Source organism: Microcebus murinus, unplaced genomic scaffold, assembly GCF_040939455.1.
Source record: "Microcebus murinus isolate Inina unplaced genomic scaffold, M.murinus_Inina_mat1.0 scaf003_hap2_Mmur4.0, whole genome shotgun sequence".
NCBI classification, from domain to species: domain Eukaryota; kingdom Metazoa; phylum Chordata; class Mammalia; order Primates; family Cheirogaleidae; genus Microcebus; species Microcebus murinus.
In genome coordinates this window covers 1,176,898-1,282,540 of record NW_027438949.1, presented here as the reverse complement: position 1 = coordinate 1,282,540, position 105,643 = coordinate 1,176,898, and the positions used below count along the sequence as shown (strand labels likewise).

Sequence of the window (105,643 nt, the reverse complement as noted above, 5' to 3'; positions counted from 1 at the left end):
AGACATGGGAGTACTGAGGTGACAGGAGTAGAACTGAGGGTAAGGACAGTGGGGACCAGGAGGAGCATGCAGAAGGCTGACAAGGTCAAGAGTGCAGCGGGGGTCAGGGATGCAGGCGCTCCTTGGGCTGGCCTAAGTCTCCTGCCAGGGACCTCATGGGGAACTTGCACCTCTGTTTCCCTTCTCTTGGCCACAGTCCCAGAATCCTGCCTCTTGGCTGGGCTTCCTGCAGGCCACCACATCCTGTTCCAAGGCCCCCTCCTGCCTCACACCTCATGTCTTGGCAAGCTTCGCTCAAGCCCCCTCCTCCAGGAAAAGCAGGCCCCGGAAGAAGTGTCTAGCCACACAGGGACCGTCTGGGAGATGCTGGGCTGTCTGGCTCTCAGGCAGGCGCTGGCCTCTGCTGGGCCAAAGATTGCTCCAGGCTGGAGTCAGGGCTCAGGACAGGGCCCAGGCCCTCCCTGCCCCCATCCGAGCCTCACTGCCCAACAGGCAGCAGGCAGAGCTGGGCTCCCCCAAGGGAAGAGCATAGGGCCCCCAAGTGCCTCATGGCCTCCCTCTGGCTCCTCTGCTTTGAAGGCACCACCTTCCTGCCTCTGGCCCCACCCAGACCGTGGCTCGCTAAAGATAGCCAGGCCCGCAGGCCGGGTCTCCTCAGGCCCTGAAATTACAGCCCTGGTGGCCCAGAGGGGAGAGATGCTGTGTGATTATGTTCTCAAGCGAAGGTCAAAAAAAGCTCCTGGCATACAGAGTGCCAGCTTTCACCAGCCACGCCTCGGTCATCCAGCACCAGGAAGCTTCCAGATAGCAGAGGCTCAGCTGTCTTCTGGGTATGTCCGTAACTGCCCTGGCCCTGCACGCAGATGCTCCTGGAGCATCACTTTCACAGCCGCCGCTCAAGGTCATCACTCAAAAGACCCTCCCCTGCCCGTGCCCAGCCCTGAGCATGCCGGCATTGGGCAAGGACAAAGCCAGCAGGCTAAGAGTGAGGCCACTCTGGGTGGAGTCACTTGCTCAAGAAGTAACCTTGATGTGTGTGTGGCACATCCCTGGCTGGGCATTTGTCCTGGAGGCTGAGACATAAGGCCACTCCCATTAGAGAAACCCCTTGCTCTAGGCTGGAAGCCCTCCATGCCCCAGGCCCCTGCATGCACTCATCATATCTGGTCACCCAGTCACACCTGACCAGGGTGCTGACCAGGGTCACCTTGCTTTTTGAAGCATAGCTCACTGCAGCTCCCCACTCCTGCCTGGCTCTCCCTTCTGTCACTGTGTGCCATCCCTTAGTGCCACCAGGATAGACAGGGAGGGAGAGGAGTAGTGTGTGGAGGCAGAAGGGTTCTAGAAGTAGCCACCCACAGAGAGCAGGGGAGCAGGGCAGAGGGCCCCTGAAGCCCAGGGCTGGATTGTTCTTCTGTATGGGCTGGGGCTCCAGCAGGAGCTATCTCAGCTGCTGCCACCTCTGTAGGGGGCCTTCCATGAGCCCCTGGGAGCCCCTGCACACGGGGCCACCTCCCAGGCTGCTAGGCCCTGCCCTCTGGGTGCCCTGCTTCTCTCCTGAGCCTCCCTCCACTAGTTTGAGGCCAGGGTACAGACAGCTGCAAGCCAGCCGTGGGGGGACAGGCTGCAGCTGATGCTAGGTCCTTCTCCCAGCACGGGCCAAGGGGATGGCAGCTGGCTTAGATTCCCCTGCCTGGGAGAGGGGGCCCTCTGAGACCTGCTGGCCCACCCTGCCTCCCCTTCTCCCAGGACCCCTCCCAGGCTCTCTCCCTCCCTCACACATGCCCTCACCCTGCCTCCTGTCTCAGGACCGCCCCCACCTGCTGCTGCCAGCACCTGCCCATGGAGGGCTAAATGAGGACTGGCTGCTCAGAGCCACTCAGGGCTGCCCTCACCACAAGCTGGAGGGGGTGGGCTCCTTGGGTAGAGAGTCCTTGGCTCCCTCGGGCAGGAGAAGGGCCTCCTGGCTGACAGGCAAGGACCTCCTAGCCCTCTACAGTCCTCTGGGGGAAGTGTCCTAGCTAGGGCTTTGAGGGCCTGTTCAGTGGTGTCCCACAGTCACACACAGGCTGTGCTGGGAGGGGCTGGGCTCTCCCCAGCCCCCCGTGCCCCATCTGCCCTGGTTCCCGGGAGCTAAGACAGCTGTGTGTGTCACCTCCTCCCCAGGAGCCCTGGGGACCTCAGGAAATGCCTGCTCTTCCTTCCTACCTGCCCCCTGTGCCTGCCCTTCTCCTGTGCCCCCCCCCCCCAGGCTGAGAGGCCCAGAAGGGCAGGAGGCTGCCTGTGCCACTAGCCAGCAAGGACAGGCTGTTCCCAGCACTGCTACAGCTGCGGAGAGCTGAGGCCTAGGGAGGGAGAGGGGGAGGCCCAAGAAGTGAGGTGCTGTCTGGTGGGTCTGGGAGCGGCTCCCAAATTAGAGGGCCAGGCTGAGTGACTCAGTGGGCCCTGGGCTGGGTGGGCAGTTACGGCTTATTGCAGACTGCAAACCACAGACACAAGAACCTTCCAGGCACAAGAATTGTATTTACAGAAGTAATGCCCCAGAAGCAGCCCCTGACTATAGCCAAGAGCTCCAAGGTGTCCGTACAGCCCGCAGGAAGGTGCCTGGCTAAGACCTGAGGGTGAGGTCTGTGCTCTCATGGCCGCCACACTCTCTGCACCTTACCTGTGCTCTTCCTTCCAGCGGTGATGTCCCTCTTCCTTACCAGCCTGCTCCAGGTCACCTCCTCCGAGTAGCTTTCCTGAGCCTCTGGCACTGTGTGTGCCCTGGGGGGGCAAGAAACAAGAGCATCACAGCACCCCTCATGCACTCAGCCTAGCCTCGGGAGCACCCACTGCCTTGGGCCTTTCCCCAACCAAGCCCATCCCCACCAGGCTCAGTCAGGGACCCAGGCTGCTCCTCGGGCAGTAGGCATGCCTTACGTGGGTTTTTCCCTTTTCTAAAACGGTTTTGTTGAGATAGACTTCACACTGCAGATAATTTGTCCGTTTAACAAGTACAAGTCAATGGTTTTTTATTTGGTGTAGTCACCCAGACTGCCAGTCAGCCTGCACTGCACAAGCCCCATCTCTACCAGTGTATTCACCCACAAATGGGTTGGCCTCTGGATCCGAATCCAGGGAGACAGCGGGAAGGGGTGGGGGCAGAGATGCAAAAACTTTTGAGTTTTTTCTGTCTATGTGCAGTTTTCTCTTTTGGTCCCCAGTTCTCCTTTTGCAGACCTTAGTGTCACTCCCTACCTTGGTTCCTAACTCTCTCTAAACCCTCACCTTTGTCTCTTGGGAGCTGCTCTTGCCAGGGAAGGAATGGGGCACCACTGGACAGTGAGGACATGTCGAGCTAAGGACATGGGCCCTAGATGCAGGCAGAGCTGGACTCACTGGGGCCCTCAGGAAGCGGCCAGGCCGAGGCTCAGCTGACCCAGTCAGCCCCCATAAATGACTAGCACAGAGCTCAGCCCAGAGGAAATGCCCACCCACAGAGCAGTTATCTCATCCTAGGGGACCTGCACAGATTGAGCAAGAAGGATTACTCCTGGGTTCCTTTTGTCTGAATCAGCTCTCCGGGCCTCGGAGCAGGCAGGCTGGAGAGCCCCCAGAGTCTGTGGAGCTGGGGCCCATCCTGCTACCACGCAGACAAGACTGTTTCCTCTCTTTAAGGGAAGAAAGGTGGGGTGGGAGGGAGGGTGTGCACAATGCCCAGGAGCCTAGATCAAGTCCTTCCAGAAACCCACAACAGCTACCTCTCTGATCCCAGAGAAACCACCTCCTTGCTTAGGCCCTTGTGAGGCAGGTTCCAGGCAGGCTGGGGACAGAATCCCAGGGACCACTCACAGGCCTAGCAATCCAAAGCCACTTCCCCCTCATCTTCCTTCTATTTCTGCCCTGTCTCTTTCCTCTGCCTGGTGGGATGCCAGCAAGCGCCTCAGTGACCCCATCTGGGCAGTGGAAAGTTTGACTCTTGGAGGCTGTGCCTGCCCAGAGACGCCAAGGGTCCTTGTAGGAGTAAGCCTGAGTATGTGTCCGTTTGCTCTGTGCCCCAGGCGGGGGTGGGGACGGGGGGAGGGGGCGCTAGCCCAGCCAGCAGTCTGTAAGAAAATTGCTCCCTTTGAAGCTGCCAGGTCCCCCCCAAGCCTGCTCCCTCCCTCCTGCCACTACCGCCCCGCTCCGCCCCACCAGCCCCCTCCCTCCTTTCCTCTCTCCCTGCCCCCTCCTCCATCCCCTCCCACCGCCACCGCCTGCCTGCCCAGCCTTAGTCTCCCGCCCACCCGCCTCAGACTCCCTCTCTCCACCAACTGCCCAGGAGAGAGCAGCTGCTTTCTGTCTGCCTGAAAACGACGGACAGACTCACAGACAGCCATCATCTCAGCCTGCCAACTAGCCAGCCTGGCCTCTTCCCCTCCCCAGGTAGGGCCCCTCCTGCACTAGCCCCGCACCAGCCCTACCCACAGCGTCCTGACTGTCCCCCCGCCACTGGCCTCAAGCTGCCCCCTCGGCAGCCAGGAGATGACTCCCTCTCCAGCCCCAGGACACCCGTCATTGCCAACCTGTGGCCCTCTGGCTCCTTGTGCTTTCTCCCTGTCCCCCACCCTCCAGGCACCTTTCCCCCAGCCCTTCCTTCCCCTCTCCCCTTTGACCTTGCCCATCCCTGTCCATTTCTTGTCTCTCTGCTTCCCTTCTCGCTGTCCTTCCACTCAGCTGCCACCCCAGAGCATCACTGGGTGGCTGGCATCCCAGTTTTGCCAATAGCCCTGTCCCATCACAGCAAGTCCCAGGTGCATCCTCCATTCCCGCCAACCCGCCAACTCTGCCCAGGCGCCTCCTTACTTTGGGGCTTGGCTCCTGGCCAGGTTGGGGAGCACCTCCGAGTGTGCTGAGCTCAAGGGCAGCCCCTGCTGCCTGGGGCTAGTCTCTGGCATGGGCTGAGGGACTTGGTTTCCCAGGCATGCCACAGGCACCCTGCCCAAATGTTCCTCACTCACCCCAGGCTAATGCCCTGCCTCTACTTCCTCCTGTGAGGAAGGGCTGAGTGGCTGCAGGGCTGAGTGTGGCTGAGTGGGGACTCAGTCTTGTCTGTCCCCAGAACCCCTAGGACTGGGACTCAGAATGGGTGGGGGAGGTGGAGGAGAGAAAATCAGGCAACCATGCCATGTTCCCTGGGGCAGACCTGGCTTAGGGCCCCAGAGGGGCCTGCCAAGAGACCCAGGAGACAGAGCACTGATGGTGACCACTGAGCACCCTGGAAGATTGGGGAATGGGAGCACCCCTCACTGCTCCATGGGCAGGGCTGGCTGCCTGGACGCCTGCTGAGCAGAGCAGGGGACCTGGGGTCCTGCAGGGCAGCTATGGCAGATCTTACTTAGGCTAGGGAGATTGTCCTCCAGCAGTGTTCTCCTGTCTCCTGGCCAGCCAGGCCACTCAGGTCATCCAGGGGCCTCCCACTCCTCTGCCCTTGCCCCTCTCCTGGCCTGCCAGCTCTCTGCCTTGTAGCAGCTAATTGGGATGGAACAAGCTGAGACGTTGGGGGCCTCCCTCAGGGCCACAAAGGTTCCCAGGGACCTGTGTCCAGGGATGCAGGTGAGCATCTCCTATCAATGTGCGGCCGCCTGTGCCAGACACACCCTGAGAGAGCCGAGAGGCAGGCAGGGGCACCATCATGTGGAGCATGCCCATGTATGGCTACTACGGGCCGGGGTAAGTGAGCCTTTGAGGGCAGGCCTGTGTGGGTGGATTGAAAGGAAGGCTCAGGACTGCCTTCAAGCCACCAGGGCTGGGCGGGGGAAGCAAGCTCTGAGCCAGGGAGCAGAAAGGGCTCCTGTCGCAAGCTGGCCAGCTGTGACTGGCAGCCCTGGCCTCCCTGTGCCACCTGCCTACCTCCAAGCCCCAGGGACGCAGGTCGCAGTGGGCATTGCTCCCCCACTGCCTCTGCATAGGTGAGGGGTCTGAGTCTGGGCTCTTTCCCAGCAGTTCTGCACTAGCGCATTTTAGGGGCGCAGAGAGTTGTGGTGCCAGCCCCTGACCATCATGTGGGGCAACATATGAGCATTCACCAACCTACCCCCAGTCCCTCCAGCAGCCTGCTGCTGTTGCAGGATCACCCGTGGGGAAGGGTAGAAGGAAAGGCGATGTCCTCAAGGCAAGGAGTTTCCTTTCTTTACCAACATTCCACAGTCACTCAAACAAGGCCACAGCATGTCCCTTCCGGTGATAGCGTCAAGTCCCCAGAGGAAGGATTTGTAATGAGCCCACACTTAACAGTTTGCACCTGGAGACTTCTGAGCGGGCTTCTGATTCCTTGGCGCCCTGGGGATGGGAACACCCCCAGTCTCCTCTACTTCCCAGGGCCCCCACTGTCCTTCCTCCACCCCTTGGAGACAGCACAGCATGGGCCTGTCCCAAGGCTCACTTGTCCACAGAGGCACAGGATTCCCAGTGCACCCCCCACCCCCGGGCATCATCCCAGCCCTGGGGCCTCCAACGCCCACCTGTGGGGCTCTTTACCTTCCTTGCTTACCCCCGACACCCCTGATTGTCCGAAAGGCCTTCTCATGGCCACTGCGACCCCCTCTGGCTACTCCTCATTGGTTACCCCAGAGCAGGTGAGCTCAGTCCCTGCCCTGAGCTGTCCGCTCCCCCGGCTTCCAGCCTGACAGCTCTGGCAGCCCCACTGGTGGGAAGGGGACACACTAGCCGGGGCCTTGCTCACCCAAGGGGCTGGGGGCTGATGATGGCTCTCCCTGGTACCCTGCATGGGCCGTGGGCTGTGGGCCATGGGGTGTGAGCGGGCAGCGGCTCCCTCCTAAGGCAGGCCGGCATGGGATCCTGCTGGCTCTGTCCCCACCCCGCTGGCCGGGGCCTGGGGCAGTCTAGTATCCCCCTTCTTGTCCTCTTCTGCTCAGACACTGGGCTGGGGGAGAACAGGGGGCCACACCTTGGCTGCCCACACAGCCCTTTCTGCAAATCTTAGTGGGACCTGCGGGCGGGTGGTGGCATGCAGAGGGGAGCTGCGCCTGGGGGTGGGGGTGGCTCAATCCTGCTCCTGGCCTGAGGCCCACTGAGCCTAACGAGATGGCAAGACCCATGGCCAGACCCTTCTCCAGCTTTCCAGAAAGAACCAGCTTTGCAGTGTTCCCTAGGGAAAGCATGGGGCTCACTTGGCCACCTCCTCTGGAGGGTGGGGGTTGTGTATCATGTCCCCTTCACCTTCTGGGCCAGCAGGTCCCTTCCCCCGCCTGGACCCACAGCTAGAGTGACCCTCCCAGGCCTCCTTCATGACCTCTGGGACCCCAGGCTCCTGGAAACCACCCCAGCACTCCCACCGTTTGCCTTCTTCTCCCACCCCTCATTGCTCTGAGTCTGGGCAGCCTGGAGTGGTGCGGCCATGGAGGGAGGCCACCAGCCCCAGCTCTTCCAAATGCTGCAAAACAGCCCCTGCTTCCCACCTGCTCAGCTCCAACCCCCGCCTGCATAACAGGGCCAGCTCTCTGCTCACTGGCAGGCCAGCATCACTGACATTGCCAGGCCCAGTGAAGGTGCCTGCTCCTCCCTGTGGTTTGGGAACCTGGAGGCTCTAGCCAGCCTTCTTGCACAGAGCCCCTCAAGTCCGCTGTATCTTAAACCCACTCTCAACAGAAACATTGGCCTGGGCTGAGCTTCAGGGGCCCAGCCTGGACTCTGTGTGCCCCTTGAACTTGCCCCTGCTTCCCCATGGGTTGCTAGGTATCCCCACCCATTTGGTCTCTGGGGGTCAGAAGGCCAAGGAGAACAGAGCAGGCAGAGGTCTAGATGACCATGGGATTAGGGATTTTGTAAACAGAAGTGAGACTCGAAGGAGGGCAGTCTTGTCTCTGGAGATAGGGGAGGTCTGGGAGGCCAGTGCAACATTTGTCCTCTAGCAGGCTGAGCTCCTGCTTGGCCTGCAGAGAGACACACACCCATGGAAGCATGGTGGCTGGCAGATGAACAGGCAAGATCCCAGCCTAGCCAGAGCACCAGCAGAGGGTGGGGACCGTTGTAGGTGTGGGGCTGCTGGAGACTCAGAGCCTCTCTTCCTGGTGCCTGGCTGTTGTCTTGCCAAGGGCAGGGCCAAGCCCCCTTGCCTTGCCTGGGCTGGGCAAGGGAAGGAGGCAGGCAGGGCCCCAGGCTCTGGAGGCCAGGCTGGGAACGTCTCCTTTGGGGTGTTCAGAGGTGGCAACTCCCCGGCCCAGCCAAGATGATAGCTTTTCCAAGAGACTTCCCTGCAGACAGGCAGAGGCAAGAGGGTCAGGACTGGTCTGGTGGGTGTACTGGGGCTGAGGAGCTTCTGGCTTCATGGGCAGTGGGAGCTATTGATGGTGGCAGCCAGAGAGAAGTGCCATATTTCCAGCCAGGGTGAGGGAGCTGCCAAAGAGTCTTCTCCCATACCCCTGGGGACTGGTTGAGCCCCCTGCACAACCCAGGCAGTGTGAGACATTGCAGCTTCGGGGCTTCCAGCGATGTCTGCAATGGCAGAGGGTGGGTCTAAATGCATGGGCAGCTCTACCACTTCCCCCCTCTGTGGCCTTGGGCAAGAGCTGTGGGCAAAGTCTCTGAACCTCAGTTTACTCCTTCATCAAGTGGTAAAAGTGTGGCTTCCTTCTTACAGTTAATGGGGGTAGGCTGGGGCTAGGTAAAGAAATCACTTGAGTCCCCTGCCCTGCCCCTGGTAGGTGACAGCACCTCCTTCTTCCTCACAGTTTCTAGCACATGGCAAGTAAGAGCCTGGGATTTCTTCAGTGAGGAGAGAGGAGGAGAGAGGGCACGCAGGCCAGGTGTGGAGGGACCAGGAAACCCAGGGCTCCCAGCTGACCAGGGTCATCTGCTGCCCGACTCCTTTCCAGAAGTTTCTTGGCAGGGTGGGGGCGGGGGTGGATGCACCCAGCCACCTCACCACCTCCCTGGTGCCAGCCCTTTGCAGCCTCTGACACCCACATCAGGTCCAGCCTGTCCTCAAAGTGCAGGACCCAGATGTGTGGCTAGGGCCACAGCAGGAAGGAGTTGTCCTGGCTGGCTGTGCTTGGGCAGTGGCTGCCCTTGCACCCTGAACGGCATGCTGGGGCAGTGCCGGGGGCTCAGAGTGAGGCTGGGGTGCAGATGCAGCAGTGCTCAGGGTGCACCCCTCCCCACTCCAGCCCCCAGCCCCTCAGGCAGCCCCCCCATCCACAAACACACACACACACACACACACACACGGGCTTCGGCAGAGCCATGAAAGGCACACATGTCCTCTCTCCAGGTGACACCCAAGTGCAGGCTAGAGCCACTGGGGGCAAGTGGGCTGAGGCCTGGGAGGGCAGCATGGAGCAGGCTGGGTGTCAGCCAAGACATGAGCATCTGCCTGCTGGTTGAACCTGGGCCCAGAGGACTTTGGTCGCCAGAGCAGAGGGAGGAAAGGTGCAGTCCCAGGGGCCCCGCAGTCTGCTTGTGTCAGAGTTCAGGTCGGGTAGCTTGGTGGGGCCAGACACCCTGGCTGAGGCAGCAGAGACAGAGCCTGGCATCCACTACTTGGCAGCTACAAGCCACACATCTGCAGGCGAACTCCCGAGGCCTGCCAGGCCTCAAGTCCTGCTCCCGCTACCCTTGGCCTGGCCTGAATGCCTGGCATGGCCCCTCTGTGTTCTCAGAGGCTGCCAACGCGTCTTGTTTGGCAGAGACCTGGAGCAATCCTGCGCAGAGGACTGCACTGGCTTTCAGAAGGGCAGACAAGGAGGGCCCTATTAGGGTGGCAGCAGCGGCTCCAGGAAGCCCAGCCTCTTCCCTTGCTCACACCTGCGGTCATCGGGCCCAAGGCTTGCCACCATTACCGCTTCTTTCCTTTGCTCTGGGGAGGTGGCATCCAGGGAGCTCACAGCACACTTTGATGGGGCTAGAAGCCCTCCCTGAAGTCCTTCGGGACACACCCAGAAAGGCCAATGAAGGGAAACTGAGGCCCAGAGGCCCCGGTGGTGGTGGGGAGATGGGGACGGGAGGGCCCTGCTGTGGCACTAACACATCCATCCACAGGGTACTCCTGCTTCCTGGGCTGCCACCCCGCCTGCCTCATCAAAGAGACAGAGCGTGAGTGTGTGCGGGTGTACACGCATTGGTGGGGGGCAGGCAGTGTGAGGTGGTGGGCATATCTGTGGCAATCTCCCCAACCACCACCAGCAGACCTGGGCACTCCTCCCCCCTGGCTGTCTGCATTGCCCACCCTCAAGCCAGCTAGTACCAGAGACCCCCAGGAGCCCCCGTGGCTGAGGAGCATAGCTGGAAGCTCAGGGCCTGGAGTCGCCAGAGCCAGGTTCCAAGTCTCAAGCTAAGTGACATGGGGAAGTCAGTTCCTCTCTCTAGGCCTCAGTTTTCTCATCCATAAAATAGGGGTACTAATGTACTGGCCACAGGGAAGCCTTCCTCATCTGGCTTCCTCTGGCTCTGTGGGCTCAGCGTCTGCCCTGCTCCTTCCCCTGCAGAGTTCTGGGTGCTGAGTTTTGTGCCAGTTCTCTGAGGGGAAATGAGGGTTGTTCTGGGAAGCCTGCCCGCTCCCTCCGCCCTTCCAGCCTGCACACTCCCCCACCCTCCACCCCTCCAGCCTGCCCACTGCTTGGGCCCAGCCGTGAGCCATGGAAAACCAGCCAAACCTTGTCTTTCTGCCTCTGTCACAGGGCCCTGGTGTATGGGCCTCCCAGCCTGCAGCCTCTCCCTTCTCAGGATGAGCCCGAGCTGGAACCAAGTGGGGAGGGCTGGCCTCCCCCCCAGCCCCTTTCCCAGACTTACATCTGTGTTGGGCACAGCTGCTCTGAACTGGAGCACTTCCTCTTAGAGCCCCTGTCTCCCCAAGACTGGTCCCATGGACCCACCTGGGACCCCACTGGCCAGTCTGGCCCTGGCCTGCCCTCCCAGAGTCCTCCCCCTGGTGGACAGTCCTCCCTAACAGGCTGCCCACCTTCCCAGAAGTGCCCTCAGGGAAGCCTCGGCTTCTGAGGGTCTGGGAGCAGTGTGCAGGTAGGTGGTCCTCTGTTCCCCCAGCCCTCCTCAGCCCCAAGCAGGCCTCTCCCCACAGCCTCCCCTGCGTCTGGCCAGAGCACACCCCACCGCCTTTTTCCAGGTGAGCTGTGAGCCCCAAGGCCTTCCAGGGCTCAGCTGGGTGTTCCAGCCCTGATTCACACTCCCTCTGTGAGGTAACCGCATTGGCAGGGGTGTCAGGCAGCGAGGAGGAAGGGGAGTCTCCTCCCTCTCTCCCATTCCATCTTGCTCCCTGCCTTCTTCATCCCTGTCCTGTTCTCACCCTCTCCTCCTCCCCCCTCCGGTGTCCAGTGGCACCTAGGCAAGGGCCCTGTGTGGTGGCAGCAGGCACAGGAGGCCCTGGCCTGTCCTGCCCTGTCCTGGTGGTTGCAAACTGACGGGAAGAGAAGGGAGAAGCCGTGCAGGTAGGCGAGCTCAGGTCCTTCTACCTACTCTGGGGCCAAGATCCTCTGGGGACTCCCCTGGTTGCTTCTGGGCTAGCCTGAGGCTGGCAGGCCCTGGGATGTGATTGTGGGGTCTCGAGGCTTAAAGGGATGAGGGAGGCTGGGCGCTGCCCGGCACCAAGTCCAGCTCTTCTCATGAGAGGGAAGCAGCTAAGTTGCCGGCTCTGATCCCGTCTTGCTGAGCGGCCTGGGGCCATGGGCTGTAGGGCCTGCGGGGGGGGGGGGGGTCGGGTGGCTGCAGAGAGGCCTCTCCACTCCCTGCCAGCAGCAGCTGCAGCTCCAGCCTCACCACATATCCCTCTGCTCACGGGCACGGGTGTGGGCCAGGGCAGGCCACAAAAGCCTCTCAGGAGATGTGTGTGCATGGATGCCTCCCCAGAGTGCCCAAGGGACCCCACAGGGGTGACAGGATAGGCCTCCACCCTGACCTTCTCCTGGGATTGATGGGAACCAGAGGGGCAGTGGTTGTGCCCAGACCCAACTAGACCTGGAGGTGTCCCCAGGCCCCCTGCCTGCTGGTGGCAAGGACTCCAAAGCAGCAGCTTCCGGTGGTCAGCCAAGACCATTTGTAAACTGGGCCTGCCTGGGAAGCAGCAGGCTTCCAAGCTGGTTAGGGGTGCTGGCCTAGGATGCTGAGGGCTCTGCTCACCAGGCCTCCTTATACCTTTGCAGCCAGCGGTTGGCTCAGGAGGCTCACCTAAGTGGGGGCCTCCTTGGGTGGGGCTGGTTTGGGTCTACAAGAGTCCCTGGTGCCAGCTGGGTTCCCCGTCCACAGATGCCCCCAGGGCAGCCCAGACAGCCAAGCCTGGGAGATGAGCAGGGCAGGCATATTTATTCCCATTTAATGGATAAGCAAATGAGGCTGGCACAAAACCTGGGCCTTTGCCAGGGAATCAGGGTGAATGGGGAGGTAGGAGGGGCTGGAGGGGGCTATGTCTGAGGAGGAGGAGGGAGCAGGCGCGTGTGGGTGCTGGGGGCAGGCTCAGGCAGGGCATCTTGGCCTGGGGGGCCTCCAGACAAGCCTGACTCTGCCCTGCCACCCTGGCAGTAGCCTGCTCCCCTTGGGGGGCCTGTCTGAGGGCCGAGGCCATGGGCAGGAAGGAAGGGCTCTGTGGGCCAGGCAGGAGGATCAGTGGTCCCTCCAGTCAGAATTGCCTCGGCCGATTTTGCCCACAGCCTTGAAGGACACCCCTCTTTCTCCAGACTGCTGCCCCTGCCTCGGCCTCCAGGCTTTCTCAGAGGAATGTGGACACAGGGGAAAGGGGACAGGCAGGGAAGGAAATGACTCATGGTTGCCTATCTCAACTAACTCCGCATCGCCTTGAGCCTAGAGCTCTCAGGCAGGGTTGGCCAAGGAGGCCGTGGTGGTCTCCAAAGTGAATGCTTCAAAGCCAGGGGCCAAGAGCTGGGTCCCCCCGCTGCCTCCTTCTCAGCCCCACTGGCCCCCACCCCAAGGCAGGCCGGTTCCATGGCACGAGGTCTACAGACTTGCTACTTGGGAAGACATCTCCTTGCCCAGCGAAGCAAGTCCTGCCCTGGGGAGAGAGGGCAGGGGAGCAGGATGAGGTGCCCCCCGGCCAGCAGCACACTCCCACCCTGCCCCGGCCTCCCGCCCTGTGGTCAGGCTGTCCCTGGTGAGGGATGGGAACACAGGGCCAGCACCCGCACAGAGCACCAGCCCCTTGGTGTTGGGAAGATGGGTGGGAATGTGTCCAGATGGTGGGAGCTGATGCTGACAGATGGCCCCCTTCCCCCAACTCCCAGGCATAGCCACCATGCGGCCACTGTGGCTCCTCGCGTCTCTGCTGGCCCTGAGCCAGGCTCTGCCCTTTGAACAGAAGGGTTTCTGGGACTTCACCCTGGATGACGGGCTGCTCATGATGAACGACGAGGAGGCTTCAGGCGCTGACACGACCTCAGGCGTCCCAGATCTGGACTCTCTCACACCCACCTTCAGCACCATGTGTCCTTTCGGCTGTCACTGCCACCTGCGGGTTGTTCAGTGCTCTGACCTGGGTCAGTCCCTGGCAGTAGGGGGGAGATGTACAGGGAGAACCCATCCTCAGGGGGACATGTGACTGTCCTATGGATGGGGAGATGGGGAGAGCCTCTGCAGGCTTGGGGATTGTGATGTGAGGGTGTGGGGTGTCCAGAAGTCAGGCTGCCAATGAGCAAGGAGCCAGCAGAGCCTCTGTCTGCAAGCTCTGGAGCTTGCACCCATTTGTAGTGGAGTCCCTGTCTCTGTGTTGGTATCCCTGTGTGTATGTCCCTGGCCCTCCATACCAGCAGGGCTAGCAGGCTGAGTGGCCCCATGCTCATGCTGGGGACTGTGGTGATGACCTCCAGGTCTGAAGTCTGTGCCCAAAGAGATCTCACCTGACACCACACTGCTGGACCTGCAGAACAACGACATCACTGAGCTGCGCAAGGATGACTTCAAAGGCCTTCAGCACCTCTACGTAAGTGCCAGCCTCTCCTGCCTCGAAGGGCCCTTTCTGAGGAGCTGGGAGGAGTCAACAGGTCTGCAGCCAGGGGTATGAGCCAGATGGGTGTGTGTTCACATATGTGTGGGGCATGAAGGTAGTCCATGACCCATGGAGTTCTGAGAAGAGTCTGGAGCCATCTGTGGCAGGAGCTCCTGGGGTCACAGCTCACTAGCGTGAGTGTGAGCGAACGTAGGTACAGGACAGTGTCACTCAGCTTGGTTCCTTTTTCATCATGTTGGTTACCCCCAGCAACACAGGAGAACAGATTTCACTGTGGCCAGTGTGCACATGGGGAAACTGAGGTGTGGATAAGTGGCAGGCTGCGCTAGGCAGCAGCGGCGCTGCTGGAGCTCCCTACTCTGTGCTCCCTGAAAGTACAGACTGCCCTCGAGGCCCAGCCACTCGTACACCTCAAGCACCATCAGTAGCAAGCTCAGGCACTGAGGCAACAGAGGACGGACAAAAGGAGAAAAGGTTGGGCAGGGTCAGGGAAATGGCACCTTCATCTCTGTCACCTGACCTGCCTCAGGCCCTCGTCCTGGTGAACAACAAGATCTCCAAGATCCATGAGAAGGCCTTCAGCCCCCTGCGGAAGCTGCAGAAGCTCTACATCTCCAAGAACAACCTGGTGGAGATTCCTCCCAACCTGCCTGGCTCCCTGGTGGAGCTGCGCATCCACGACAACCATATCCGCAGGGTGCCCAAGGGTGTGTTCAGTGGGCTCCGCAGCATGAACTGCATTGGTGAGTGCAGCCTCAGCCCTGTGACAGTCCCCACCCTGGTGGTTGGCAGAAAGGAGTCAGGGAGACTGAGCCATCCAGTACAGCCATGGAGGAGCCTGGTGGGCCTCACAGAACGTTCTGGAGACTTGTCTTAGGGCATGGGGAAGGGAGACCATTTCAAGAGTCTTTCGAAACAGTCAAAAGAAAGTTGGATGTGTTTCTGAGCAAACCCTCTGCTGCAGGGATCGCTGTGGCCAAAGGGGGCATGACTGAGGGCTGGGCCTGGTGGGGGTGGGGCCAGTGTTCGGGTAGCCAGCTGAAGACTGCCAGTGATAGCCAGTGGGGCAAGGGTGGCCTTGGAGAGCCCCATCTTCACTTCTAGCACTCCTTGCCCCTCCTTCCCCCTCCCACTGTCCCCAGAGGCCTATCCCAGGCCCACTGCCCTTGGGGCCAGCAGTCTTGAACAGCTAGGAGTTTGCAATTAGCCCGGTAAATCAGTAGAGGAGATGGGGGATCCGACAGGCCCGGGGGTGTGCAGGCAGCCACTGGCTCCAGGGCTGAGGGAGCCTCTCTCCTAGAGATGGGCGGGAACCCCCTGGAGAACAGTGGCTTTGAACCTGGAGCCTTTGATGGCCTGAAGCTCAACTACCTGCGCATCTCAGAGGCCAAGCTTACCGGCATCCCCAAAGGTAGGAAGGCCACCTTCCTCCCCGCCCTGCCTCACCTCCAAGAGCACAGATATGCAGAGCCTATTTGGGGGGCTCTCCTGCCACCTGGGGCATCTGCATTCACCTCGGTGTGCCCCTTTCCCTGGCAGACCTCCCCGAGACCCTGAATGAGCTCCATCTGGACCACAACAAGATCCAGGCTATAGAGCTGGAGGACCTGCTCCGCTACTCCAAGCTGTACAGGTGAGGCTGGGGCACGAGGGGGCGCCAGAGTTCCCTCAGTGCTGTGCACCCTGGGGCCAGACCACTGCCCTTATCCCCTCCAGCCTCTGAGTTATGTCATTTGCTCATTTGCAGGCTGGGCCTGGGCCACAACCAGATCCGGATGATCGAGAATGGTAGCCTGAGTTTCCTGCCCACCCTTCGGGAGCTGCACTTGGACAACAACAAGCTGTCCAGAGTGCCCGCTGGGCTCCCGGACCTCAAGCTTCTGCAGGTGAGGGCCACAGTGGGGCAGCCTCAGGTGCCAGGTGCCCTATGCCTGGGCTGGGGAGCGCATGTCTCCGGGCTCCTTTCTCTCCTCACCTAGAAGGAGCAGGCCTAGCACTCCATCTATGCTGAGCAGGAGGAGAGCAGGGACTCCAGTGTGGACGCTGAGGAGGGTGGTTGACAGGTGGCCTGAGGGTCTCCGAGGTGGGGTGGACACCAGAGGGCTCAGAGAACAGTCTGGGCATCAGGGCGCGCAGATCTGTGCCAAGACAGGGACAGCCCAAGGCAGGAAGTGGGCTGAAGAGGAGGTGCAGGGCCTTGCCTGGGTTTTCTCAGCGGCCCCCATCCGGTGCTTGGCTGCCAGCCACATGGGTGAACTTGGCAGGAGCACCTTGCTCTCACCGGCTCTCTAGCGAGCGCCTGGCGCTCCCGTGTTGGGGCCAGCCCAGTCCCGGCAGCAGCCTTCTAGCGCCCTCTAGCGCCTAGCGTCCTCTCGGCCACTGCTGGGCTCCAAGCCCTGCAACAAGTGCCTCACTGGCCCCTGTCTGCCCCTGCTCAAGACAGTGGCTTCAGGGAGTTGGGGAGTGAGTGCCCCTGAGGAAGGGAAATGCACCCCAAAGGCTCTTTCTCTTCTCATGCACTGCAGCTCTCTAGAGTGAAAGAGTGCTCTCCTGGGGGCAGGCCTGCAGCCCATGAAGGGCCCCTCTTCCCTTCATGCCAGCATCAGTGTTTGCTACAGCCTCACTCCAGCAAACACACTTGCACCCCAGCCCATACCCCCACACGGGCTGACTGAAGACCTTCATCCCAGTCCCAGATCACACACCATTGCCTTAGTCTGGGCCAACATCCACACAACAAACATGCCCACGCAGTGTGCTCCCCCTGTCGGTGGAGGCAACATAATGCAATGACTCCAGAGAGGCCGAGAGCCCAGTGTGGAGGGGGCCCAGCCCCTCCTGACTCTGCCCTTTGTCTGGCCTGCGCCCAGCGGTGCCCACCCTGGGTAGAATAGGCTAGGGAGGGCAGTCTGAGGTGACTGGCCTCTGACCAAGCCTTGACCATGCCCCTTTGCCCCCAGGTGGTCTACCTGCATTCCAACAACATCACCAAAGTGGGCGTCAATGACTTCTGCCCTGTGGGCTTTGGGGTGAAGCGGGCCTACTACAATGGCATCAGCCTCTTCAACAACCCCGTGCCGTACTGGGAGGTGCAGCCAGCCACCTTCCGCTGCGTCACCGACCGCCTGGCCATCCAGTTTGGCAACTACAAAAAGTAGAGGCAGCTGCAGCTACCATGATGGCCTTGGTGGGGGTTTCTGGGGAACACAGCCAGATGTCCTGAAGGGGGGAAAGTGAGAGAGCAAAGCCTGTGCCTGGCTGCATCCAACCCAGCCCCCCACCTTTGGTCCCTGACCCCAACTCGCCACCCACCACGATCTCTCCCTGGCTGTCAAATCCACAGGTAGGCACAAGGCCCAGCCCCCGCCACACACCCCTCGGCTTCAGAGCTGCCCCTGCCACCCCCATGGCCACTTAGAGGCACCCTATGAAGCTTTCTTCTTATCCACTCAAAAGCCCAGTTGTGCAAGTTCCAGTCCTACGAAAGTGACCCTGCCATCTATGGGACGGGAGAGCTCACAGGAATGGAGACAGTGGATTCTTCCAAGGCCGGGCTTTCCTCCTCTTCACCCACTTCCAGCTTTCCAGCCCCCCTCAGCCCTGCTTTCCCCAGAACACCCATGCTTCCACTCAGCCACCTTGTTCTACTGGCCCTCAGGGACCAATTATCTCTCTCTCTTTCTCTGTCTCTCTCTCTCTCCCCACCTACCCCATCTCTGTGTCTGTCTGCCTGTCTCTCTCCCTCTCTGTGTCTGTCTTATGCTTCCTCAGATCTTTCTCCCTTCTGGGCTTGGTGACCTATCCCCTCCACCTTTCTGGACCTGTCTCTAGCTCCCACTATGCACATACACATACACCCTGACCCTCTGCCTAGGGCTGGGCCCGCTTTCTGTCTCACTGGCCTCTGGCCAGCTCCTGCCCAAGCAACCTTGGGGAAGCTGCCTCCCAAGCCTGCCCTGCCCAGGCCTTGCCCCCAAGCCTGGACGGCCCTGGAGGAGGCCCAGCCCCCTGCCCCACTATTGAGAGGGAAGCCTTAGGCCTGTTGGATCCTGGGACTTCCTGCCCCTGGGAGAGGCCCAGCAACCCACCAAAGTCCCATGCACCCCCATGATGGCTGGCCTCCCCTATCCCCTGCCTTCTGGTCCCTACTGTGCTGGGGAGTGTGGGTGGTCACACCCAGTGCAAGGAGGGGCTGCTTCTGAGGTCAACTGTTATCTTTCAATTAAAGAAATACTGTGCAATATGGCTGTCTCCCAGGCTCTTCAGGCCCTCTGAGCCCTTGAGCTTCCTCTTGGTTGCTTTCCTTGCCCTCAGGTCCAGGGCTGGACAAGGAGGCCTCATGACAAGGCTGGCCCCTTCCCCCTCCCTTCTAGGCACTCCTGTTGCCCCAGCTGTCCTTAGATTAGGCTCCAGAAGCAGACCAGGCCTGAGGTGGCATCTGCCCTTCCAGAGTGCAGTGCTTGCCAAGAACATGCCGGCTGCAGAGCATCAAACTAGATGTCCTCCCGCCAGGAAGGCAGCCTGGAAATCTAGGCGGGGCCCTGTCTGTGCATCTTGGTGGAGTTTGGGGGCTCAGCAACTCAGAGCGGTGCTAGTGCTGACACCAGGGGCCCCATGGGGTCTGGGCAGTGTGCTGTGTGTGCCCACCTGTGCCGGGCTGGCCTCGGCTCCCCAAACAGCCCCCAGCAGGTCACTGTGTGCTGGGAAAGCCAAGCTCAGGTTGCAGGGCACTGGCACTGGCTCCCAAGAGAGGAGCCAGGTCAGAGCTAGGGAAATCTGCTCACTGGGTACATGGGTCTGCCCCGGAAAGGGCAGCATGGAGGGGGACTATCCTCATAGCAATGCCCCCTGGAGGCACGCCTAGCAGGCTGAGGTGGCCACAGGCTACAGCCAGGCTGCTCTTCCCTTACTCTTGCAGGAGGGGCCTCCGGCACAGGAGGTGGGAGCTGGGGTTTGCCTGGGCAGCCGCAGGCTACAAACAAAAATAGAGCAGGTGGGGCCGCTGTCAGTGACAGCCCAGGAGAGCTGGAGCCCAGAGGCTGTGCATGTCGGCTCTTCACACATAACCATGCCATTATGCCTGCCCTGGCTCTGGAGCACCCGGTATCCCCAGGTTTCTCATTTGGGGGATGGGAGGTGCCGCTCTGCCTGGTGGCCCAGCGATAGAATGTCACCCAGCGGCATCATAGCACTATTCTGGGGCATGTGCTCCATGGCCCAGCACTCTCTGCTGAGCTGGGCAGGCACAAGGCAAGGGCACTGGCCGGGGGCCAGGAGTCAGGGCCTCGGTCAAGTCCCCTTGCAGGCCAGGAGGAGGGGTGGCCAGTGCCAGGGCCTGGCAGAGACTGAAAGATGGAGCCTTCCACCCTCTTGTCTGTGGGTGGGTCTGGGGCCTGTGTCCACTTTCTGCAAGTGCAGCCCAGCCCTGCTTTCCGCTTTGTCTCCCTGCCATTTCACATGCCTTCCCAAGCCCATCCCCCCACATCCCAGCTTAGGGACACAGTGGGGGTGGAAGTGCCACTAGGAACTTGTGGAACAAGTGTGATATGGGTGGTAAGTCTGAGCGGGAGCCCAGAGATGAACAGGGCCACCCCCTGCAAGGGCTGATAGGTCATGGTAGAAGGGCCGTTGGTCTTGGCCATAGTGTGAAGATGAATTAATCTATTATCAAGGGTGTTGCAAACTATTAGATAATACTACTAATAAAGGTGAGACTGATTGGGCTTTGGAAAAAGTCCAATAACATCAAGGTTATCCCTGCAAGCTGACAGCCCCCACAGTCACTCTCAGGTGTTTGGAGAGTGTAGTTATGCTGGAGGCCCTCTCCATGGGCACTCTGAACCTCGGGCCGTGGGCAAGCTGGGAAGGTGGGTGCAGAGGACAGCTTCTGGCCTGATCTTTGCATGAGTAGGAGCTCCTGGACTTAGGGACATGTTGGCTGTGGGGTGAGAGGAGAGGAGTAGGCAGGGTGGGCGTGCAGAATTTCAGCAGGACTACCAGGTTGGTGGTGGTGCCCCTGTGGCCTGAGGCCCTTAACAGGCACAGCCTGGAGAGGAGAAGAGGCCATAAGAAATGCCACCCAAGGGCCAGGAGCAAACCCAGAGCTGGTGGAGGGCAAACACACACACACATACACAAACACAAATGCACACACAAACATGTGCATATGCACACATGAATACACAAACACACACAGCAATGAATGTCATCGGAGCGGCTTGCTTGGAGAGGGCTATTTGTTCTGTGAAAAAGACAGCCACCAAAGAGCAGGCTTTGAGGGGCATAGACTTGGGGCAGGAGACATTTCCAAGCACTTATTGCAGGTCAGGTGTCTCCTGGCTGTGGGGGTGCCTAGCTGGAGCCTAAGCCGAATCTACTGCTTGGGTTTAGACAAGTCAGGGCTTGTCAGAGGGGCAGCCAGCCAGGCATCTGCAGCCTGGGGATGGGGACGGAGCAGGGCCCCATGGGAAATGACCCCTACTTGAAGGTCCTGAGGTTGCGGGGCCTGGAGCCAAGGCAGAGTGGCTGCTCTGAGAACATAGGGGGTGTCATTCGTCTATCCATCACCCCCATCTGCTGGTTTCCAGGTCCTGCCCCTGAGGGCTCTGGGCTCTGGTCTCAGGAGGGCAGGGACTGCAGGAAGGGGCCATGCAGGGCAGGGCACCATCGCCAGCGCAGAGCCATTGTCTTCATTGGCCTCTGGTAGGCACAGACCCTCTGGGGCCCTGGAGAACCCTGGCAGTCTGGGAACAGGCGGTAGTTCCCAGGGGACTGAGCTGGCCCTTGAGACTGGAGCCTTGATGGCAGGAGGAATTGTGCCCAAAGAGCCATCACTGACACACATGCACACACACACACACACACACACACACACACTCCGTCACCCACCAGAGAACCACCAGGCATGGAGTCTATTGAGAACCACCAGGCATGGAGTCTACTGAGGCCAAGCAGCCTGGGAGGCCCACAGCATGCAGTAGGCAGGGTTCTGTGGGGTGGGAGTGCCTTGGTGGCCCAGTTGGGGCTTATCCTGTGGCTGTTGTCCCAAAGCATCACAGACTAGGGAGTTGACAACAACAAAAAAATGGCTTCTCTCTCAGTTCTGGAGGCCATAGTCCGAAATCCAGGTGTGAGCAAGGCCGAGCTCTCTCCAGAGGCTCCTTCCCGCCTCTTCCAGCTTCTGTTGGCTCAAGGCATCCTTGGCTTGTGGCTCTGTCACCCTGCTCTCTGCCTCCGCAGTCACGTGGCTTCCTGTTCTGTGTGTGGGTGTGTGAAATTGCCTCCCTCTTATAAGGACACTTGTCATTGCACACAAGGCCTGCCTGGATGATCCAGGATAATCCTCCCATCTTGAGACCCTTAACTTAATCACACCTGAAAGACCCTATTTACAAATAAGGTCACATTTCAGTTCTGGGGGTTAAGACATGGACATATCTTTGGGGACACTTTTAGCCTGCCACAGGGCTACAGATGGACATTGATTTGGTGGGCCCTGAGGCCTTGGAGGGACTGTGATCTCAGCCAGGGAGAGAGTGGGGCATGAGAAGACGGAGGCCCAGGCCCAGCCAGAAGGGCCTCCACTTGAAAGCAGGCCGAGGAGTTAGTTGCTGTCCCAAAAGTGGCAGGAGGGAAAGCCAGCAAGTGGGGGCATGGCCCAGAGGTCCGGGGGGAGCGGCCTGGTGACAGGGTGGTGGCTAAAGACCTGGGACAGAAAGTACTTGTGGGGAAGGGGGCGTAGCGGGCAGGTGGGAGGGATGTGCAAGGCTAAGCTGGCCAGGCCAGTGGACAGGAGGCTGGGGGGAGGTGCTCTCCATGACTTTTGTTCCTTAGGCCAAGACAGCCTAGGTGGCCATGGAGGAGAACAGGGCAGGGACCAAGGCCTGGGGATCCCAGAAGAGGCAGGTTCAGGGCATGGTGGGGTGGGCTGGCTTGAGACCAGATGGGTGCTGAGAAGCAGGATGGTCTGGGCCACTTGGCCAAGTGCCTTGCCCCTGTCACACCCCTGGCCCCAGCCATGACCTCCCTGGGGCTGGCTCCCTAAGTAGTTCCAGTGCAAAAGACAGGGCTTGGTGTAAGGAGGAACTTTCTAGCAAACTTTCCCCACCTACCTCTTTACAGAGGGTGGAACCAAGAGCAGCTGGCCAGCAAGCAAGGGCCACCAACCAACTCAAACCACAAAAACGGGACCATCCTTTCTTCTGGCCATTAGCTGTTTAGGGACCACAGTTTGCTAGGGACTGGGGACTTTCATGACACCTAGTTCCGTGGCCATCTGACCTTGGCCTCAGTGGGACTGATCACTAAGGCATGTTGCACTGCCAACTCCTGGCTGGGCTAGCCCTGAGCAGTGGCACTGGAGCCCGGTGGAAGAGGTGAAGAGGTGTCAGCAGATGATCTCTGCCTCAGATTTCGTCCCCGACCTGCCTATGCCAAGTGCAGAGGTGCATAAATACCCAACTGGGGCAGCAGCTCCTGCTCAGGGAGCAGGACAGGCTTCATGTGCTGGTGCCAATTCTCCCATGTAGACAGCAGCTATCGGTTAAATGAACATACTCCTGGGGGATCAGTATGTCCCTTGGTCCCTGAGGGAAGTCAGTGACACAGTCCCAAGGGAGTTTTTTCTTTTCTCTTTATCTCTCACAGCCACTTCCAGGCCTTTAAGTGTGGGTTTCCCCAGCACCTCCTTCTTCCCCATGGGCCCCTCTTCTGTCCAGTAAGAGCTGCTGGCACTTGTCTGCTAAGAGGCATTTGCTGTTGCCTGGGTGCATCCCATGCCCTACCTTTTCTAGCTCTAGAGCCAGGGTCTCAGGCCTGGAATGGAGAGGCATGGCCCTGGGGAGCCCACCGTGCCATGGGCAGCTGAAGGGATGTGGCCTGGTGTGCTGGGCAGGGGAGTCCACAGGCCCTCAGGAGGTGCTCCCTGTGGCAGCCCCTCTGCCCCGGCCAAGGGTGAAAGGCTGGCTTTGCAACTTGTCCCCGGTGGGATCTGATAAGCCCCTGAGCCTCCACCCTAGTCCAGAATGGAGGTAGCAAGAGTGCAGTGGCCACACTTACCTCCACACAGATTTGCAATAAGACTGGACTTGGCTACAGGCTTCATTTTTCCTGTTCCGGGCCATGGGATGTCATGAGGAGTGGAGGGGTCTTCATGGTGGCTCCAGGCCTAAGAAGCAGTCTGCAGTGGCATGGACCCCAGGCTTCAGGGTTGCTGTGGTGCTCTGACAGGGGCATCCCCCAGCTTGCAGGACAGCCAACTCACTGTCCCCTAAAACAGCCAACACCCAGGAAAGGCTGCCTCGGGGTTGGAGTTGAGGGGGACTGTTGGGGTTAGTGTGTGTGTGAATGTGTGAGTGTGTGCGTGTGACAGTGTCAGCGTGTGACGGTGTGACAGTGGCTGTGAGCATGACTACATGAGTAACTGCATGAGTGTGTGTGTGTGCCCATTCGTGAACTGGGATACTGTAAGGAATCCAGAGTGTGTATGAATTGTGTGAGTGTGAGAGCATGACTATGTGTGAGTCACTCAGTTTGATTACATGTGACTCAGTGTCACTACTCAATGTCACTACTCAGTGTCACTACTCAGTGTCACTAAGTGTGACTACGTGTGAGTCACTCAGTGTGTGGTGGTGTGGGGGTCACTGATTGTGTGTGGGTGAGTGTGTGTGAACAAGTATCTGTGAGTGTGAGAATGTGTGTGCATGGGTGTGGGTGAGCATGTGAGTGTGTGTGAACCTCAGCCCACACTGAGAGGTGGCAGGGCCTTGGCCCAGGCTCTCTGGGATGCCAGATCTCACCAGCTTTCCATAGAACCAGCTGCTTCCTGCAGGAGGTGTAGGCTGTTGGGGTTGTTACAGTCCTCCGGTGGGGGGGGAGGGACAGCAGTGCCTTCCTGTCCTTTTGATCTCTGACAGGGTGGCACCTCCTCAAAGAGACCAAAGAGGCCTTCCCAGAGTCCCCTGCACCATCTATTGTGTCCCCCTGATCAATGGTTTCCTGTGGCCCTTACCCCAACTGTGTGGGCACATTCGCTGTCTGCCCACCGCTCCCTGTTTTGTGGCCCCTCCTGCATCCCCAGTGCTCAACCCTGGCCTGGCACAATAGATGCCCTGGGGCCCTCTTTGCCCAAGGCAAAAAAGGATTCCAGGCTGTGTCCAGGCATCTTCCACCTGCTGTGTGCTCCTGACCCGGGCCCTGAGCCCTGAGCCTTGCGCCCTGCCTGCTCTGGGGGCTGATGCTCCCTGTGGACTTGTCACTTCTCTTTCCCACAAGCTCAGCCTCCTTCCTGTGTCCCCACCCAGCTTCTGCTCACTACTCACAGAGACAAAAGCCTGATCTGGGGTCAGAGACCTCCACTGTCCCTGGAGCTAGAGGCCAGTTGCAGGAGTCAGCCTCACTTCTGGGGTCTCTGTGCACATATGTGTGCATGTTTGTACATGTGGATGGGTGTCTGTCTCCACTTGTGTCCACAGATGTTTGTGTCCCTGCGTGTCCATCTCTGGGTGCCCACCTGGCTGCAGTCTCTGCGCTTGGAGCTTGTACTCCCTACAGTTAGTGGATAGTTGCAGGAGATCACCAACCCCTTGGAGCCCACCAAGGTCCAAGGACCCCATGATACATACCAGCCACCCAGCTCGTGCCCCACTGTACTGTTGGGGAGACGCACATAGAGGGCAGGGATCTTCAGAGGTAGCTGCAGCCTGGTGCCTGAGCACAAGCTCTGGGCGCTTTTCTCTGCACTCGCAGGTGCCATGGCATCCCCATTTCCAACCGCTCCCACCCCTACGTGGCCCGTGCCCTTCGGAGAAAATGCCAGGCTAGGAAGAGAGGGCACCCCTCGCGTCCTGGGGACAGAAGGGCGCTCACCGGGTGCGTGGCTCCGGAGCCCCGCGGCCCCTGCGCCGCGCACCGCCCCCCGCGCCCGCTCCCTCCTCCCTCCCGTCTCCTCCTCCGGATCCCCTCCCCCTCCCTCCCTCCCTCCCTCCGCGCTCAGAGCTGCGGCTGGAGCCGAGCGCGCCGTCGCCCGCAGCCGGTGCGGAGCGTGGCGATCACTCGGCCGCAGCCCTCGCCCGCCGCGGAGGTTGCGCCCCCCGCCGCCGGCCAGGCCGCCCCGTACCCGGGACTTTCCGTCCTTTGAACTGATAGTTGCCCACCGGGCGCCTGCCCGCAGCGTCAGCGCCCGCCAGAGCGGAGGCCGCGGTGGCGGCCGTGCCCATGCCTGGGTAAGTGGTGCCCCAGGCGCGCGGGCACCGCCGGGGTGGGCGCGGGCGCGGGCGCGGGCGGGGGTGGGAGGCGGCCCGGCAGGTGGCGCCGCGGCAAGTGGGGAACGCAGGTCCCCTCCCAAGACACCTGCGTCCCGCACCGGGCCTGCGTGTCCTTGCGGCTGAGGTGCCGCGCGTCACCGGGGCCGAGCCGGCGGGCAGCGCCCCGCACCCCGCATCCTGCACGCCCGTGTCTGGGCAGCCAGGCCGCCCCGGGCTTGGTCAGGGGCTGAGGGCAGCGCCTTGAGTCTCGGGCCTGGGCAGGAGCCTGCCGGTGTACATGCACCCCCAGAGCTGCGCGGCGCCCCCCCCCCGTCCCCCCGTCCCCCGAGCCCTCACACTGTGTCATCCTCCCCCTCACATGTTCCCACACTGTCTCCTGCACGCCCACACGGCCGCCCGCAGACCCCGCGGCTGGTACAGATGGACGGTGCCAGCAGCCAGCCGCCCTGGGCCACATTTAGGTAACTCCTTCTCCATCCCTCCAGGAATAGCTGTCTTACCCCTCCTCACCTGTATGACCTTGGCCAGCGGGCTTCTCCTGTGGGGGCCTCAGTTTTCTCACAGGTAAAAGCTCCAGCATTAAGATTCTGGAATTTGAAGTGGCTATTGCTGCATCTCCTGGAGCCTGGAACAATTTGCTTCTCTTTCCAGGACCTGGTCACCTTCCTTCTGTCAGCCACTTTGGGGCTTAGTGGCCTGCTCAGCTGAGGAGGGATGGGAGGCAAGGCAGGGGCCTGGCATCTGGGCAAGTCAGGACTGGAGGGGATCTTGGAGAGCCCCCAGGGTGAGAGCTCAGTGATGGTTTGGAAGAGAGTGGAAATGTTCGCCCACTCACTCACTCCCTCCCTCCAGGGGCAGGGCAGGGACCAGTGTCCCTCAACTAGATGCTTGCCATTTCCCAGTGAGGGCACTCCGTCTTTCAAAGATGAGGCCTCAGGGCCTCTAACCTAAAGTGCATCAATGCCTGCTGAAGGATCAAGTCCAACCTGTGCTCATCTGGCCCTCATCCCACATCTCCCCTGGCTTCCTATAAGGACTTAGGTGCCAGCCTGGCAGGCACCCCCTGCACATGCCCCTCATTTGCCCACTAGCTCTGTGCCCTCATTCCCTGTCACCCTCACTAGTTTGTGAGCATATTAAGGCAGGGACTGGCTCTCTGCATGGGCTGCTCGAGTGCCCAGCACAGGCCTGGCACTGAGTGGGCACTTGATTTCTGTGTGGCAGTTCATGACCTTGACATCACTGAATCTGCAGACTCACCAGACAAGAGAGGCAAGGCCTGGATTTTTGTCCCCATTTTTCAGACAGGATAATTGAGGCCCCAAGAGGGAAGGGACTGGGCCTTGCATTGACTGCATGGGTGGAGGCCCCTTCCTTAGTGAACAGATGCCTGTGACATTCCTGTGGACCTGGGGGGAACCCCTAATGATCAGAGGCCAGGCCTCCTTCCTGAGCTCCTCCCACATCCAGGCACAGTTCTAAGCATGTTCCTGGACTCTTCGTCTGAATCTCATGTCAACCACATGTGTGAGCTGCTGTCTCCTTCACCCCCTTTTCGCAGATGAGGAAACCAAGGCCCTGTGGCTTGTGAGAGCAGAGCAGGGATGCTGATGAGAGGGCTGGTCTGCACCTGGAGAGTGAGCCAGTTTGAAGGGGCTGGGCAGTTGCAAGGCAGGGGAGGGCCAAGGACACAGCTAGGCTTGATTAGATCAACCTGGTCTGTGCCCAGCACTGTCAGGTGGTTTGAGTGAAGGGGCAGGCATGCCCTGGCACAGAAGGGAGTAACACAGGCAGATGGCAGTGGGGCGGGCGTGGGAGGGGGCTTTGCACAGAGCCAGGAGAGCCAGTCCTTTGGGGAAGGGAGCCCCTGAGGCAAAGAGCATGAGGGGTGGGCGGAGAGAGTTGCAACGCCAGGCAGGAGATGCTGTGGCAGGCCACCGAGAGCAAAGAAGAGGGCAAAGGAGGCTCTTACGACGGGAGCTCTGTGCCTGATGGTCTTTGTGACCTTGGCCAAGTCCCTTCTCTGCTCCAGATCCAGGGAGGGTGGGGGTGGGCCTCGGCGGACTCTCTGTGCTGACGTTTCAGGATTCTGGCTGGAGCTTCAGAGGTTGAATCATTCACGAGCAGGGAGAGGCCAGGCCTGTGAGTCAGTGAGCACTCTCCATCCAGAACATCTTCTCCCGGCCCAGAGAGGCAGCCGAAGGGTGCTGGAATCAGCGTCAGATGCCCCCCTGAGCATAGCTTGTGGGGAGGGGGCCCCTGCCTTCCTGGTAGATAAGACAAGCATGCCCCGGGCCCCCCGGGACTTCTGAGAGCTGAGCACCAGCTGGGACTCTTGCAGGCCCAGCCTCCTGCCCCCACTTACAGAGTGAATTGTCAGCACGCATGTACTCCCTTCTGACTTTAACTGATGGCCTGTGTATTTCACTGATGGCTGCTGTCTCCATCAGAGGTTACTTATCTCCATCAAGTAATGTCAATAATGACAATAACAATAATGGCAGTCACCTTGTGCCAGACACTATTCTAAGCGCTTCACAGACTTTCCATCACTTAATTGAGACAATAACCAAATGAAGCAAGTGCTATTATTATCCTTATTTTGCAGATGATGTGACTGAGGCCCAGAGAAGCTAGGTAACTTGCTCAAGGTCACACAGCCAGTAGGTAGTAAAACCAGGGCTGGAACACAGGCGGTCGCTTTCCAGGGTCTGGTCTCTGTACGCAGCCACTAGTTCTTTCATCTCTGTGAGAGTGTGCTGAACTCGCCAGAACGTCACTCTGTTTCATGTGAGCTGATGGCTGAGGGTGCTTCCAGCTCTGCTGGGGTGAAGCTGGGGATTCTTGAGAGGACCCTACAGCTCAGTAGCTGGGCCACCTATGTCCCCTCTACCTATCCACTGAGAGAACAGACAAAAGGGAGATTTATATCAATCCAAAGCAAGTTGGGGAATGACATGATTTTCAGTAAGTCATCTGTGTGGCCCCTTCAGGACACCCCTAAGAAGGAGCAGTCTTAGTGTGTGTAAATGCCAGCTAATAAATGGGGACCTGGGCTGTGGTACCAAAGGCAGACACTTCAATCTAAGCACCCATAGCCCCACTAGTGCCATCTCTGAGATGGGCCCAGGCACTGGGCTCTCGCTGTTACTTTACAGTTGGGCATGGCATGCAGAGACCTGGAACATGCAGATGGCTCCTCCCTGTCCCCCATCATTTCTCCACCCTGGCTGAGCTGACAGAAGCCAGGCCGAGTGGTGCCCTGCTGGAAAGCCCTCCCTGGCCTGGGCTCCTTCTACTGGGTGGGTGGTGTTGGCAGTGTGCCTGGGTGCAGGCCTGGGGAGAAGGAGCTGTGCCACACGTCACCATAGGGAAGGAAGGAGGCTCTCAAATGTAAGGGAATTCGGGCATCCCAGACTGCCCAAGGTTGGGAAGGGGACAAGTCCAAGGTGACATGGCTGACTGGGTGGTAGAACCTAAGCCAGAAAAAGGCAAGGGTGGAAATGCCCCGGGAATCTTGAGACTGGCAGGGGGCTCTTTTTAGGCACAGAGGTTTCTGGAGACTTGATTCCAAATCAAAGTTGTGCAAAGCGATCCTGTGTCAGTGTCCTTGGAGAGCACCTTATTTAAAGGGGTTCTGGGGCAGCTTCTGTTGTTCTTAGGTAGATCCCTCAGTAAATGGCAATCATTTTATTCAAATGAGAAGTTCTTTCCTGAGGCCACAATCTTAAGGCACTTTCTAGAGATGTACTGTCAGATGTGGCAGCCACTAGCCACAATGGCCATTTCATTAAAATTAAGTAAAATCACAAATTCTGTTCCTCAGTTGCCCTGGTTACATTTCAAACCCTCAATAGCCATATGTGGCTAGTGGCTACCATATCAGACTGTGCAGATAGAGAACATTTCCATCACTCTAGAATGTTCTGTCACACAGAGCTGCTTTAGATCGAATGCAGACCTGAATTCTCACACGGACCCTGAAGCCACTCTGAGCCCCCTACCCTGTGGCACAAGGTCACTGACACACAGGCTGACTTTTGGCCAGCCCCCAGGCTCATGCTCCCCCAGAACCACCCAGGAGAGAAGCCCTCAGGACATTGGAAGAAGGGTCTTGTGACGGGCCAGGCTCTGGTCCGAGAGCTTGATGACTGGGGACAAAAGGTGCCGGGCTGGGCTTGGGCACGTTCCCTCCCAAAATGTGGCTAGCCATGCCAGAGGTCACATCTTATGGGTGTGTTGGGCATTATTTATTTAACCGTATTCACTGTGGACCAGGCCCTGTGTTTGGTTCGGGAGGTGAATGGAGAGGAAAAATCAAAAGTGCTTCCTGCCTGTGCTTTGCTAAGTGATCCTCAAAGAATCCCCAGTCACTAGAATAAAAGTACAAACATGGCTGGGCCCACAAACTGAGTCCCTGCCCCACCCAACCTGGGTGGCCCTGACCCTGCCTCCTCAGGAACCACACGTGGCTGCTGACTACCATATGGGGCAGTGCGGGTAGAGAACATTTCCATCACTCCAGAATGTTCTGCCATGCAACATTGCTTTGGAGTGAATGCCAGCCCTAGTCCTCATAAGGACCCGGAAGCCACCCCAGCCCCCTCCCTCTGGCTCCGTGAAAGGGAGTGGGCAAGGCGGGTGTGGTCCTGAGAGCCGGGGCCTGCGCCTATGGGGGCAGCATGCAGGTGCCCAGACCAGCAGGCCTGAGGGAGGTGAGACGTGGTGGGGATGCCCGGACCTGTCCTCATGCTAACTCTGGTAGCCCTAGCATGCCCAGCTTGGGGCAAACACAGATCTGGCCACTGCTTGGTCCTGACCAGGTCCTGACCCTGCCTAGGGTGCTCAGGAAACTGCAGGGAGGATTGGACACTGGGGGCCGCAGAGGGAGGGTCTGGCAGCCCTACACAGATGGGCAAGGCCCTGTTGCTGTGGTTGTGGTGGTTGTTTTAATAATGTTGACTTCTTCCTATTTAAATCCTATTTAAAAATAATGCTGTTAACATGCATGCTCTTTATAGAAAATTCATAAAACACAAAGATGTTGAAGACACAGTAACCCCCTCCGCTGTCCTATCACCCAAATGAGAGCTGGCGTTTCCATTTTATTGGATGTGTTTCTTTACACAGCCTATTTTTACATTACTGTAATTATAGCATGGGCTCAATTGTGTAATCTATGTTTTACTTTACATAAACATTTTCTTTATTAATATAATCCCTTCCTAAATGAACATTTTTTCCAAAATGGATATAGTTTAATTTTTTTAAGATTAGGAAAAGCAGTAAGTGCTTATTGCAAAAATAATGAACTTGAACCCTGCAAAGACGAAACTCCAAATGATCATTTGATTATTCAACAGATATGTATCAGGCAGTCCTCAATAATTACCATTTTTAATGGCTGAATAATATTCTCTGAAGAGACTGTAATTCACTTAATTATTTGGCTATTTTGGGAAATTGAGGCAGTGGGATTTGTCTCGCTCTTCTACATGAAGCTGCGTAAGACTTGCCCTGTCCTGAGCAGGGTACCCAGATGGAGTATATCGGGCCAAATTGTTCTCCAAAGGGCTTTTTCAGCATGGCAGCATTAGGTATTTTAATCAAAGAAACTGTCTAAGTATCTAGGTCAAAAATATCTACTTTAGTTTGTATTTCTTTAATTACCGGTGAGGGTGACCATTTTTTCATGTTTATAAATTGTAATTTTTTGTGTGTGAATTATCTGCTCCTAAGCTTTATTTATTGAGGTCTTAGTGTTTCTCTTGTGAAGTTTGAATAAACTTTATACATGAAAAATAGTGACAATTTAACATATTTGTTGCAAATAATTTTAATGTCTTTGTTGCTTGCCTTTTAATTTTTTTCACACAAAAGCTAAACATTTTTATCTCACAATTATTTGTGATTTCTTCCATTGCTTCTAGACTTACAAAATCCCTTACAGAAATTTGAGAGCTATTCATTTCTGGATTTTCCATGTGTCTGCACACACGCATGTGCCGAAGGGGTTGCATTTTTAAGATGTTTAACTCTTTAATGTAGTGGTCGGCAAACCTTCTCTGCAAAGGGCCACATAATAAATATTTTCCAGTTTGCAGGTCACACAGTCTATGTCCCTACTACCCAAGTCTGTGTGGCAACATGAAAGTAGCCACAGACAATATGTAAATGAATGGGCGTGGCCGTGTTCCAATAAAACTTTATTCACAAGAACATTTGGCTGCTAGATTTGGCACTTGGGCCACAGTTTGCCCACCCCTGTTTAATCCAAGGGAAATTTGTCTTGGGGAATAGCATGAGGTGAGGATCTAGGGTGTGTCCTTTGCCAGATTACTAATTGTCCTCATTTCTTTTATCAAATCAATAGTCCCTGGCTAATTTATGAGGCCTCCTATAGTGTGCACTGACTCTGGTATGTAGTTGGGCCTGTGTGCTTTTTGTACCTGGTATCATTTAATATCCGACCTGCTGGCCCCATCTCAGTAATCTTAAAGCAAAACAAAACCCCTTTGTTCTTCTTGCTTGCTTCTTCGTTGGTGAATATTAGAACCATTTTGTCAAATCCCCCTTCCTCTTGCCCCCCAAAATAAAGCATACGTCTCCACATTCTCTGGACATGCTCACATGCTCCCTGGGCTCGGCGCTGGCTGGCTGTCTGCAGCTGCTATGGGTCCGCCTCTCGTAGGAACAGTGTGAGAGGCAGGTGTAGGCACACCAGAGCCTCCTGATCGGGAGATGGGAAAACAAAGCTGGCAGTGAGGATGAGAGCGGGAGATTGGGAAGTCATTGCTGGCTGTGTCCACTCTGGCTGCAGGCTGGGCGCGGTGGCTCACGCCTGTAATCCTAGCTCTCTGGGAGGCCGAGGTGGGCGGATTGTTTGAGCTCAGGAGTTCGAAACCATTCTGGCTGCTGCTGACCTCAAATGACAGAGCTTTGGCCTTTTTCCTGCTCTTTTGGAAGTCACTTCTTTGGCTTGCCCTGAATGAAAAAGAGCCACCATGACCACTTTTCCCAACTTACCTGGGAACTTCATCAGTCCATGGGCTGTCCTGACATTCAGAATTCCCTGCACTCTGCATTTCAACACTAAACCCTGAACAGAGTTAAGACACATGGGGCAGCCAGCACATAACTGAACCTATATTTGCTCAGATTGCTGGTCAGGGGCATGGTGATGGCACAGGGTGTGACCTCATGGGGAGGGATCCTTTCTCTAGATTGGACCAGCCTGGCCAAAATCACTTAGTGCCCTCAGAGCAAAGTGTGGGGAATGTGCCCAGCCCCACTTCCTGGGCAGCACGAGGGTTCTGGGCTCCATTCAGATTTCCACCTGCCTTGCCGGGCACAGGGGTCCTTTCCTGTCCCCTGTCCACAGGCCTCAGCTCCATTTCTCCTAGAAGAACCCAGGACCAGACACCACAAGTCCTTGTTTGGAGCCACAAGCAGCTGATGCGGGCTACTCTGGCTCCTGTGAGTGGGGCAGCCCCTGCACTTAAGGAGGCTGCCACCTGACAGTGCCATGCCTGCTACAGGAGAGCAGGAAGAGGGGTGTGGACAGGCAGGAGGCTGTCAGGCTGGGCTCCATCCTTGGTGCCTATTCCACCCAGTCTGGTCTCTTCCTCATGGCCTGTAGCTCACATGCCCACAGCATTGCAACCATCGGTCTAGCCTTTGCACTTAGAACCCTCTGTCCAGGGAACACAACAAGAGTGCCCCTTGCAATCCATCCATGGGATCAGAGGGTAAGAATGGGCTGGTATAGGGGCCCCTGGAGAGGCCCACGTGGCTGTGTGTGTAGGCGGGACAGGGTGATGGGTGGGTGGTTCCAGGCAGAGTCAGGGCCGGGGAGGGGGACCCAGAGGAGGGGCTGGGCTGGACCCCCATGGGCCATGGGGCACACTGAGGGGGAAACTCAGAAGCCCACTTTGGCATCACATCCTGACATGAAAGGGACCCTCCTGCCTCTGCAGGACCCCTGTTCCCTCCAGGCACCTCCTGGGCACTGCAGGAGCTTTGTGGCACTTACTATGGGCTTTGATGGAAATGCTTCTGGATTTGTATACTAGGTTCCTTGGTCAGAAATAGACTTTTAGGAGCAAGCAGAGCTTGGGCTGTGTGATTCAGACAGCTGCCAAGCCCTGGGTGCCCTTCAGGTCCTGTGGCCATAGCCAGTGGGGGTTAGCAAGGGTGCTAGAGAAGAGGCTGGCAGCCTCTCAGATGACCCTCCCTAGGTCACAACTTCTGAGGCATCCTCTCTCAGGGGCACTGGCTCTTCCTCTGCCACTGCATTTGGCAGTGGGCATCCTGCCTTGGTCAGCCTGGAAAGGTGGTACTGATGCTTTGCTATACTGCTGCTTTGCATCCGGGTCACAGAAGGGCAGCTAGACTTGACTCCTATCTTTAGTCTAAATTCACCTTTTCTGTTGCAACCAGCACCCTTGCCCTCTCCTCTTCCAAACAAATGTCAAGGCCAAGACCCCTACCCCTGAATGCCCAGAGTCCTCACATAGTAACAGTCCTGCTCAGCTCTTTCTCCACACTGAGTTGGCTCTCTGGGTGAGTCAGCCAGGTCACTGGGCCTGGTTTAACCTCCAGCCAAGCCGGGTTCACTGAGGGACACAAAGAGTCTCCCTTTGCAAGTAGCTAGAGATCTCCATGGGGGGGGGGGCGCGGCTAAGTGAGCACACACATTTCCAGCCCCTCATTTTAAGCCCTACCTTCCAGATCCTTTCATTAGCTCCTGACCTTGACCCCAGTGAGTCCCGCCCAGACTGTCCGACTGTCCTCCCGTGGACTTTGGCCTGTTTCCAAAAACCAGATCACCACCACCACCAAGATCCACAGTGGAGCCCCCAGAGCTTGTTCCCCAGGAGGACACGTGTGCATTCTGGTAGTCTCCTTATCTGGTCACTGCCTGTCCAAGCTGGAAGTACTCAGCCCCAGGCCTGCAGCCCTGTGGCCTCCAGCTGTCTATAATTTCCTTAATTACCCATTTAGGCCTTGACTGCTTCTGGTGCTGGAGCTGGCTCCGGGACTGGAAGCTGGCAGGGATGGTCACCGTGGTACCATGGACAGAGCTGGGGAGGCTTGGGGCACCTCTCATTCTATCCATGTGTTCTCTGGCTATGAAGGGCTGAGAGGACAGGGACCAGCTACTTCCTGATCCCCAAACACGAAGTCTCTGCCCCTTTGTGGGCTAGAGTCCTCCACTGAGGCCAGCCACAGCATTTCTGGGTCTCTGTGCCACTACCAAGAGCACAGGCCCAGCCACACCTGTGGGGCCATCGGGGCGCGGGGTGGCGTGTGCGGAGCAGGGCGAGGGCATGTGGCTGCAGCTGCTGCCGCAGTGCAGCTCTGCCTGCACAGCTCTCTGTAATTGGATAATTAGTGTGGTTATGCTTCCTGCCCACTGGCTGCTCACACTCCTACTCTCTCGCTGTCTGCTTCCCCGGCTCTTGCCTTCTCTGGCAGGAAACAAATGACTGCCCCCCAACCCTCAGCATAGAGTTCTGGCCTTGGTAATGAAACTTCAAGGCCTCAGCCAGAAAGGGGTTTCCAACTTCCCCATGGCATCCAGGTCCCCAGTGCTGTGAAGGCCACCTGTGCCAAAGTGTTGACTTCTCTCCAGAAACATCCTGGGAAGACAGGAGTGATGCCGGGTCCCAGCAGGCAGGGGGTTGATCACTGAGCTGAGGAAGCATCCTAAGAGGCACATGGGTTCAGCCCCTGCCCAAGCAGAATGTTCTGGCTTCCCAGGTGGAATCTGTCCTGACCTGTGAACCCTGAGGCCTGTTGGGCTACAGGACAGCTCAGGGCTCTAGGGCAGGCAGAGGGAGGGGCACGCAGGCAGGACGGGACTCGACACCGAGCACAAATAGTATTGTTGTCGCTCATCTTCAGGGAGAAGGTCTAACAGGGAAATGTGCCCAGCCCCTGAGGACCTGCCTAGGTGTGGGTGTGGGGATGGGGCCCTGTCCTCACAGCAACCCAGTGAAGAGAAATGAGGACCCATTTCACAGATTAACAAGTGAAGGCCCAGAGAACTTGAGTGACTTGAGCCAGCTCACTCGGCCAGGCCTCTCAGACTCCAGCGCCTATACTCTCCAGCCCTGAGGTTTAGGGGACAGATTTCCTGTCCAGTCACTTTGTTGAACTCTTTTAATTGGCTCTAATTATGTGTTCGTTGCCTTTCTGGGGTTTTATGGCAGGGGAGTAATATAGAATCCTCTGGAGCCATACCACCTGTGTTCATGTTAGCCTCTGCTCCTTGTTCGCTGTGTGACCTTGAGTAAGCGCCTTAACCACTCTGTTCCTCAGCTGCCTCAGCTTGACCACGGGGCTAATGATCCCGTGCTGCAGGGCTGTGGCGCAGAGTGAATGCAATGACTGTGGCACAGCGCGGGGCTCGCTGTTGCCTGTGAGGGGACTGCCATTCTGTCTCTTGTTTGTGGCTCTGTCTTTTCCCTTCTGCTTTGGCCAGAACTTCTAGGACAATGTCAAATGACAGAGGTGAAAGAAAGCCCAGCTTCAGATGGTCACATGCCCCAGGAAACCCAGGAAAATATGGGGACTTTGTCAGTCCTGCAGACTTTGTGGAGGCCTCCTGGCTCTTCCAGAAGTGGGGCTGGATTTGGGAGAGAGGGAAGCCTGGGGCTCCTCCCTGTGCATATCTGAACTATTCAGGCTGTGGGTTTGTCCTCTTTAACAGAGACCCAGCATATTGGTGGCTTTGATAAGAGAGAAGTGATTTCTTTCTCACATAAAAGTCTAGGTAGGCAACCTAGGTCAGGTACGATGGCTTCTTGGTCAAGAATCTGGGTTCATTTGATTGTGTTGCACGTGGATTCCATGTGCAAGATGGCACAAGATAACTGCTGCAGCTCCTGTCTTCACATCAGCATTCCAGCCAGCAGGAAGGAGAAGAGGAGAACACATTCCTTCCTTTAAGGACACAGTCCTGAAGTTGTGAAGCCAGAACATTTTCCTTGGCCAGGGGCTGAACCCACGTGACTCTCGGGATACTTCCCCATTTCAGGGGCCATCCCCAAGCCTGCCTTGGCCCTGCATTGCTCCTGTCTCCCCAGGGTGTTTCTGGAGAGAAGTCGGCTTTTGATCACATCCAGTTGGCCAGGACATAGTGACATGGTCATACATAGCTGCAAGGGAGTTGGGGAATATAGTCATTAGCTGAATGACAAAACACCTAATTAAATTAACACAAAATTAAAATATGATGCAGGAAGTCGGGGAATAGGTAGCAAGTCTCTGCCACAACCTTCTGGGGATCACTAGTGGCACAGAGCACAATGGCTGGTGCGGCTTGCTTGTGTTTTGTATTGTGGTAAAATACACATAGCATAAAATGTATCATGTTAACCATTTTTAAGTGTGCAGTTTGGTGGCAATAAGCACATTCACAGTGTTGTGCAACCATTACTACCGTCCATCTGCAGACCTTATTCATCTTTCCACAAAACTCTGTCTCCATGAAACACCGACTCTCCTCCCCAGCCCCTGGAACCCACCACCCCACTGCCTGTCTCTATGGATTGGACTGCTCATTCTGGGGACATCACAGAAGTGGAATCATGCAGTACTTGTCTTTTTGTGACTGGCTGGTTTCAGTGAGCACAATGTCCTCAAGGGTCATCCATGTTGTAGCCTGTCTCAGAATTCCCTTCCTTTTCATGACTGAGTAATATTCTACTGTATGGATGAACCACATTTTGCTTACCCATTCTTCCCTCTGTGGACACTTGAGTTGCTTCCACCTTTTAGCTATTGTGAGTGATGTTGCTATGAATATGGACATACAAATATGTGTTTGAGTCCTTGCTTTCAGTTCTTTCTCGTGTGTACCCAGAAGTGGGACTGCTGGACCCTATAGCAATATTATGTTTAAGTTTTGAGGAGCTGCCATGCTGCTTTCCATAGTGGCTGCACCATTTTACATTCTATGGCAGGGCTTTAACTGGAGAATTCTAGGCCCCATGGAGCCTCTGGAGGCAGGCAAATGTGAGGTCCCAGACGTGGACAGGCATCCGGACCCCCTGGGAGTGGAGTGCTCTACAGCCCTTCCAGATAGGATGCTCTGGGCCCAGGACTCTGTGTTTTTAAAGCTCCTGAGTGGGGCAGCCTGGCAACTGCTGCTCTAGATTAGACTAAAGCACTGGGCCATCAGTTAGCAAGGGGTGCTGTAGAATTGCACCCACCCAAAGGCACAGGCTGAATCGGGTAATGTCCTGGGTCCCTGACACCTCTAGGAATCTAGACTTGTGTTTCTCCAGGTTCCAGAATCCTCCTTGGCTGGACTCTAATTAGCGGGGACTTCCAATGCCTGGAGTCTATCTGCTCGCCTGGTTCTGGAAGGGCAGTGCCCCTTTGGCCTTGCCAGCAGCCCCAGTGTGTCCCCAAGGTGGCCCCTCTGAGGGGCAGAGCTTCAGGCAAGTGGGTGCGTGCATCAGTGAGGAGGGGTGCTACGATGATGGGTGGCCCTTTTTCTGTTGTTATTATTTTTGCCCAAAGCTGTTCCAGGCGTGACAGTCACTTGGCGTTTGCACAGGTTGTACCAGGAACAGGGGGAGGAAGTAATGGAGCAAGGGGGGGTGGGGGAGCCTGTCCCTTTAAATCTGTTTTCTTGGATTTTGTTTCCTTTTCTTTTCCCATCCTCCTCCTTCCAGCAGCACAAGTGGTGGAGCTGTGAGGGCCCAGGAGCTGCAGTGATGGCACCTCTGAAATATTAATGAGACTGTTCTCGGCCTTGGCTCCTTCCCTCCCCTCTCCTTGGAACCCTCCTTTCCCCTCCCAGTGGTCGCCTAGGTGCATCAGGCGGAGGGGAGGGGGCAGGGCAGGAGGAAGAGCGCCTGGTTGGGGATGGGCAGATGTGGGAAATCAAGGGTTAAAGGGTCTCCCAAGTGGACACAGGCCACCACTGTGTCTACCTGCCCAGGATCACACCAAGCCCAGGAAAGGGCAGGTGGCTGCCTGCCAGGGTCCCATCCTCCTGTGCCCTCTCCCCACCTGCTCCCCAGCTGATCCCTGGGTCTGCAGGTGTGTGGCTGAGCCACCCACTGGGGGAAGCCGGGCACCGCCTGGCCTGTGGGGCCTGGGGCTGGGCCCCTTGCTCTCCCCTCAGAGCTCTGCTCGCTCTGTTCTGCAGGATCCAGCGTGTGCTCGAGGTGCCTGGAGGTGGAGAGAGGATGGGGACTATTACTGCAAGGAATCCCCATAATGAGTCACATTGCTGAGCAATGCGTACTTCTAGAAGGCAAGCCCTTGCTTGGTGGTCTGTAGGGAGATGCTGACGTGCCTGGGTAGGCCCCTGGGTTTCTGTCTCTTGCCCTGTGACCCTGAGTTCTGCTTCCTTCTTGCCTCAGGGACATGGTGTCCTGGGCCTGGCTCTGACATGGTAGGCAGAGGAGGCAGCAGCACCTGGTGGCACATGTCCCATCATCAGCATGAGGACACGTGCCCACATGGACCCTGGCAACTGGGCTGCTGCTGGGCTGGGGCAGCACTGGGGTGGATTCTAATGTACTTTCAAGCTCTGACTTGGAGGACAGTGGGGGATTTTATCCCCTATCTGTTGTCCCCTCTGTAAAGGCAAAGCTAGGCTGCCCCACATGGAGCATGTGGCCGGGTGGAGTGCCTCAGCACAGGTGGCTGAGACTCACCTCAGCCCCCATGGAAAGCAGGGCCAGGGACCAGGCAAGAGCAGAAGCTTTCCTGAGCCTCAGTTTTCCCCTCTGTAAAGTGGGAAGAGTTCTCCCAGCCCCATAGGGTGTTTTTGAGGGTGCTGTGAGGGAAGCTCATCTGTCAAGGACTGGTACACAGATGTTGGCAGATGTTGCAGGTACTGGCTCAAAACTCAGCATCTGGAGTGGAGTCCTGACAGAGGGAAGCCTGGGAACAGAGGTGCTCCCCCATTCAGGAAGTTCCTAGCTTCCTGGAGGGTGGTGGGCTGCCCAGAACCTGGGGGGAGTCCAGGAGAGATGAAGTTGAGGTGCCAATTAGAGGTGGCCAGGGAGGGACAGTACAGGGGAAAGGGGAGCCGTGGGTTTCTGCTCAGAGGGGTTGAGTTGCTGGAGGGGCAGGTGCTCTGTTTGGGCCTGTGGGTCGGGGAGGGTGTCTGTGCCCCACTGGAGGGAAGGGTCTAGAGGTGGTTGGGTGTTGGGCCTGGACTTAGGCCATCCCCTTCAATGCTCCAGCTACCCCCTGAGGTAGCAACCTGTTGGCAGTGACACAGCAAGGGTGAGGTGGGCCCGGGTTCCCAACACAGGTCTCTGTTCTCTCCACCCCATGATGCTGGCCAGTTTGTGCCAGGAGGAACAAATGCCAGAAGGTCTGAGTCCCCTTCTGTGGAGGTTCTCAATTCAATTAAGCCAATTAAAGTCTGAAAGATGAAAGAGCACAGAAATGGTGTGTTCCCTTTAGTGCCTACAGACTGTTCTCGGCAGCCAGCCCAGGCCGGAAGCTCCCTTCTGTTCTTGGCCATTTCAGTGATGGCTGCTGTCCTTATTCAGACTGAGGGGCCATCGCCCAGGCTTATGGAGAACCCAGCAGCCAACAGTCACTCGAAATGGGCCTTGTTTTAACTGATGGCTCCTGTCCACCCTGTGGCCTGTTGCATTCATGAAGATGAGGAAGGTTAGGAGGAGCACCCCAGCCCACCCTGCCCTCCAGGAGGCTAATTCCACCGCCATGGCTCCTGAGCTTCTCCTTCGTGAGCCAGGCCCTGTCCCCATCCAGGGCTTCCCACACCAGGAACCATATGTGTCAGAGCCTAAGACCCAGAGAGTGGGAAAGGAGTGCTCCCAGGTCACTGCAGTGCCCAGCAGAGTGGAGGAGTGGGTTGTGGGATTATAGACCCAGCAGCAATCAATCTTAGCTGGAGAACAGGCAGAGTTTCTGGAGAATGTTCCACTTGAATTGCGACTAAGAGGATTCGTAGGAGGTCGGCAGGTGGAACAGGGACAGAAGGGCATACGGTCAGGGCTTGAGCTGGCAGCGTGTGCGGTTGGGGCAGGCGAGGGCAGGAGCAAAGCTAGAAGGCGCCGAGAAGTAGTCTGGCCTTAGCTCCATGGGGATGGGGGTTGAAACGGCAGCGGACTGTGGAAAGAGCCTTCTACAGCAGCAGGATGATGACCAGGTACCCGGCTGAGGGCTATCAGGTGGTAGATGGGACATGGGACTGGCTTGATGGGGGAATGAAGGATCCTGAGGTGGAGGGGGCCAGTATCGCCAGCACCGAGAGGCAGGTATCTGACCCCAGGGCAGTGGCAGTGGGGCAGGAGGGGCCCAGCTACAGGGAGGGGATACAGCTAGGCACCATCAGAAGCCCAGGCCTTGCTCCCCACCCAGTAGCCATATCATGAGTCACTGCAGTCCACTTAGCATCAGCCAGGGGCCACCAGGCCTCGGTAACCTTTCCACTGGCCTCAGGGCAGCCCTGCTTTAAGGAGCAGGCATTTCTATCAGGCCCATGCACCATCTAAGAGCCCACCCAATGGGCCATTCAGTCTGTCACCCTTTGAAGCCCACCGGTGCCAAATGGGTGGGACACCACATGACCTTGGCTTCTGCTCCAAGTGGGTGCAGAGGCCAAAAAGCAACAAAATCGTTCAACTGGCTTCATTTTGGAAAGGCCCTAGGTGGCTCGGTGGAGGACGTGCAGGTGCTCTGTGCAGAGGCCTGCCTGCCTACGAGGGCATCAGAGCCTGGGAACCCTGCTTGTGCTTTCACTGGATGGTGCCCCTCATGCATGGCCCATGCCTGCCTGGAGCCTGGGAAGCCATCTCCCAGGGGGTTTGTGGCTGTTGGTGACTCTGAGGTTGGCTAAAGCCAGTGTCTACACAGATGAGCCAGACTCCATCCCCTCCAGTAGCCAGTAAGCAGGGTGGCTAGGGGACACAGCCTGAACCTGACAGTTGCAGTGAGTTTCTCTAGTGCAGAGTAGCTGGAGCTCAGGGCTGGAGGAAGGAGAGGGAAGGTATTCCCGGCAGGGGCACCATCCTAAGCAAATGTCCTGGGGTGAGGAGGTGAGGCTGTCTGGAGGGGACGAGAAGTGCAGATGGCAGTTAAAAGCTGCCATTGTTGCATTGTGCAGTCAGAGGTAGGGGACCCAGCTGTCCTCTTGTCTCTGACACTTCCCTGGCCAAGACTCAGTTTCCTGCACTGGTGATAGGGAGAGTAATTCGCGCCTCTGCCAGCAAGGTGGCTGGGCCACATGCACATGTCACCTGCTGAAGGAGCTCACTCTGCCTGCTCGTCAAGCCAGGAAAGCCACAGCCCCTCCATCTTCTCCAGGCTTTTGCCCCTCACCGGCCCCTACCCCCTGCCGTCACTCCTTCCAGAGACAGGGATCTAGTCAGTCTTGCTGAGGCCCTGTCCCAGCACACAAGGCCAGCTCCAGGCACATAGGAGAAGCTTGGTCAATATCTGTCAGGTGGCCAACAGAGGAACAGGCAGGGAGAGATGTGTGGGAGGGGGGCAGCATGGCACATTCGCGTGTCCGCCATTTGTTCCCACATCTTCTAGAAGTGAAGGCTGCTCCATGTGGAGAATTAACACTTAGGTGCCCAAACTTTTAAAACATGCATCATTTTGGATGGACATTTTCTTTTTTTTTTTTTTTTATTTCGGCACATTATGGGGGTACAGATTTTAAGGTTTCAATAAATGCCCATTTCCCCCCCTCCCCCCAAAAGTCTGAGTCTCCATCATGACCATCCCCTAGATGGTGCACATCTCACTCATTATGTATGTATATACCCGCCCCCCTCCCCCCGCCCCCCTCCCACCTGCCCAATACCCTATTACTGTAGTACCTATGTGTCCACTTAGGTGCTGTTCAGTTAATACCAGTTTGCTGGAGAATATATCTGGTGCTTGTTTTTCCATTCTTGGGATACTTCACTTAGTAGTAGTATGGGTTCCAGCTCTAACCAGGAAAATATAAGATGTGCTATATCACCGTTGTTTCTTACAGCTGAATAGTACTCCATGGTATACATATACCACATTTTATTAATCCATTCTTGGATTGATGGGCACTAAAAATATGGAACGCTTCACGAATTTGCGTGTCATCCTTGCGCAGGGGCCATGCTAATCTTCTCTGTATCGTTCCAATTTTAGTATATGTGCTGCCGAAGCGAGCACTGGGTGGACATTTTCTGAAGTGCCTTCTCTGCTCCCAGACCTCATGGGCAGGGACTGCCATAGGTCTGCACACCTTTCTTGTTAGCTGAGGTCTCTGCAGGGGCGCATGTGGGGAATTGCCCATTGTTTGCCAGAGACTCTGGTCTCAGGTGGCACTCACTTTCTGCTCCCGGCACCCACTAGGGGCTTGTAGGATCCAGCCTGATGGGCGTGGACTGAGAGGTGTGGGGCTCTCCTGGCAGCAGAGGCCATGGATTTGGCCATGTCTGCTTTGGCTACCCAAGGGCTTTTCTACCTTTCTTTGGAGCTCTGGGTTATTTGTTTCCACAGGGAGTTCTAGATCAGAGACCTGGATTGGTGGCTAAGTTCTACTTCCCAGAGGCTCCTTCTGAGCTGGGAGCTTCACCAAAGGCGAGGGGTTGGGCCCAACTGAGCCACTTTGTGCTCAGATGCAAGGTCCATGTGCACTGAGACTAGTTCAGTTCCACAAGGACGAGGGGAGCTTAGCACGTGGCCTTGGGGGATGCGCCCACTTACTCGCAGGCCAGGAAGGAGCAGTGGGGAGAGCAGCTGGGGAGGGCCATGGCTAGGCAAGGAAGGACACAGGCCCAGCTGACTCCGTGAGCCCCGCCAGACCTGCAAAGGCTGCAGGAAGAGCTGCCTGGGCACCAGCGGCTCCTCGGATGAGGTGAGGGGTGTTGATATGATGAGGGGGAGCAGTGAGAGGGACGACAACATTGTGATGCTCTGCAGAGGAGAGAGGCAGTGTGGCCTGGCAGTGGGATGGATGCTTCCGGTGTGGGGAGAACTTAGCTCCTTACTTTGTCATCAGGAGGGAAGAAGTAGGGGAGGGGGATGCCATGCTGTGGGGCAGAGTTGCCAGTGACCTGTGGCTGCTTTTGGCTTTCTCCTGTGTGCTGTCCCCTTTCACTCCCTCTGTCCCCTTCCTCTCCCTCTCTCTCTCCCTCCTTTCTCCATCACACTTTGTCCTTCCCTCCATCCCTCTACCCCTCCCTCATTGCCCTCTCTCCCCCTCCCTTTCCTCCTCCCTCTGGGCCTCCTCTTCCCTTACCCCTGGCCCCCCAGGTACCCTCAGGGCTGCAGAAACCCCTTGCACACTAAGCCTTGACCTGGAGCCCAGCTGGCCCTGCCCATGGCTCGGCCACTCCCTGGAGCCCCTCACAGCCCCGGCCTGAAACTGTGAGCCACTGAGGCCATCCCAGAAGACTGGCAGGAACTTATAGCATATCAGAGGCATGGGGCGAGTCTTAATCAGTCAAGAGCAGGGCGTAAGACGGGGCACACAAGTGAGGAGCTGGTGGTGGACACAGGCGTTCGTGGGAGAATCCAACCATACCAGACACAGCCGTCCACTGATCACTCCCAACCGCCACCCTCCCTTCAGTGTGGGTTCCCAAATGGATCTGGGAGCCCTGAGAGCCTCCATATCCCAGCTGGCCAGTGCTGGTGGCAGCAGGGTCCCAACAGGAGGCACCAACACTTGCTCCTTCCCCACCTGGGCAAGCCCTGCCAGCTCTGAGTGCTCACGGTGGAGCCTGGCAGGGCGTGAGAGCCACTGGCCCAGCCTGGGAGGTGAATTTTGCACTTGGGGAGTCATGTCTCAGACTGAGCAAAGATTTGCAGAGAATGTGCTGGAAGACTAGACCTCAGTTTTGTCCCAACCAAGCCACTGGCTTCTTGTCACCTCCTTCTCCCCAGGTGTCCACACTTAGCTGCTTCCCCACCACCACCACTGTACCTTCCCCAGGCACTGGAACCACGGGTGGCTGCCTGTCCCTAGCTTCGGCTGAGCTGAGATTGCACCTGTGAGAAGGCCCGACAGACAGGATGGGTGACATGGCCAACAGTTCCATCGAGTTCCACCCCAAGCCCCAGCAGCAGCGGGAGGCCCCCCATGCAGGTGGCTTTGGATGCACGCTGGCTGAGCTGCGCTCCCTCATGGAGCTGCGAGGGGCTGAGGCACTGCAGAAGATCCAAGAAGCCTACGGGGACGTTGGCGGGCTCTGTAGGCGGCTGAAGACCTCGCCCACCGAGGGTAAGGCCAGCACTTCTCCCAGCCTTTGGGGTGTCCTCAACACAATCCTTACTGCTGAGGCAGGATGGACTCCAGGGCTCTGTGGCCACTGCAGCAGGTCCCTAGAGGGCTCTGTGAAGAGGATGCCCTGTGACCCCTGCCCGCGCCCCTCCTCCCGGCCACTTCCCATGAGTGGGGGATGCTCCCTGCAAGTGATTGGGCTGTTGTCCTGGACAGGCAGCTGTTCTCTACAGAACAAAAGAAGGGGAGGAAGGAGATGGGAACTCCTCCAGGCACGTGCAAGTAGGGTGGGCCCCAAACTGCATCCCGAGAATGGCTTCTGAGGAATGGGGCAGAGCAGGCAGCCTCCTGTTGATGGAGGAGGAAGACAAAGCCCCTGTCTGCATATTTGGGGGTTCCCTGTGAACTCAGCCCTGTGTCCAGTTGGGGGTTCTGAATAGAGGAAGGGTGCAGGGTTGCAGGGGGCATCTCCCTGGCATGAGGCCATTTGGGCCAAAGCTGAGGCATTGAGGGAGGCCCCAGAGTGCTGATCAGAGGGGCAAGCCTGAGGCAGCGTAGGTGTCACTGCTACAGTGGGCCTCTAGGAAGCCCAGTGAGCATCCTCTAGAAGGATCTGGGGTGGAGGCCTGACTGCCATTTCTGTTCCTGCCTCTCTCCTGGCTGCTGGGGTCTGCTGTGAGGCAGAGCCCACCAGGAAGCTGGGCCCAGCCACAGAGTCCAGGAGCTGGAGTGTTCTGTGACCCAGCTGGCACTTGCCTGGCAGGGGTGCTGGGGTTGTCCCAGCCCTGTGCCAGGCCTGCTCCTCGGCCAGCAAGAGTTGATTTGATCACCAGCTGGTCTCAGTGGCACCTTGGCCCACCTATTCCCTCTGCTCCAATGCCCGGGCATGGCCCCCAGCACCTCTGGCCACCTGCCCTGCCCCCACCCTGCTTGGAGACTGGATACTCTGGCCTCGGCCATCTGTCCTTGGGTGGCGTGTAGGTCAGAGCAGAGGAAGGAGTGGAGAGGGAGGGGGTGCCCCGTGGTCTAGGCCAGGAACACAAGGTGGAGTGGCCTTCCTGGGGTCTGCCTGGGTCTTCCTTGCCTTGTGCTGTGTTGCTAATGCGCCCACGAACACCCTGCCTCACCCGCCACACGCCAGCCGGGTGCAGCGTGCTGTCACGGCAGATGGCTTGGCGCCGGGCCAGAGGATCTCTTTCCTTCCCTCCTCCTTGCCCGCATCCCGAGGACTTGGGCTTGGAGGAGGCTAGCGTGGAGGGCCATTTAGCCACAAGGGCTCTGGCCTCTCCCAGATCAAAGGAAGCAGATAGGCTTCAGCTGGCAACCCTTCCCTCGTCTGTCAGGCCTTGTTAAATATTTAAAATGTCAAGGCCCCTGGGAACCTGCCCGATGCTGCCACAGAGCAGGAGCTCACTCAGGCCTGTGGAGGGGTGGGCACGGAGAAGGGCCAGTGCACAGGTGGGTGGCCCAGTCCCTGACTGGCTTCTGAGCACCTGGGTTCCTGTGGCCACAGTGGAGGGAGCCACCAGGCCTGGGGCTGCTGCCTGAAGAATGAATGACACGAGGACGAGCCCCTCCTCTCTCCAACCGTGGCAGCCTTCAAGATCCTCAAGCTCGAGCTGTCTGGGTGCCAAGAGCAGGTGACTCTGGTTCCCCATATGCCCTCAGCCCAACCACGAGCCTGAGGCAGGCATGGGGTCCTCAACAGGCCTGCTGCCTTGGCCCTAGAGTTCCCCCACACCCACCGCCTCTCACTGCTATTCAGACACAATGTACTCTGGGCCCCGCACCAACCCCCTGGCAAGCTGGGCACACTTGGGCATGCCCAGGAGGCAGGCAGGCACCCCCACGTAGGTACTTTACAGAGGACAGGAGGCCAGGGAGGTGTGTGGGGCATTGCAGGAGGGGGACTTTGTCTTCACATCAGTCCACTCCACCAAGCCTTCGTGGAGAGATCCAAGAAGATTCTAGAAGCCATCCTGAATTTTCCTCCTGTTGGCCAGGAAACCTGGGTCTTAGGCTGAGCCCAGTGGTGGGCTTGCCAGGGGGACCTGGCCCCGACCCCTTCCCTGGCCTGGTCTCCACAGGCGGTCATGGACAGGAGGGGGCTGATTAGCTGGTTTTCCGACACGATATAGTCCTAATCCAATTCCGATGGCATCTGGCCTCTGCTCTGGGCAGGCTGCCCATCTGTGTCCAGGCCAGCCGGCCACCCCCGCCCCCACACCCTGGACCCGGGCCACCCTCAGGCTACTGTGCAGGCGGCACTTGCTTGGAAGCAGAGGGGCTGCAGCTGCCTTTCACCCCCTGTGGTGAGTGCTGCTTCAGCAGCAGCTGTCAGGAACCCCAAGCCCCAGGAAGGCTGAGGCCGCAGGACCGGGCTGTCTGGTGTAGGGCAAGGAGAGAGAAGCCGCAAGGGTGAGTCAAGACCAAGGCAGAGGCTGAAGGAGGGGCACAGAGGGAGCTCCTGGCACATGGCTCAGGCACAGAGGAGACAGACATGCTTGGTTCCATGGGGACCAAGCAGCCCCCCATGCCAAGCGGCTGTGATGGGCTCTGTCCCTCTCCAGGGGCTCTAGGCTAGGACAGCAGAGGGCCTGGGTGTCTGGGAGACTGAGAGTTTGGGTGCGTCCCTAGCACCAACCCCACCTTTCACAGTTCCTGCAGTTCAAAGAGACAGGCCCCAATCCAGAGTGAGCCACAGGCCCTGCGGTTGGGCTCCTGGTCCACAGCCCCCTCTCCTGCTACCTCAGAAGCTGAGATCAAAGTTTCTCTCAGATGCCCAACTGGGGAAGCTGGAGAGACTGTGGGCCTCCAAAAAGAGGCCTTTGGCCCCCTCAGAAACCCCAGCCGACCAGCTGGGCCCAGGCACAATGAGGCTAGGGGGAGAAAGGCAGGGACAGCTGCAGCTCTTCTGGGTGGGGAGGACATGCCAAGGCTGTGCCGGCCACGGGCTTCTGCCTGTCAGTCTTCCCACCTCAGCTGGGCCCTGCCCCGCGCCGCCGCACAGCCCCACAGTTAACGCTTCCTTGCCCCCAGTCATCTTGGGCTGGGTCTCATGTGCCCTCCCAAGCCCACAGAGAGCACCCCAGGGCCTGGCCAGGCCCTTCTGGTCGCTCCTGTCCCTACAGCAGGTGGCAGCTACTCAGGTCCCGGAGCTGCAAGCTGCTATCTGCCCACTAGGGGTCAGTGTGGGGCTGGTCCGTTGGGAGACAAAGAGGCTGTGGAGCACTGCGGGCTGTGGGAGCATGGAGAGGGTGAAGGCTGGCAGCTGAGAACAGGGCCAGGCTTGTAGGCCTGTGGCCTGGATGCCAGTCATACGTGGAAGCTTCCAGTACCTTCAGACATGATGCCTTGGTCCAGGCCAAGGTAAACTGAGAAGCTGAGCCACTTTGTATATGTGGATTCTGAGCCCCACGGAGACCAGGCCCTCACAGGCCAGCTCACCAGCCTTGGTGCAGAGCCCCACGAAGGGAGCCTGACACTCCAGCCCTGCCAGCCATGACAGCTCGCCTGAGGTGAGTGAGTGGCCTCCTGGGCCTCCAAAGCTATGGTCGAGGCCCTCTCAGCCCCTGGGTATTGCATCAAGGTGCCTCATCTGCTTAGGACTCACAGGGACAGACCCATTGGAACTGGCCACCCTACCCTTCACCCTCTTTGTCTTTGGCCTGGGGATGCCATGACATCAGCATGAACCATTGACAATCTCATTAGCCCCAGCCTCCCCACCCCTTGTCCTCAGGGATAACAGGTAACATAATTGGGTAAGGAGGAGTGGTTCTGATTGAGAGGCCAAGGCAATTTGGGGGCTCCTGAGGAAGCTGGTCACCAAATCTGCCACAGTGGCTCTGGGTGTAATTCAAGTCACCATTTAGATGTCAGCCCAGGGGGGTTGGTTCCCTAGGCATAGCTGAGAGTGGGATGTCACATGACACCGTGAGGCCAAGCAAGACCCAGAAAAGGCTGCAAGAACTCTCAGTCCCCACCCTCACTGCTGTGACTTCTGGTTACCCCTTGCCCAGCCTGTGCCCCTCTCTTCTCCTCACATAACATGCCAGTCCCCCTCTTTGGGTCTCTGAACCCAAGAACTTACATTCCCCTGCTAGCTCTCCTGTTCCCTCTCCTCTGCTCCTTCCCTAAGAAACTTCTGGAAAGCAGGCCTCTACTCTTTGTCTCCAGCAGCCACTCCTCTGTCCTCCTCAGCAGCCATTGAGCACCATGGGCTGCTGCACACTTCTGGAGATTCCCGTAGCCTTTGGTCCTGGCCCTGCCCCCCTTCCAGGCTCTTTCCACCCCCACAGGTTACACTGTGTGACCTTGCCAGTCTTTGGGACCAGCTGCCTGTAGGGGTGGGAGTGTGGCCAAGGCCTGGCGGCTGTCCTATTCTCAGGGCATCCATGTCCTGGATGCGTATTCATACCACGCAGACCTGCTCTGAAGAAGATGGAGAGCCCGGATGTTAGGAGCCAGAGAGATCTGTCCCAACAGGAGGAAAAGCCCCTTCAAAGAGGGCCCTGGTCAAGTCTTTGGCATCTGGTTGGAAGCTGGCTCATGTCAAACCCCCTCCCTTGACTGGTGGCCCTCTCACATCTCCATGAAAGTTCCCCTGATACATGTTGTCCCCCAGGGGGCAGGGGGTGGCTGCTCTTTCTCCTGTCTGGTTCCCTCTGCGCCCTCCATCAGCTATCATCACCTTCCTCCAAATCCCCCTCAGAGGTAGTCTGAAGGTAGCATGGGACAGCGCAGAGACTGGGAGAGTAGATGAGGGTGGTGTGTGGCCTCAGGTCAGGTCCCAGCCATAGTTGGGTAGCCTCCGGGGCCTGTTTTCTCATCTGTGTGTCAGGAGGAGGGTGGCAGCCCTTCCTTTGGTGGCAGCCAGAGGGGCCACATGCTCGCTGCACACTCACACCCCCAAGGCTCTGCAGAAAGGCTCACAGCGCCAGGCTTGTGCCGGTGTCACCCTCCTGGAGCTGACAGTCTGGGTGATGCAGACGCTGGCCAGGAGCAGGGCGCCTGGCACGTAAGGCCAGCCAGCCGCACTGTCTCTTTCTGTGCTTCTTGGGCGCCACGCAGGCCTGGCGGACAACACCAATGACTTGGAGAAGCGCAGGCAGATCTATGGGCAGAATTTCATCCCTCCCAAGCAGCCCAAGACCTTCCTTCAGTTGGTGTGGGAGGCCCTGCAAGACGTGACCCTCATCATCCTGGAGGTGGCCGCCATCGTCTCCCTGGGCCTGTCATTCTATGCACCGCCCGGGGAGGAGAGTGAAGGTGAGGGCAGGGGCCTGGCTGGAAGGAAGGGGAGGACTGAGACCTAAGATGAGGAGAGGTTCACAGGATGTCCCAATCCCAGTGGCAGGGCACATGGGCTCACATGACTTCTTCATGTTTTCCTTACCTTGGTTGTCATCACAGCCTGTGGGAACGTGTCAGGTGGGGCGGAAGACGAGGGTGAGGCTGAGGCTGGCTGGATCGAAGGCGCTGCCATCCTGCTGTCTGTCATTTGTGTGGTGCTGGTCACGGCCTTCAACGACTGGAGCAAGGAGAAGCAGTTCCGAGGCCTACAGAGCCGAATTGAGCAGGAGCAGAAGTTCACAGTCATCCGGAACGGGCAGCTCCTTCAGGTCCCTGTGGCCGCACTGGTGGTAGGGGACATTGCCCAGGTCAAGTACGGTGAGTGTGCGAATCTCCACCCACCCTGCCAAGGAAGCCTACTCTCATTTCTGGGAGGGTGGCCCAGAGGAGACACCCCAGTACAGGCTTTGTCCCCAGGGGCATGCATGCCTTCGCCTGCAGGAGGCTGGAGCTAGGGCACATGGGGAGCGTGAGGCAGGGCAGAGAGGGGGAGTTTCAGATGCAGCAGCACTCCAGCAAGCAGGCCGTTCCCACCATGAAGGAGGCAAATGTCCCCATTCCCTGGGAGGTGGATGACACTGTTAGTGTGGGTGGTTCCCCCTAGAAAGGCAGAGGTAGAAGAAAGAGGTCTCCCAAGTTCCTTTCCTGAGTGGCCCATAGGTCAGGTGGGACCTGCCTGGCAGCGGGGGGAGGTGGTGGGGAGAAAGGCTACACACACCCACGGTCTCTGGTCATGGCTGCTGGCCGTCCCTTAGGAGACCTGCTACCTGCTGACGGCGTGCTCATCCAGGGCAATGACCTCAAGCTGGACGAGAGCTCCCTGACAGGGGAGTCGGACCACGTGCGCAAGTCCGCCGACAAAGACCCCATGCTACTCTCAGGTGAGGGCCACCTTCCCAACCAGTCTAGCATAAAGTCGCCTTGAAAGCCGTTTGGCCCAGCACCGAAGTCCAAGCCAGCTTGCCAGGCCAGCCTCAGCCAGGGCCTCCCTAAAAGCCCTTCCAGGTAGGGAGTCTAAGGACTCCACCCACCACAGGGCCTGCCGGTGGCAGTTCTGGCCACAGGGCAAGGCAGTGGGCCTTCTCAGCCCAGGGGGCGCCCTTGGTGCTGTCCAGGAATCCCCAAGAGGAGAGGCTTCCTGGGGATCAGCACAGTGCTACACTCCTCCCACATCCAGAGCCTGCAGAAGACCCATGGGGCAGTGTTCCTCCCCTGAAGGTCCTGACTTAGTCCAGGGTTTATCCCCGTGGGAAAGATAGTGGGAAACAGGACGGGATGGCTAGAGGCCCTAGGTGGGCCCCAAGAATGGTTCTCTGTGCCTCTCGGTGAGCCCCTCTTCCTCTGTGGGCCAGGGAGGGCCTCCAGCATAGACTTCAGGTCAACACTGTCTCTGGTGGCCTCTGGTGCGGAGTCCCTGCTTCTTGTGGGTGCTGAACATGTCTTCCACCAGGAGTGCAAGCTCCCATCTCTCTCTGTGTTGCTCTGCCAGGCACCCATGTTATGGAGGGTTCTGGAAGGATGGTGGTGACGGCCGTCGGTGTGAACTCCCAGACAGGCATAATCTTTACCTTGCTTGGAGCTGGTGGTGAAGAGGAGGAGAAGAAGGATAAGAAAGGTATGGCAACATGGCTACCTGTCGCCACGGCCTGTGCTCAGTAGGAGGCCACCCCCTGTCTTCCGATCCTTCTTGGGGACTGCTCTTCGGAGGTTTCCCCTGGGGAACCAGAAGGCTGGGGTCCCCCCAGTTCTTTATATGAGTAGCTTTCCTTAGACCACTGTCCCCTAAGGCTTTGGGAGCATGTGCCTGGGGTGAAGGACTGTGCCCCGCCTGGACAGGAGCGGGCCAGCACCCACTGAGGTGCCAAGGACCCTAGGCCGCCATGGCAGCCAGGGAAACGGGGGCTGGAAGTCAGAGGCAGAGCCACCCAAGCACGAGGAGGCAGCAGAGCAGGACGAGACTTCTGAAAGGCCATGCGGGGTCAGAGGCTGGGCTGGGGCAGAACAGCATCTGGGGGCTGCCCGCAGTGTGCCCCGCGCCCCCCTTGCTTTGGCCTGGGCTTGCCCGCAGGTGTCTCCTACAGCTGGTACCAGGTAGGAGCAGGTTTCTAGATGTGTGCCCTGAGTGAGAGAGCTCTGCTTCCTGCCTGAAGCTTCCAGCAGCCACTGGGGCTGGTAAGCTGGGGAGGGGTCATCAGCCAAGGTTTGGGTGGGGATAGGTGAGCCTAAGGAAGGCTGGGCCCTGGGCCACCACGAGAAGCTCCCTCCTCCTGGAGGCGATTAGGGAGGAGCTGTGTAAGCTGCTGTTGCCTAGAAGTTTCCATAAGCCCTGCCTCCTGGCAGCCTGGGCCTGTGTCTCCCTGCATGGGTACCTCTGCCACGCAGCCCCCTTCTTTGTCACACCAACACCCTGTCACTGTAGTGAGTGCCCTAGGGGTGCACAGGCCAATAGGCAGGCCCTGGGCCTATCTGGCCCTCTGGGCTGGGCTGGAGTCCTCAGGCCTTTCTCTAGGGAAGCCCAGTTGACCTCACCTGGTGGCCTGGTGGCCTCATCCCCAGCCGGTTGGCAAGGAACCTCTTTCATACCAGACCCTCCAAGGCCCTGTCCCTTGGCCTAATGGAACCTATACTCTCAGTGGCTCCTGCACCTTCTTCCCAGTCTCCTCACCTCCTGCTCTGTCCCTTAAATGCTGGTGTCCTTCCCAAGTTCCCCCTCCTCTTCGAACTTGACCAGACTGAAGTCAAGGGTGGGGAGAACAGTGGGCCAGAGCTGGGGGACATGCCACCACCATGTCAAAAGCAGCAAGGATAAGGAGCACAGGACCCTCAGGGGAAGAGTGAGGGGGCCACCTGCTCTAGGGGAAGGCAGCTGGACAGACAGATGAGGCTTGCCCAGGGGGCAGGCTGCTGAGAGGAGAGACGGCTTAGAGGCTCCTAGGCCCCTCGACTAGAACAGACAGGTGGCTTGCACAGTGGTGGGCAGATGAGTCAGCTCAGGATTCTGGAACATCCAGCCCCTCCCAGGGCCCTTCCCCACCCCAGCACCCTCAGGCAGGGCAGGTCCTGGAGAGGGGACCCTGAGGGGCCCTGGAGGGGCAGCAGCAGCATAGGTAGCTTGCCCATCCCCCTCCTCCTCGAGGCCCCCTAGTCCACTTTCCACCAGCTACCCCTTATTTCTTACCTTTTGACCTTTACTCCTATGTACCCTTCTCCTCCACATGTCCTCCTTCCCGTCACCTTCTCTCCACTGCTGCCCCCTCTGTGCCAGGCCCAGTCCTCATCTTCCCACAGCACTCATCGCACACCTCTCCCTCCTCCAGAGGCCCCCACCTCCCGACCTGCAGGTGGGCTCTGTAGTCCCTCCTTCCTCTGGGCCCCATGGCCAGCATCTCCCTTGTGCTATATTGTCACTATGCTGTCATCATATGTCTATGGGTGTCTTCCCTGCCCCCCAGAAGTCTCTTTCACTTTTGAACTTCCCCCCTCAACCCCTACAGGGGCCCTGGGCTTCTCCCCCTCCCTGACCTCTCATGCCACTTGGATCCCCAGGGACAAGAGATATTAGGTGGTGAACTGACTGGTCAGCCCATAAGCCCCTCCTGCCCTGGCTGATTCATCTCTGGATCCAGAGCTATTGTAGATGTGGCTCCCAGGAGAGCTCCTCTAACTATAGCCCTCAGAAGGGCTGCCCAGAACCATGGCCCCTAGGAGGGCTACAGCCACCACCAGAACCCCTGGGCGAGTCCCCCTGGTGCCTGGCCTGTCCGATGTGCACAATCGCCAGTGCTGTGGGGCACCAGGGCTTAGCCCAGCTCTCCTGTGCAGTGCCCTGGGCTACAGGTGAGCTTTGCCCTAGGTTAACCAATGATGTAGAGGTACCTGGCAGGTGCCTGAAGCCTTGCAGAGTCCCAGGGTCTCATTTCTTTATCTCTTTAAGGCACACACTGAGATTACTGCTGGCAGTGGTTGCAGGGAAATCCAGTCCCTAGGCCAGGGTGGCTGGATGCTGGCTGCCCAGGTACAGGGGGTTAGGAACCATCTAGGTGAACCCCTTGAGCAGGTTCTGGGGAAGCGACATCCCGACTGGAGGAGGATCCTGCTTCTGGAAACCTCCTACTACCAGCCACACGTGACCCTGGACCTATCAAGGATTGGCTTTAGGGGTTCTCTGTGGGGCTGGATCAAGGCCCAGAGGGAGCCCTTGCCAGCGAGTGGTCATGCTCAGGAATCCTGGAGCTTTGTGGGGACTGTGTGTGGGGAGGTGGTGACAGGATGAGCCTGGAGAGAAGGTGCCACCTTGGGCAGCAGTCAGGGCCATCAGCAATCAGACCACTCCTGCCTCCTTCCCCTTTGCCACATGGCCCCAAGGCTGTCTTCCGTGTTTGCCTGTGTATGTGTGCATGTGCGCATGTGCACATGTGCGCGCCACATGGATGTTCTCAAGCCTTCGTGTCTGTCATCCCTCTTCCATTGTAGGCAAGCAGCAGGATGGGGCGATGGAGAGTAGCCAGACCAAAGGTAACTTGCGCCGATGCTGGGGTGGCTTGGAGCCCTGGGGGTGGGGCTGGCAGAGGGCATGGCAGGGAGGGGCCGCCCGCCTTGGTGGTAGGAGCAGCACTTGGAGACCAGGTGAGTGGGCTCCACAGTCCCATCTTGGCACAGAGGGAGGAGAGGGCACACCCCTGGGGCTGCTCCAGGCATCCTGTCCACAAACACTGATGGAAGCTCAGACCAGCCACCTAGAGGATGGCTACCCATCCATCGTCGTAGACCAAGCTTGTCCGTGCCTTAGCCTAGCAAGTGCATAGAGATCACCTGTACATGAGCACCCTGGGGCCACTTTGGCCAGATAAGGAAACTGGGGTACAGAGCCGGTGACTTTCCCCAAACTCTGCATCCCAGTCAGTGAAGCCAGAGCAGGGAAACAGGTCAGCTCCTTTCCAACTGAGCTTGTGGGCCAAGGAGAGAGAGCAGCCAGCCAAGGGCTAGAGGCCTGGCTTTGCTCCCAGCCCAGCTGCGTGGTGGGTGTGGACACTCTGTGGCCAGGCCTGTGAGATACAGGCAGCAGAAGTGGCTGGATGGCAGGTGGTGGCCCACAGAAGAGAAGAGATGTCAGGTCAAATCAGCAAGCAATTCTAGGTACAGAGAATCCAAAGATGGGTAAAGTATGGCCCAGGCCCTTTGGAAGCTCATGGCACAGAGGCACAAGCAGACAATACTCAAGTGTAGTATGCTGTGGTCTCACCCAGGGACCCAGCGACCATAACAGGGCCAGACAAGTCACTTGGAGCTTAGAGGATAACTGGGGTTGGGAGGGTTAGGGGCAGGGGACAGCCTAATGTCTGGAGCCCTGGGTTAAGGGGGGGTGGCCCAGCTGTGTGGGGCCAGTGTGTCCCTGAGGTGCTGGTAGGAAAGAGCCTGGTGAGTGGCCTCAGGCCACCAGGTGAGGAGGAAACAAGAGATGAGGGCAATAGTGCCAAGAGCCCCATTGGGTGGGGCACAAGGATAAGATGGGGAACCCCTGGGTTGCTGGCTGGGGGCCGGGGCACAGGAAGCAGGTAGGGGTGGACACCGTTACTTCAGCAGTCGTCAAGACCCTGAGGCTATGGAGTTGGTGCAGCCGAGAGCTTGGTGGGGAGGGAGGTGACAGAGGCAGAGGGGTGGGGAGAACAGGGGGCCAGAGCTGGGGGACATGCCACCACCATGTCAAAGGCAGCAAGGATAAGAAGCACAGGACCCTCAGGGGAAGAGTGAGGGGGCCACTTGCTCTAGGGGGAGGCAGCTGGACAGACAGACGAGGCTTGCCCAGGGGGCAGGCTGCTGAGAGGAGAGACGGCTTAGAGGCTCCTAGGCCCCTCGACTAGAACAGACAGGTGGCTTGCACAGTGGTGGGCAGATGAGTCAGCTCAGGATTCTGGAATATTCCTTGGGCTACAGCTCTCTGCTCTCAGGTATTGAGATTGGGGTGTTCCAGGACTGGTCACCCTGTCTATGTACCCAAGTACCTTGTGCTTATGTCTGTCCTCCCTTCCCCCAAGAGACCCATCTCTCTGTCCTGCCTAGGACAGCACTGGAGCCACCCCATCTACCCGGAGAGGGCCTGGCCTTGGGAGAGAGAGAAGGAAACCGTGTTTAACTTGGAAATTAGAGAACTCCATTGAATCCCATGTCCTCTTGTATGGTGTGGCATGTCTTCCCATGAAAGCCGCTTGTAGTCTCTTTACCCCAACCAGGCCCTAACCTTGGCTGTGGGATTCCTCTGTGTGCAGCTAAGAAGCAGGATGGGGCAGTTGCCATGGAAATGCAGCCTCTGAAGAGTGCGGAGGGTGGGGAGATGGAGGAGCGGGAGAAGAAGAAAGCCAATGTGCCCAAGAAGGAGAAGTCAGTCCTTCAGGGGAAGCTCACGAAACTGGCCGTCCAGATCGGGAAAGCAGGTAGGGACTAGGCATTGAGGTCACCAGGCTCCTGCAGGTGAGCTGGAAGGGATGTGGCGCGGGGACAGGCTGGGGCCAGAGATGGCTATCAGGGCCTGGCCCAGTCCTCTCCCGTGCACATAAATTCCAAACCCTCCACTAAGGCCCCAGGGCACACGGATTACTCATGTTACCCCCCGGGCTCCCCACCCCAGGCTTCAGGCTCTGCCTAGGGCACAGTCAAAAGGCAGCCAGCTGGCTGGCACCCTAACTTCTGAGGGTGGGTTGAAGCTTGCTGGTCCTCCCCAGCCATGCTTCTCCTGCCATTTGGGGACTCCAGCAGAGGCCCTCTGGAGCCCCCATGCAAGCAGGCCCCATGCTCACCCTGCAGAGCCACATCCCTGAGCCATTGGGAAAGGCCCTGACCTGGCTCGTATCTCTTCTTCCCTCTTCCTCCCTGCCTCCCTCACCCCCTTCATGCCCCACCCTCTGCGGCAGGGTTGGTGATGTCTGCCATCACCGTCATCATCCTGGTCCTCTACTTTGTGATTGAGACCTTTGTCGTGGATGGCCGGGCATGGCTGGCAGAGTGCACACCAGTCTACGTGCAGTACTTCGTGAAGTTCTTCATCATTGGTGTCACTGTACTGGTTGTGGCTGTCCCAGAGGGCCTGCCTCTTGCTGTCACCATCTCCTTAGCTTACTCTGTCAAGGTAATAATAGCACTTACCGTTGGTACCATTATACAGGCCCAGAAACTGGGATAAGAAGTGGGTAGGCACTGGGGCCACAGTGAGGACTGGGGACAGTTTGGGATCCCACAGAGGAGGGGAGGCGCTGAGCAGGGACCTCAGGGGCGCTTGTTGCTCCAGCAGCACAGATGCCTTCCCCTCCCAGGTTCCTGGGCACAGTGAAATGAGCCAGAAAACAGGTGGGTGGCAGGATAGGCCTGGAGTTTGGCATCTGCAGGATGCAGGCAGGAGGAGCATGTGGGGTGGGGACATGAGGGTGAAGGTAGAGGTGCCAGTGCTGCTTGCAGAGGCTGGAGCAAGGAGGCAATGGGCAGAGTGTGTGGGAGCCAGGCTGGGGTGGGGGAGCCGCAGGGCCAGCGGGCGAATGATAGGGGCTCTGGGTGGGGAGGACCCAGGTGAGCTCCCCTGGGTGGATGAGAGTTTTGAGGTCTTACAGGTCCATGCCCGCAGTTTGCCTGCCACTCTGCAGCCAATCCGTGCAGTGCCTTCCAGCCTTGCTGTCAGCCCGGTGCTGACTGAAGTCCCCAATGAGCTGTTAGTGCCCCACATGGAGCTGGATAAGCAGAGCAGTCACCCCTGATGTCTGTGTTGACCGTCTCTCGCTCCACCCACCTGAGGAGTGAACAACCCAAGCACCCCCACCCTTGTCTGTGCCCTTTGCAGAAAATGATGAAGGACAACAACTTGGTACGCCACCTGGATGCCTGTGAGACCATGGGCAATGCCACGGCCATCTGCTCGGACAAGACAGGCACACTCACCACCAACCGTATGACCGTGGTCCAGTCCTACCTAGGGGACACCCACTACAAAGAGGTTCCAGCCCCCAACGCCTTGACCCCCAAGATCCTTGACCTCCTGGTCCACGCCATCTCCATCAACAGTGCCTACACCACCAAAATACTAGTGAGCCTGGCAGGGGCAGGGCTGGGTGGGCGAGGGGCTCACTAGCCTCCCTTAAGAACTTTTGACCAGTGCCACATGGTCTCTGGGGTGCTGGGCACCCTCCTCCCCATCCTTGACCTGCAAATTCTGGAAGGCCCTTCCAAGCATGGTGAATGATGGGAAGGCTGCCCATCCAGTCCGCACAGGAGTCCTTCCTTTGCTCCCTGCTCCCAACCCCTGAGCCATGAGGGCCCCAGGGGCAGCCGGGGGTGGTCTCTGGAGCCCAGGGCCATGCTGGATCTCCTTGCCCTGCAGCCTCCAGAGAAGGAAGGCGCTCTCCCACGCCAAGTGGGCAATAAGACAGAGTGCGCTCTGCTAGGCTTCGTCTTGGACCTGAAGCGGGATTTCCAGCCCGTGCGCGAGCAGATTCCGGAAGACAAGCTCTACAAAGTGTACACCTTCAACTCGGTCCGCAAGTCCATGAGCACGGCCATCCGCATGCCTGACGGTGGCTTCCGCCTCTTCAGCAAGGGGGCCTCAGAGATCCTGCTCAAAAAGTGAGTGGGTGGCAGGGAGGGGCCAGGGCCACGGCTAGGGGTAGCCAAGGAGTATGTATGCAGTTTCTTTGTTGTCCTGGTGGAATAAACCTGGTGGAATAAATGGTCAGACCATTTTCACCACTTTAAAGTAGACAGTTCAGTGGCATTAAGTACATTCGCAATGTTGAACAGCTGTCACCACCATCCAGTTCCAAAACATGGTTATCACCCTAGAAGAAACCCTATCCCCATTAGCAGTCCTTCCCCATCCCCACCCCAGCATTGGCACCCACTCATCTGCTGTCTGTCCCTAGGCATTGGCCTGTTCCATACATTTCATAGAAATGGAGTCGCACACTATGTGGCCTTTTGTGCCTGGCTTCTTCTTAGTGTAAAGTTTTCAGGGTTCACCCATGTGTCAACACTTCATTGCTTTTTAAGGCTGAATACTATTCCACTGACTGCACAGACCACTTTTTGTTTGTCCATCCGTGGACACTTGAGTTGTTTCCAAACTTTGGCTATTGTCAGTAATGCTGCTGTGAACATGCTTGTGTGACTTTCTGACTGAACACCCATGTATGTCAGTCCTCACAGTTTTGTAGCCAGGAGTAGAATTGCTGGGTCATATGGGAACTCTATGTTTAACTTTTTGAGGCGCCACCAAACTGTTTCTCACGGAGGGGACACCATTCTCCATTGCCACCAGCAACGCACAGAGGCTCCAGTTTTTCACTCTCATCAATACTTACTCTGATACTATGACAATGGTGCCAGCAGTTATCCTAGTGGTTGTGAGGTGGCATCTCATGGTGCTTTTGAGTTGCATTTCCCTGGTGACTAATGACATTGAGCATCTTTTCATGTACTTAGTGGCCATTTGTATGTCTTCTCTGAAGAATTGTCTATTCAAGTCCTTTGCTCGTTTTTGAGTTGCCTTTTCATCGTTGAGTTGTAAGAGGTCTATATGTCCTGGACACTAGGTCCTTATCAGATATGTGACTGGTAAACATTTTCTCCCATTCTGTGGGCTATCTTTCCACTCTCGTGATAGCATCCTTAGATACACATATGCTTTAAAATTGTGATGGAGTCCAGTTGATCTATTTTTTGCTGTTGCTTATGTGGATCTTCCTTTAGAGGTGATGAAAATGTTCTACAATTAGATAGTGGTGATGGGTTGTCCACTTTAAGTGGGCAAGTTGCATGGTGTGTGAACTCTACGTCAATAAAGCTGTTAAAACAAAGAGAGGGAGAACAAGCAGCGTCACCTCCCAGCACCTGGCTTGTCCCTACTCCGTCTGTTTCCTTCTGCCCCAGCCCATTCACACCGGCTCCTTCTTCAGCAGCCTGGCATGAGAGCCCCATTCACTTTTCCCACCTGCCTCTGGGGCCCTCAGCTCCTTTGCTCCCTCCTGTCCCCATATGAATCCACCCAGTCCTGCCCCATCTAATAAGCTCCTGGGGTTATCAGAGCTGCCTTGTCACGTTCCCACTTCATGGTGACAGCTGATTGCTGATGTGCCGCACCCTTGCCCCATCAAGTCCATGGGGAGCTGCCATGGTCTCGCTTGGCATTCCTTGGCTTGCAGTTAAATCTCCCCAATCTGCCTCTCGCTATATGGCCTTCTCCCCACGTCTCTCTGTGTCCTCTCCTCTTTTTACAAGGATACCGTCATTGGCTAACCTCACCCCTAATCCAGCGTGACCATCACTGTTTCCTCTTGTTCTCTCACTGCCTCCGCCTTGCCCCCTACCTAGGTGCACCAACATCTTAAACAGCAATGGTGAACTCCGAGGCTTTCGTCCTCGGGACCGGGATGACATGGTGAAGAAGATCATCGAGCCGATGGCCTGTGATGGCCTCCGCACCATCTGCATCGCCTACCGGGACTTCTCTGCAGGCCAGGAGCCTGACTGGGATGACGAGAACGAGGTCGTGGGCGATCTCACCTGCATAGCTGTCGTGGGCATCGAGGACCCTGTGCGGCCGGAGGTAGATACCCTCTTGTCTGTTAGCGGCCTTGGTCACTGTGTGCTCTGCTGGAGGTTGTCCAGATGGGTGGGAGGCATCTTTTCTCATATCCAGCTTCCACAGTGGGGGTCTGGACACAGAAATCAGGGAGAGGGCACCCCTCCATGCCTCTCCAGAGTCATAGTAGAGAAAGGCTGGGTGTGGCATTGGCGGCAGAGCCTCAGGGATCCTCAGAGGGCGTGGCCGTCCTGCCCCAGATGAGACCCTCCTAGTGCACTTGAGCCTCTTCCTGGATGGTCTCATCCTGGCACCCACACAGAGCCTCTGTCCTGTCCTGCTCCCTCCTGTGTGGCCTATGGGCCCAGCTCAGGCTCTACCTTCTACCAGGTAAGAGAGGGTGGCAGTGGGAGCGATTCCTGCAGGACCAATGGACTGGAGGGGTTTTGGAGCCTGAGTGGTACAGGTCAGGGGCACAGAGTGCGCAGTTCCCAGTTGAGGGTTTGGTTGGGGCCATATGAGGTTCAGGGCCTCCCTGTGGAGGTGTAAAGTGGGCAGGCAGGAGTGGAGAGCTCAAAGCAAAGGTCCTGGCTGGAGAGAGATTCCAGAAGCATCTTTCTATGGGTGAGATCTCCAGGGCAGGCAGCTGTAGCAGAGGCCGACACAAGAGCGGAGCAAGGAGGACAGGTAAGGCCGGTTACGGCCTTGACATCGGGAGGTCATTTTCTTGGTCTTTTTAAAGATGGCAGACCCTCCAGAGGGCGAGAGTGTGGAGGGCAGCAAGCCCAGAGGGAGTGTGAGGCGTGAAGGTGCAGACAGCTGGAAGGAGGGTACATGGGCCATTGTGCTTGGAGACGCAGGATGGCTGCAGCCACAGGGGGGCCCATGGGGCTCTGCCCCAGGGAGTGCAGGTAGCCTGGAACCCAGGCTGAGTTCATGCAGGAGTGGGGACTGTTGGCAACTTCTCCAGCACCCAAATGAGAAAGTGTGTCTCCTGAGGGAGTGTGTCTCCTGAGGGAGAGGTCAGAGAGGTCACCTCTGGAGGTGGGGGCCTTTGCGTCCCCCAGAGCTGTTCAGCCACTGTTTTCAGCTCAGAACTCCTGCTTCTCAAGTTCGTCATGGCCACTTGGTGGCAGCAGAGGGGTGGCCTCCAGATTTTCAGGGACTTGCTCAAAGGGGAGTTGTCTCCTTGCGGCTCATGGTCTTGCTGTCCAGCACCCCAAGATCCTCAAAGAGCAGAAAGTGTCCCTGCACTGGGAGCAAGGACACACGTTCCAGGGTGCAGGTGCAAGCCCCTCACAGCACCTGGGCTCTTGCCGGGCAGTGTTTGCTGAAGGATCATTGGGTCACAGCCTGAAGTGGGGGCCCCCCTCTTCTTGCCTGCACTCTCTCCCTGGCTAAGATCACATTCCCCCACCAGCATGCTGGGGACTCCTAGGTGACTGTCTTCCCTTGGGGTCTCCCAGCTACCCTCCTCAGCCCCTCACTGCCTGGCTCCTACTCCTATACATCCCTCCCACCTGCCTGGGCTCCCTGGGCTATGGGCTGGGCCTGACCTGCTAATCCACTTCAGGAGCTCTGAACCTCCTCTCCCTCGCCGCCCCTCCCCTCCCTATCCCTTCCCCCTCAGTGGCATCATCTGCCCCACCATGTCTCCCTCCACTCTGAGCCTGAAAAACCACGTACCTCCTCATTCATTTAGGAACTGTCCTCCCCATCCCTACATCACTGGACAATGCCACCACCTCCGGGCTGGTCTCTGGGCTTCCCACTCTAACCCCCCTCAGCCTGTTTTCCACTCAGTGCTAGAGGGATCTTTCTCCTTCCGTTGCTCCAGAATCTAACATGATACAGGTGGCTCCCAACTTTCTTTTTTTTTTTTTTTTTTTTTGAGACAGAGTCTCGCTTTGTTGTCCAGGCTAGAGTGAGTGCCGTGGCGTCAGCCTAGCTCACAGCAACCTCAAACTCCTGGACTTGAGTGATCCTTCTGCCTCAGCCTCCCGAGTAGCTGGGACTACAGGCATGCGCCACCATGCCCGGCTAATTTTTTATATATATATATATCAGTTGGCCAATTAATTTCTTTCTATTTATAGTAGAGACGGGGTCTCGCTCTTGCTCAGGCTGGTTTTGAACTCCTGACCTTGAGCAATCCGCCCGCCTCGGCCTCCCAAGAGCTAGGATTACAGGCGTGAGCCACAGCGCCCGGCCCCTAACTTTCTTAATGACTTGGTGGGCGTCAGTGCGCGTTCAGTCCCTATATGACTATTATTTCCCGCTCAGTAAATCATATGAGATATTCAACACTTTGCCACAAAACAGGCTTTGCATGAGATGATCTCGCACAACTTAGGCTAATGTAAGTGTTCTGAGCGCATTTCAGGCAGGCTGGGCTAAAGCTGTGATATATTAAATATGTTTTCCACTTTTGATATTTTCAACTGACAATGCTTTATCAGGATGTGACCCCACCATAAATTGCGGACATCTGTATTTGAAAACTAAAATGCATGTTGCATAACAAAAACAATGTTCCACTTTCCCTGCCTTATCATGGAAATCTACAGCTCTAATGAAAATAATAATTCTGAGAAAAATATCTTAGGTTCTATATTGTTAAAAAAAAAAAAAAAGAGGCTGGGCACGGTGGCTCACACCTGTAATCCTAGCACTCTGAAAGGCAGAGGTGGGCAGATCGCTCAAGGTGAGGAGTTTGAAACTAACCTGAGCAGGAGCAAGACCTCGTCTCTACTAAAAATAAAGAAATTAATTGGCCAACTAAAAATATATAGGAAAAAAAAATTAGACGGGCGTGGTGGCGCATGCCTGTAGTCCCAGCTACTTGGGAGGCTGAGGCAGGAGGATTGCTTGAGCCCAGGAGTTTGAGATTGCTGTGAGCTAGGCTGACGCCATGGCACTCTAGCCCAGGCAACAGAGCGAGACTCTGTCTCAAAAATAAATAAATAAATAAATGTTTTAAAAATGGAGGCAAGTGAGAGAGGAGCCTCAAGGTTGGCTGCAAGTCAAGTGACTGCCCTGAGTCAGGGCCCTGCTGGCCATCAGGGAGCCAGCACATTGGCTGGGGGCAGGAGGCCCCTGCATTGCTCTTTAGAGCTGACACAGCCACCTTGCCAGCCTGCCAGGTAAGCTGGGTGATCCTGGCACACTCAGGCCCACTGTGGCTAAGCTGTGTGGCAGGACAGCCCCATCATCCTTTGTGCTGCCTTGCATTAGCACCACTGTCACTCTACTGGACCTCGGCCACCCGCAGATCTGAGTGGAAGAAGGGATGCAGCCTAGACTCTACATATGTGTGGCCTTGAGGGCCCCACACACTTCTCTTGTCTCTTCCAGGTCCCTGAAGCTATCCGCAAATGCCAGCGTGCTGGCATCACGGTCCGCATGGTGACTGGGGACAACATCAACACGGCGAGGGCCATCGCGGCCAAGTGCGGCATCATCCAGCCTGGGGAGGACTTCCTGTGCCTGGAGGGGAAGGAGTTCAACCGGCGGATTCGCAATGAGAAAGGCGAGGTAGCTCCCCACTGAGCCCAGACCAGCCCCCCGGCCCCCTGCGCCCCCATCCCAGCACTGCAGCCTCCGTGTGCCTCCCCCAGATAGAGCAGGAGCGGCTGGACAAGGTGTGGCCCAAGCTGAGGGTGCTCGCCCGCTCGTCTCCCACCGACAAGCACACTCTGGTCAAAGGTAAAAGAGCCTCTTGCCCTATCCCTGCTTCTCTGGGTTAAGGGGCTTGAATGGAAAATGCCCAAGCAAGATGGGCCCATAGAGGCTGGCCCCTCATTGTAACAGATGGGGAAACTGAGGCCCTGGAACAGGAGACACTTATCCAAGCCACACAGTGCTGGGCCCCTCCCTTCTACCAAATCACATACTCAGTGTCATCTCCTATTCCCTAAACAAGTGAGCCAATCTCACTGGGTGACAGGGCTGGGGTGGGGGCAGAGGGACAGGGCTATCTCCGGTTAAGGCCTGGGGACTTGACACCACAGGTGACAGGGAACACAGAGTATTGGAACGGTAGCACAGGCAAAATCCCAAAGGGTTTTCAGAGCCAGTCCCAACCCCCCAGCTCCCTGGGCTGGGCCATGCAGGCCTGTGGTGACAGATGGCACCACCCTGCCCTGCCCTCCTCTGTGTTCCAGGGATTATTGATAGCACCACTGGCGAGCAGCGGCAAGTGGTGGCTGTGACCGGGGATGGCACCAATGATGGACCAGCACTCAAGAAGGCAGACGTGGGCTTCGCTATGGTGAGCCATGCGGTGTCAGCCCAGCTCCCCGCAGTGGGTGGGCCTGTGTCCAGCTGGTGGCCATTAGCTATACCAAAAAGTGGGAGCTAGTATTGGGGTGGGCTGCAGAGTGCCAAAAAGTTCTTTCTCTCACATCCTGGCCACTTGGGCCTGTGTGAGCTCTGCCAGTCAGGGGACATGTGTGCCATTTGTTTAAGGTTATTTGGTGTGACCCCCAGGGTGACGGTGGGGCCCAGCCTTACCACAGAGGGGAAGGGGAGCAGCAGGTGGGGAGCCCCTCTCCCCACCCTACCGACAAGGAGCACCCTCCACTGGCCACAGTCAGCACAGCCTCGTCCCTGCACTCATACCCCAGGGGGCTATGAGCACCAAGTTGAGCTTCGCAGGGCTGGCGACTGTCACAGGGCCAGGCCTAGGGCGGGGACAAGGCTGAGCACTTTGCATGGCTGTAGCTGCACTTGCGTCTGAGCGTTGGGGCCAGGATCCTCCTGCAAACGCTGGAGGAAGAAGACAGGTGGACCAAGAAGACAGGTTCTCCCTCGCCCAAGGCATCCCTATCCAGGACTTCCAGAGGCTCCTTAGAGCAAGCCTCTCTAGAGCACCAAGAAGGGACTACAGGCTGCTTGGTGGCCACATGATGACAGCTGGACCTTGTGTGTAAGGCCGTGTTGATATTCATGTTGTCAGCACACTGTGTTATGAGCAAAGCCTCCCTGTGACAACCTGCTGTTCGTAGTGCAAAACACGTTGGATAAACACCAGTGCTATTCTCAGCTGGGGGCCTTATTTGGAAGGGGAGGGCAGGGAACCAGCCCAGGTGGGCTGAGTGATTGAGGAGGAGTGGGCAGGGGCCCCACACAAAATTTGTTTGTGTGTGTCACCCTCCAGGGCATCGCAGGGACTGACGTGGCCAAGGAGGCCTCTGACATCATCCTGACCGATGACAACTTCACCAGCATTGTCAAGGCGGTTATGTGGGGCCGCAACGTCTATGACAGCATCTCTAAGTTCCTGCAGTTCCAGCTGACGGTCAACGTGGTGGCCGTGATCGTAGCCTTCACAGGCGCCTGCATTACTCAGGTGGGCATCGGGAGCTGCTGTGGCCTGACAAGGACAACGGGGCTCCCGCCCAATGACCCACGGGGCCCGCAGGAGGCCACTGGTTTCCAAAGGCGGTGACTGAGGCTGAATTGCCCAGGCCTGAGGGCCACGTTGGGAGAACGAATTTTTTTCTTTGCTGCAGATTTTTTTTTATTGAGATCAAATTCACATACCAAAAAATTAACCATTTTAGAGTACACAATTCAGGGGTGGGGGTAGTATATTTACAATGTTATGCAGCCATCATCTCTATCTAGTTCCAGAACATTCTCTTCAGTCCCAAAGGAAATCCCATCCCCATTAGCAGTTACTCTCTAGCCCCCCTCTCCAGCCCCTGGCAACTGCCAATCTGCATGGGACATCTAATAGCAGTGGGATTGAATAGTGTGTGGCCTTTTGTGTCTGGCATCTCATGTAGCATAGGCTTTCAAGGTCCATCCACATCCTGGCACAGGCAGAATGTCATTGCTTTGACGACCACATCATGCTACATTGTGTGGATGTGTTGCATTCTGTCTATCCATCCAGCAGCTGCTGGGCATGGAGTCATTTCCACTTTTTGGCTGTGGTGACTGGTGCTGCTGGGACATCGTGTATGGGTTTCTGTGTGGACGTGTGTTGTCAGTTGCCCTGGCCCTAGACCTGGTAGTGGAGACGCCAGGTCACATGGGAGCTCTAGGATTCAGCCTTGGTGGAGCCTCCCCCGCCTTTCTCCCCACTGGCGAGTGCCCAGAATTGATTCGTCTCCCTTTAGAGAGGGTTAAGTTTGTTGTCAACAGGTAGTTAAATTACTTACTGATCAATTTGGTCCTTTCAAAGATTTTTTTAAAATTGAGATAAATGTCACATAACATAAACTTCACCATAATAACCATTTTAACCATTTTAAAGTCAATAATTCAGTGGTTTCTAGTACATTCCCAGTGTTGCATAACCATTACTCCATCTACTCCCAGAACATTCTCATCACCCCAAAAGAGGTCCTATCCCCATTAGCAGTCACTGTCTATCCCTGCCCCAGCCCCTGGCAACCACTCATCTGCTTTCTCTCTCTATCGATTTGTCAGTTTTGGAAGTTTCATGGGAATATAATGGTACAATACATGGCCTTATGTGTCTGGCTTCTGGGAGGCTGATTTTTAATGAACAACTCAGAGGAGCTAAGGAGAAGGAAGGTCCAGTTCAGAGTTTCTGCCTCCTTCTGCCCCTTGGGCATAGGGAACAAGAAGAACAGCCCTCATTCTGTCCCAAATCCAGAGCCCCATCGTCGGGCTGTTTCATGGTCTGGGGTTTTTCACCTCCCTTGAAGGTTTTGGAGCACACCTTGTAGATCACTGCCTCCAGCTGCAAGAAGAAGGAGGGTGGCATTGGAAAGCCCAGCAAAAGCCCCTGCTATCCTAAAGACAACACAGGGATGGAGATGTCATGTTTTTATGGACATGAAATTCTGGTGACACTGACCCCGCACTGAGTTTCTCTGAGAGCTGCTGGGTTTCTGGGCCCAGGTCTTCTGGAAGGGTGACTCCCTCCTCTCCACAGGACTCTCCTCTCAAAGCTGTGCAGATGTTGTGGGTGAACTTGATCATGGATACATTTGCCTCCCTGGCCCTGGCGACAGAGCCGCCCACCGAGTCGCTGCTGCTGCGGAAGCCCTATGGCCGGGACAAGCCCCTCATCTCTCGCACCATGATGAAGAACATCCTGGGCCACGCTGTCTACCAGCTCACCATCATATTCACGCTGCTCTTCGTAGGTGGGTGGGCTTAGCATGCTCTGTCGCAGAGGCATGCAGGGGGCCTTTGGGTGGGACTGGCTGGGGAGCGAGGAAGGAGCAGGAGAGCCTCTGACCCTCAGCCCTCCCTCACAGCGGGGAGCAGTTCCAGTATCCTGAGGTCTTGTTCACTACTCAGGCAAAATGTCTCTTCCTCCACCCAGCCCCAGATCCATTCACTCACATACCCCAGGACTGTCTCTCCAGGGACAATGACTGGGGTGCTGTTCTGGGAGCTTTGAGAGGAAGATGAGGGGCAAGAAGGGGGGAAGAGGGAAAGGAGAGAGTAAAGGAGGGGGAAGAGGAGGGAGGGGGGTGTCCTGGCTCCAGGTGAGGGGTCCAGGAGCTCAGGAAGCAGGAAAGGGTGAGGCAGGGGAGAGAAGGAATGGAGGATGGCACCCTAGGAGAAGAATGGGGTCCCCAAGCCCTGGCCACGGCCTTGCAGACCAGCCAGGGTGGGTGGAGGGTTACTCCTCAGAGAAGCAAATCCTCCAGCGCAATGTGGGCCTTTTTGGATGCCTCTGGCCTCTGCCAGCAGGCACCGGTGGTAGCTCTCCTGCAGGGCGGTTTGTCAGTTTGTTTGTGGCCTTATGTCAGTCAGGGACACTCTGTAGTGTCTGGTGACCCTTTGACTGTGTGGTCCCATATCCACATGAGGCCCTTAGAAAGGGCTGGAATCAGGGGGTCACCTGTCACTACCCTCTGGGGCCTAGTGTGGCTCAGCTTTCAGGGTGCATCCCAGGGTGTGCAGGGATAATGTCTGCTGAGGAGCAGGACCCACAGGGGGAGGAGGCCCCCAAATGTCAGTATCTGGGGCTCCTCTGGGGAGCCCTTTCTCTGACCTTTTGGAGCAGAAGGCTCCCATCGCCTGCCCAGGGCCTAAGCCCAGCTGCCCCGTCCCAGGAGCCAGGCAGAGCTAAGAGATTTCCTCTGGCTCGGGTCTGAATGTCCTCATTCCTGCCCTCACAGTTTCAGTGCCAGCACCCTGGGTCCAGCCCCTGGCATGGCAGCGTCTCAGGACTCTGCTTGAGTCTTGGGTCTGGCTTCCTTGGGCCTTGAGCTCGAATATGTCACCCTCTGGGACAAGGGACTCATGTGAGGAGCCACACACTGTTGTCTTGCTCCAGAGTGATGTGGCCTTGGTCACGTGCTGAGACAACTGTGCAGGGAACATTGCGTGGCTCTGCTGGGAGACGCAGGCTGGGCTGTCCCACACAAGCCTCCACTCCCCTCACGGGCGCCCTCGGCTTCCAGGGGAGCTCTTCTTTGACATCGACAGTGGGAGGAACACGCCCCTGCACTCACCGCCCTCAGAGCACTACACCATCATCTTCAATACCTTCGTCATGATGCAGCTCTTCAACGAAATCAACGCCCGCAAGATCCATGGCGAGAGGAACGTGTTCGATGGCATCTTCAGCAACCCCATCTTCTGCACCATCGTCCTGGGCACCTTTGGAATCCAGGTAGGAGGGGTGACCCCACTCTTGGCCCCATGTCTTCCCCCGCAGTGGCCCCCCCTGCCCCTCCTGACTTCTCCTCTCAGCGTTCATCTTCCAAATATCACTGGGCTGTCACTGGGGTTACCTGCTGGCTTCCAGAGGCATTTGGTGGGCCTTCAGCAGAGCTACCTCTTCTCATAGATGCTATAGGTAAGGCCAATAGGGCAGGAAGTGCAAGCCACTGAAAGACAGTTTATTACAGAGCCCAAGAAGAGGATGCATGCCACAGCATGGGGGCCACAGGGAAAGTAGCAGTTAGGAGGCAGGACTGTGTACAGGAGCCTTTACTGGGGCTTCCTCAAGAAGGAATGGGTTAGACAGGAAGCAGGCTCAGGACTGTCAAGTGTGCATCAGTACAGCCTGTCCTGGACCTAAGGGCAGTCCTTATGTGTGAGAGTCTGACAGAGGAGGTGGCTGGGTGTGGGCTCTGGATTGGTTGGTTTGCAGTTGAAGCAAGGAGGCAGGAGGCCAAGGCTGGGTGACTCGAGCATGTGCTGGGGCCTCCAGAATAAGGCATACCTGGCCTTTGCACGCAGGGCAGGGGTCAGTGGGTGCCTAGCCCCAGCAGGGGAGGGGCGCTGCCAAAGGGGCTGCAGCTGCCCCATCCCAGCACCCTTGGCCTCGGGGTCAGCCCATCCGCGAAGCCTTCCTTAGGCACTTGCTGATGGGGGGATGAAGGGAAAGAGGCCGAAGAAAGAATGGCCAGACCCTCTGCCCGAGGGCACCCATCTGCCCCAGGGAACAATAGCCTTCTGACTCCCCCTCAGGATGGCCAGGCCTCCAAGGGGCAGGGCTGGCCTAGAGGATAAGGGGGCAGCCTGGGAGCCGCTGCTGGACCTGCCTTTCCCCACCCATCCTCTGCAGATTGTCATCGTCCAGTTCGGCGGGAAGCCCTTCAGTTGCTCCCCCCTATCCACAGAACAGTGGCTCTGGTGCCTGTTTGTTGGTGTTGGGGAGCTGGTCTGGGGACAGGTGAGTGTCTGCCTGGTCAGCTTTCTCCACCTCGCCCCGCTTCTGGTTTTCTCTGTGGGTGGCACCAGTGATGGCCCCACTGCCCCAACTCCCGCTCCAGGAGAGCGCACCATAGGCTTAGGCCTGTGATGCACCATGACCCAGGATGGCAAGGCCACAAGTGACGGTGTCAGCAGAGAGAATGCAAAGGACAATGGCCAGGATGTCACAGGGCCCCAGAAAACCACCTGCCACTCCCCTTTCCATGATAGGAGCCAAAAAGCACCCCTTCAAACTGAGTGGCTTAGAAAATCCCCACATATTTGAAATTAAACAGCACCTGCTAAATAATCCATAGGGCAAAGAGAAAGTGTTGAGAGAAATTAGGAAATATTATGATCTGATGGAAAGTGACAGAACTACACATCCAGTCCTGTGGGCTGCTGCTGAAGCCACACACAGGGGGAAGTTTATAGACCTGCTAATTAGATCAGGAAGGAACAGCCTGGTACATGAGAGGCCTCTGAAAGCATTTCTCTGGAGTTCTAGAACATTGGCATAGGAAGCTGGGTCCAAGATCCACTTCTCTCGGTGTCTTAATCACTTTGGCTACCATAACAAAATACCATAGGCTGGATGGCTTAAACACCAACATTTATTTTCTTGAAGTTCCAGAAGCTGAAAGTCCAAGATCAGGGAGCTAGCAGCATCAGTTCCCAGTGAGGGCTCTTTGCTGGCTTACAGACTGCCATCTTCTCACTGTGTGCCCTCTTAAGGGTGCTAACCCCTTCAGATCAGGGCCCCACCCTGATGACCTCATTTAACCTTGATCACTTCCTTACTCCAAATACGGCCACACTGGGGGTTAGGGCTTCAACTCATGAATTTAGGGACGGACACAATTCAGTTTGTAGCGTTCTGGGTTTTCTTTCTCCATCTGCTGGTGTCCCCCTGAGCCAACCATAGGGGCTGCTGCCCTCTTTCTGGTCCCCAGCATTAGTCTCCTCAGGGACAGCCCACCCAGTTCCTCTGTCTCATTTTCAGAATTGTCCTCTTTCTGTCTGCCACTGCACACACCTCACCTCAAAGCCACACTTGGACCTGGTCACTCCACACAGTCCCCTCAGTTTCTGCAACCTTGGCTCTAAGCACAGTGCGGGGGAGCCAGCCCACTTCATGACCTTCAAGCTCCCAGGCCACAGGCCTTCTGGTTCCACCAGATCTCCTAGCCTCCCCCCAGGAACATGGCACCAGCCTGGAGCTTGGCCTCTCAGGACTATCAAGTGGTCCTTTTAGTTTTTAACTCTTTTCAGTTAAAACAATAAAACATGTTCAAGTGAAAAAACTCAATAGAAGGGAATCTCTGTAAACAGGTCTTCGTGTCCCCTGCTACCCATGTTTGATGAAGACACTTGCTCAGGTACACAAGATGGACAGAACGTCTTGTTATAGAACTCCAGATGCCCGTCACCCCTTGCTGCGGCTTCCCCTGTGTCCTTCTAGACTGTTCCCCCCTCTTCCCAGTGGCCTACAAAATGCAAAGCCTCTCTTCACTCCTGCAGGGCTCTTCCTCCCCAGTCCCCAGCGGGCCCTTCTCTAGGCCTGTCTTCCGCCAGGAGATGCCCTCTCTAGGAGACACCGGGCAAAAGCTTCCAGACTTCCCCTCCCAGGGGAGTTGCGAAGACAGAGCTTAATTCTCCGGGCAAGGATGTGGGACAACACGCATGGAGTATTGCCACCCAGGGAAGTTCCCCTGGGCTGAGATGTCCTTGGCTTTCCTTGGGGTCAGTCACAGGGGCATGCAATGCTCACGTGGCTGGCCTTATTCTCCAGCCCTCTGAAGGTTGAGTCAACACCTCAGGGCCCAAGACCCCCACCATGAATCACGCTGTTCACATAGACTATGGGTCACAGCCCAAAGCTCCCCAGTAAACAACACTCCTTTCAGGCAGCATGTTCTAGGGGCTGGTGACCCCCTCCCAGGAGCTGGTGGGCCTTGACACACACTCCTGGGAAATGCTGCCCAATCCTGAGGCCAAGTCCCTGGGGCTGCTCTTGCTTTGCTTCTTTGCTAGACATGAAAAACAGCCTCTTCAGAGGAAGGAGGCAGAATGTGGCACCGGGCAAACACAGCCTCAGGGGTCAGGGTGAGGTGTCCCATGCCTACGTCTGCGATGTCTGGGGATGGGGATGGATGCTGGCCTCAGCCCACGATGGAAGGAGTTGGGAGTCTGGGTCCGTTCCCGGCCCCAGGCCTATTTTCACAGCCACCTCTGCTTGCTGTCCCTCGGCTGTGGCTCCCCCAGGTCATTGCCACCATCCCCACCAGCCAGCTCAAGTGCCTGAAGGAAGCAGGGCACGGGCCCAGGAAGGATGACATGACTGATGAGGAGCTGGCCGAGGGGGAGGAAGAGATCGACCACGCTGAGCGTGAGCTCCGCCGGGGCCAGATCCTCTGGTTCCGGGGCCTCAACAGGATTCAGACGCAGGTAAGCCACCGCGCAGCCACAAGCAAGCATGAAGCAGAGAATAGGCAGGCTGAGCCTGGGCCCACCCTTTGCTCTTGCACCAAGATCACAAAAGCAGTTGCTAGTACACCCTCTGCCATTCCCAGGTGTGCCACCAGTGCCTATCCCTGACATCTCCCTCAGAGCCCAGGTGCCCCCCCCATAGATGGTGCAGGTGCCAACTAAAGGCCAGTGACTAGTAGCTGTCTCTCAGGGGCATGGAGCAGCACTGCCCACAGAACTGCCAGGTCTCGCTTTACTTGGTGGGAACTGCCCCAGGTCATAGGCAAGTCATAGGTCATAGGAACTGCCCCAGGTCATAGGCAAGTGTCCTTGGGAAGAGATGCTCACATCTAGTACCCTTTGGCGAGCTCACTGTTCGCTGGATTATACTGTAAATAGTATGGAAAGACTTCATTTGGGCCATGGACTCTGGCCACCAAGTTGGTCCCTTCTGTTCAGCCCAATCTCTAAACACTGGGGCTGCTCAAGGCTGAGGCTGCCAGCCACAGACCTCTGTAAAGTCCGAGGCCACCTGTACCGCCCAGCAGCAGGTACTGGCGAAGGCTTCGTGAGAGCCCACGTGCCAGAACTCCCCCTGCTCTCTGGCCCCATCTCTTCCCCACCAGCTTTCTTGCCAGAATGTTCCAGACTTGCTGTCTCCCCACATCTTTCCCTCCAACTTCCTCATGATCCCACTACAGCCTGGCCTCTGGCCGCCGCTCCCCAGAAATGGTTCTCATCAGGGTCTGCAAGGCCTCCTTCGGGATCCTGGGGCTGGGCCGTCCTGCCGCCATTCCTTCCTGCTGCCACCCTCCCTCCTGTATCTCTGCTCCTTGTCCTTGCTGTCTGGCGCCTTTGCTCCACCCTGCTGCAGCCTTTGCATGCTAAAACTCCTGGTCAGGAGGAAGAGCGTATGGGGGCCGCACCTGCACCCCAGCCCCTCTCCCACTGCAGCCCCTCCCCTAGCTGCCTCCGCATACCCCCTTCTCCTGCAAGGCCTGGGCCACCTCCTCCCAGGAGCACTCATCACTCCCTGCCCCTTCATGCTCTGTCCGGGACCCCCGGTCCCACTTCTCCACTCTGAGGTCCTGCCAGATTAAAGGGCATCACTGTGCACTCACCTGTGCAGCCCAAGGCTGCCTAGGCCACCAACACCTGCTAAGGTGCGACCACTCAGCTGGGCCCCCTTGGCAGTCTGTATAGGCAACTCCCTAGGGTAAGACCTGAGGCCACACCCCTCCTTAGTGTCTGTCTCCAACCTCTCTATCACACATCGACATCAGCTTGTCCCAAAGAATCTTCCATGCAACTTGCCCAAGGCTGTCCTCAGTGCCCTGGGTCCTGCGTTCCCTCCCAGTGGTCTCAACAGGCCCAGCCTTGGAGTATTCCTCCTCTCCTCCCAGGCCGGCCCCTCCATGCCACCCTCCATACTGGGGCCCTTGTAGCCTCCCTCCAATGTCCTAAGGATGAAGCCCAGTCTCCTGAGCATGGCCCGCAAGCCCCTGCCTCTGGCCTCGCCCACTCCTCCCACAGCCCTGCAACCTTGGCTGCCTTTGCACATGTGCCCCCTGCTTACCCATGCTGCTGTGCCTACATGCTGGCCACTGCCTGGGCCCCAGGCCTCCTCAGCTCCCACTGTTTCCCCTTGGGGCCCCCTCCTGACACTGCAAAAGCCTGCTCCAAGGCCGCCAGCCTTGTGAAGCCTTCTCAAACTCCACTCTCTCCTGCCACCATGGGCCATCTGTGCTCCCAGCCAAGGAGCACTGGAGTCTGGCCATATCAGAATGCCCTTGGGAACTTTCCAGAGCTGCAGAGTCCACAGGCCCACCCCCAGAGACTAGGATCCTGCAGGGCTGGGTGAAGTGGGACCAAAGAACTCCGTGTTGAAGGAGCTCCCCAGGGGTCTGAGGGCTTCTCCAGCTGAGATCCAGGGGGGTTGGTATCCTGAGCACCTAACCTAGTATGGCCAGGGAAGGATATCTTAGATCTGAACTCTGAGCAGTGTTGCCTTAGCCCCGGCTGGGCTGAGACTCAGAGAGTGCCCGGGAGAAGAAAGGAGCAGGCTTTGTAGCCAGACGGCCTGCGTCTCCTCTCCCAAGGTGGGGTGCTAATGCCTCAAGCACAGTGTCTGGGACAGGCCAGGTAGTTTCTTCTCATTACCTGCAACACATATTTATGTGCTAAATTTAAAACACGCCCCCCCCCAGTACCCTCCTGACTGCTCAACTGTGCCATCTACGGGATTGTGCCTATGAGCCCCCAGCTGTCCCCCAGATGGGCTTTCATCCCTCACACCCCTGTTCTGCTGCAGAGCCCAGAGCTGCCTAAGCTGGGGGCGGAACACAGCAGGACCTTGCTCCTGGCAGATCATTTCACTTCTGTTGATGCAGCCTAAGGCTGTGTTGTCTCTTCTAGCAGTTGAGACAGCAGCCCTCCCCTGATCTGAGGCCACCTATGTTGTCTCATGTCTTCTGTGTGCTAGTAGAAGTGGGTCCCATCAGTTGGAGTCCTGGAGTTCCAAACGGTTCCAATTGTTAGTGCCCACGTAGATGCTGGCTGGTTAGGTCCCTGCTTTACATATGAGGAAATGGGGCCCAGAGAGAAGTGATGTGCCCAGTGTAACACAATGAGAGCAAGCACTGGCCAGGGCCCCAGTCTGCTGTGTCTTATCCCAGAGCATACTCCTCTTCCCTCAAGAAAGCCACACTAATTCTTCCACAGGATCTTGAGCCCCATGGCTTTTCAGTTTGACTTTGTCACGTTGAAGTCACTGTGCTTCTCAAGAATTCTGAACCAATCAATTATTTGAGCTCAACTTTTTAAGAATGCCTGCTCAAAATACTGGCTTGAAAAACAACATAAAGCCAGAGAGAAACTTCTCAGGTCATATGTGTGCCCCAAGCCAAGGAAACATTTTCTAGGCAGCTGGCTCCAGACTGCTGGACATTGTGACCCACAAAGCTGCCCCCCACATTTCGGAGGCATTTTGAAACCTGCTACCTGCTCTCACCACCTTTCCATACTAACATAGCAGTACACCAGACGGATAGGGTTTCATTCTGGAACAAAAGAGAGTCCTTCAAACCCAGAACATGTAGCAGCTTTTGGAAGTGCTCATAACTCGGTCTGTTTTTTGCCTTCCATGACAAGCCATGACATGCTTCATCGGTGACTGGGCCTTGTTCCTGGCCCAGTGTGTGGGCTTCTGGGGGGAGAGGGCAGTGGCGATTGCAGTGTTTCCACTGACATGGGTGTCCCATTGGGACAAGGACCACAGCCAGGTGAGGCCAATGTGAATCTGAGGCAGGAAATCATCTTTCCCGTTCCTCATCCCTTTTGCCTTTTTGGCATACTCTCTTGAGGAGACCTGTCTCCATTGCCTTAGGAACATCTAAATCTAGACAGAAGAACCCACCCCCCAAGAGACCGTGATGCCATTGCATCAATCATCCTCCTGACACCCTGGGCACCAGGCTAAGCCACCACACACACTCAGTATGCATTCTTCACTCGCAGTTGGTGGCAGCAAGTTTCCCTTTGTTGCAACAGAGCAGGATGTGTGGGGTGGAAGGGGGCCGGGCAGTGCGTCCAAGGACTGCAGTGGTGCATGTCCTCATTTGGTTGGTGTGGGGAAGTCTGAACACTTGAGCTGCCTTCTTTCAAGAAGCCCTGGCCCATGTCAGACACCAGGCTGAACCTGGTGGCTGCCACGTAGCCCCTCCCCTGCTTTGCTGCTCACTTCATCTGGTTAGGTCCCATGCCAGTCAAGGGTGGGGGTGGGAAACCCAAAGACACTTGGCCAAGGGAGCCAAGTTCATCCACAAGGCTCCCCCGTGGGTCACAGTTTCTGCAGACCCACTTCGCTTTCACCTTCTAGGAAGTTTAAAGAGTGGGGACACAGCAGAGGCCACTTTGGCCCCCTAGTCCTTCCTGCCTCTCTGCCTGTGGGTCTGTGGGAAGTTCCTTCTAAGTCCATTCTTCTGCTGAGGCTCAAAGGGGCATCCCCCATCCAGTGAGTTGGATGAGCTGCAGAAGCCACAGTGATGGCACCCTTTCCCTCAGAGCAAGGTGTGCCACCTTGCCTACAGTGAATGAGGACAGTGATTCCTGACGGGCCCACGGAAGGGCCCCTGTTCCCCTTGCCACGGGGAGCCTTGTTTCTAATGGGAGCATGTCATATCCCTCAGGTGTGTTGGGGCGGAAAGAAAGGTTGAGAACTACGAAGTAGAATAACAAAGTATGGCCAGACACAGGTACTTCCTGACGAGTGGCTTGTCATGAGCATATCATGAATGCAAATGACTCGGAAATGTTTGTAGTGTGCCCTTGATGTGTAACACTCCCTGGTCTTGTGCCCACTAATCATTTGCTCAGCAAACCCTCTCTTGACGGATGACATAGGCCAGCCTAGGTCAGGGCCCTGTCAAATGCACACCAGCTCCCAGCGAGCGGAGCGCACCCACCTGAGGCTTTGCTGTCACAATATGTGACCAGCGTGGCCCTGTCCTCACCCAGCCCTCCCCTGAGCAGTAGCCCGGACAACAGTGCAAGCCGAACTTTATCTCATTTTCTCTCCCACAGATGGAGGTAGTGAGTACCTTCAAGAGAAGCGGTTCATTTCAGGGTGCTGTGCGCCGGCGGTCGTCAGTCCTCAGCCAGCTCCATGATGTAACCAATCTTTCTACCCCCACTCACGCGCTTCTCTCCGCCACCAATCCCGCCGGCGCTGCTGGGAGTGAGTCTTGACTGCCCTCTCCTCTCATAAACGGCATCTCTGGGGAAGAAAAGGCCTCCCCGCCCCTGCCTTCTCTCTTTTCCAGTCTCATATTTCCGCTCACCATGGCTTTTCTGCTTTCTCTTCACCACTCTGTCCAGTCCTTCCCACCCAGACGGTGTTGTTGCTCCAAGGCCATAGTCTCTTATGAAACGTGCTGGCGCGTGGCACTTCTGGACCTCCCGTTCTTTGCTATGTTTGGATTTTTGCTTTGTGTTTAGTGCTTCTTCTGCCATTGTTTTTCTTTTCTTGAACTTGTCTGCCTTTGTTGATGGTTCTTCATGAACTTCGGCCACTCCTGGTGGCGTGTGGTATTGGGCTGGGGCCTTGCTCTGCATTCTGTGGTGCAGGCCACCCTCCTGGGGCTGGGGGAAGCAATGCCCTGCTGGCATCATTTGCAGTAGAAGAATCCAGCCCACCTACTCAGGGACTGAAGTGACAGCTTCCAGCATTCTCCTTGAGGTGGTTTCCAAAGGATGCTGCTGTCACCTGTCCCCATATAGGCTTGGTGCTGGCCAATTGCTCCTGCACAGGTGGTGCCTGCCCCATAGGCCCTTGTCCCAAGCCACCAGATATTAGAGATGTCCTGGGAACTGGAGCTCAGAGGCTGCTCACGCCTCATTGCCACTTGTTTCCGAAGCACCTTTGCTCTTTCCAAACAGGACTCAGGACTGGAAGGTCTTAGCCCGATCTGGTCTGCACTCTCTCTCCTCCTTCCTCTGAGAAGCCAGGAGAAATCCTTTCCCTTCGATATGGTTCAATGAAAAGTTCCCACCATGCTGGTCACATTATAGAGAGAACACAGGGAGCATCCTAAGGAGATAGAGACGTCCACAGTTGTTCACATCTTCTTACGGAGACAAGGGAAGGCCACTAGACTGCTGAACCTGCCACCCCACAGTTCCTCCAACAGGAGAGAACGCAGGAGGCTGTGTGGGCCCCACTCCCACACAGGGTGGCCTGCTCTTGCTAACAAACTAAAGAGATTTTAAAAACCAAACAGTCAAACTTCGAGTACGAGCGCAGAGCCTTTGCAGGAATGGTCCATGCTGCCTCTCCTTCCCTTCCAGCCCCCGCCGCTTTCCCTCTGAGAGCGCCAGCACCTTCCCCATCGCACACTCTTCCCGCTTGACTTCTTTCTTTTCTCATTTTGGTTTATTGCCTTCTTTCTTTTTTAGGAACTGGTGAGAGGTCCCTGGTGGGGGGCTGCCCCTCCTCTTGCTTAAGCTGTCGTTGCAGGCCACTCTGCCCTTTAAGGAAGGGAGGAGATCTGCCCCATCCCTGCTGGGCAACATTGTCCCCCCTTGGGAACAAATGCACACATGCTCACCCCTTCTCCAAACCACAAGCTGCACACACCTCCAGCTTACTCCCACACTCACTGGGCCACCCACCCAGCTCACAAATATTGGCTGACAGTGTTGCCATCAGGCTGGCAAACACACAGACTGGGGCCCAGATGGGCCTCACCATCACCCTTCCCCCCAGAGAGGCTGGCAGGGCCCAAGTGGGCAGCAGCACCTTCCTTCCTCGGAGCAGAGGGGTGAGAGCAGGCACAGGTATGCCCTGAGGAGCGCACATGGATCTTCCCACACCCCTTCCTCCCACTTGACTTCCTCTATGTGTTTCTTTGCCACGTCTCTCTGTGCTTCCTATCCGTCTATCTGTCCATCTGCCCGTTTGTTGAGCTAAGGGGAAAAAAGCCAACATGGCCCTGCTCCAAACATCCCTGAAGTCTTCTGCACAGCTCTGGCCTTGTCCCCACCCAGGGCTAGTCCTGCCTTGCTCCCATGAGGCCTGTGTCTCTTCACTGCCTTGGGATCCCTCCCACTCCCTCCCTGGGGGTGGCCATTCTCTCCTCTCTTCCTCCTCTCCTAGGACTTCCTTCCTTCCTTGCTTCCTTCCTTCCATGGCCATCTGTGCCCCTCCTCCCCATCTCCAGAGCCCAGCAGTGCCCGGTAAGTACAGTGGGAGAGACGCCACCCTCCTGCTGTTTGCGAGCCATTTCACAGGGGACCCAAGTAGTGGCTGGCCAGAGGGAGGGCAGCTGTCCCTTGCACAGTATGCACTGCCAGCAGAAGGCACAGGACTGACAGAAAGGCTCCCCCGGTTGAGCAGCAGCACCTCAGAAAGACTCTTCTGTGGAGGAAGATGCTGGTTGGGGACCCTGGCAACACCAAGGGGGATATGTCTGCTTCCAGAAGACACTGACCAAAACTGCTTCCTGCCATCATCATTGTGCAGCAGATTGGTTTAGAACTCAGAACCCAAGCCCTTCCATAGGCAGCTAGGCCTGGTAGTGTCAGCCCTCACCATCTCCCTGGAACTTTCTGGTGAACGGCAGCTGCTCTGAAAGAAGGCAGGGTAGAGGCCATGATGGAGCTTCCTTAGACAAGAGGCAGCACTCTGTAAGGTGCTGTGGTCACAGGCTGCCCCAACTAGGCTGGAAAGTTCTTTACGTTATGAGGTTTCCTAAGGAAAATCCATGGTTTCGTACATGCGGAATTTTCCATCCTCTTTGCCTACTCCCAGCCACTCTGCCTTTCAGCCGCCAGGAGTCAGGGGGCCTTTCAGGGATCTGAACCTGCAGCTGTCACTACACTGGAGGGGCCTCCTATTCTAAGTCATTCCCACTGAGGTCCTCAGGCTCTCCAGGTGTTGATAGGTGACAACATCAGGGTCAATGCAGGAAGTAGCCAAGAATGTCCTCCAAGCCTGGGATAACTAGGACCCTTGGGGCTCAGTGTTCCCAAATTTGAGGCCTCCCCTCCCTTTCCAGCCTCCCATGCCACATGCACACGCTTGCCTTTGCTGCTTCTGAACTCAGAAGTCCCAACATTGACCCCACTTCCTCCTCTGCCCCCACTGTCAGACTGCACCAACTGTGACCTCCGGACTCTCAGCTCAGAGCCATTTCTCCTCACTTGCCCAACCTGGTGGTTGCCCTTTCATGGCCATTTTGTTTACCATCCTTCCAGTCCAGGGTGTAGTGCCTTCTTCCCCTTCATAGCTGCCACGTCATTTCATGTGACCTGGGCCATGGCCTTGTGTCCAGCCCATCTGGGCAGCTAAGGGGAGAGCCTTCTTTAACAAGCACTTTAAGCCTTTGGGAGACTAGGGGTACACAGAATCCTCTTCTCTGTCAGCCTGTCGGCACCGCCTTCCCACTCAAGCACACACGCGCTGACGCTGCAACAAGCTCAGCGGCGCTCTCGCAGCTGGATGTGCCTGCTGACAGGTAGGAATGAGAGGGTGCATGATCATTTGGAAAACCCCGCTGAAGCCTCTTGAAAGTGCTTTTGTGTCTGTTTTCCACTGGAACACACAGACATACCCCAGCCCTTCTCCAGCCATGCACCCAAAGTCTGTTCCCTACCATTCCTAGGCGCCTGCCTAGCGTGACCTGTCCTTCCTGCAGTGATGCTGCACTTCCATACTCAGATGTTCACTGTCACAGTATTTCACAAGATGGCCCCTGTCCTGCCCAGCAAAGGGGTAGGGGCAGGGGACTGGCCATGAGTTTGGTCCAGTGTGGCTAGAGGGGGTCCCTCAGGGCCATGTAGTTCTGATTAACCATGCCAGAAACAGGTCCCAGCAGTTGCTTTATTTCAGTTGGCTTTTGCAACATGAAAATCTTGAGTCCAAAGGGGCCAAACTGACAGAGTAAGCGTTCATGGCTTCGACACACCTTTCCGGAGCCCAGGAAGGTGTGTTCACCACACACGCACAGCCCCATGGTGGAAGGAGCTTGGCTAAGTGAAAGCAGTCTTGTTCTCTGGAGTTTGCTCCATTCTCAGGAAGTTTATTTGCTTTAAGCCAAATCTCCCTACTTGGGTTTCTGGAAATAGTGTATTGGCATTTGCCTCAGATAGTTATCAGTGCACACACTGCCTTGACACTGGAAACAGTACCAGCCCCTGCACTGAGAGCCCTGCCCTGCCCAAGCCGTCCTGGAACCATGGGCTCTAATATAGGGGAACAACATCCAGGCAGTCCCTAAAGCACACACCAGAACACAGCCCCAGGAAGCCCCTGGAAGCCCTAATCCAAGTTCCTCCCCAATAGACATTTCGAGTGTCAGGCTGAGAGCCAGGGCAGGGCTTGGGGGACTTCCTCCTATGTGGTCTTCTGTGTGACCACCTGAAAGGCTTGAGACTTGCTGTGCCCAAGTCGGGAGAGCTGCTTGGATGCTGCTGCCGGGAGCACATGTCTAGGCTCACATGGTCCGGGCACTTGAGCATGCACACAGGTGGGCGTTTGCAGTTACAGCTTGCCAACATACACAAAGCTGTGTCTGTAGTTTCTGCTTTGTTGTTCCATCCTTTGGTGAAAGAGCCAACTCTGGAGTTTGCATTTTATTTTTCCTAATTCGAGCATGTGACATCCCCAAGGAGAGGAAAGGGGCCTTGCACACAGAGAAGCGAAGCCAAAGCTATCTCTTCCTCAATGTTCAGGCTTTCTGTGCTTGGCTTCTCGTTGCCTGAGTGGATTGATGTATCATATCACCACAGGCTCTTGCGACACCTTCTTATGTGGCTTTCACGTTGTGATTCACCCCCACACCTACAGGAAGTGTTTCAGGCTTAGAAAACCTACAGTTCCTGGCAAGCAGTTCCCATGGTCTCCCTAGCTGCTGTGTTCATAATATGCTTTGAGTCCAACAACACCCAGATGCCGGGGAGCTGACAGGCCCCCACCTCCCGAGGAAGGTTCTGGACTAGTGGTTGGTGCAGAGCAGTGGGAAGGCAGGGAAGGACTAGCCAGAAGGTCCCACGGTGCAGCAGCAGCAGCCAGGGATTGTTTGTGCCGGAGAGTTGGAAGGGGCAAGACGGCATCAGGCACTTTCCGTTCTTACTGTTGTCATCGTGGTTCAGAAGTCTTTGCTTTTACTTTTCTCTTCTTTTCCTTCTCTTTTACATTCTTTTCGGTGGGGTGCTGCTGCCCAGCCCCTCGCTTATTTCCTTGCTTCCGCAGCCCTCTCCGCCCCTGCGTCCCTGCCCACACTGCCAGCTGCAGTGCCCGGAGGCCTGCACAGGGCACGAGCATGCACAGCCACGCACCTCACCCTCTGCTTTGGCTCCACATGGCCGGGGATGGGCCCTATCGGTCTGCAGTGTCACCCGCCCTGCGTGAGGCTCAGAACTGTTCATCTGTGCAGGTCAGGAGCCTGGGCCAAGGCCACAGTGCCCAGCATGTCTCTCCGGGCAGCACATAAGGAACAGAGAAGAGAGCTAAGTGCAGATGGCCACAGCCTCAGAAGGAATGCAAAATGGGGAGCAGGGCTTAGGCTGGGGGAGGGATGGGCCAGGCAGGGGAAAAGGCACGCATCATGTCCCCAGAGGGCTCCTGCTTGCTAGTTAGAGCAAAGTTGGGGAAGAGTCTTAGGGAGGGGCAAAGCCATCGCAGGAGACAGGCACCAGGCCTTGTGGCCCCCTGACCACTGAGTCCCTGCTGGGTGCCATACTATCCTGAGCACTGGGGTCATCAGCAAAACAAGACAGGCCACCATCCCCAGGGGGCTTGTGTGCCACTCAAAGGAGACAGAGGAGGGAATTCTAGGATGTGTGGGACATTTGAAGGCAGAAGATGAAGCAGAAATGGCTGCAGGGTGCTGGGGAGTCCTGAGCAGGAATATGCCGAGGCTGCAGGTATACAAGAGGACTGCAGGGCCCCTTTGAGGGCACACAGCTAGCAGGGGACTGGCATTGGTGGAGGCTGTGACATGCTAAGAGCTAAGACTGGGCTGTGGGGGTGGGGGTGGAGTGGCAGGTCCTAGATGGTATCTGAAGGCAGTGGCAGAGGCTGGGGCCCGTGAAGTTTGGCACACAACTTAGCCACCCAAGTCTGCAGCTGGAGACGAGAGATGCCTTAGCCGACAGGTGGCACAAACTGAGGAGGCCTCGCATGTTGGGGACTGGGAGAAGGGGGACCTGCAAAGTGGCTGGAGCAGAGCCATGAAGGGAGCACAGAAGTGTGGCAGAGCAAGTTGGCAGAAGGCTACTAGGAGGTAGGACACTTGGATGAGACACGAAGCCAGTCAAGAGTCCCCTGGCATACCCTGGCCCCCTCCGCCTCCCCAGATGCCTCCTCCATAACCCTCAGGGGCATCTTTCCTGGAGCATGCCTTTATCTCTTTGCTTTTTAAGTTGTCCTTCAGTATGATGGCTTTCAGGGGTACAGTTTGATGAATTTGCACATAGTCAGGACCCAGGCCATTTTCATCAGCTACTAGAATGTTTGGAGCAGGTGGAGGAGCAACAGGGACTCAGCAGCCAAAGCGAGCTTGGAAACTCCATCTGGAGAAGGGACGTCAGCCCTGCAGTCAGGTGGGTCCCCAGGGGCCTCCAGGACCCGAGGCAGGACATGGCAGCAGCAGTGAAGATGGGAGAGGACAAGATGTGGGCACAGGACACAGTGATGTACGGCACATAGAGTCAGAGGGTTGAGGTGTCTCTGAGGTGTGGCCAGAGCCCTGTACTAGGATGGGAAGGCCAGTGAGGATCAGAGTCGGGCCAGGGCCACACTGAGAGTCCTCCTCAGGCCTCCTGAAATCAGAGAAGTCACTTAAGCCACCTGTGGGTGGTGCCCAGGAGGCAGCAGCAGGTGCAGGAGTCTGACAGGCCAGGCAGAAGTGGACCCTGGGGACAGACACAAAGGTGGACATGGTGTACATGGTCTCTGCCATATCTGAAAGCTTGAGGGTAGTAAAGGAGCCCCAGGCTGGGTACAGAGCAGGAGGTCATACAGGGCTCCGAGGAGGAGAGGCCAGTGCATGGGCAGTGGGACAGGTGCGGGATCCGCTTAGGTTTGGTTGTGCTTTCGCTGGAACATGCTAAACTCTGGCTGGTGGCAGGATGGAAGCTCAGAGCCATGGGGACACCCTCAAGCACCTGTGTAGGAGCTCAGCCCTCCAGGACTGGCCTGTCTTAGAAATGCTTGCTGGTTTCCATGGAACCAATTTCCCAGAAATTGACCAGGGCCCTTGGCATTGGGGTGGGCTGAAGACACCCCATCATAAGACTGAGACCAACACGTTTTCTAACAGCACAAGGTCAAAATGTGAGGAAAACAGAAGCTGGAGAGAAGGCAACTCACAGTGGCATAGGCCAGGCTTAGCACCTGGACAGCAGGATGTTGGAAGGGGCTTCCCATCCCTCGACCACGCACTTACTCATGCTTTCCCTAAGTGTTGGCCGAAGCCCACTCTGTACCAGGCAGATGACACGGGAGGAGCACACTGGAGGAGCGTTGTGACCAGAGCAGTGGTAGCAGCAGAAGTGGGGACCTGCAGAGGAGAGGTGGCCATGAGGCCTTGGACTTCGGGGTTTAGCCGGTGCAGCGAGACCTGTACGTAGGTGTGAGCAGGGGCCTCACCTGATCATGTGCCCCGGGTCCAAATGAGGCCACCTGCTCATCAAGGAGAAGAGTGTGGCCAAAGTCACAATGCAAACTTACCACACACATCCCCAGGGTCAAGGACGTGCAACTCTCTCTCTTTTCTTTGACTTGACGGGTGCAGCCAACAGCTGGAGTAGGTGATCTCCTGGGCGGCTTCCACACCACAATCCCGCACCAAAAAAGACCTAAATAATGGGGCCATATCTGTGTTGGCTACAAAAAGTTCTTTCTGTTTCTTTTCATTAAAAATATCAAACGATTCTCAATTTCTGTGTTCCCCGTCTCAGAAACCAGCCTAGGGAGAATGGCTGACCACCTGTGATCTGGCAGCTGTGGCTTCCCCAGGTCCAGAGAGAATCCTAACTGCATTTCAGATATGGCACTCAAAATTCTGAGTTAAAGGAGCTTTTTGGCGTACTGTTTTGCACACAAAAGACTCTGGGTTCAAACTGACTTAGGACACTGTGCTTGCCTGGCTGAGCTGTTGGCACCAAGGCCCAACTCTGGTGGTAGTTAGTCCTATAACTAGGGGGTGGCAGACTTTTCCTATGAAGGGCCGGAGAATAAATATGTTTCGCTGTTCAGGCCAGGTCTCTGTTGCAGCTACACAACTCTGCCCTTAGAGCGTGAAAGCAGCCATAGAGACAATACATAGACAAGTGGGCATGGTTGTGTGCCGATAAAACTTTATTTACAGAAACAAGCAGAGGGCCAGAGTTAGCCCTCAGGTCATAGTTTGCCAACAAACCATATCCCAGAACCTTAGATCTTGAAATGACTTTAGAACTCATAACGTGTCTACCCACTCACACAAGGAGGACTAGCTGGTGCTGGGTGGACTCCGGTGTCCCACCTGGCAGCCAACACTCTTTCCGCTGTCCCCTACAGGAAGGTTCACTGGGCTGGCTTTGCCTTTACAGTACAGGCTCAGCTGGCATTGGCAGCTGTGCCAACACTGGGTCATGCAAGGCTCCTAGAAGCAGCCCAGGCTGGGGGGCCGGGGAGGAAGCACAGAGAGGCAGCAGCTCCGTGCTGTGTGAACCCATGAGACTTGAGTTGTATGTGAATAAAGGTGGAGAAACCAGGGGAAGGAGGAGTTGATTCTTTGAGCAGGCCCTGCAGGAGATGCAGGGGGCTTCAGAGGGGGCCCTGAGCAGCCTAGCTGGGGGCAGGGGGCTGCAGTGGCAGGGGAGTCTGGGGCACGGTGGGGAGCGGGAACAGCCAGGAAGCAATGTATAGAAGAGCCAGAGGAGGGAGAATTCAGCAAATTCCCTGAGGACGAGGCCAGAGGGGCAGGTAGCTGATGATCTGATGATCGCAAAGGGCTACTGGCAGCAGGGACCACCCAATCAGGCCCAATCAGATGCATCCAGCTGTAGGGTGGCAAAGGACACAAGTAGGAGCATAGGGGCTTTAAGGAGACCACGAGGGCATCTGAGCAGAGACAGGCTTGATGGGTGCAAATTAAAAGCGGCCATTTTCGGTCAGGGAGGCCTCCATGTGGGGGACTGGTGGGTTGTCAGGCCTGGAGCTCTGTGGAGGAGCCTGGAGCACCAGGGACAGAGAAGGGAGCAGCCAGTGATCTGGGGGAGTGGGTCGCAGTCCCTGGGGAAGACCCACTCAAGAAAGGCTGGCAATGCCCACAGGCTGGAACTTGCTCTTCCCAGTAGGTACTTTGGACTTCCTGGTAAGACAGAGGAGAGAGCCCACTCACTCTCCAGCATTCTCTCCTCTAATCATCTTTCTTTTCTGCCAAATTGGAATTGAGATTGGGCAGAGACCCCAGGGGCCACCTAAGCTAGTCCTCCCCCCAGGGCAGGGAATGGGGAGGTAGTGCATTGCTCTTGAGTTCCATAATAGCTGCCAAAATCAGCCTAGAGAAAGCCACTGTCATTTGTCCTGCCTGTGGATCAGTTGACAAGACCAAGGCCCAGGCCTGAAAACCTTTCCCACAGCCAGGCAGAGGCACCCCATTCCGTAGCCACCCTCCACTGGGTGGACATTTATCATGCAAGACCCCTGGCCATTGATGTGGGTGGAGCCACTAGCACTAGCCAGCCACTGACCGTCTCCTTCCTTCCTTTCTCCTCTTCCATCCCTGCTCCCACCTCGGGCCCCTGTCACCCCACCTCCTGCTCCAGATCCGGGTGGTGAAAGCATTCCGTAGCTCACTCTATGAAGGCCTGGAGAAACCGGAGTCTAAGACCTCCATTCATAACTTCATGGCAACGCCCGAGTTTCTGATCAATGACTACACCCACAACATCCCGCTCATCGATGACACGGACGTGGACGAGAATGAGGAGCGCCTGCAGGCCCCCCTGCCCCCTTCCCCCAACCAGAACAACAATGCCATAGACAGTGGCATCTACCTGACCACGCATGTCACCAAGTCAGCTACCTCTTCAGTGTTCTCTTCCAGTCCTGGGAGCCCACTCCACAGCATGGAGACGTCCCTCTAACCAGAACTCGTCTCGGCACACGCACACAGGCACACTCAGGCTCACACGCAGTCACATGCACACACGCACACACAGAGGGGAACCCACACACCTGCAAATGAGGGGGATGACTATAGTGGCTGAAGACTTGTCTTGCGGGGCATTTGCAAGAAGCCAAACACATTCAATAAGGGTGCAGCCTGCCACAGGCTTCACATTGGGGATAAGGGCTGAGGCAGAGGAAGAATAAGAGGAGGAAGGGAAGGTTCTTCATCCGAAGGGGAAGGAGAAAGTAGACAGTGAGAAGAGCTGTGTTCCCCACCCTTTTTCTATCGCTTATTTTTAAGGAACACTCCAATTCTACCGTGTGTTTGCTGCGGGGCTGTGTAGGGGCCAGGGATGGGGGGGGCTGCCTTGAGTTTCCTGGGAGCTTTGTTGCACCCATGCAGGAGTAATCGGATCAACATACTCATACAAAAAAAGGTCGAGCTCTCTACGAGGCCATGAAGGATGCCACTGTCCAGACAGGCCACCCAAGGGAGCTACCTGCAAACGTACCTGCAACCACAAAGCAACCCATCCCCAGAGCAAACTAGACACGTCTGCAGTGTGCATGTGTGCATGTGTGCACACATATGTCTGTGTGAATGCATATGCATATATACATGGCAAGATGCATATTTACAGAATAAGGAACTATTATTGGCATGATACTTCCATTCCTCTGACCAGGCGTTTTCATTTTGAAATTTCATTATTGAATGTAGCAAGTTTTTTTTTTTTTCAGGGAACTAGACTGCAAGAATATCTTCTTGGTTAATATATTTTTGTCCTGAATTGCCCTGCCCACCCCTCAGAACCCGATCCTATCCTTTGGGACTCCCGTTACAGTTGGAGCATTTGCACTTTGTGAGTCCTGCCTATAGAGGAGAAAAACCTTTCAATGGAATTTTTTATTTAAAAGGAAAGTACCAACATATTGATGAGAATGATCCTCTTCAGTAGGTGGAAGGGGAAATTTTGTTTTGAGCTTCCTTTGCTTTCAACTGCAATTCCAAGTCCTTAATTCTGGCTGGTGGCTTCCTTTTTCCACACCCCTAACTTCAAGAGCATGAAGTGGTGTATGCCAGCTTCTGGTCCTGTCCCTACCCTGACCCCGTCTGACCCAATGGGCCCCAGAACCCTGGGAGCAGCCTCAGTACAGCAGAGAGACAGATCACCCCAGTGCCAGGTCCCAGGGACCGGGAAGAGAGATCATCAAAACCCAAGAGGAGCTGGCCCTATCCCCCTCAGCTCCTCTGACCACACTTCATTTTTTGCTTTGCAAATGCCAAGAAGTCCTTGCTAGACTGCTTTAGTGTCTGTGGTAGCACAGGAGGTGAGACAGGAGGTGCCACCCATCAAAGCGCTCTTCTGATCCCTCTCTTCTTGTCCAGATGACAACTTTAACACAAGAGGGCAGAACAGAAGCAAAGCCCCTTGGAGCAATGGCATTTTATTACTATCACTCTCATCACACCCATGGCTCTTTCTCCTAAGCCCATCGTGGCTGAGCACCAGGTCCCAAGGGGAGCCTGTCCTGGTAGTGTAGGCACCCAGCAAGGCAAGCCTCGGTTTTCCCCAAATGGGGGACGTGCAGAGTAGGCAGATAGGAGAGAGAGGGTCCCAGCTTTTGCTGCCCTACTGAGGAAGTCGAGAGGGATAGGCCTTTTCCTAATGGAAGGCCAGTCCTCCCCTCTGCCCTAGGTTCCAAGTATGGACACTCACAGTGACACCAGCGAGGCAGGTGGCACCTTGCCCATGAGGTTCCATTACCTCTTGGACTCAGGTGTAACGTTTTGCAGGGAGGTGGTTGGGGGAGTTAGGATCAGGGCAGATGTGGACTGGCCCTCAAGAACTGAGCCCCTCCTGCTCTGCCCCACTGGCGGACTTGTCTCACCTCCACGGCCATCCACACAAAGCCAAATGGACACGTACTCTGTCCCAGCCATTAACATTAACACCATGTCACCTCTGAGCAGGAGTAGTCAAATCTCGGGCAAAAGAATTTCAGTTAGAAAAGAAAATCCCACTTTAAAATGCCAGCTACAGATAACTCAAAGCCATCCCTTTTTTCCAAAGGGCACATTGAGAATGTTACCCATTTGTAAATTGTTCCCTGATGTCCTTGTTTAAAGAACAACAACAAAAAGGGCAACTCAGTTTGTTGAGGGTCTTTGTGTTCCTAAACAAGAAATAAAATTCGAAATGTCTAAATTGAAGCAGCTAAGCTGTGTAATGCTACACTCACACGCTCCTTCCTGTTCTCTTTTGTAGACACACGATAGAAACAATGGCTGATTATATCGCAAAGCAAACCCTCGCTGCTGCTATGCAAAGCTGCCTGGTGTAAACATCCGTTGGCTGTGGGGCCCCAGGTGGCCTTCGTGCAGGGTCCAGGGGCTCAGGAAAGGGGTGTCCGCGTGAGCTCAGATCTGCTCTGGCGCTGGGCGGTCTGCAGGCCGAGGGCCTCTCTTTGTAAAGCATCATGTTATCCGGAATGGCTTGGTCAGCTGTGTTCAGTTAATAAATACATTTTACATTTTTATCTGCTTGTTATAAAGATGAACAAAAAAATCTTCATGAGGAAGACCAGATGCATAATAATTTAAAGTCTGTAGTTGAATTTCCTAATTTAAAGACTAGACCAAAATTTCTGTGTATGAAAAAAATGAAAGGCTCCTACATCCTGGTCTGGGTAACGTGTGTGATTTATTATCTGGTGAATCCTCATACAGAACAAAACAGAGGTGTCCACGCCACTGTGCCAGAGCTGGAGAGGCCACAGTGGGGGGAGCGACAGCCTGGCCGGGTCCTCATGCCAGAGCTGCCGCTATCTGCACCTGAAAGGGTTGTGGTGACTGCCCAGGCCTGCGTCCTCACACGAGGGTGGGGGCAGGAGCCTTAGCAATTGTGATGATTCAGTGCGAACCCACCCACCCAAACACCAGAACCCTGGCACATATGCACACACCCTCTTTTTTTTTACTGTGGTAAAATATAATATATAACATAAAATGTGCCACATTACCACATTTGGGTGCACAGGCGGTGGTGTTCAGCACATTCATGGTGTCGTGTGGCCATCCCCACCGTGTATCCACAGACCTCGTTCATCTTCCCAAACCCAAACTCTGTCCCCATGAAACACCGACTCCCTGTGCCCCTCCCCAGCCCCTGGCACCCACCACTCCCCTGCCTGTCTCTGGGGACTGGACTGCTCTCGGATACGGCCCCACACAGAAGTGTAATCTTGTAGTATTTGTCCTTTTGTGACTGGCTCATTCCACGGAGCACGACGTCCTCAAGTGTCAGCCGTGCTGTAGCCCGTGGCAGCATTTCCTTCCTGTTCAAGGCTGAGTCATGTTCCACTGCCTGGAGAGACTGCATTTGTTTATCCATACTTCCCTCCATGGACACTGGGGTTGCTTTCACATTTTAGCTATTATGAATAATGCCGCTGTGAACATGGGCGTAAAAATGTCTCTTTGAGGCCCTGCTTTTAATTCCTTTGGGTATATACCCAGAAGAGGAATTGCTGGATCATATGGTAGCTCTATGTTTAATTTTTCGAGAAACCACCATGCTGTTTTCCATGGCGGCCACCATTTTACATTCCCATGAACAGTGCATGAGACTTCCAATAATAAACTTCATGTCACTCACTCACTCCACATGCTGCATCCCGGAGCTCCCAGCTACCTCTGAACACGCCGGCGTGTGGACACTGTGCTCCATGGCACCACCCCTGCTTGAACCAGGAAGAGCCAGGGAAGTAGTTCCGTGGCTGAGACTTGCAAATGACTCAGTGCTAAGACTCCCCTTACCTCATGTCATTGGATTCCTCTTTCTCTACTCTGAACATCACCCTTTTAAGATTTGGCAGCCCCAGAAGACACATTTCCAGGGAAGCTGTCAAGAGAAGAGTAAAAAGGCTTCAAAGTTCCCTCCAACTACCAGAGTCCATGCTTCCAAAACAGGCAAGAAGACCAATAGCAGAGCACCCTTGTTTTATTGGTGTGCAAGTACATTTTGAAACTCAGGCTAAGTAAGTCTGGATTGGGCCTAACTCTACATGGAGACAGCTGGCACCTTAGGGAGAGGTGTCATGCTCCCCAAAAGACTGCAAATTTGCATCAGCAGAATGCTTTTTCTCATGGACTTCTAACAAGTATAACATAGATTCCCATGCAAAAAATTGGCACTTAGCCAAATGGCTTGGGACAAGAGAGCACAACAGCCAAGCACTGCAAGCCCAAGCTGGTGTACCTGTGCCCTGTGGCTGCGACAACAAAGGGCCACAAGCCAGAGCTCCAAAATCGGGGTGTCAGCAGGGCCGTGCTCCTGGTGGAGACTCTAGGGGAGACTCTAGGGGAGACTCTGTTCCAGGTCTCTCTTAGATTCTGATAGTGCCAGCGACATTTGGCATTCTTCGGCTTGTAATGTGCATCATTCCACGTACATCATCCACATATCGGCCTCTGTCTGCACGTGGCCTTCTCTGTGCCTGCCTGTGTCTCTTCTCTGCTGTTTGTTTTCAATAAACAGCAAAAGCTTCATCCTTGCCCACGTCACAGCTCAATGCATGCCAGGAGGCTCTCCTTCCTGGCTCCACTTCAGAAGAAATTCAGGTAGAGGTTGTTTCAAACTTGTGATTCTGTCATCTCAGAGTCCTTTGTTTCTAGAAGTTCAGATGAGAAAACAGATGGAAACAACACACTTGCTCTTAAGTGCTTATGGTGATACCTGTGATGTGTCCACGTGCTCCCCAGGCATGAATTGAAAGCACAGGATCCTAGTGTAATTAGAGGGCACTGATTTTCTCCACCACAAGGATTGTGTGTTATTTCAGGCAACTACTATGTTCTTTATTGGTTTTACATTTTAACATTCCACCAAAAAAAAAAAAAAAGAGCATGGGCTCTGGAATCAAACCACTTGAGTGAGAACTCTGGTTCTATCATCAACTAGCTGTGACTTGTGCCAATGGATGCCCCCCTCAGTTACCTCGTGTGTAAAATTTAATAATAATAATAATAATCTACCTTGTGGGCTTGAGCATCAGATGAGTTAGTTAATACACATAAAAGAGACTTAGAATAGTGGCCAGCACACAGCACTCAGTAAGCACAAGTTACTGTTTTCACCAGACACGGTATGGCCACTGCCCGTTCCCTCATCACCACAGCCCTGCATTCCACAGGAGTAGGCAGGAGGCGGGCATACTAGGCACATTTGACACTGTGCTGGTCACCACCACACTTCGCAGTTGTTTCTTCTGAAAAAGAGAAGCGCAGCTCAGAGAAGCCACATAACACACTTTGCGTTGCGCAGCTGCTGGGACTTAGCCATGCTACCTTCCAGCAGAACATCATGTGTCCCATTCCTGAATTTTAAATCAAAGATGCTGGTGAGAAATCTTGTGGCCTTAGGGAAAATATTTTCTTAAGAAATTATTTATTTTTAATTGATACAGTGTAACCGTCCATGTTTCTGGGACACAGTTTGATGTCTTGATATTCGACATTCAATAGATATTTGATACACGTCCACTGTGTGATGGTCCCATCAGGGTAGACAGTGTATCCATCACCTCCCACACTTACCCTCTTGGGGTGAGAGCTTTCACTGGCTATTTTGTAGCAGACAGTATTTTACTGTTAACCATCATCACCCCACTGTGCAACAGACAACAGAACTTACTCCTGGTATCAAATGATAATTTCGGAGCTGACCAACTCCTCCCCAACCTCCCCTGCCGGCCCCTCCCCAGTCTCTGGTAACCATTTTTCTGCTCTCTGCTTCTAGAATAGCAACTTTTTTATTTTTTAGATTCCCTATATGAGTACAGTCATGTAGTATTTGCCTTTCTGTGCCTGGCTTATTTCACTTACAATAATGTCCTCCAGGTCCATCCATGTTGTGGCAAATGACAGGATTTCATTCTTTTTTATGCCTGAATAGTATTCCATTGTGTACAGATGTCACAATTTCTTTATCCACTCATCTGTCAACAGACACTTAGGTCGATTCCATATCTTGGCTGTTATGAATAATGCTGCAGTGAACATGGGAGGGCAGACATCTTGACGTACTGATTTCCTTTCCTTTGGATATATACCCAGCAGTGAGATTGCTGGATAATATGGTAGTTCTATTTTTAACTTTTTGAGGAATCATCATACTGTTTTACGTAGTGGGCACACTAATTTACATTTCCACCAACAGTCAGCAAGGGTTTACATTTCTCCACACCCTCACCAACACTTCTTATCTTTTGTCTTTTTGATAACAGCCATTCTAACAGATATGAGGTGATATCTCATCATGGCTTTGGTTTGTATTTCCCTGGTGATTAGTGATGTTGAACATTTTTTCATATACCTGTTGGCCATTTGTATGTCTTCTCTTGAGAAATGTCTATTCAAGTTTTTTGCCCATTTTTAAATCAGGTTATTTGTTTTTTTGCAGTTGAGTCATTTGAGTTCCTTATATATTCTGGATATTAACCCCTTGTCAGATGTACAGTTTTGTAAATACTTTTTCCCATTCTGTACCTTGTCTCTTTACTCTGTTAATAGTTTCTTTCACTCTGTGGAAGCTTTTTAGTATGATGTAGTCCCATTTGTCTATTTTTGCTTTTGTTGCCTGTGCTTGAGATCTTATGTAAGAAATCCTTGCCTGGCCCAATGTCATGAAGCATTTCCCCTATGTTTTCTTCTAGTAGTTTCCTAGTTTCAGGTTTTACATTTAAGTCTTTAATCCATTTCAAGTTGATTTTTCTATATGCTGAGAGGCAGAGGTCTAGTTTCATTCTTTTGTATGTGGATATCCAGTTTTCCCAACATCATTTTTTTTTTTTTTTTGAGACAGTCTCACTTTGTTGCCTAGGCTAGAGTGAGTGCCGTGGCGTCAGCCTAGCTCACAGCAACCTCAGACTCCTGGGCTCAAGCGATCCTTCTGTCTCAGCCTCCCAAGTAGCTGGGACTACAGGCATGCGCCACCATGCCCGGCTAATTTTTTCTATATATATTAGTTGGCCAATTAGTTTCTTTCTATTTATAGTAGAGACGGGGTCTCGCTCTTGCTCAGGCTGGTTTTGAACTCCCGACCTCGAGCAATCCGCCCGCCTCGGCCTCCCAGAGAGCTAGGATTACAGGCGTGAGCCACCGCGCCCGGCCCCAACATCATTTATTGAAGAGACTGTCTTTTGCTCAATGTGTGTTTTGAGCACCTTTGTCAAAAATCACTTGGCTGGCCAGGCGCGGTGGCTCACGCCTATAATCCTAGCATTCTGGGAGGCTGAGGCGGGAGGATTGCTCAAGGTCAGGAGTTCAAGACCAGCCTGAGCAAGAGTGAGACCTCCATCTCTACTAAAAATATAGAAAGAAATTAATTGGCCAACCAAAAATATATAGAAAAAATTAGCCGGGCATGGTGTCGCATGCCTGTAGTCCCAGCTACTCAGGAGGCTGAGGCAATAGGATTGCTTGAGCCCAGGAGTTTGAGGTTGCTGTGAGCTAGGCTGACTGACGCCATGGCACTCACTCTGGCCTGGGCAACAGAGTGAGACTCTGTCTCAAAAAAAAAAAAAAAAAAATCAGTTGGCCATAGATTCATGAATTTATTTCTGAGTTCTCTATTCCGTTTCACTGGTCTGTGTGTTTATTTTTATGCCAATCCCATGCTGTTTTGGTTACAGCATGTAGTATATTTTGTAGTATATTTTGAAGACAGGTAGTATAATACCTCCAGCTGTTTTTGTTTGTTTGTTTGTTTTGTTTTTGAGAAAGGGTCTCACTCTGTCACCCCAGCTAGAGTGCAGTGGTGTCACCATAGCTCACTGGGCTCAAGCAATCCTCCTGCCTCAGTCTCCCAACTAGCTGGGACTACAGGCTTGAGCCACCAAACCCAGCAAATTTTTGTATTTTCTGTAGAGACAGGGTCTTGCTCTTGCTCAGGTTGGTCTCGAACTCCTAACCTCAAGTGACACAATTTACAAAGTGGGAAACTGAGTCTCACAGAGAGAAAGAAACTTGCTTGATGTCCAGTCCTCATGAAGAGAAACGTCAAGCTCTCTGGGGCTGTGCGCTTCTGCTCCTGTGCCCACCTGAGTCCCCCGGGGAACATTTTTCACCATCCGCCCCATCTTGCTGATATGCCCTGGCAGAGGGACTGGGGAAGGGTGGGAGGACAGACTAAAACAGACACCGTGGAGAGAGCTCTCTGTAGGGTTCTAACACAACCCACCATCTGGCCCTTCACATTCCAGGGAAGGTTATGCTGAGAGCTGAGATAATGACGTTTTTTACCCTAACGAATTCACATTTAGTATGTGTGCACAGGCTGTTTCGATGGAGGCTGAGGCCTCAGGGATCCAACAGAAGTGCAGAGCAGGTGGGGATAAGACAGAGAATCCCAAAGTGAAACCCTGTCTCTCAGTTCCATTCAAGTTGACAGTAAGCACTGGCCATGAGCAGAGCATGGTCAATGCCAAAGAGCAAGATAGGCATGGCACTTTGAAACAGCAGAAGACAGAAAGGGCAGCCTAGAGCCACCACTGCCCTCAGAGGCTACCGGGCCCCTCGCCCTTCACCTCCATGCTCAGGGCCCCTGATCCCAGCCTTGTGTTGGGGCTGCCACTCCATCCTCAAAGGGCTCCAGTTCAACTGAGTGGAGAGATGTGGGGATGACACAGGGGAAAAGGAAACTCTGGAGCCAGTGGGGCCCAGAAGAGGCACCATCAGCACGGACCAGGACAAGCTGGAACCCGAGCCCAAAGACTAAGCAGGAACATCTAAGAGACACATGAAGGCGGCAGGGCAGGGAGGAAGTGGCCTGCAAGGAGCACAGTACCCTGCACAAGAGAGCAGGCACAGAGACAAGGATGGCACTTGGGAGAACACCGTGCATGGCCCGAGACAAGGGCAGGCACGGGCAGAGGTGGCAAGTTTTCAGCTGGGCTCCTCCCTATCACCTTTCCTGGCTCATCTTCTGGCACAGCCCCTGTGCCATCCACGGCAGGGCAGCACACCACCTCCAAAATGATGGCAGGACGCAGGGCAGAGGACTTCTGTCAGGCCCCAGTCACCCTCTCACACGTGCCTCTCGGGGCTCCCTCAGCAGGAGACATGGTGACAAAGGAGAAATCCAGAAGGCTCACCTAAAGAGCCCGTGTGGTGAACTGGTAAGTGACGCTTTCAGTCACCCAGGAGTCCAGGATAGAACAGGGTCTTAGAGGACATCCAGGCTTGTCAACCCCCTTTCAGTAGAAGATGGAACCCCATGCCCAGTCATCTAACAGTTCTCAGAGACTTGAATTACTTCGGGAGAGCCCGGCACCAGGCAGGTGCTCGGCTACACATGTGCAACACAGAATGAGTGATTCTGTCAATTAAATGCTCCCCAGGCCAGGGTGATGCCAGCAGGGCACAGAGGCCTGCCTGATGCCCACCTTCTGCCCTTTGGCCACCTTTTTCTCCTTAGCACTTTTCACACCCATGCTGCAGGTCTTACTCACTGTTTCTTGTCTTTCCCTCCCTATAAGGAAGGCAGGGAGCGTTATCTGCTTAAGCAAGGACTCAGCACACAGGAGCTGCTCAGTAAATGTCATCCTATGGCCAACCAGTCTCAACTGTGACAACTAAAACATGAGCCCACATTAAGCAGAAACCTACAGGAGAGGTCTATGAAATGGAGGCCAGGACAGCCTGGGCAGTCTGCCCACCAGGGAAGGCTATGACATTTGCTCGATTCCTCACCCTGAGGACAGATAGCATAGTCACTTTGAAAAGTCAAGCAAGCCCTGACCTGTCACCAGTGTGTGACCGCACTCTCTGCTCCCAACCAGGGATGACAAGTCATGCTCCCACACCTGTGGGTTGCAGAGCCCACTCTCCTGTGGAACCTCCCCCTGAATGTGGGGAAGTAGCCAGGCCAGTCCCCAGGCCCCACGCCACCATGTACTGAACAAACGTTGAGCCTGATGGAGGAACTGAGGAATGCACCGCACACTGGTCTGTTTCATACCCTCAAATCCCTTCTGAAGAGGTGACTTTTGAGTGGAGAGACAGAGGGGTGTCGTGGCTCTGAGTTTCTCTGGATTCCCCATCTAGATGGCTGTCTTGACATTTAAAACCCTGTCATATTACTTTTAGTTACATTTGACCAGGTCTGGCTTCTCTGTACACAAGTGATCCTCCCTGACCCCAGGCTTGCCACCTAATGGCTGCCCTCTTTCCAAAATTTCTGTTCACCTGCCACCAGGCCCCAAAATCCAGGAGGGGTGAGGAGTGCAAGGCCCAGAGAACATTCCAAGGGCAGTGCAAGCTACAGAACACATACAGGGCTCTCCGTTGATTCACATCATCTTTTATTACACAAAATAAAATCCCATCTATGTTGAACATTCAACTTTCTATAAATCTGGCTTTAAAAAATCCCTAGAGGTACAGTCCCATCTGTTCTTTGACTTTCCTTGCAATGACATCATGCCTCAATTGCAGTCGGAGTCCTCTCAAAAGACAAAAGCAGACATGGCCGCCTCAGGTCAGCTGCACACAGTGTGTTCCCGGCCTGCCCGCTTGGAGGTGCGGCTCCCATTGTATTGTCATCTGGACCGTGGCTGCTGGGGACAGTCAAAGCGGCAGCATGTCATCGCCTTCACCAGCCCATCTCCAGCAGCACAAACAGTCCTCCCAGCTGGTCCTCTGGGGACCAGCTGTCACAGCGACGTGGTGGCACCATCCCCAGGCAGCTGACCATCCTGGGCTTCTCTTTGGGCAGGCCTGGGCCGGGGCTTTAGGGGAGCTCTGTGTCCATGGTATAAATCTGAATGAGATCAGACACAATATTATCAATGATTGGCTTGGTAAGGTCGTCACTAAACACCTAGAAAGGAGAAGGAAAACAGGTTCCAATTAGACTCCCTCTGCGTTAAACAAGGCACTGGTCACTAAGTGTAGAACTGCATTTCATGGGCAGAGGAGGGGACATGGGGACTTGGTTATCCAGGATGGTGGTGGCTTTCCTGCCAAGCCAGCTCAGTTCCAAAGACTTTTAGGCCAAAGACTTTTACAAAGCAGAGAACATTCCAGATGGAAGAGGCCTTGGTGATCATCTGACCCAGACAGGAGAGGGGACTTTTTCCAAGGTCACACAGGGAGTTGGTGACAGAGCTAGGCCCGAAGCACTGGCTCCTGCCTCCTGCCTGGGGCTTTCTCAGGTCCAGGGTCTCTGGAGATTTTGGCAAGGGAAGGTGGGAGTCCCACTTCTAGAAATAGGCAGGCCAAGTAACTTGGACCCCATACCCACCCTAGCCCAGCCCCAAGCAGCACGTAGACCTGCTCTACAGCCTAGACCAGTCATCTAGACCACAATCTGCAGGAGTGCTCATAAACTGTGAGGTAAGTCCTCAGGGGCCCAAACCAAGGGCGTGTCCAGCACAGGGCCAACCCACAGGCCTGGGGTTCTGACCTAGTCCTGGAGGATAATCTCTATGCCCCTGGAAAATCCTGCCTGATAAGTGTCTCAGTTTAGCAGGGGCCAAGGACCCTGCCAGGCAGTCTATACCAATGACATGATTTGTCGGGGCAGCCTGAGCCACATGGTATCAGTGGGACCTCCAGGTAGCTGGAGCCTGTGTAGCCAGGTCAGCCCCATGGGCGCTCCATGCCTACGTGACCCACCCCAGTACACACCCTGGACACCACAGCCCAGGGGGAGCATCCCTGTCTGGCGATACTCCACATGTGTTGTCACACATTTTTGCTCACACTTCACTGCTGGGAGAGTTAAGCACTGTCCATTCACCTCCCCGGGAGAGGACACCCGGAAGCTCTCGCCTGGCCTCTGCTGGACCCCGCCCTCCACACCTTGTACTTTGCTGATTTTAACCCGTGTCCTTTCGTTGCAATAAACTGTAACTGTGAGTGTGATAGCTTTTCTGAGTTCTGAGTCCTCCTAGCACATCACTGAGCCTGAGGGGACTCTTGGGGACACCCACAACAAGGGAAATAAAGAGCAAAGCAACAAGCCCTTGGTCAGATGCTGTAGCTGCCCTATGCCAGGAAGCTGATGCCTAGGGAACCAAGGGTAACAAGGTCAAGGCCTTGGGCTGAGCCAAAGCAAGAACCAGACCTAAGTCTACCCCTTCTGAACCTACTAAACAAATCTAGGTCCCTCCCTAGCCTACAACCTCAGGTGGGAGATGGGGACCTGGAAACCCTCCAAGCCCTGATTCAGGAACCATGGCCAGCTCACCCTGGGCTCTGGGTGAAAAACAAATATTTCAGAAATAAAGGCTTGCTCCTTGGGGCCCACTATCTGTGTGCTCCTGGAGACCCCAAGCTAAAAACAACCATTAAAAAGCATCCAGGGCCAAAAGGTGGAAGCGACCCAAGTGTCCATGGACAGAGGAGTAGATAAACAAAACCGTCTATGCAGACAATGGAACGTGACTCAGCCTTAAAAAGGAGGGAATTCTGACACAGGCTATAACATGGATGACCCTTGAGGACATTATGCTCAGTGAAGTAAGCCAGTCACAAAAGGACAAAAACTGTACAATTCCACTTCTGTGAGGTCCCTAGAGCAGTCCAGTCCCCAGAGACAGGCAGGGGAGTGGTGGGTGCCAGGGGCTGGGGAGGGGCACAGGGAGTCGGTGTTTCATAGGGACAGAGTTTGGGTTTGGGAAGATGAACAAGGTCTGTGGATGGAAGGTAGGGATGGCCGCATAACACCGTGAATGTGCTGAACACCACCAGGCTTAAATCTGAGCCTAAATATGGTAACACGGCACACTTTATGTTATGTGTACGTCAGAACAATTAAAAGGAATAGTCCATAGCAGCGGACGATCCTGGGACACCTGCCAGAAGGGACAAAGCCTCAAGCCCTAGGGGGAGACACTGTTGGCCTCTGGGACCAAGAGGGCCTGGAGGCTTAACTCAGCTGGTTTGGGGACATCAACTTCTGTCTGTAGGACAAAGAGTAGCAGTGGCTGGAAATAAGCAAGTTCTCCCTATTTTCAGGAAGAAGGGTACAGAGGGCACCCAGTGCATAGCTCTGGGTGTGGAAATTCCTGCAACACTGCATAGTGACCTGCAGCTCTTTTGATCCTGCTGCCACCCCTGTTCCTCTCGCCAGTCAGGGTCAGTACCTCATGTACCCAGAGGCTGGCACACAGCCTCAGCATGTGTGACGAGAGTGCAGGCAGGGTTCTGACAACATACCAAGCTCTCATGCTGAGTGCAGCAGACTAGTGACAATACAGGCAGTTGCTACAAGAAGTGGTGGCCGCAAGCACACAAGGAGAGCATATCAAAAGGCAGGCACAGCCTCGCCGCAAGCCACTCCTGCAGGCCTCTGGCCCTCATGCCTCACCAGCCTACGGGTGTGCCCGGATTCTGGAAGGGCCCCAAGCATCCCAAAGAAGTGAAGTTCGGTTTGACAGGCTTTAAGAAGAGCTGTGTGAACGCATATTTGCAACTTTTCCCAATTTGAGAATTACTGGGTTAGTTTGTGCTGCCCAGAAAGCAACCTCCTGATGGAGCTGCTTCTGGGCTGCGCAGGGCCAGTTAGGCTGGCACTCCTCTTCAGATGGCTGAGTACGAGACGGAGAGGTGGCACTGGCACGCAAGTGAGACTCAGGTGCAAGTGAAGGAAGACAGAGGAGAAGGAAGAGGTGGAGGAGCAAGCACAATGGGAAACGAGTGACAACACTGCAGATCCAAGCAGCTGAGGGTTGGGACAGCCTCACCCACCAGATGTCCTCAGCGAGTGTCTACCACCACCAGATTCCAACCATGCAAGGACACTGCAGCCACGTTATCTGAAAGTCCCTGAGAAGCCCAAGCACGGAACAATACTGTCTGTCCACACAGATGCTCTTTCACCCTAACGCTGTGTGGTAGAGGCTACGTCTGGCCTGAGATCAGGACTACGGATGCATGTATTCAAGGCCACACAAGTACCTACTATATGCCATGTCTAGGCATAAGAGATGTAGCTGTATATAGCACAGACAAGATCCCTGGCCTTGGTTGCTTATAGTCAGGTAGAGTGCAGGATTAGACAGACAATAAACCAGCAAAATCTGTGGTCTTCCACAGAGGGCAAGCAGGCCAGGGATGAGAGTAGCAGAAAAGGGTAGCCTCTGTGCACAGCAGCGCCCACCACCCACACAGCTCTCCCTGTGGACAGAGTCCTACAAACCACATTTCAGTTTCAGTAGGTCTGAGTGAGGCAAGAACTCACCAGTCACCTGTCTTATCTACCCATCTACCTGCTAGATCTACCTGCCATCCACCCGCCTAGCTACTATCTATCTATCCACCTCGTCTCTCTACCTTATCTGCCAACGTCCATCCATCTCAGCTGTCCACCCAGCTATCTGTCACCTGCCTATCTAGCCATCCACCTATGTAGTTCTGCCATCCGCCTGCCTGCCTGCCCCCCAGCCTTGTCACATGTCATCCTCGCCAAGTTCCCACTCAATCTAGCATAAGTGCCTGACACTCCTGGCTTAGCTCAGCGGTTCTCAACTGGGCCAAGCCCTGCACCAGGACATCTGGCAATGTGTGGGTGGAGGCCAGGGCTGCTGCTCGACATCTGACAGCCCCCACCACAAGCAGTGATCTGACTCCCAGTGGCAGCTGTGCTAAGGGGAGGGCCCTGCCACAGACTCTCCTAACAGGGCATTTTCAAGCTTCAAGATTCCTAAGTAGCCCATACTTTTCTTGACAGATAATTAATAAAAAGAAACTGGTCCCCAGTTGCAGGGACCTCTAAAAGGAAAGGGGCACAGTCCAGAGCACCGAGCGGTCACCTCACCTGCCACCATGGCTTCTCGGCCTCGGCCTCAGCGGGCACCTCGACTCCATAGACCTGCAGGGCCAGGAAGAGCACTGCCACAGCTATGTGCTGAGCCCGGAAGTGGAGGCACAGGCCCCCGTGGTAACTGTCCCGCAGCAGGGCCCAGGCAGTGACGGCAATGGGGATCCGCTGCCAGCTGTAACGGTTCAGCCAGTTCTTGAGGGAAAGTAGGTAGTGGAGCAGGTACTGCAAAGACATGCACGTCAGCCAGTCTGCCTTCGCGCTCATTGCCATGCTGCTGTCCCCTCACCCACCAGCTACTGTCTCCACACTGTCACAATCATGTCACCACCCTTTCAAACCCTCCAATGGTTTCCAGGTCACTTAGGAAAATGTACCAATGCGTTCTGCTGGCCCTGTCTCCCAAGGCCCTCACCCCACCCTGCAGCCATGTGTGAACACACCGCCCCCGCTAGGCCTGTGCACTCACTAAGACCTCTGCCTGACACACCTGCCCACTCCCAGCCTCCAGGTCCAGCTCCAGGCAAACCCTCTTCATCACAGGGCCCTGCCTGGCCACTGTGGGAAATCATGCAGGGCCTGATGCTCCAGAGAGCAGTGCCTTCATCTGCAGAGCCCCATGTGCCCAGCCTGCTGCCAAGGCTATTTGCTTTCAGGAAGACTAGAAACTGGTCACTGCACTTTCCCAGTTAGTGCCAAGAGCCTACAGTAGTATCATCCTTGGCTATAACATCTTAATGACCCTCCAGCCTAGCTGTCAGTTCCTGTTCTCAGAACACAGACGCTCTGCCCAAACCTCATGTGACACAGAAAGACCAGTGCACTCCCTGGACAGTCTTGAACACACATGTGCACATGTGACCCTAGCGTGCCAGAGAGGAAGGATTCATCCATCACTCTCTATTCCATCCTTAGACCCTGCCCCTGACTAGGCAAGGGGGAGGGCCAGCAGGCTCCCAGCAACGCCAAGCCACAGTTCCCGATCCCAGCACAGATGGCACATCCTCCAAGGCTGTTCCTTCCTGAGCCTCATCACCTTGACAACTCTAGTTGTCTCTGAACTCAGTTCAGTTCCCGCCTTCCCCTGGGATGTCGATCGAGCATTATGCTGACTAAAAACCTACAGGGTAGAAATCTGAGACCAGAGGTTCCCAGGGATTAGGAAAGAAGTGTGGAAGGGTGAACGTAAGATTATAAAAGGGCAACACAAAGGAGCCTTGTGTGACGGAGCTGTTTTGTACCTTGAGTGTGATGGTGGATACGTGGACGCAGATACGTGATAAAACTGTACGGAACTAGACATCCACACCATGCAGGTAAAGCTGGGGAACCCAGCAGAGTGTCAGCATCCACATCCTGGCTGTGGTATTGCACGATACTTATGCAAAGTGTTTCCACTGGGAAACTGGGCAAAGGATAATGGGATGGTTCTGTGTTATTCCTTACAACTGCATGAGAATCTCCAATTATCTCAATAAAAAGTACATTAAAAAGAACAGAGATCCTAACCCAGAGCCCCAAACCACACCATCTCCATCTCTTTCTGCAGGCCATCCTTCTGAACTGCCCACACCTAGAGCTGGGGTGGCCAGAGTAGCATATCCAAGTGCTCCTAAGAGTTGGACTCTTCCCTCTTGCTGTCATTTGAAATGGTTCTTCCATCGAGACTTACATGTTCCTAGAAGTTAAAAGTATGCTACTTAATCGAGCACCTCGACTTTCCTCATAGCTTTCTAAGCACAACTGAGCTGGATGCAGGCTCTGAGGCATAACAGCAACTCACAGGGACAGGGACTCTGGCAGGTCACAAAACCAGCCCTATTTCCTTGAGGCTCAGTAAGCACACGCTCTACATAAGCCACAGGATGGACAACAGTTCCAGAGGGCCACACAGGTCCCAGCCTGCAGCCACAGACGAGTGGGTAGAAAGGCAGAAGGTAAAATGAGAATGCTTGTGAGAACCCACGGAGTCAGGCTGGCAAGGCCACCTTGCTCTGCTTACCTGCCGTGCTCTCAAGCATTGGGTGGGAGACACTCTCAGGATGAAAACAAAGAACACACTTCCCCAGCACATACCTTGTGGGGATGCTGGAAGGAGACCTGGAAGCGCAGAACTCTCAGCATGAGAAGCTCACACTGCACAATGCTATCTCGGAGCTCCCAGAAGCGGGAGTCCAGTTCCAAGGGCTCGCTGCCCGGGTTAAAGTACCTGTGTAGACAAATGACAATGCTTACGATGACCAGAGATGTTTCCCCTGAGAAACACGATGGCTTGAATTAGTCATGCTCTTAAGTCATGTGATGCCCAGAAACACACTCCAGTGTCCTTATGTGGTAGATGAACATAGATTCATTGTAATTATGTTTTTATAAGATAATCCTTCATCTATGTGTCTAATGTACAGAATGAAAACAATAGCCAACAAAGAAGCTGGCTCCTAGTTTGAGCCCGATGGGCCATCCTCTATCATTCAGCAAGATGTGAAGTGCAAGGATCGGCTCTTTGCAATGGCTCCAGAGGAAGCCAAAGCTTCAGCACACCCAGCCGGTTGTGCCTCCTGTCATGGTCAGCCTGACGCTAGGGACTCTTCGTCACCTCGGGGCAATGCCCAGGGCTCTCACTCTGGACCCAAGAAACGCATTTAATCAAATCACAGGTATGATTTACTCTGAAAAGTGAACGTTTTTCAGTTTTATACTCCCAGACTGTCTTTCCTTCCTCCCAAATCTTTCTAAGCACAATCCTACTTACACTGTTTATACCCACAACGCTCCCACCTATGCAAGACCCCAAGATGCATGTGAACAGGATTCACACTGAAACTATCAAAACTCTCTGCCAATGACTCATCCTTCCCAGCTGCTAACTCATTTTCCAATCTCCCCACAGAACTCCCTTGCCCCAGCACCCCTAATTAGGGCTCCACACCATATCCCCTTCCATTGTTCCCCTGCTGAGGACCAGGTAATTGTGGGTAGACTCCACCCACCCTCCCTCCGTCCTCCTGTCTTTGTCTTAGTCTCTCTGGGACACTGTGAACCTGCTGTTAGGAGGCAGGGAGTGCTTTTTCCATTACCTGTTTATTTAAAAAGAAGCAGAACAAAATAGTTTTCTTTCCTAACGATTAGAGTTCCTAGAAAGCCCATGATGCACAGCTAGTCAGCAACTTTGCACAAGTCACGTGGCTTTCTCCTGGGCCCCTGGGGCCTTGGCAAAGCCTGCTGACTGGCTGGGCACCTTCATCCTTCCCTAGCAGTGAACTGCTCAGGCCCAGCTGTGCTGCCCATACGCCCCCAGCAAGGCGAGAAAGGATCCTGAGCAACTGGGACTTGGTTTCTCACACCGGCTAAGTAAGAGGACCACCTAGCTGGGTCCACACCCTCCCTATGTGGGGCACTCAGGCTTACAGGCTCACACAGCCCAACTGGGAGGAGATTCCCTCTTGTGCATGCCTGTCTGCCTCCAGCCATCCCTAAGGCTCCAGCCCAGCCTTCACTGACATACCCACCGAGCTCTCTCTGCTCAAGCCTCTCAGGCTCCCCGTAATCCAGCCCAGGCTTCTCTCCCAGACGCCCCAGCTCTTAATACCAGACTCCTTCCCAATTGACTGCCAATGTTTCTGGCCCTGGTTTGAGGCCATCCAGGAGCTTCCTTCCAAGCTTGACTGCTGACCCCTAGAGAGCAGGGCCCAGAGGGAGCC

The 105,643-nt window shown here is 55.8% G+C and overlaps 3 protein-coding genes and 1 non-coding gene across 12 annotated transcripts in view; 2 read left to right on the top strand and 2 right to left on the bottom strand.

The window, feature by feature from the left end:
• The first annotated feature begins 4,249 nt into the window (after positions 1-4,249).
• BGN (biglycan) lies at positions 4,250-18,191 on the top strand. 2 transcript variants are annotated; one of them, XM_012757263.2, is made up of 9 exons: positions 4,253-4,407; positions 11,311-11,423; positions 13,227-13,478; positions 13,809-13,921; positions 14,478-14,691; positions 15,249-15,359; positions 15,488-15,581; positions 15,696-15,834; positions 16,909-18,191. In XM_012757263.2, exons 3-9 carry the CDS (start codon positions 13,238-13,240, stop codon positions 17,104-17,106), a joined length of 1,110 nt encoding a protein of 369 aa, XP_012612717.1. In that variant the 5' UTR covers positions 4,253-4,407; positions 11,311-11,423; positions 13,227-13,237; the 3' UTR covers positions 17,107-18,191. The 2 variants fall into 2 exon arrangements, with proteins under 2 accessions (XP_012612716.1, XP_012612717.1); XM_012757262.2 differs by lacking the exon at positions 11,311-11,423 and having other exon boundaries at positions 4,250-4,407.
• Positions 18,192-24,948: 6,757 nt separating this feature from the next.
• Positions 24,949-89,808, top strand: ATP2B3 (ATPase plasma membrane Ca2+ transporting 3). Of its 6 annotated transcripts, none has more exons than XM_075999739.1 (22): positions 24,949-25,173; positions 44,101-44,437; positions 49,511-49,708; positions 49,853-50,110; positions 50,548-50,673; positions 51,282-51,407; positions 54,266-54,307; positions 56,059-56,223; positions 56,701-56,915; positions 57,618-57,860; positions 58,155-58,396; positions 60,140-60,374; positions 63,705-63,884; positions 63,968-64,055; positions 64,514-64,620; positions 65,509-65,700; positions 67,261-67,474; positions 68,747-68,958; positions 69,859-69,966; positions 72,252-72,434; positions 77,037-77,150; positions 86,769-89,808. In XM_075999739.1, exons 2-22 carry the CDS (start codon positions 44,230-44,232, stop codon positions 87,087-87,089), a joined length of 3,777 nt encoding a protein of 1,258 aa, XP_075855854.1. In that variant the 5' UTR covers positions 24,949-25,173; positions 44,101-44,229; the 3' UTR covers positions 87,090-89,808. The 6 variants fall into 6 exon arrangements, with proteins under 6 accessions (XP_075855854.1, XP_075855853.1, XP_075855852.1 ...); XM_075999738.1 differs by having other exon boundaries at positions 77,037-77,190; positions 89,385-89,807; XM_075999737.1 differs by having other exon boundaries at positions 77,037-77,190; positions 86,769-86,889.
• Positions 42,275-42,381, bottom strand: LOC142866365 (U6 spliceosomal RNA). The gene has a single exon (XR_012916374.1). It is a non-coding gene; the product is annotated as a U6 spliceosomal RNA (small nuclear RNA).
• A 7,654-nt stretch (positions 89,809-97,462) lies between the features above and the next one.
• Positions 97,463-105,643, bottom strand: part of CCNQ (cyclin Q) — an 11,022-nt gene continuing 2,841 nt past the window's right edge. For 2 of the 3 annotated variants that reach the window (XM_012757258.2, XM_012757260.2), the window contains exons 3-5: positions 104,019-104,151; positions 101,940-102,167; positions 97,463-97,997 (exon numbers count right to left, since the gene is read on the bottom strand). In XM_012757258.2, the coding sequence (XP_012612712.1) occupies positions 97,908-97,997; positions 101,940-102,167; positions 104,019-104,151 (451 nt within the window). In that variant the 3' untranslated portion in view covers positions 97,463-97,907. The remainder of the gene's footprint in view (positions 97,998-101,939; positions 102,168-104,018; positions 104,152-105,643) is intronic. The other variant, XM_012757259.2, reaches the window with a different exon arrangement.

Excerpts from the sequence above, each read along its gene's own strand:
- ATP2B3 (XM_075999739.1), top strand. The coding sequence starts at position 44,230 with ATGGGTGACATGGCCAACAGTTCCATCGAGTTCCACCCCAAGCCCCAG. Across the intron at positions 50,111-50,547 it reads CATTGCCCAGGTCAAGTACG|GAGACCTGCTACCTGCTGAC; the intron begins GTGAGTGTGCGA and ends GCCGTCCCTTAG. Across the intron at positions 54,308-56,058 it reads GGAGAGTAGCCAGACCAAAG|CTAAGAAGCAGGATGGGGCA; the intron begins GTAACTTGCGCC and ends CTCTGTGTGCAG.
- BGN (XM_012757262.2), top strand. The coding sequence starts at position 13,238 with ATGCGGCCACTGTGGCTCCTCGCGTCTCTGCTGGCCCTGAGCCAGGCT. Across the intron at positions 14,692-15,248 it reads CCGCAGCATGAACTGCATTG|AGATGGGCGGGAACCCCCTG; the intron begins GTGAGTGCAGCC and ends CCTCTCTCCTAG. Across the intron at positions 15,582-15,695 it reads CGCTACTCCAAGCTGTACAG|GCTGGGCCTGGGCCACAACC; the intron begins GTGAGGCTGGGG and ends GCTCATTTGCAG.